Source organism: Oncorhynchus keta, chromosome 8 (assembly GCF_023373465.1).
Source record: "Oncorhynchus keta strain PuntledgeMale-10-30-2019 chromosome 8, Oket_V2, whole genome shotgun sequence".
In the NCBI taxonomy this organism is placed as follows: Eukaryota; Metazoa; Chordata; class Actinopteri; order Salmoniformes; family Salmonidae; genus Oncorhynchus; species Oncorhynchus keta.
In genome coordinates, this window is record NC_068428.1 from 35,453,215 (window position 1) to 35,592,720 (window position 139,506).

Sequence of the window (139,506 nt, forward strand, 5' to 3'; positions counted from 1 at the left end):
ACACACAGACCTCTGGCATACACATGTCAAAATGTCCTCCCCCCATCCCCTCAAGGTTCAGCTCCTAACAGTCACCACGTAGTCTTCTAGGCTTTGATTTACGTTACCATGTTCCAATAAGATTTCAAGTTTCAGATTCAGAGTGAAAACAGCCCAATGAGTTGCTCCAAGCAGCCCAGAGAGCTGCTCCAAGGAGATGGAGATGTGGCCTGCCTGAAAACCTCTCAGTTGCCTTAAATCAGTCGTATGACTATAAGACACTATTTCCTCTTATTGGACCGAATGCAAGACAGGGTCACTGATTTTGTACATTGGGTGAAGATTAAGTTAACCACAAAAAAGAACCGTTGTATGAAATCCGTGCCCATTGGCTGGAAGGTAATCTTCATTACAATGAGGCCATCTGCATGGCCAGCTGCTGTTTCCATGGTGTTGACCATCACCCTGGCCTGGTGGAAGGGTCAGAGAGGGAGAACTACAACTGGAAACAGACTGTCTGTCCACTCAACCTCTAGACGGATGTCCTCCTTCTGGAAAGAGTAGTTTAGAACAGCGAACGGGACACAGATTACTTGTGTATCACAATCTGTGAAAAAGAGACGGAGGGAGAGATGATAATTAGAGAGTGAAAGAGAGAGAGAGCGAGAGAGACATGTTATACACAAAAGAGAGAGATCTCTCTAACAAGAGAGTGAGAGATGTTATACATAACAGAGAGAGAGCGAGAGTGAGATCTCTCCAACAAGAGAGTGAGACATTAACATAACAGAGAGAGAGAGAGAGATAGAGCTCTCTCTAACAAGAGAGTGAGACATTATACATAACAGAGAGAGAGAGAGAGATAGAGCTCTCTCTAACAAGAGAGTGAGAGATGTTATACATAACAGAGAGAGAGAGAGATCTCTCTCACCAGAGAGTGAGACATGTTATACACAAAAGAGAGAGATCTCTCTAACAAGAGAGTGAGAGATGTTATACATAACAGAGAGAGAGCGAGAGTGAGATCTCTCCAACAAGAGAGTGAGACATTATACATAACAGAGAGAGAGAGAGAGATAGAGCTCTCTCACCAGAGAGTGAGACATGTTATACACAAAAGAGATAGAGATCTCTGTAACAAGAGAGTGAGACATTATACATAACAGAGAGAGAGAGAGATAGAGCTCTCTAACAAGAGAGTGAGAGATGTTATACACAAAAGAGAGAGATCTCTCTAACAAGAGAGTGAGAGATGTTATACATAACAGAGAGAGAGCGAGAGTGAGATCTCTCCAACAAGAGAGTGAGACATTAACATAACAGAGAGAGAGAGAGATAGAGATCTCTCCAACAAGAGAGTGAGACATGTTATACATAACAGAGAGAGAGAGATCTCTCTCACCAGAGAGTGAGACATGTTATACACAAAAGAGAGAGATCTCTCTAGCAAGAGAGTGAGAGATGTTATACATAACAGAGAGAGCGCGAGAGTGAGATCTCTCCAACAAGAGAGTGAGACATTATACATAACAGAGAGAGAGAGAGAGATAGAGCTCTCTCTAACAAGAGAGTGAGACATGATATACATAACAGAGAGAGATCTCTCCAACAAGAGAGTGAGACATGTTATACATAACAGAGAGAGAGAGATAGATCTCTCTCACCAGAGAGTGAGACATGTTATACACAAAAGAGAGAGAGATCTCTCTAATAAGAGAGTGAGACATTATACATAACAGAGAGAGAGAGAGAGATAGAGCTCTCTCTAACAAGAGAGTGAGAGATGTTATACATAACAGAGAGAGATCTCTCTCACCAGAGAGTGAGACATTATACATAACAGAGAGAGATAGAGATAGAGCTCTCTCTAACAAGAGAGTGAGACATGTTATACATAACAGAGAGAGAGATCTCTCTAACAAGAGAGTGAGAGATGTTATACATAACAGAGAGAGCGAGAGTGAGATCTCTCCAACAAGAGAGTGAGAGACATTATACATAACAGAGAGAGAGAGAGAGAGATAGAGCTCTCTCTAACAAGAGAGTGAGACATGATATACATAACAGAGAGAGATCTCTCCAACAAGAGAGTGAGACATGTTATACATAACAGAGAGAGAGCGAGAGTGAGATCTCTCCAACAACAGAGTGAGACATTATACATAACAGAGAGAGAGAGAGAGATAGAGCTCTCTCTAACAAGAGAGTGAGACATGATATACATAACAGAGAGAGATCTCTCTCACCAGAGAGTGAGACATGTTATACATAACAGAGAGAGAGAGAGAGATAGAGCTCTCTCTAACAAGAGAGTGAGACATGATATACATAACAGAGAGAGATCTCTCTCACCAGAGAGTGAGACATGTTACACATAACAGAGAGAGAGAGAGAGATAGAGATCTCTCTAACAAGAGAGTGAGATGTTATACACAACAGAGATAGAGAGATAGAGATCTCTCTAACAAGAGAGTAAGAGGTGTTATACATAACAGAGAGAGCGAGAGTGAGATCTCTCCAACAAGAGAGTGAGACATTATACATAACAGAGAGAGAGAGAGAGAGATAGAGCTCTCTCTAACAAGAGAGTGAGACATGATATACATAACAGAGAGAGATCTCTCCAACAAGAGAGTGAGACATGTTATACATAACAGAGAGAGATATCTCTCTAACAAGAGAGTGAGATGTTATACATAACAGAGAGAGAGAGATAGAGATCTCTCTAACAAGAGAGTGAGATGTTATACACAACAGAGAGAGAGATAGATCTCTCTAACAAGAGAGTGAGATGTTATACACAACAGAGAGAGAGAGATAGATCTCTCCAACAAGAGAGTGAGATGTTATACATAACAGAGAGAGAGAGATAGAGATCTCTCTAACAAGAGAGTGAGATGTTATACATAACAGAGAGAGAGAGATAGAGATCTCTCTAACAAGAGAGTGAGATGTTATACATAACAGAGAGAGAGATAGATCTCTCTAACAAGAGAGTGAGGTGTTATACATAACAGAGAGAGAGAGGTAGATCTCTCCAACGATAGAGTGAGACATGTTATACATAACACAAAGAGAGAGATCTCTCCAACACGATGCCTGAATCTGGAGACAGTGAATCTGGAGACAGTGTGAAAGTTAGGCACCGTCGAGCGAAATGACGTGGCACGTTACCAATGACAGAGGAGAAGAGGGAGGTGTAGGGGTTGTAAGGTTACATTAATTGCCCAGAGGCTGCTAAGAGTTAGTTGCTTCACGCCTTTTGAAGATTCCAACGTCCCAGATCTGTCCCCTTTGTCACCCAACCACAGATAAGAGCTGATAATATGACATGGGTCATGGTGGTGGTGTTGTGTTGCATTTTCCTGGTCCCAGATCTGTTGTGCCGTCTTGCCTGTTCCAGGTAATTCAATACAAACAGATGTGGTACCTGGATAGTGCTGCATGGCCTGGCTTAGTTCAAACCAGCCTGGGCCTTTTAGCGGTTACCATTGAAATTCAAAGGAGGAACTAGTAGAGGCCAAAACAAGATGGTTGAGTTTCCTGCAGCACATATTTGTGCAAACAATGCCGAAATAACAAGGAACGTCAAAACAAGGAAGTAAAATTGGCTTGGATCAGTGTTTTTGTTCATCAGGCTGGACAGACTGTTGGTGGGTTGAACGAGAGGTCATTCTAGCCATGCTGAATCCCTGTGAGTTTTGGCCTGGGAAAAATAGAGAGATTGTGAGGCAAAAGTGTGGACAGGGAATAACTTCTATCCTTTTCATTAGATTGATGTCACCCTTTGGGAAGGCATTACCTGTGAAGCACTGTGACCACATACTCATTCAACAAGCTTCAACCTGATGGTTCTTTACTTTCGCTCACAGTATGACCAGTCAGTTAAATGTTTATTTACACCTCACAGTATGACCAGTCAGTTAAATGTTTATTTACACCTCACAGTATGACCAGTCAGTTAAATGTTTATTTACACCTCACAGTATGACCAGTCAGTTAAATGTTTATTTACACCTCACAGTGTGGCTAGTCAGTTAAATGTTTATTTACACCTCACAGTATGACCAGTCAGTTAAATGTTTATTTACATCTCACAGTATGACCAGTCAGTTAAATGTTTATTTACACCTCACAGTGTGGCTAGTCAGTTAAATGTTTATTTACACCTCACAGTGTGACCAGTCAGTTAAATGTTTATTTACACCTCACAGTATGACCAGTCAGTTAAATGTTTATTTACACCTCACAGTGTGACCAGTCAGTTAAATGTTTATTTACACCTCACAGTATGACCAGTCAGTTAAATGTTTATTTACACCTCACAGTATGACCAGTCAGTTAAATGTTTATTTACACCTCACAGTGTGACCAGTCAGTTAAATGTTTATTTACACCTCACAGTGTGACCAGTCAGTTAAATGTTTATTTACACCTCACAGTATGACCAGTCAGTTAAATGTTTATTTACACCTCACAGTGTGACCAGTCAGTTAACTGTTTATTTACACCTCACAGTATGACCAGTCAGTTAAATGTTTATTTACACCTCACAGTGTGGCTAGTCAGTTAAATGTGTATTTACACCTCACAGTGTGACCAGTCAGTTAAATATTTATTTACACCTCACAGTATGACCAGTCAGTTAAATGTTTATTTACACCTCACAGGATGACCAGTCAGTTAAATGTTTATTTACACCTCACAGTGTGGCTAGTCAGTTAAATGTTTATTTACACCTCACAGTGTGACCAGTCAGTTAAATGTTTATTTACACCTCACAGTATGACCAGTCAGTTAAATGTTTATTTACACCTCACAGTGTGACCAGTCAGTTAAATGTTTATTTACCCCTCACAGTGTGACCAGTCAGTTAAATGTTTATTTACACCTCACAGTATGACCAGTCAGTTAAATGTTTATTTACACCTCACAGTGTGGCTAGTCAGTTAAATGTTTATTTACACCTCACAGTGTGACCAGTCAGAGATGGGTGGTGGTCGATGGGTAAAACAATCCGAATATTGTTTTAAATAATTAGGGCTATGTTCCTTTTTCCTCAATTTCCGCCTGACTGATGTGCCCAAAGTAAACTGCCTGTTGTTCAGGCCCTGAAGCCAGGATATGCATATATTTGGGACCATTGGAGGGAAAACACTTTGAAGTTGGTTAAATGTTAAAATAATGTAGGAGACTAGGAGAAAATTCAAAGAAACCAAAACCGGATTAGTTTTTTTGAGAGCCCATGCTCTTACAATGGAAAGTATAGGGAAATAATGAATTCCAGGATGCAATTCCTATGGCTTCCACAGGGTGTCAGCAGTCTATGTTCAAGATTTCAGGCTTGTAACTTCCAAAACGAGTAAGAAATCTGAGTTTTAGTACAGGGACATAGGGACACACAAATTCAGGGACACACAAATTCGTGTTTGGGCGCGCTAAGAAGACAAGACGCAGCTACTGATATCGGTTTCCTATTGAACATACTTCTTTCCGTATGAAATATTATAGTTTGATTACATTTCAGGGTATCTGAAGAGTCAATATAAACATATTTTGTCTTGTTTTAAAGTTTAGCAGTAGATTTTCAGATTCCTTCTCTGCCCGTTGAACTAGTGGATTACTCAAATCGATGGCGCCAACTAAACAGACTTTTTGGGATATAAAGAAGGATTTTATCTAACAAAACTACACTACATGTCATAGCTGGGACCCTTTGGATGACAAATCAGAGGAATATTTTCAAAAAGTAAGTGAATATTTAATATCTATTTGTGAATTTATGAAACCTGTGCCGGTGGAAAAATATTTGGATCTGGGGTGCCGTCCTCAAACAATCGCGTGGCATGCTTTTGCTACATTGGCTACTGTAAATCGGACAGTGCAGTTAGAATAACAAGAATTTAAGCTTTCAACTGATATAAGAAACTTGTATATACCTACATGTTTAAAACCTATTTGGGCTAGGCATGCCTCGAGCAACCCACCTCGACAACATCCAGTGAAATTGCAGAGCGCCAAATTCAAATGACAGAAATTGTAATATTAAACATTCATGAAAATACAAGTGTCATACATCATTTAAAAGCTTAACGCGGCTGGATTAACAAGAAGTTATCAGATTTCAAAAAGTCTTTTCGGCGAAAGCACACCATGAGATTAAATAAATCCCTTACCTTTGAAGATCTTCATCGTTAGTCATGAGGCATACGCCCCCGCCACTCTTCTTACCAGAAAGATGTTTGTTTCTGTCGGCGCGATGCGTGGAGAAACCCGTTGGCTGCACCGCCCCGTATAGCGTCTTCCCAGTGAGCCATGTTTCCGTGAAGCAGAGGACGTTACAGTCTCTGATGTCCCTCTGGAATGCTACCCTTGCTCAGATTTCATCAACCTTGTTGTCAAGAGATTGGACATTGGCAAGAAGAATGCTAGGGAGTGGTGCGCGATGTGCCCGTGTCCGGAGTCTGACCAGAAGACCGCTACGTTTCCCTCTTTTCCGAAGTGGATTTTTTGGGGGGTCGCTGCATGGAATCAATTCCGTTGACCTGTTTGTAAGGCAGAACACAGGATCCGCGTCGCGGAAAACATATTCTTGGTCGTACTGATGGTGAGTTGACGCTGATCTTATATTCAGTAGTTCTTCTCGACTGTATGTAATGAAACCTGAGATGACCTGGGGTACTAATGTAAGAAATAACACAGAAAAAAAACAAAAAACTGCATAGTTTCCTAGGAACGCGAAGCGAGGCGGCCATCTCTGGCGGCGCCGGAAGTAATACAGTAACAACATCTCCTCCCCGCTGATCCTCAACACGGGGGCCCCACAAGGGTGCGTTCTGAGCCCTCTCCTGTACTCCCTGTTCACCCACGACTGCGTGGCCACGCACGCCTCCAACTCAATCATCAAGTTTGCGGACGACACAACAGTGGTAGGCTTGATTACCAACAACGACGAGACGGCCTACAGGGAGGAGGTGAGGGCCCTTGGAGTGTGGTGTCAGGAAAATAACCTCACACTCAACGTCAACAAAACTAAGGAGATGATTATGGACTTCAGGAAACAGCAGAGGGAACACCCCCCTATCCACATCGATGGAACAGTAGTGGAGAGGGTAGCAAGTTTTAAGTTCCTCGGCATACACATCACAGACAAACTGAATTGGTCCACTCACACTGACAGCGTCGTGAAGAAGGCGCAGCAGCGCCTCTTCAACCTCAGGAGGCTGAAGAAATTTGGCTTGTCACCAAAAGCACTCACAAACTTCTACAGATGCACAATCGAGAGCATCCTGGCGGGCTGTATCACCGCCTGGTACGGCAACTGCTCCGCCCTCAACCGTAAGGCTCTCCAGAGGGTAGTGAGGTCTGCACAACGCATCACCGGGGGCAAACTACCTGCCCTCCAGGACACCTACACCACCCGATGTTACAGGAAGGCCATAAAGATCATCAAGGACATCAACCACCCGAGCCACTGCCTGTTCACCCCGCTATCATCCAGAAGGCGAGGTCAGTACAGGTGCATCAAAGCTGGGACCGAGAGACTGAAAAACAGCTTCTATCTCAAGGCCATCAGACTGTTAAACAGCCACCACTAACATTGAGTGGCTGCTGCCAACACACTGTCATTGACACTGACCCAACTTCAGCCACTTTAATAATGGGAATTGATGGGAAATTATGTAAATATATCACTAGCCACTTTAAACAATGCTACCTTATATAATGTTACTTACCCTACATTATTCATCTCATATGCATACGTATATAATGTACTCTATATCATCGACTGCATCCTTATGTAATACATGTATCACTAGCCACTTTAACTATGCCACTTTGTTTACTTTGTCTACATACTCATCTCATATGTATATACTGTACTCGATACCATCTACTGTATGCTGCCCTGTACCATCACTCATTCATATATCCTTATGTACATATTCTTTATCCCCTTACACTGTGTATAAGACAGTAGTTTTGGAATTGTTAGTTAGATTACTTGTTGGTTATCACTGCATTGTCGGAACTAGAAGCACAAGCATTTCGCTACACTCGCATTAACATCTGCTAACCATGTGTATGTGACAAATAACATTTGATTTGATTTGATTTGGTTGCAATCCAAAAGGTCGCAGTTTCCAATTTAAGACGTAAAATAGTATATTCAATGCCGGAGATAAATAACCAATTGCGCGCCCTCACCGGAGCACGTCGCAAACATTATCCAACCAAGCAGGTGCATCACGAAAGTCAGAAATAGCGATAAAATAAATCGCTTACCTTTGAAGATCTTAATCTTTTTGCAATCCAAAAGGTTACACAATGAATGGTCGTTTTGTTTCAATAAAGTCCTTAAATATCCCAAAAATATCTGTATATTTGGCGCGCGTGATTCAGAAATACACCTGTTTCAACTCGCCCAACATGCCTACAAAGGAATGTAAAAAGTAACCTGTAAACTTGGTCCAAACACTTCCAACAACGTTTCTAATCCAACCTCAGGTACCCTAATATGTAAATAATCAATAAAATTTAAAACGGAATTAACTGTTTTCAATACCGGAGAAAAACAACGAGGAGCGCACACTCATTCACTCGCACCAAAAGACGAGAGTCCTTCTGAGTGACACTTAAAAAGAATACGAATACTTCTTCATTTAAAAAAAGTAAAACATCGAAACATTTCTAAAGACTGTTGACATCTACTGGAAGCCATAGGAATTGCAATATGGGTCCTAATAATTAGGCTTTCCCATAGAAAAGCATTGGAAACAAAAACATTATTGGATGGATTTTCCTCCTTGGATGGGTTTCGCCTGCCAAATCAGTTCTGTTATACTCACAGACATTATTGTAACAGTTTTAGACACTTTAGAGTGTTTTCTATCCAATACTACCATGTGTATGCATATCCTGGCTTCTGGGCCTGAGTAACAGGCAGTTTACTTTGGGCACCTCAGTCATCCAAACTTCCGAATACTGCCCCTTATCCCTAAAAAAGATGTTTTAATATCCATAATTTTTAGGATTATTTATTTGAATTGCGTGCCCTCCAGTTTCACTGGAAGTTGTCCCGCTAGCGGGATGCCTTATCCTAATAAACCTCAGATTTGCAGTAGAAGAAACAACCCCAATGGCATCTAAGAATTCTGAACGTTTGCTTTCCTGAGGTGCAGTTTCCAAATTCGAGCACTTATCTTTAGTTAGGGCCAAACCAGCTGCAGATGTCTGCTGTAACTTCCATTTCTTTATTTCAGTTTAAAATAAAGCTGAGTGCAATTTCACAGATGGGGTTAGAGTACTTGTCGTCGCTAATCAGTCATTTTCGCTAAACCCATTCAAATTAGGACCAGTGTGATTTAATGTCATCTCAGTGATTTTCACAGGCATGCAGGGCTCCACGGACAACAGCAACCAGTCAACTCTGTTTTGAAAACCACAATGCCAACAGAAACATGTCATTAACTCTGACAGAGACATGTCTCCCTGCATAAAGACCTCTCATGTTTTCACCAATCAGTTAAATCTAGAAGGAAATAAATGGTGGTTGGTTGGTAGGTAGGTAGGTAGGTAGATAGACAGACAGACAGACAGACAGACAGACAGACAGACAGACAGACAGACAGACAGACAGACAGACAGGCAGGCAGGCAGGCAGACAGACAGACAGACAGACAGACAGACAGACAGACAGACAGACAGACAGACAGACAGACAGACAGACAGACAGACAGACAGACAGACAGACAGACAGACAGACAGACAGACAGACAGACAGACAGACAGGCAGGCAGGCAGGCAGGCAGGCAAAGATAGATAGGTTCAGTTGAGCACGGATGGACAGACAAGCAAACAGAAAGACAAAGCATACGGAGAGAGGGAAGCAGACAGACATACAGACAACCAGAAGGCAGAGGCACACACAGTGTCAGTGAACCAGTGAAGCCTTAACGGACCAGTAGCTGTGGACTGCTGCTTTTCCTTTCATTCTCATTTCTTTTGGGGGGATTTGGATCGTAAAAAGAAAAGTTCACAGCCTTTCGTTTGGGCCTCCGAGGCTTTTGGGAGTTGACTGTGGAATGCACCAGCAGCTCTGAGTCGTGCAGGATGAGACTGGAGGGAGATTATTGTGTGTTTATGTATGTGTGTCTGTCTGACCCAGGGGAGATCAACTGCCTGCTCTGATTGAAACCACGGACGTTCAAGGCCAACCGCGGTACTGCAGTAATTGTTTGCAGAAAACAGGATCTCCCATTATAGTTAATGGGAAAATGTCAATCTTTGTAGTCAATCTTTGGGTAAATAAATACAAATTAGAAGACAATCATGGTACCAATCATTGCTTCTAATACACCAGATGTATGTCCTTGAACTGATTATGTTTAAATCACACACAGAACAAGTTATAATGATAATGTAATTGCTAATGGCAGCCTGCAGTACCCCAGTTGGCCTTCAACTGGAGTTACTAAAGGAGAAGGGGCAGCACTGAGCTAGCGTTCCACTTCCTGGAACTTTCTGAAATATTTCAAACTGCGCATGCTATGTATCCATGAGACGCCTCTTAACTGACTTAATTTGGCTTCAATGCACTTTTGAGTCTTCAAATAGGAATGAATGGTGTCACATGATCGGTGGCTTTGTCCATTCATATACATGAATTAGTCTGTCCACACTATTTCCCCAAGAGATCATCTAAGCCTGGTCATATTTCAGTAGTATTAACTGTGTGTTCTGTGAAAGTCTGGTAACAGTTACCAGACCATGAAGCCCACAGTAACATGTCATTAACTCTGACGGAGACACAAATCTCTGCATAAAGACCTGGCATGTTTTCACTGAAATATAACAAACCGTTTCACATGGAAACACCGGATTTTCAGCGTTAAAAAGAAATGAATGTTTATTAATATGAATATCATTCCACCCATGAGGCCACTAGAGGGTGATTTGGTCATTTGACTTCAGGAACTACGGATCTTCATTGTTTACACCATAATTCATAATTATTTCCACTTTACACATGGTCTGACGTCATTGATTATAACAAGCAGCAAGTGAATGATTTCCCTCATCCCTGTCATAGTTGGTAAACGTTGTCTCGTGAAAAAGTGCTGTCTGAAGAGACACATATATAGCCTATAACCCCACCAAGAGGGTTCAAAGTCACCAAACAAGCACTGTGTGTGTGTGTGTGTGTGTGTGTGTGTGTGTGTGTGTGTGTGTGTGTGTGTGTGTGTGTGTGTGTGTGTGTGTGTGTGTGTGTGTGTGTGTGTGTGTGTGTGTGTGTGTGTGTGTGCATGCGAGACCGTGCAAGCTGTCTAACAACGATTAACCAGTCAGAACACAGCCCCAGCCACCTGACACACTGTTATCATCTTTTGCTTTTGTGTGACCATGATTCCCTCTGCTCCCATGGCACCAATAAGCCTTGGCTGAGCCTGGAAGAGCTAATTGTGTATGCGTAAGACTGAGCTTGGGAGTGCTAATTGTGTATGCTTAAAACTTCTTATGGCTGCTGGGGCAGTATTGAGTAGCTTGGATGAAAGGTGCCCATATCAAACGGCCTGCTCCTCAGTCATAGTTACTCATATTTGCATATTATTATTAGTATTGGATAGAAAACATTCTGAAGTTTCTAAAACTGTTTGAATGATGTCTGTGAGTATAACAGAACTCATATTGGCAGGCAAAACACTGAGTTGAAATCAAAACAGGAAGTCAGAAATCTGAGCTTGTATGTATTCACCAGAGTCCCCAATGAAATCCCATTGAGATATGAATGATGTTGCACTGCCTAGGGGTTCCACTAGATGTCCTCCATCAATATAAATTATAACGAGGCTTCTATGTTGTTGTGGGAGTGAATGAGAGCAGAATATATCAGATGTCCATCAAGCAGACATTTTGTGATGGCTCACAAAGACAAGAAGGAATACTCCAGTTGGAACTTTATTGAAGCTATATGTTAAAAACATCCTAATGATTGATTCTGTACATAGTTTGAAATGTTTCTTCGAACGGTAATATCACTTTTTTAAGTTTTTGTCCGATATAACGCTGACCAGAATTAGCGTTTGGATATGTATACCAAACGCTCTAACAAAAGGACATAAATAACAGACATTTTCGAACAAAACAAACATTTATTCTGGACCTGGGATTCCTGGAGTGCTTTCTGATGTTTAAAAAAAATCTGACACAGCGGTTGCATTAAGGAGAGGTATATCTATAATTCCATGTGTATAACTTGTATTATCATCTACATTTATGATGAGTATTTCTGTTGAATGATCTGGCTTTGCAAAATCACTTGATGTTTTTGGAACTAGTGAATCTAAAGCGGCAATGTAATCTCAGATTTTTTAATTATAAATATGAACTTTATCAAACAAAACATGCATGTATTGTGTAAATCCTATGAGTGTCATCTGATGAAGATAATTCAAGGTTAGTGATTCATTTTATCTTTATTCCTGTTTTTTTGTGAATGCTATATTTTGCTGGAAAATGGCTGTGCTTATTGTGATTTGGTGGAGACCTAACATAATAGTTTGTAGTGCTTTCGCTGAAAAGCCTATTTGAAATCGGACACTTTGGTGGGATTAACAACAAGAAAAGCTTTAAAATGATATAAGACACATGTATGTTTTAGGAATTGTAATTATGAGATTTCTGTGGTTTGAATTTGGCTCCCTCTATTTTCACTGGTAGTTGTCATATCGATCCCGGTATCGGGATTGCAGCCATAACAGGTTTTAAGGCTGAGCCTGGGAGAGCTAATTGTGTTTGCTTAAGGATGAGCCCTAGGGGGTAGTGGTGTATGCTTAAGGATGAGCCCTAGGGGGTAGTGGTGTATGCTTAAGGATGAGCCCTAGGGGGTAGTGGTGTATGCTTAAGGATGAGCCCTAGGGGGTAGTGGTGTATGCTTAAGGATGAGCCCTAGGGGGTAGTGGTGTATGCTTAAGGATGAGCCCTAGGGGGTAGTGGTGTATGCTTAAGGATGAGCCCTAGGGGGTAGTGGTGTATGCTTAAGGATGAGCCCTAGGGGGTAGTGGTGTATGCTTAAGGATGAGCCCTAGGGGTAGTGGTGTATGCTTAAGGATGAGCCCTAGGGGTAGTGGTGTATGAGCCCTAGGGGGTAGTGGTGATGCTTAAGGATGTGCCCTAGGGGTAGTGGTGTATGCTTAAGGATGAGCCCTAGGGGGTAGTGGGGTAAGGATGTGTAGGGGGTGTATGCTTAAGGATGAGCCCTAGGGGGTAGTGGTGTATGGGGTAGGGGTAGTGGTGTATGCTTAAGGATGAGCCCTAGGGGGTAGTGGTGTATGCTTAGGATGGCCCTAGGGGGTAGTGGTGTATGCTTAAGGATGAGCCTTAGGGGGTAGTGGTGTATGCTTAAGGATGAGCCCTAGGGGGTAGTGGTGTATGCTTAAGGATGAGCCCTAGGGGGTAGTGGTGTATGCTTAAGGATGAGCCCTAGGGGGTAGTGGTGTATGTGTGTATTGCCTGTACGCCTGTTGTAACCATGTCCTTTTTATTCCCTTCCTGAATGTTGTTTCCATGGATTAATTGGGGATTCGGCTCGCACAAGTGTCCTATCAGCAACTCTCACTTCCTCAAAACATTTCCTGTTTTGCAAGACCGAGCAAATAAAATAGGCACACCAGGATGTGATGGAAGTTTCCCCAGCCAGGAGGAGGTGGTGGATTTTAATATCGCAATGGACTACAGAGAAAGACACTGGTTAAAGGCAAAGAAGTTGAAAGATGACTGAATAAACTAAATGACATAGAACATACAGCACTATAAGACCAGCGGTTTCAGAGTCAAACCAAAGTGTAATACAACTGAAACTAAAGCATGGGGCCTAAAGCATGGGGCCTAAAGCATGGGGCCTAAAGCATGGGGCCTAAAGCATGGGGCCTTGGTGCATCTAGTTAACCATTACTGTAGGTTTCATTAACACAAGCAGTGTTTCACTGAGTTTCTGAGCTGATTCAAAAAGAAGGACAGAGAGGGAAAGATGAGGACAGAGAGGGAAAGATGAGGACAGAGAGGGAAAGATGAGGACAGAGAGGGAAAGATGAGGACAGAGAGGGAAAGATGAGGACAGAGAGGGAAAGATGAGGACAGAGAGGGAAAGATGAGGACAGAGAGGGAAAGATGAGGACAGAGAGGGAAAGATGAGAACAGCGAGGGAAAGGTGAAGGAAAGATGAGGACAGAGAGGGAAAGATGAGGACAGAGAGGGAAAGATGAGGACAGAGAGGGAAAGATGAGGACAGAGAGGGAAAGATGAGGACAGAGAGGGAAAGATGAGGACAGAGAGGGGAAGAGTGGGACAGAGAGAGAAAGATGAGGACAGAGAGGGACGGAGAGGGAAAGAGAAGGCTGGAGGGACAGAGAGGGACAGAGCGGTAGACTAAACAAACACTGTGTGCGCTGCTGTACAAACGACACCGCTGGTTCTGCTCACACTGCCCTACCCTGTGCTCTGACCTCTTTCTCCCCTCTCTCTCCAGATGAAATCTCGCGTCTCGTGACGGCCGGCCGCCCAACAACCTGCCCGCTCGACCCTATCCCCTCCTCTCTTCTCCAGACCATTTCCGGAGACCTCCTCCCTTACCTCACCTCGCTCATCAACTCATCCCTGACCGCTGGCTACGTCCCTTCCGTCCTCAAGAGAGCGAGAGTTGCACCCCTTCTGAAAAAACCTACACTCGATCCCTCCGATGTCAACAACTACAGACCAGTATCCCTTCTTTCTTTTCTCTCCAAAACTCTTGAACGTGCCGTCCTTGGCCAGCTCTACCGCTATCTCTCTCAGAATGACCTTCTTGATCCAAATCAGTCAGGTTTCAAGACTAGTCATTCAACTGAGACTGCTCTTCTCTGCATCACGGAGGCGCTCCGCACTGCTAAAGCTAACTCTCTCTCCTCTGCTCTCATCCTTCTAGACCTATCGGCTGCCTTCGATACTGTGAACCATCAGATCCTCCTCTCCACCCTCTCCGAGTTGGGCATCTCCGGCGCGGCCCACGCTTGGATTGCGTCCTACCTGACAGGTCGCTCCTACCAGGTGGCGTGGCGAGAATCTGTCTCCTCACCACGCGCTCTCACCACTGGTGTCCCCCAGGGCTCTGTTCTAGGCCCTCTCCTATTCTCGCTATACACCAAGTCACTTGGCTCTGTCATAACCTCACATGGTCTCTCCTATCATTGCTATGCAGACGACACACAATTAATCTTCTCCTTTCCCCCTTCTGATGACCAGGTGGCGAATCGCATCTCTGCATGTCTGGCAGACATATCAGTGTGGATGACGGATCACCACCTCAAGCTGAACCTCGGCAAGACGGAGCTGCTCTTCCTCCCGGGAAGGACTGCCCGTTCCATGATCTCGCCATCACGGTTGACAACTCCATTGTGTCCTCCTCCCAGAGCGCTAAGAACCTTGGCGTGATCCTGGACAACACCCTGTCGTTCTCAACTAACATCAAGGCGGTGGCCCGTTCCTGTAGGTTCATGCTCTACAACAACCGCAGAGTACGACCCTGCCTCACACAGGAAAAGGCGCAGGTCCTAATCCAGGCACTTGTCATCTCCCGTCTGGATTACTGCAACTCGCTGTTGGCTGGGCTCCCTGCCTGTGCCATTAAACCCCTACAACTCATCCAGAACGCCGCAGCCCGTCTGGTGTTCAACCTTCCCAAGTTCTCTCACGTCACCCCGCTCCTCCGCTCTCTCCACTGGCTTCCAGGTGAAGCTCGCATCCGCTACAAGACCATGGTGCTTGCCTATGGAGCTGTGAGGGGAACAGCACCTCAGTACCTCCAGGCTCTGATCAGGCCCTACACCCAAACAAGGGCACTGCGTTCATCCACCTCTGGCCTGCTCGCCTCCCTGCCACTGAGGAAGTACAGTTCCCGCTCAGCCCAGTCAAAACTGTTCGCTGCTCTGGCCCCACAATGGTGGAACAAACTCCCTCACGACGCCAGGACAGCCGAGTCAATCACCACCTTCCGGAGACACCTGAAACCCCACCTCTTTAAGGAATACCTAGGATAGGATAAGTAATCCTTCTCACCCCCCCCCTAAAAGATTTAGATGCACTATTGTAAAGTGGCTGTTCCACTGGATGTCATAAGGTAATGCACCAATTTGTAAGTCGCTCTGGATAAGAGCGTCTGCTAAATGACTTAAATGTAATGTAATGTAATGTAAATGTACAGCTCCCTGGAGAAGGAGAAGGATGGGGGACTATCAGCCTCTTTTCCATGCCTAGCTCTCCCTCGGCCTGTTAGACAGGCCTCACACAGAGCACAGAACATAACACACATACACACACACTCCTTCACACCCTACCGCTATCCCCCATCCAGGGATGTAGTGGTAAAAATATAGGTGTGTAAACTCTGATCGCTGGTCGCGGTGAAACAATTACTGCTCTGTATACTTTCAATGAATTTGACCCTCCACTACACCACTGCCCCATGCTAAACCCCCACTGATCTTACAACGCCAGCATCCCACATGTTCTCCCACAGCTGGACAGGAACAGAGAACAGATGGTTCAGGAGTCTAAAATCCACTCCAGCAGTTCAACACAGCTCTGAGTGGCACCTTAAGTCCAAGTGCATTAAAAGTGCTTCAAAATGAGAACAACAATAACCCAGGACATGTGTTTACTAGTACATAGCTTGAAGACCTTGTCCAGCACTCAAGAGTTCATGTTGTATGACGGAGAACATAGTGTGTTTCCCTCCCTATGCTAATAGAGAGAATGGATATTATATGCTGCAGAGACGTTAACCATCTCTGATAGAGAGAGAGAGCTCTCCGGAAAAGCTGCCCCGCTGGGAAGAGGAGGGCTCCAATAAACATGTCCAGCACAGATCTCTACCTGCCCCTTTTCCTTGGTCTCTCTGTCTTTCTCGCTCTCTGTCTTTCTCGTTCCCTCTTTTTGTCTTCTGTTTCCTTTCCCCTCTGTCCCTCAGTAAACCCTAATGGTCTAGTGGCTGGGCAGTCTTTGTGCTGTGTGACTGTGTGTGACCAAACCTCGAGGGTAGGATGCGGCGGTTTGATTAGGGCGACCGATTTGGACGGAGGACAACCCAATAATGCAGATAAGGCCCGAGTGAGGGCATGGAAAGTGTCTCAGTGTGTTGCTGGCTGGCTGCACACAGTGGCTCCCTTATCAGAGGCAGATCACTGGAGCCTCTGTCACACAGTTAATGAAGGAGCTCTGCTGTTGACAAAGGGAGTCTGTCTGTCTGTCTTTTTGTCCGTCTGCTGGGCCCTGCTGTTGACAAAGTGAGTGTCTGTCTGTCTGTCCGTTACAGACCTGGGCTCAAATACTATTAGAAATTATTTTAAATGCTTTGTGCTTTTGCTTAATCCTGTATGGAGTCTGGACAGGGTTTGCACCTTTGGTACTATTCTATTGATTAAATTGTACCTGGGCACACATAGCTTAACTATTAAAAATTATTTCAAATAGCATTTTGGAAACTAGTCTGTCTGTCCGCTGGGCCCTGCTTTCTCACAGTGACTGACTTATGACCCCCTCTCTCCCATCTAGCCCCAGAGGGAGCACAAGGGGTTAAACCACACCGGATGGCTCCGTTGAACCTCTATTAAAGCCTATTTTTATTTACATCCCTCCCTCCCTCACACAAACACCCCACTCAGAGACAAGAGTGCACATGCATACACACACATCACACAAGCAAGCATTCACTAGGAACACCAACCCTCATCCATAACTTTAGGCTTTACGCTTGCCATTGTGAACAGCCAGCCAAGGGTTTGTGGGATTTTCTGTGCCCTGCCTTGGGGATTGCCTGTCTCAACTGTTGGCACCAAACTACCATTGGCATTGGCACTGGGCTGGCTATTGAGTTTTCATCAAAATGAGGTCAGAGGGAGCTTCAGTTGGACAACTGCAGTTTCACTAGATTAAAGACAGAGCTGGGACAGGGCTTAAAGGGGTCCCATGTCCCTCAGAGATTTAAAACTTTCTTTCTCTAATATTGTCTATGACAACATACAAAAACAGATGCAGACATTTTCAGAAGTTACGCCACCTGAGTCACAGTACTGATCCTAAATCAGGTAGAAAGCAGACTCAATCCCTCCCTATTTTTTCAGACTAGACAGAGGGCCTTTTCAGACCTTGCTCATCATTGCTCTCACCCTTGCCGCCCCACGGCCCCATCGCACGGCCCCATCTCCTGGATGGGAGAAACCCGGGGACAACGGCGACGGAGGCTGACATTTGACTGAGAACCTGAGACGAAGGATCTCTGGTTGAAAACAGCGGAATGTAGAACACTGCATGGAGGAGACAAAAGGGGGGATTAGGAGGAGTCTGAAAAAACAATAAAGAACAACCACACCCCCCAAGGACGTGACGCTCCGTTGAACCCTCACCCCCTCATCCCTCTGTCCCAGGCTATGAACCATGCATGTCTAAGGACGGAGACAACTACCCACAACTAAGGTGGAAAAACAGGCTGCCTAAGTATGATTCCCATTCAGCCAACAAAACAATAAAGAACAACCACAAACGTGACGCTCCGTAAGGCTATACATGTCTAAACGGAGACAACTACCCACAACTAAGGTGGAAAAACAGGCTGCCTAAGTATGATTCCCATTCAGAGACAGCGATAGACAGCTGTCCCTGATTGAGAACCATACCCGGCCAAAACATAGAAACATAAAACATAGAAATAAAGAAACTAGAATGCCCACCCTAGTCACACCCTAACCTAACCAAAATAGAGAATAAAAGCCCCTCTATGGCGAGAGAGAGAGCGGCAGCCATTCTTCGAGGGGCATATTTGTATTTAATGAGAGAGAGTAGTTTGTCAGAGAGAGAAAGAGAGAGTACTGTTACAGGTCAATTCCATGTATCTATTAGATGACGTAAGAGAATCAACCCGTATCCCTTTACTCAAAGGCTAGCCACAGCATAATGTTGATCCAACATTCACTGTTCCGACTACTCCGCCAGGACACAGATACGTATTCACACACATGCTGTGGGAGTGATGGAGAGAGATACAGGATACAGGTCATAGAATAGCTGTGTTACCAAGGCGATGGTGGATAAAGGAAATAGAAAAGCTGTGTTACCAAGGCAATGGTGGATGAAGGTAATAGAAGAGATGTGTTACCAAGGAGATGGTGGATAAAGGTAATAGAAGAGCTGTGTTACCAAGGAGATGGTGGATAAAGGTAATAGAAGAGATGTGTTACCAAGGAGATGGTGGATAAAGGTAATAGAAGAGATGTGTTACCAAGGAGATGGTGGATAAAGGTAATAGAAGAGCTGTGTTACCAAGGCGATGGTGGATAAAGGTAATAGGCGATGGTATACAGTAGGCGATGGTGTACAGTAGGATCAAACAAATCTCAGTGACCTATCATTGACACTTGATATGTTTCAGAGAGTCACAGGCAAGGGGACATGCTACACACGTCACTACATCAGTATGTGGTGTAATGTCTTTGTTCAATAGTAAGTAGTAGTAGTGGTAGTAGCAGTGGTAGTAGTAGTGGTAGTAGGGATAGTAGTAGTAGTGGTAGTGGTAGTAGGGATAGTAGTAGTAGGGATAGTAGTAGTAGTGGTAGTAGCAGTGGTAGTAGTAGTGGTAGTAGGGATAGTAGTAGTAGTGGTAGTGGTAGTAGGGATAGTAGTAGTAGGGATAGTAGTAGTAGTAGTGGTAGTAGCAGTGGTAGTAGTAGTGGTAGTAGGGATAGTAGTAGTAGGGATAGTAGTAGCAGTGGTAGTAGGGATAGTAGTAGTAGGGATAGTAGTAGCAGTGGTAGTAGGGATAGTAGTAGTAGGGATAGTAGTAGTAGGGATAGTAGTAGCAGTGGTAGTAGTAGTGGTAGTAGGGATAGTAGTGGTAGTGGTAGTAGTAGTAGGGATAGTAGTAGTAGTGGTAGTAGCAGTGGTAGTAGTAGTGGTAGTAGGGATAGTAGTAGTAGGGATAGTAGTAGCAGTGGTAGTAGGGATAGTAGTAGCAGTGGTAGTAGGGATAGTAGTAGTAGGGATAGTAGTAGCAGTGGTAGTAGTAGTGGTAGTAGGGATAGTAGTAGTAGGGATAGTAGTAGTAGTAGTGGTAGTAGCAGTGGTAGTAGTAGTGGTAGTAGGGATAGTAGTAGTAGGGATAGTAGTAGTAGGGATAGTAGTAGCAGTGGTAGTAGTAGTGGTAGTAGGGATAGTAGTAGTAGTGGTAGTGGTAGTAGGGATAGTAGTAGTAGGGATAGTAGTAGTAGTGGTAGTAGCAGTGGTAGTAGTAGTGGTAGTAGGGATAGTAGTAGTAGTGGTAGTAGCAGTGGTAGTAGTAGTGGTAGTAGGGATAGTAGTAGTAGGGATAGTAGTAGTAGGGATAGTAGTAGCAGTGGTAGTAGGGATAGTAGTAGCAGTGGTAGTAGGGATAGTAGTAGTAGGGATAGTAGTAGCAGTGGTAGTAGGGATAGTAGTAGTAGGGATAGTAGTAGTAGGGATAGTAGTAGCAGTGGTAGTAGCAGTGGTAGTAGGGATAGTAGTAGTAGGGATAGTAGGGATAGTAGTAGCAGTGGTAGTAGGGATAGTAGTAGTAGGGATAGTAGTAGCAGTGGTAGTAGGGATAGTAGTAGTAGGGATAGTAGTAGTAGGGATAGTAGTAGCAGTGGTAGTAGCAGTGGTAGTAGGGATAGTAGTAGTAGGGATAGTAGTAGTAGGGATAGTAGTAGCAGTGTTAGTAGTAGTGGTAGTAGGGATAGTAGTAGTAGGGATAGTAGTAGTAGTGGTAGTAGCAGTGGTAGTAGTAGTGGTAGTAGTAGTAGGGATAGTAGTAGCAGTGGTAGTAGGGATAGTAGTAGCAGTGGTAGTAGGGATAGTAGTAGTAGGGATAGTAGTAGGGATAGTAGTAGCAGTGGTAGTAGTAGTGGTAGTAGGGATAGTAGTAGTAGTGGTAGTAGGGATAGTAGTAGTAGGGATAGTAGTAGTAGTGGTAGTAGCAGTGGTAGTAGTAGTGGTAGTAGTAGTGGTAGTAGTAGTGGTAGTAGGGATAGTAGTAGTAGTAGTGGTAGTGGTAGTAGGGATAGTAGTAGTAGGGAGAGTAGTAGTGGTAAGTAGCCTTAAACAAGTCAGGAGCCTACCTCCTGTTTCTGTAGAGTGAGACAGCTTGATGTACAAGTACACCCCTGGACAGGACGTTCTGTTCAATCGGGTGGGCTGACATTATATACAGAGCTGCAATCAGATGTGGTCAGCTAACATGGAGGCTATTTCTTTTGCGTTTGCTTACCTCCTCTGAATGACGCGGCGCCTCTCTCTCCTCGATTGCCCACATGCGTCGTGATCTGGTTGGTCAAGACCATGGAGGGAGAAAACGGAGAATCATGAAGATACAGTAATACCATGAATATAATACCATGAAGATACAGTAATATCATGAAGATAATACCATGAAGATACAGTAATATCATGAAGATAATACCATAAAGATACAGTAATACCATGAAGATACAGTAATATCATGAAGATAATACCATAAAGATACAGTAATACCATGAAGATACAGTAATATCATGAAGATAATACCATAAAGATACAGTAATACCATGAAGATACAGTAATATCATGAAGATAATACCATAAAGATACAGTAATACCATGAAGATACAGTAATATCATGAAGATAATACCATGAAGATACAGTAATATCATGAAGATAATACCATAAAGATACAGTAATACCATGAAGATAATACCATAAAGATACAGTAATACCATGAAGATACAGTAATATCATGAAGATAATACCATGAAGATACAGTAATACCATGAAGATAATACCATGAAGATACAGTAATATCATGAAGATACAGTAATACCATGAAGATACAGTAATATCATGAAGATAATACCATGAAGATACAGTAATACCATGAAGATAATACCTTCCACAGGGCGCTGGTTTGTCATGCTAAATGTTAATTTCATGTTTTTTTATCTGAAAGCAGTGAACTTTAGATCATGAACACAAAATAGTACAAATCCTTCTTTGATAAGACCTGTCATTAAAATGGGAGATTGCTTTTACTTGACCTTAAAAGACTGATACACAATTGTCAGTAGTAGGTCAGAAAACAAAAACATTGAGACAATGTGGAAGGTTAATATGTATCCAAACCAAAACAGGTCTTAGATAAATGCATTCTGAATTCCATTGGGTCTGAGACTGACACAGTAGAATTTTGAGTAAATTCAACTCAAATAATCAGTGGTGCCATCGCAAAGCAGCACTTTGTAAATCAAATCGGCCTTAATGAAATACCAACGTGAGAAATCGGTTGCCAATACAACAGTGTCATAAAAAGAGCTATAGTTGTCTTAAAGCCTCCAGCCTCTGGCTTGAGAAAGCTACATAGTGCCTTGTAGCCAGCTGCGGCTGACAGAAGTCCATTGGTCAACAAAAAGGCTCCAATAATAAGCTCATGTTTGGACAAGCAATGGGCTCTCCTGTGTTGTTCTAATCCAGAGAAACAACACAGTTGAACTTTGAACCCATAGCCTCGGCTACATCCTGTAAACTTACACCAAATCAACAAATCCACACAACCTAAGAGCGGAGTGGAGGCAATGGGCTCCAATCTACCACAGTCATCCAGTCTCACAAAATTTGGCACCGTGTCATACAAACAAGAACTGGTAAATGTAACGACCCTAGTGGTTTGGCACTGGGTGCTAATATCAAAATTCTTTACTTGTTTAATCATGATAGCCCTCATAAGTGGCCCCTAGCAAGGTAGGCTAACCTCGCTGTGGTCTCTAGTCAGGGCACATTTCTGTTGATAATATGGAGGGGGTGAAGGCAGCACGTTCTCTCAAGTCCAAACAGCTCTCACTTTAACTGTGGAGGGGGTGAAGGCAGCACGCTCTGTCAAATCCAAACAGCTCTCACTTTAACTGTGGAGTGGGTGAAGGCAGCACGTTCTCTCAAGTCCAAACAGCTCTCACTTTAACTGTGGAGGGGGTGAAGGCAGCACGCTCTGTCAAGTCCAAACAGCTCTCACTTTAACTGTGGAGGGGTGAAGGCAGCACGCTCTGTCAAGTCCAAACAGCTCTCACTTTAACTGTGGAGGGGTGAAGGCAGCACATTCTGTCAAGTCCAAACAGCTCTCACTTTAACTGTGGAGGGGGGGTGAAGGCAGCACGTTCTGTCAAATCCAAACAGCTCTCACTTTAACTGTGGAGGGGTGAAGGCAGCACGTTCTCTCAAGTCCAAACAGCTCTCACTTTAACTGTGGAGGGGTGAAGGCAGCACGCTCTGTCTCCAAACAGCTCACTTTAACTGTGGAGGGGGTAACGCTCTGTCAAGTCCAAACAGCTCTCACTTTAACTGTGGAGGGGTGAAGGCAGCACGCTCTGTCAAGTCCAAACAGCTCTCACTTTAACTGTGGAGGGGTGAAGGCAGCACGTTCTCTCAAGTCCAAACAGCTCTCACTTTAACTGTGGAGGGGGTGAAGGCAGCACGCTCTGTCAAATCCAAACAGCTCTCACTTTAACTGTGGAGGGGGGGGCAGAAGGTCAAGCAAACAGCTCTCACTTTAACTGTGGAGGGGGTGAAGGCAGCACGTTCTGTCAAGTCCAAACAGCTCTCACTTTAACTGTGGAGGGGGTGAAGGCAGCACGTTCTGTCAAGTCCAAACAGCTCTCACTTTAACTGTGGAGGGGGTGAAGGCAGCACGCTCTGTCAAGTCCAAACAGCTCTCACTTTAACTGTGGAGGGGGTGAAGGCAGCACATTCTGTCAAGTCCAAACAGCTCTCACTTTAACTGTGGAGGGGGTGAAGGCAGCACGCTCTGTCAAGTCCAAACAGCTCTCACTTTAACTGTGGAGGGGGTGAAGGCAGCACGCTCTGTCAAGTCCAAACAGCTCTCACTTTAACAGCTCTCTGTCTCCAAACAGCTCTCACTTTAACTGTGGAGGGGTGAAGGCAGCACGCTCTGTCAAGTCCAAACAGCTCTCACTTTAACTGTGGAGGGGGTGAAGGCAGCACGCTCTGTCAAGTCCAAACAGCTCTCACTTTAACTGTGGAGGGGGTGAAGGCAGCACGTTCTGTCAAGTCCAAACAGCTCTCACTTTAACTGTGGAGGGGTGAAGGCAGCACGTTCTGTCAAGTCCAAACAGCTCTCACTTTAACTGTGGAGGGGGTGAAGGCAGCAGTCACTTTAACTGTCAGCACGCTCTGTCCAAACAGCTCTCACTTTAACTGTGGAGGGGCTCTCACTTTAACTGTGGAGGGGTGAAGGCAGCACGTTCTGTCAAGTCCAAACAGCTCTCACTTTAACTGTGGAGGGGGTGAAGGCAGCACGCTCTGTCAAGTCCAAACAGCTCTCACTTTAACTGTGGAGGGGTGAAGGCAGCACATTCTGTCAAGTCCAAACAGCTCTCACTTTAACTGTGGAGTCAAGTCCAAACAGGTGAGGGGTGAAGGCAGCACGTTCTGTCAAGTCCAAACAGCTCTCACTTTAACTGTGGAGGGGGTGAAGGCAGCACGTTCTGTCAAGTCCAAACAGCTCTCACTTTAACTGTGGAGGGGTGAAGGCAGCACTGTCAAGTCCAAACAGCTCTCACTTTAACTGTGGAGGGGTGAAGGCAGCACGCTCTGTCAAGTCCAAACAGCTCTCACTTTAACTGTGGAGGGGTGAAGGCAGCACGCTCTGTCAAGTCAAACAGCTCTCACTTTAACAAACACGCTCTCACTTTAACTGTGGAGGGGTGAAGGCAGCACGCTCTGTCAAGTCCAAACAGCTCTCACTTTAACTGTGGAGGGGGTGAAGGCAGCACGCTCTGTCAAGTCCAAACAGCTCTCACTTTAACTGTGGAGGGGGTGAAGGCACGCTCTGTCAAATCCAAACAGCACTCAAGTCCAAACAGTGGAGGGGGCTCTGTCAAGTCCAAACAGCTCTCACTTTAACTGTGGAGGGGTGAAGGCAGCACGCTCTGTCAATTCCAAACAGCTCTCACTTTAACTGTGGAGGGGTGAAGGCAGCACGTGTCCAAACAGCTCTCACTTTAACTGTGGAGGGGTGAAGGCAGCACGCTCTGTCAAGTCCAAACAGCTCTCACTTTAACTGTGGAGGGGGTGAAGGCAGCACGCTCTGTCAAGTCCAAACAGCTCTCACTTTAACTGTGGAGGGGTGAAGGCAGCACGCTCTGTCAAGTCCAAACAGCTCTCACTTTAACTGTGGAGGGGGTGAAGGCAGCACGCTCTGTCAAGTCCAAACAGCTCTCACTTTAACTGTGGAGGGGGTGAAGGCAGCACGCTCTGTCAAGTCCAAACAGCTCTCACTTTAACTGTGGAGGGGGTGAAGGCAGCACGCTCTGTCAAGTCCAAACAGCTCTCACTTTAACTGTGGAGGGGTGAAGGCAGCACGCTCTGTCAAGTCCAAACAGCTCTCACTTTAACTGTGGAGGGGGTGAAGGCAGCACGCTCTGTCAAGTCCAAACAGCTCTCACTTTAACTGTGGAGGGGGTGAAGGCAGCACGCTCTGTCAAGTCCAAACAGCTCTCACTTTAACTGTGGAGGGGGTGAAGGCAGCACGCTCTGTCAAGTCCAAACAGCTCTCACTTTAACTGTGGAGGGGGTGAAGGCAGCACGCTCTGTCAAGTCCAAACAGCTCTCACTTTAACTGTGGAGGGGGTGAAGGCAGCACGCTCTGTCAAGTCCAAACAGCTCTCTTTAACTGTTAACTGTCAAGTCCAAACAGCTCTCACTTTAACTGTGGAGGGGTGAAGGCAGCACGTTCTGTCAAGTCCAAACAGCTCTCACTTTAACTGTGGAGGGGTGAAGGCAGCACGCTCTGTCAAGTCCAAACAGCTCTCACTTTAACTGTGGAGGGGTGAAGGCAGCACGCTCTGTCAAGTCCAAACAGCTCTCACTTTAACTGTGGAGGGGTGAAGGCAGCACGCTCTCACTTTAACTGTGGAGGGGGTCTGTCAAGTCCAAACAGCTCTCACTTTAACTGTGGAGGGGTGAAGGCAGCACGCTCTGTCAAGTCCAAACAGCTCTCACTTTAACTGTGGAGGGGGTCACTTTAACTGTGGAGGGGTGAAGGCAGCACGCTCTGTCAAGTCCAAACAGCTTTAACTCACGCTCTGTCTTTAACTGTGGAGGGGTGAAGGCAGCACGCTCTGTCAAGTCCAAACAGCTCTCACTTTAACTGTGGAGGGGTGAAGGCAGCACGCTCTGTCAAGTCCAAACAGCTCTCACTTTAACTGTGGAGGGGTGAAGGCAGCACGCTCTGTCAAGTCCAAACAGCTCTCACTTTAACTGTGGAGGGGTGAAGGCAGCACGCTCTGTCAAGTCCAAACAGCTCTCACTTTAACTGTGGAGGGGTCACGCTCTGTCAAGTCCAAACAGCTCTCACTTTAACTGTGGAGGGGTGAAGGCAGCACGCTCTGTCAAGTCCAAACAGCTCTCACTTTAACTGTGGAGGGGTGAAGGCAGCACGCTCTGTCAAGTCCAAACAGCTCTCACTTTAACTGTGGAGGGGTGAAGGCAGCACGCTCTCAAGTCAAACAGCTCTCACCAAACACGCTCTGTCAAGTCCAAACAGCTCTCACTTTAACTGTGGAGGGGGTGAAGGCAGCACGCTCTGTCAAGTCCAAACAGCTCTCACTTTAACTGTGGAGGGGGTGAAGGCAGCACGCTCTGTCAAGTCCAAACAGCTCTCACTTTAACTGTGGAGGGGGTGAAGGAAGCACGCTCTGTCAAATCCAAACAGCTCTCACTTTCACTACAAACATGCTTGTATGGCAAATGGCAGCAGGTAGCAGAGGTGGTTAAGAGCGTTGGGCCCCAAGCCGACTAGGTGACAAATCCTGTAACTTAACCCTAATTGCTCCTGTAAGTCACTCTGGATAGGAGCATCTGCTAAATGACTGAAATGTAAACATGGTGTACATGACTTACACACAAGCTCAGTGATCACAAAGGTACACAGATAAAATAAAGAAGACAATGTTAGCTAGCAAATACATAATCAAATGAGTTTAAAGATGGACAGGAAAGGACAAGAGCTGTCAAATCTGAACCTCAAAGACAATTCCAATGCTTTTATCAGTCTTCCCCTCCAACCAGGAACTGATTTAGACCTGATTTAGACACACCAGTTGGAGGTCATTATATTGTCAGTTATTCCAGACCTCGTAGGATAATGTTGTAATACCCCTGGCCTAGAGTATGGTGTATAGTGCAGTCGGTATGTAACCAGAAGCTTACAGGGTTCAGTAACCATCAGGAGGATCCCACTGCAATGTAACGCCAGGTATGTTCACATGTGTAAATACAGTCATGACATTCTGACTAGTTTTAAACAGCCCCGTCTACACCTTTATGACAGTAGCGGCAACTACATCCTCTATAGACAAAAAATAGCTGCCAGTAAATAAGCTGTCAATCATGATGAAAGGACAAGCTTCTGGGCCACAGCTGTGCGAAACACCACCTGTTCAGATGGAATCATTTGTTACTAGGGGGAATGGAGTCATGTCATTAGGGGGAAATTAAGTCATGTGTTATTAGGGGGGAAATTAAGTCATGTGTTATTAAGGTGAAATGGAGTTGTGTGTTATTAGGGGGGAAATGGAGTTGTGTGTTATTAGGGGGAAATGGAGTCATGTTACTAGGGGGGAATGGAGTCGTGTTACTAGGGGGGAATGGAGTCATGTGTCACTAGGGGGGAAATGGAGTCATGTGTTTTAGGGGGAAATTGAGTCATGTTACTAGGGGGAATGGGAGTCGTGTTACTGGGGGGAATGGAGTCGTGTTACTGGGGGGAATGGAGTCGTGTGTTACTAGGGGGAATGAGAGTCATGTGTTACTGGGGGGAATGGAGTCGTGTTACTAGGGGGGAATGGAGTCATGTGTCACTAGGGGGGAAATGGAGTCATGTGTTTTTAGGGGGGAAATTGAGTCATGTTACTAGGGGGGAATGGGGTCGTGTTACTGGGGGGAATGGAGTCGTGTTACTGGGGGGAATGGAGTCGTGTGTTACTAGGGGGGAATGGAGTCATGTGTTACTGGGGGGAATGGAGTCGTGTTACTAGGGGGGAATGGAGTCGTGTGTTACTAGGGGGGAATGGAGTCATGTGTTACTGGGGGGAATGGAGTCGTGTGTTACTAGGGGGGAATGGAGTCATGTGTTACTTGGGAAATGGAGTCGTGTTACTAGGGGGGAATGGAGTCGTGTGTTACTGGGGGGAATGGAGTCATGTGTTACTTGGGGGAAATGGAGTCATGTGTTACTGGGGGGAATGGAGTCGTGTGTTACTAGGGGGGAATGGAGTCATGTGTTACTAGGGGGGAATGGAGTCATGTGTTACTAGGGGGGAATGGAGTCATGTGTTACTAGGGGGGAATGGAGTCATGTGTTACTAGGGGGGAATGGAGTCATGTGTTACTAGGGGGGAATGGAGTCATGTGTTACTGGGGGAATGGAGGGGAGGGGAATGGAGTCGTGTGTCATGGAGTCATGTGTTACTGGGGGGAATGGAGTCGTGTGTTACTAAGGGGGAATGGAGTCGTGTGTTACTAGGGGGAATGGAGTCGTGTTACTAGGGGGAATGTGTTACTGGGGGGGAATGGAGTCATGTGTTACTAGGGGGGAATGGAGTCGTGTGTTACTGGGGGGGAATGGAGTCGTGTGTTACTGGGGGGGAATGGAGTCATGTGTTACTGGGGGGAATGGAGTCGTGTGTTACTAAGGGGGAATGGAGTCGTGTGTTACTAGGGGGGAATGGAGTCGTGTGTTACTGGGGGGAATGGAGTCGTGTGTTACTAAGGGGGAATGGAGTCATGTGTTACTGGGGGAATGGAGTCGTGTTACTAGGGGGAAATGGAGTCGTGTGTTACTAGGGGGGGAATGGAGTCGTGTGTTACTAGGGGGGAATGGAGTCGTGTGTTACTAAGGGGGAATGGAGTCGTGTGTTACTAGGGGGAATGGAGTCGTGTGTTACTAAGGGGGAATGGAGTCATGTGTTACTGGGGGGGAATGGAGTCGTGTTACTAGGGGGAATGGAGTCTGTGGGGTGTGTTACTGGGGGAAATGGAGTCGTGTTACTTGGGGAAATGGAGTGTGTTACTGGGGGAATGGAGTACTTGGGGGTGTGTTACTCGTGTTACTAGGGGGAATGGAGTCGTGTGGGGGTGTTACTTGGGGGAAATGGAGTCATGTGTTACTGGGGGGAATGGAGTCATGTGTTACTGGGGGGAATGGAGTCGTGTGTTATTAGGGGGGAATGGAGTCGTGTGTTACTAGGGGGGAATGGAGTCGTGTGTTACTAGGAGGGAATGGAGTCGTGTGTTACTAGGGGGGAATGGAGTCGTGTGTTACTAGGGGGGAATGGAGTCGTGTGTTACTAGGAGGGAATGGAGTCGTGTGTTACTAGGGGGGAATGGAGTCGTGTGTTACTAGGGGGGAATGGAGTCGTGTTACTAGGGGGAAATGGAGTCGTGTTACTGTGGGGAAATTGAGTCGTGTTACTTGGGGGAAATGGAGTCGTGTTACTAGGGGGAAATGGAGTCGTGTTACTGTGGGGAAATGGAGTCTTGTTACTAGGGGGAAATGGAGTCGTGTTACTTGGGGGAAATGGAGTCGTGTTACTTGGGGGAAATGGAGTCGTGTTACTTGGGGGAAATGGAGTCGTGTTACTTGGGGGAAATGGAGTCGTGTTACTTGGGGGAAATGGAGTCGTGTTACTAGGGGGAAATGGAGTCGTGTTACTTGGGGGAAATGGAATCGTGTTACTTGGGGGAAATGGAGTCGTGTTACTTGGGGGAAATTGAGTCGTGTTACTGTGGGGAAATTGAGTCGTGTTACTTGGGGGAAATGGAGTCGTGTTACTAGGGGGAATGGAGTCGTGTTACTTGGGGGAAATGGAGTCGTGTTACTAGGGGGAAATGGAGTCGTGTTACTAGAGGGGAATGGAGTCGTGTTACTGTGGGGAAATTGAGTCGTGTTACTTGGGGGAAATGGAGTCGTGTTACTGTGGGGAAATTGAGTCGTGTTACTAGAGGGGAATGGATGTTGGAACCCATACACTCTCCCAGAAGACTAAGGAGGAAAGTCTGAGTAACACAGGCCAGGCACTGAGGGGTTTACAGGGGATGAATTCAGAGTTGTTGCTGTAGTAATAACGGACTTCACTCCCTAGCGCTAGTAGGCTAGCCAGGCTAGCAGTTGGAGAATATAATCTAGTAGATGATTTTATCAGATATTGCATACTCCAGGGCTTTTCAAATGTTCTTGGCTGAAGACACCTTTTGCGAGAGCAAATGAATCAGGAACCCCCTCATAATCAGAACAGTTTTACTATGATGTCTGCAGTGCATGGCTGGACGAACCAAGTCTAAGGCCCAGAGAATTAATTTTAAAAGACCTCTTGTCATCGGAGATAGTATTGAGTTTAAAAATTAATAATTGGTGGAGGTCTGTCGATACTAATATCCCTGTGAGCCTCCCAGGCCCATGCTGCCCAGGGCTAAGAACATACATTGTAGATTCATAATATTACATTGTATTATATTGTATTAATATATAATAATAATACATGCCATTTAGCAGACTCTTTTATCCAAAGCAACTTACAGTCATGCCTGCATACATTTTAAGTACGGGTGGTCCCGGGAATCGAACCCACTATAATCCCTATAATCCAACACCTCATTCGGCCGCCTTTCGTTCCAGTACTCTGCTGCCTGTGACTGGAACAAATTGCAAAAATCGCTGAAGTTGGAGACTTTTATCTCCCTCACCAACTTCAAACATCAGCTAACCGATCGCTGCAGCTGTACATAATCTATTGGTAAATAGCCCACCCATTTTCACCTACCTCATCCCCACAGTTTTTATTTATTTACTTTTCTGCTCTTTTGCACACCAATCTCTACCTGTACATGATCACCTGATCATTTATCACTCCAGTGTTAATCTGCAATATTGTAATTATTCGCCTACCTCCTCATGCCTTTTGCACATTGTATATAGACTCCCCTTTTTTTCTACTGTGTTATTGACTTGTTAATTGTTTACTCCATGTGTAACTCTGTGTTGTCTGTTCACACTGCTATGCTTTATCTTGGCCAGGTCGCAGTTGCAAATGAGAACTTGTTCTCAACTAGCCTACCTGGTTAAATAAAGGTGAAATAAAATTTAAAAAAATTACAAATCCTGACGAAAGAAAAAATAAAAATGTATGATTTATTTGTATTTATTTAACTTTTCCTACAAAGTGCATTGCACTATTGCCTTTCCACATCCCACACTGTTGGCAGATTCTTTTCTCTTGGCATATTTTATGGGATAGTTCTGACACCTAGTGTCTGAATGGCAGTTCTACCTCTGTTACTATCTATGCAAAGTCACTTTAATAACTCTACCTACATGTACATATTACCTCAATTACCTGGACTAACCGGTGCCCTCCACATTGACTCTGTACCGGTACCCTCTGTATATAACCTCACTATTGTTGTTTTACTGCTGCTCTTTAATTATTTGTTACTTTTATTTTATTTTAATTTTTATTCTTAAAACTACAATGTTGGTTAAGGGCTTGTAAGTAAGCATTTCAATGTACGGCATTCCTAATGTATTCAGCGCATGTGACAAATGCATTTGATTTTATTTGATTATCCATTGTACTTTAGAAATACCCTGTATCTAGACTCTGCATCTATGTAGATGACACATCTGTCAAGGCCACCCATGTTCTTGGGCAGAGTGGCCGGCACATTGAGCTTCATTCACATCAAGCTCTTCCCACAACCTGAGGGGCCTATCACCTGAAGGAGGGAAAAGAGGTTCAACGTCACCAGCTGTCATCATAGGCAGCTCTATGGTGGGAAACATCTCGGTCCCCAGGGCAAAAACCCTATGCTACCCAGGAGCATGAATACAGGACATAACAAGACTGTTCTACCACAGATGCCGTGAACTGACACTGTCATAGTCCATGTGGGGTCAAACAACATCAGGAGGGCTCAGCTCTGATCATCTGATTTTAACGAACTGATTTTAGCATTAAAAGACTCCAAAAAACAGCCTATCATTTCAGGTCCAGTACCATTGTTCTTCCCTAGTAGCACTGTAATTCATTAATCGTATGCGTTCTTTCCTAACAGCCCATCATTTCAGGTCCAGTACCATTGTTGGGCCGCGGATGTGAAAGATTCAACAGACTGCTGGCATTACACATCTGGCTAAAAGACTGTAGCTCTGCTGGAGTCACTTTTATTGATCATTTTGACACCTTCTGGAAACAGAAGATACTCTACAGGAATGATGGAGTCCATCCAAATCATCTTGGCTCCTGGACTCTGCACACGCATTTCATGTCTGCGTTGAAACAATGACTTATCAATGATCCAAGACCAGCTCAGTTTATCCCTACCATTGTGACAAAAAGTCGTCATAATGCTGCATCAAATGTACATTATCCTAGGGGCGTATTTAAATCAAATTAAATATAAAAGATAAATAAATATTAACTAAACATGGCATACTACAAAGACCAAAGTCTAGCGCCATGGCGGATGAGATAGCAAAAGCTCAGGGTGCCCAGCCCGGCGGAGATACAATCTTTCGCAAGGAGATTCCTGCAAAAAATATTATTTGAAGATGACAAAAGTCTTAACAAAAATGCACACAGGAGGAACTCAAAATCCCAAAACACCTCACGGCCATCAAAAAATAAATAAAAAAACATTGAAAATTAATAGCTTTATAAAATAGAGTATTATTTATACAGAACATACAGAACTCGCACGACGATGGTTCTTATCAGATCCTATAAGGCCCCGAAGTCTTGTGATGTGCTTGCATGACACGGAGGGCTCTCTCTCTTTTCTTCTTTGTGCATGTAGATCCATTTTTTGAAAAGCTCTGTTTACATATGAATCTATATGTTAATATATTATAACATGAATGAAAATGACATATGTTTTAATTAATTTTAATTTTTGCCCAAAAAATTATTGGTAAATGTTGAATTAATATGGACATGACTAAAAGTAACTCCACGACATGTAACTATTATTCACAATGTAAGTAACTTAATTGATGTCCCTCTAATGGCCAAATTATTAGGTTGAGGCACATGGGCTACTAACATCTTACTACACCACATACACTTAGTGTTAATTTCTTAGCTACAGTATATATATCTCCCTGGCATATTGCATAATGCCAGGGAGAGGGACATCAAAACAACTGTGAACTCTGAGAAAAACAAGGTTGAATCATGGTGACGCAGTTGATCATCAGGTCATAGCTCTAGAAAGAGGCCGGATTTACCATAACGAGTTGGATGACCATTCAAAACGTTCAAAATGGAGCTTGTTTATTCCCGACTTCCCAGTTGTCTTGAACTCACTGAAGTCAAGTTTTTGCAGTTCCGATTTGACAGTTGTTTTGAGCATGGCATGGCCATTGTTGAATGTTTATCATTTTAAACTTAGAAAAGAGCCCCTTACTGTAATCCCAGATGTGAGACCACACAGCCACTCAACTGAATGGCAGGCTAGTGATTGCTTTGCAATGCTTGCAGTTAGCCACTATCACTGATTCCTTCCACGATCACTGATTCCTTCCACTATCACTGATTCCTTCCACTATCACTGATTCCTTCCAAACTGCTCATTGTTGAATTTGCAATTTCAAACTTGTTGTGTAATGTTTATGGCCGATGAGCATCGATACCTTTAATCTTACATTTTTCTTCATTATTTCTCTTCATATGACAAGGATTTGTATTTGTCATAGTATTTTTTAGGGATCCCCATTACTATTCTTGGGTAGCAGAATGACTTTAGCTTCCCTCCAGGCCTGAGGGCACACACTTTCTAGTAGGCTTAAATTGAAGATATGGCAAATAGAAGAAATAGAACACTTGAAAAAGAAAAGGAGAGCCGCAATCTCTAGGAGCTCAGAAGCCATGATTGAATAACCTAATATCCAACGTCAAAGTTACACTGTCTCTTTCACTGCCTTATTTTCTCAATCACTATCTCTCTCGTTCACTTCATCCCTCTTACTCCTTCTCCCTAAATCCTCTAGGTTATATCAGCTATGTCGGTGAACCCCTCCCGCATCTGAACTGGCCACATAAAGGTCACAGCATGATCAGAGGTGAAAGGTCACTTGGTCGGGTCAACTGGAATTATTATTAAAAATATGCTTTACATTGAAATACAGATAGAGATGTAGTAGTCCCAGAGTTAATGATCCAATGTCATTTCACCTCCTGATGATTATGATGACTGACAATGTTAGAATTTTAAAAAACAAGGCTTAATCATGCTATCGCTCTCTCTTTCTCCATCTGTCTCTCTTCTGCAGCTATGATTTGATGTGAGAAATGCCAACCCCCCAGTCCCGTCATCGCCACCTCACCCGCTCTCAAGATATGCTTTGGGCCAACTGGGGGCCCAAGGCTGGTTAGGAGACACCGCTCGAGTCATTATTATGTAACTGTGATGAACTGACAGAATATGAAGTTTAGTAGCACTGTAACTCATTAATCATATGCGTTCTTCCCTAGTAGCAGTGTAATTCATTAATGATATGCGTTCTTCCCTAGTAGCAGTGTAATTCATTAATGATATGCGTTCTTCCCTAGTTGCACTGTAATTCATTAATCATATGTGTTCTTCCCTAGAAGCAGTGTAATTCATTAATGATATACGTTCTTCCCTAGTAGCACTGTAATTCATTAATCATATGTGTTCTTCCCTAGTAGCACTGTAATTCATTAATGATATGCGTTCTTCCCTAGTAGCACTGTAAGTCATTAATGATATGCGTTCTTCCCTAGTAGCACTGTAAGTCATTAATGATATGCGTTCTTCCCTAGTAGCACTGTAATTCATTAATCATATGCGTTCTTCCCTAGTAGCACTGTAATTAATTAATCATATGCGTTCTTCCCTAGTAGCACTGTAATTCATTAATCATATGCGTTTTTCCCTAGTAGCACTGTAATTCATTAATCATATGCGTTCTTCCCTAGTAGCACTGTAATTCATTAATCATATGCGTTCTTCCCTAGTAGCATTGTAATTCATTAATCATATACGTTCTTCCCTAGTAGCACTGTAAATCATTAATCATATGCTGTCATCCCTAGTAGCACTGTAATTCATTAATCATATGCTGTCATCCCTAGTAGCACTGTAATTCATTAATCATATGCGTTCTTCCCTAGTAGCACTGAAATTCATTAATCATATGCTGTCATCCCTAGTAGCATTGTAATTTATTAATCATATGCGTTCTTCCCTAGTAGCACTGTAATTCATTAATCATATGCTGTCATCCCTAGTAGTACTGTAATTCATTAATCATATGCTGTCATCCCTAGTAGCACTGTAATTCATTAATCATATGCGTTCTTCCCTAGTAGCATTGTAATTCATTAATGATATGCGTTCTTCCCTAGTAGCACTGTAATTCATTAATGATATGCGTTCTTCCCTAGTAGCACTGTAATTCATTAATCATATGTGTTCTTCCCTAGTAGCACTGTAATTCATTAATGATATGCGTTCTTCCCTAGTAGCACTGTAAGTCATTAATGATATGCGTTCTTCCCTAGTAGCACTGTAAGTCATTAATGATATGCGTTCTTCCCTAGTAGCACTGTAATTCATTAATCATATGCGTTCTTCCCTAGTAGCACTGTAATTAATTAATCATATGTGTTCTTCCCTAGTAGCACTGTAATTCATTAATCATATGCGTTCTTCCCTAGTAGCACTGTAATTCATTAATCATATGCGTTCTTCCCTAGTAGCACTGTAATTCATTAATCATATGCGTTCTTCCCTAGTAGCACTGTAATTCATTAATCATATGCGTTTTTCCCTAGTAGCACTGTAATTCATTAATCATATGCGTTCTTCCCTAGTAGCACTGTAATTCATTAATCATATGCGTTCTTCCCTAGTAGCATTGTAATTCATTAATCATATACGTTCTTCCCTAGTAGCACTGTAAATCATTAATCATATGCTGTCATCCCTAGTAGCATTGTAATTTATTAATCATATGCGTTCTTCCCTAGTAGCACTGTAATTCATTAATCATATGCTGTCATCCCTAGTAGCACTGTAATTCATTAATCATATGCTGTCATCCCTAGTAGCACTGTAATTCATTAATCATATGCGTTCTTCCCTAGTAGCATTGTAATTCATTAATCATATGCGTTCTTCCCTAGTAGCATTGTAATTCATTAATCATATGCTGTCATCCCTAGTAGCACTGTAATTCATTAATCATATGCGTTCTTCCCTAGTAGCACTGTAATTCATTAATCATATGCGTTCTTCCCTAGTAGCACTGTAATTAATTAATCATATGTGTTCTTCCCTAGTAGCACTGTAATTCATTAATCATATGCGTTCTTCCCTAGTAGCACTGTAATTCATTAATCATATGCGTTCTTCCCTAGTAGCACTGTAATTCATTAATCATATGCGTTCTTCCCTAGTAGCACTGTAATTCATTAATCATATGCGTTTTTCCCTAGTAGCACTGTAATTCATTAATCATATGCGTTCTTCCCTAGTAGCACTGTAATTCATTAATCATATGCGTTCTTCCCTAGTAGCATTGTAATTCATTAATCATATACGTTCTTCCCTAGTAGCACTGTAAATCATTAATCATATGCTGTCATCCCTAGTAGCATTGTAATTTATTAATCATATGCGTTCTTCCCTAGTAGCACTGTAATTCATTAATCATATGCTGTCATCCCTAGTAGCACTGTAATTGATTAATCATATGCTGTCATCCCTAGTAGCACTGTAATTCATTAATCATATGCGTTCTTCCCTAGTAGCATTGTAATTCATTAATCATATGCGTTCTTCCCTAGTAGCATTGTAATTCATTAATCATATGCTGTCATCCCTAGTAGCACTGTAATTCATTAATCATATGCTGTCATCCCTAGTGGCACTGTAATTCATTAATCATATGCGTTCTTCCCTAGTAGCACTGTAATTCATTAATCATATGCGTTCTTCCCTAGTAGCACTGTAAGTCATTAATGATATGCGTTCTTCCCTAGTAGCACTGTAAGTCATTAATGATATGCGTTCTTCCCTAGTAGCACTGTAATTCATTAATCATATGCGTTCTTCCCTAGTAGCACTGTAATTAATTAATCATATGCGTTCTTCCCTAGTAGCACTGTAATTCATTAATCATATGCGTTTTTCCCTAGTAGCACTGTAATTCATTAATCATATGCGTTCTTCCCTAGTAGCACTGTAATTCATTAATCATATGCGTTCTTCCCTAGTAGCATTGTAATTCATTAATCATATACGTTCTTCCCTAGTAGCACTGTAAATCATTAATCATATGCTGTCATCCCTAGTAGCACTGTAATTCATTAATCATATGCGTTCTTCCCTAGTAGCACTGAAATTCATTAATCATATGCTGTCATCCCTAGTAGCATTGTAATTTATTAATCATATGCGTTCTTCCCTAGTAGCACTGTAATTCATTAATCATATGCTGTCATCCCTAGTAGCACTGTAATTCATTAATCATATGCTGTCATCCCTAGTAGCACTGTAATTCATTAATCATATGCGTTCTTCCCTAGTAGCATTGTAATTCATTAATCATATGCGTTCTTCCCTAGTAGCATTGTAATTCATTAATCATATGCTGTCATCCCTAGTAGCACTGTAATTCATTAATCATATGCTGTCATCCCTAGTGGCACTGTAATTCATTAATCATATGCATTCTTCCCTAGTAGCATTGTAATTCATTAATCATATGCGTTCTTCCCTAGTAGCACTGTAATTCATTAATCATATGCGTTCTTCCCTAGTAGCACTGTAATTCATTAATCATATGCGTTCTTCCCTAGTAGCACTGTAATTCATTAATCATATGCGTTCTTCCCTAGTAGCACTGTAATTCATTAATCATATGCGTTCTTCCCTAGTAGCACTGTAATTCATTAATCATATGCGTTCTTTCCTAGTAGCATTGTAATTCATTAATCATATGCTGTCATCCCTAGTAGCACTGTAATTCATTAATCATATGCTGTCATCCCTAGTAGCACTGTAATTCATTAATCATACGCGTTCTTCCCTAGTAGCACTGTAATTCATTAATCATATGTGTTCTTCCCTAGTATCACTGTAAATCATTAATCATATGTGTTCTTCCCTAGTAGCACTGTAATTCATTAATCATATGCGTTCTTCCCTAGTAGCACTGTAATTCATTAATCATATGCGTTCTTCCCTAGTATCACTGTAAATCATTAATCATATACGTTCTTCCCTAGTATCACTGTAAATCATTAATCATATGCTGTCATCCCTGCTCCTATGTTCTTATCTTTTTCCCTTTCTGTCTTTGACACTCTTTCTCACACCTCTCTACATCCTCCTCTTTCTTCCTCAGTTGTTATAGTGCACACCAGATGTGCATTGAAGTCCAGATTGAACTTGTATTCATAATATAATATTACAATTATAATATTTTTAAATAATGTATTATGTATTTATAACACTTTAATAATGAACTTCTTGTCTACTGGAATGGGTTCACATTCTCTACTGGTTGAAATTAAGTCTCTCATTTCATGAAATACTATCAAACCAAGTCAATTTTATTTATAAAACCCATCAGTTATGTTACAAAGTGCTGTACATAAACCCAGCCTAAAACCCCAAACAGCAAGCAATGCAGGTGCATAAGCACGGTGGCAAGGAAAACTCTCTAGAAAGGACAGAACCTAGGAAGAAACCTAGAGAAGAACCAGGCTATGAGGGGTGGCCAGTCCTCCTCTGGCTGTGCCGGGTGGAGATTATACAGAACATGGCCAAGATGTTCAAATGTTCATAGATGACCAGCAGGGTCAAATAATAATAATCACAGTGGTTGTCGAGGGTGCAACAGGTAGCCAATCATTCAGAGTATCTCTACTGCTCCTGCTGTCTATAGAGAGTTCAAAATAGCAGGTCTGGGACAGGTAGCACGTCCGGTGAACAGGTCAGGGTTCCATAGCCGCAGGCAGAACAGTTGAAACTGGAGCAACAGCACGGCCAGGTGGACTGGGGACAGCAAGGAGTCATCAAGCCAGGTAGTCCTGAGGCATGGTCCTAGGGCTCAGGTCTTCCGAGAGAGAGTGTTACGGATACAGGTATCCTGTGTGTGTATCTTGTGTTTTTTACTCTCCTTCTCCCCTCACAGGTGGCAATCATCATTCCCCCAATCAGTCACCAATCAGTCATCAATCAGAAGACACCTCCACCTGTTTCCTTACCCTTGGTTTAAAAACCCTGTCAGTTGTTTTCTCAGGAGCTCGATCTCTCCATCTCTCTGTCACGTTCTGACCTTTATTTTCCTTTGTTTTGTCTTTATTTAGTATGGTCAGGGCGTGAGTTGGGGTGGGCAGTCTATGTTTTGTGTTTTTATGTTTAGGTTTCTGTTTCGGCCTAGTATGGTTCTCAATCAGAGGCAGGTGTCGTTAGTTGTCTCTGATTGAGAATCATACTTAGGTAGCCTGGGTTTCACTGTTGGTTTGTGGGTGTTTGTTTCCGTGTCTGTGTTAATCACCACATTTATTGTTTTGTATTTCTTAGTGTTCAGCTTATGTTTTATAATAAACGATATGGACACTTACCACTCTGCGTTTTGGTCCGATCCCTGCTACAGCTCCTCTTCAGACGACGAGGAGGAAATATGTCGTTACACTCTCAATAACGAGACGTTATTGAGCTCTCCTTTAATTTTTGCACCTACATGTCACTTTGTCCATAAACCTGTGAGTATTGTTTTGTTATGGTGTTTGATGGTGGGAAAAGGGGGTACCAAGACAAGTCGCCCATGGGCATACACTACCCGGAGGTAAACTTTGTCTAAGAACACTAGTTAGAACTGGGCGGACCACCCACTGTATTTTTGGTTAGTTAGTTAGCTGTATTGAAGTAGGCTAGTCTAGCTTAGGAGTGTTTTTGGATATTTGTTTCTTTCCTTGGGTCCAGCTCAGCCCCTGAGCTGCCCCCCTTTACCGTGTGTTTGAAAATAAACCCTGAGTGTTTGACAGTAATTTAGTTGTCTGTGTTTTTTTCGTTCTCACTGTTACTTTGTCACTATTATAATTTGCATGAGTTATGTTACAGGTCTCGTTACCATACCCCCCTAGACTTCCGGGCCAAAGGGATTCGTAACAGAAAGAAAGAAAATAAATTAGAGAGAGCTTACTTAAATTAACACAGGAAACCCGGATAAGACAGGAGAAATACTCCAGATATAACAGACTGACCCTAGCCCCCTGACACGTAAACTATTGCAGCATAAATACTGGAAGCTGAGACAGGAGGGGTCGGGAGACACCGTGGCCCCATCCGACGATACCCCCGTACAGGGCCAAACAGGCCGGATATAACCCCACCCACTTTGCCAAAGAACAGCCCCCACACCACTTGAGGGATATCGTCAACCACCAACTTACCATCCTGAGACAAGGCCGAGTATAGCCCACAAAGATTTCCATAGCACAACCCAAGGGGGGGCGCCAACCCAGACAGGAAGATCACGTCAGTGACTCAACCCACTCAAGTGACACATCCCTCCTAGGGACGGCATGGAAGAGCACCAGTAAGCCAGTGACTCAGCCCCTGTAATAGGGTTAGAGGCAGAGAATTCCAGTGGAGAGAGGGGAACCAGCCAGGCAGAGACAGTAAGGGCAGTTCGTTGCCCCCTTTCCGTTCACCTTCACACTCCTGGGCCAGACTACACAAAATCATTTTGAAGACTCAAAATCATTGAGTCTTCAATAAAGACTTAAAGGTTGAGACCAAGTGTGCGTCTCTCACATGGTTAGGCAGAGCATTCCATAAAAATGGAGCTGTATAGGAGAAAGCCCTGCCTCCAGCTGTTTGCTTAGAAATTCTAGGGACAGTAAGGAGGCTTGTGTCCTACCGTAGTGTACGGCAGGACCAAATCGGAAAGATAGGTAAGAGCAAGCCCATGTAATGGTTGGTAGGTTAGCAGTAAAACCTTGAAATCAGCCCTTGCCTTAACGGGAAGCCAAATCAAATGTTATTTGTCACATACACATGGTTAGCAGATGTTAGTGCGAGTGTAGCGAAATGCTTGTGCTTCTAGTTCCGACAATGCAGTAATAACCAACAAGTAATCTAGCTAACAATTCCAAAACTACTACCTTATAGACACAAGTGTAAGGGGATAAAGAATATGTACATAAAGATATATGAATGAGTGATGGTACAGAGCGGCATAGGCAAGATACAGTAGATGGTATTGAGTGCAGTATATACATATGAGATGAGTATGTAAACAAAGTGGCATAGTTAAAGTGGCTAGTGATACATGTATTACATAAGGATGCAGTAGATGATATAGAGTACAGTATATACGTATACATATGAGATGAATAATGTAGGGAACATTATATTAGGTAGCATTGTTTAAAGCGGCTAGTGATATATTTTACATAATTTCCCATCAATTCCCATTATTAAAGTGGCTGGAGTTGAGTCAGTGTGTTGGCAGCAGCCACTCAATGTTAGTGGTGGCTGTTTAACAGTCTGATGGCCTTGAGATAGAAGCTGTTTTTCAGTCTCTGGGCCCCAGCTTTGATGCACCTGTACTGACCTCGCCTTCTGGATGATAGCGGGGTGAACAGGCAGTGGCTCGGGTGGTTGCTGTCGTTGATGATCTTTATGGCCTTCCTGTGACATCGGGTGGTGTAGGTGTCCTGGAGGGCAGGTAGTTTGCCCCCGGTGATGCGTTTTGCAGACCTCACTACCCTCTGGAGAGCCTTACGGTTGTGGGCGGAGCAGTTGCAGTACCAGGCGGTGATACAGGCCGACAGGATGCTCTCGATTGTACATCTGTAGAAGTTTGTGCGTGCTTTTGGTGATAACCCAAATTTCTTCAGCCTCCTGAGGTTGAAGAGGCACTGCTGCGCCTTCTTCACGATGCTGTCTGTGTGGGTGGACCAATTCAGTTTGTCTGTGATGTGTATGCCGATGTGTATGCGGGGTGGAGATGTTGTTGCCTACCCTCACCACCTGGGGCTAGCACTGGAGTAATATGATACAATTTTTGGGTTCCTGTCAAGATTCTAGCAGCCGTATTTAGCACTAACTGAAGTTTATTTAGTGCTTTATCTGGGTAGCCGGAAAGTAGAGCATTGCAGTAGTCTAACAGATCAGTGCAGATGAAGGAAATTAAATATTGAGATTAATCTGTTTTAGAGTATTTACATGATGCATAGGAAGTGTAGTGTACTGTTTTTTAAATTCTGTTTCTGTATAATAATTACAAATCAGCCTTTAATTAACTAGTTACTAGTTAATTAAATCATGTGTTCTAGTCAATTGCATAGTTACAATGTGCCCCAGGATCAGGATTGGTAAACACTGTTGAAGTGTATATTGTAAAGCATACATGCTGTCACATTCGTCGTATGAATCGGACCAATATATATTATATTAGAATGAACACTGAACAAACTGACCAAAATAACAAAACGACACGTGAAGCTATACTTATGAGTGCTGACAGGCAACTACACAAAGACAAGAAGCCACAAACACCAAAGGGAAATGGCTAACTAAATATGATCCCCAATCAGAGACAACGATAAACAGCTGCCTCTGATTGGGAACCATATCAGGCCACCATAAACATACAAATACCTAGACCTACAAAACCTTAGACATACAAAACCCCTAGACAATACAAAAACTAGCGTACCCACCCTAGTTACACCCTGACCTAACCAAAATACACTGCTCAAAAAAATAAAGGGAACACTTCAACAACACAATGTAACTCCAAGTCAATCACACTTCTGTGAAAACTGTCCACTTAGGAAGCAACACTGATTGACAATACATTTCACATGCTGTTGTGCAAATGGAATAGACAACAGGTGTAAATTATAGGCAATTAGCAAGACACCCCCAATAAAGGAGTGGTTCTGCAGGTGGTGACCACAGACCACTTCTCAGTTCCTATGCTTCCTGGCTGATGTTTTGGTCACTTTTGAATGCTGGCGGTGCTTTCACTCTAGTGGTAGCATGAGACGGAGTCTACAACCCACACAAGTGGCTCAGGTAGTGCAGCTCATCCAGGATGGCACATCAATGCGAGCTGTGGCAAGAAGGTTTGCTGTGTCTGTCAGTGTAGTGGCCAGAGCATGGAGGCGCTACCAGGAGACAGACCAGTACATCAGGAGACGTGGAGGAGGCCGTAGGAGGGCAACAACCCAGCAGCAGGTCCGCTACCTCCGCCTTTCTGCAAAGAGGAGCAGGAGGAGCACTGCCAGAGCCCTGCAAAATGACCTCCAGCAGGCCACAAATGTGCATGTGTCTGCTCAAACGGTTAGAAACAGACTCCATGAGGGTGGTATGAGGGCCCGATGTCCACAGGTGGGTGTTGTGCTTACAGCCCAACACCGTGCAGGACGTTTGGCATTTGCCAGAGAACACCAAGATTGGTAAATTCGCCACTGGCGCCCTGTGCTCTTCACAGATTAAAGCAGGTTCACACTGAGCACATGTGACAGACGTGACAGAGTCTGGAGACACTGTGGAGAACGTTCTGCGGCCTGCAACATCCTCCAGCATGACCGGTTTGGCGGTGGGTCAGTCATGGTGTGGGGTGGCATATATTTGGGGGGCCGCACAGCCCTCCATGTGCTCGCCAGAGGTAGCCTGACTGCCATTAGGTACCGAGATGAGATCCTCAGACCCCTTGTGAGACCATATGCTGGTGCGGTTGGCCCTGGGTACCTCCTCATGCAAGACAATGCTAGACCTCATGTGGCTGGAGTGTGTCAGCAGTTCCTGCAAGAGGAAGGCATTGATGCTATGGACTGGCCCGCCCGTTCCCCAGACCTGAATCCAATTGAGCACATCTGGGACATCATGTCACGCTCCATCCACTAACGCCACGATGCACCACAGACTGTCCAGGAGTTGGTGGATGCTTTAGTCCAGGTCTGGGAGGAGATCCCTCAGGAGACCATCCACCACCTCATCAGGATCATGTCCAGGCGTTGTAGGGAGGTCATATAGGCACGTGGAGGCCACACACACTACTGAGCCTCATTTTGACTTGTTTTACGGACATTACATCAAAGTTGGATCAGCCTGTAGTGTGGTTTTCCACTTTAACTTTGAGTGTGACTCCAAATCCAGACCTCCATGGGTTGATAAATTTGATTTCCATTGATAATTTTTGTGTGATTTTGTTGTCAGCACATTCAACTATGTAAAGAACAACGTTTTTAATAAGAATATTTCTTTCATTCAGATCTAGGATGTGTTATTTTAGTGTTCCCTTTATTTTTTTGAGCAGTGTATAAAGAAAACAGAGATATCTCAGGTCAGGGCGTGACACATGCAGACAGAGTATCATTCCAATACTGGAGTTTGATACTCCTGTTATAGGATATGACTGAAAAATAATGTCTCACAGACATTCACACCTGAACCACACCTTTATTTACCAAGGTAGAGTACATTATCAGAGATTATATTCAATGACAGGCTACAATGTGGGGGAACTCATGCTTGGAAGTACCTACATGTATGTAGACTTGCATCCTTGGCACAATACAGTTATATAATACTCAATTCATAGGCTTTATTGATGCCAGTAAGACTGTACTGAAGTCAATACAACTGTCTATGATAGCTAGGTTCATAGCTAGGTTCTGAACTAATATTTATACCAAACGTTTTAAGGTCCATACACAGATTGACGACATAGATAGCTACACATCCATAAGTATACAGGTATTTTTATACTCCACTACACAATAAGCAAGAAAACAGTTAGCTAGCGACATTACATCAGCTGCATTGCATAGCAAATATCAGCAAGGCAAGATTACAAAATTGTATATTCAACTTGCAGTAAATGCTTTATCTAGCTCGATTTTTTGCAACCAATGTTTCACAACAAGGCAGCCTGGTTTGCTGGTTCTCATGAGACCCTAAAACATTAAACAACACGAATTACAATTGTATACTCATGTCACAACATGCATAAAGCTAGCTAATGTTAGCTAGTCAGTTAGCTTACTAAATAGCGATTTTTCTAAATGAACATGACAAAAAAAATATGCATAATCGCTTGTCTCTAAATGAACTATTATTCCTCTCAACTGTACATTTTTGCATGATTCGTTATGACATTATAATTACTTACATTTGCTTCCATGCTAGTACTTTTGTCAGCCATCTTTACTCCAGCGTTGGGTTGCATAGCGTCAAATTTGTCATGAAAACCACTCGATATGATAGGTCATTGCCCAGTGTTTGCCACTGGTGATTGGGAAATTTGGGAAATGCTGAACTTGTTCCTTGCCTCCCATGCCACGTTCACACCGCCCAATGTTCCCCCGCCCACTCCGAATCTCTTCCATTGAAAATTAATGGGAAGCGGAGTTTCACCGCGCAGCACCGCCAGTGGTACACGGACTGTCAGTTACCTGGCAAGTTTAGATTTGTTTGGCGCTTGAGCGGTTCACATACTTCGAGTGATCACCTCCTTTTTACTTGCCATATTGGCTAACTAGCTAGCTAATACCTAGAAAATACATAAACATGTTTTTTTTTTTTTTTTTTACCTTTATTTAACCAGGCAAGTCAGTTAAGAACACATTCTTATTTTCAATGACGGCCTGGGAACAGTGGGTTAACTGCCTGTTCAGGGGCAGAACGACAGATTTGTACCTTGTCAGCTCAGGGGTTTGAACTCGCAACCTTCCGGTTACTAGTCCAACGCTCTAACCACTAGGCTATGCTGGGGAGAGGAAGAGTAAAAGGCTTGCTAGCTAACCACTAAATTAAAACAAACTCTTTAGCTAGCTACAGTTGAAGTCAGAAGTTTACATACACCTTAGCCAAATATATTTAAACTCGGTTTTTCACAATTCCTGACATTTAATCCCAGTAAAAATTACCTGTCTTAGGTCAGTTAGGATCACCACTTTATTTTAAGAATGTGAAATATCAGAATAATAGTAGAGAGATTTATTTATTTCAGCTTTTATTTATTTCATCACATTCCCAGTGGGTCAGAAGTTTACATACACTCAATTAGTTTTTGGTAGCATTGAGTTTAAATTCTTTAACTTTGGTCAAACGTTTCGGGTGGCCTTCCACAAGCTTCCCACAGTAAGTTGGGTGAATTTTAGCCCATTCCTCCTGACAGAGCTTGTGTAACTGAGTCAGGTTTGTATGCCTCCTTGCTCGCACATGCTTTTTCAGTTCTGCCCACAGATTTTATATAGAATGGAGGTCAGGGCTTTGTGATGGCCACTCCAATACATTGAATTTGTTGTCCTTAAGCCATTTTGCCACAACTTTGGAAGTATGCTTGTGGTCATTGTCCATATGGAAGACCCATTTACGACCAAGCTTTAACTTCCTGACTGATGTCTTGAGATGTTCCTTCAATATATCAACATAATTTTCCTACCTCATGATGCCATCTATTTTGTGAAGTGCACCAGTCCCTCCTGCAGTAAGCACCACCACAACATGATCCTGCCACCCCCGTGATTCACGGTTGGGATGGTGTTCTTCGGCTTGCAAGCCTCCCCCTTTTTCCATCAAACATAATGATGGCCATTATGGCCAAACAGTTCTATTTTTGTTTCATCAGACCAGAGGACATTTCTCCAAAAAGTACGATCTTTGTCCCCATGTGCAGTTGCAAACCATAGTCTGGCATTTTTATGGCGGTTTTGGAGCAGTGGCTTCGTCCTTGCTGAGTGGCCTTTCAGGTTATGTCGAAATAGGACTCATTTTACTGTGGATACAGATACGTTTGTACCTGTTTCCTCCAGTATCTTCACAAGGTCCTTTGCTGTTGTTCTGGGATTGATTTGCGCTTTTTGCACCAAAGTACGTTCATCTCTAGGAGACACAACACGTTTCCTTCCTGAGCAGTATGACGGCTGCGTGGTCCCATGGTGTTTATACTTGCATACTATTGTTTGTACAGATGAACGCGGTACCTTCAGCCATTTGGAAATTGCTCCCAAGGATGAACCAAACCTGTGGATGTCAAAAACAACACAATGGTGAGGTCTTGGCTGATTTCTTTTGATTTTCCCATGATGTCAAGCAAAGAGGAACTGAGTGTGACGGTAGGCCTTGAAATATATCCACAGGTACACCTCCAATTGACTCGAATTATGTCAATTAGCCTATTGGAAGCTTCTCAAGCCTTGACATAATTTTCTGGAATTGTTCAAGCTTTTAAAGGCACAGTCAACTGTAAACTTGTAAACCCACTGGAATTGTGATACAGTGAATTATAAGTGAAATAATCTGTCTGTAAACAATTGTTGGAAAAATTACTTGTGTCATGCAAAAAGTAGATGTCCTAACCGACTTGCCAAAACTATAGTTTGTTAACAAGAAATTTGTGGAATGAGTTTTAATGACTCCAACCTAAGTGTATGTAAACTTCCAACTTCAACTGTAACTACCTTGAACTAACTTTGGCAAACGTGCAAACGCTAGGCTAACAGTTACTATTACTATTTGCTCGTGCAAACAAATTATGTCTAAAATATAAGACATTACACATTTTTGATGTTCTCATCTACATTCACTTCTCTACTAGCTAGCAAGCTACATACGTTTTGTTGCCTAGACAGCAGTGTGTGACAGAAAAAAACTTTACCTCCACTTAAGCTTTGCATTTTTGTAAATGTAGTTATATGGGGCTGTCAAAACCACACCAGCGATATTAGCGAAGGGGGAAATTAGCAATTTCATTTGGCAATGAATGAAGGAACATATAACGCCCCACCCTGCAGACTGTCGACCAATCGCTTTCACATTGTCATGCTGCGTCACGCAGTTGCTAAGCTAATTGTCATGCAAATCGTCATGCAATCCCTCAAACTCAGGGTATGAGTCGACAAACCTGCCTATTTTCCTCAAAAGTATAATGTCACAATTCCAAAGCAATACGATATTACAGAGAACAAGTTCATTATCTCACATTTGAAAATATTTGTAATGTTGTACTTCTTGTTCACAAAATTCATGCTAATGTTGGGTTTTTGAGCTGGTACCCAATTGACTCCCATTCACTCCTTGGAGGAGATCTACTTGTCCCAGAATCGCCCAGAATGCACCGCGGGGCCCATTGTCGACACTTGGGCAACATACACAATGGCCGTTAATTCGATCCCAATATAGTTTCCCATCTCAGAAGTTTCTCTTACCACACTGTATTGGGTCCATACTTTGATGCACTATTTTTAGGCCTGGGCCGGGCTGATTTATTTCTAAAGCAAAAACGAAAACAAAACACATTCTTTCAAATGAAATACAGTGGACATATTGTGTTATTGTGATGTGGTGGGACTGTAAAGTAGACCGCAGCAGAAACCCATCACATATGAATTATACCCTGTTTATCATCTCTCTCTCCCTCTCCCTCTCCCTCTCCCTCTCCCTCTCCCTCTCCCTCTCCCCCTCCCTCTCCCTCTCCCTCTCCCTCTCCCTCTCCCTCTCCCTCTCCCCTCCCTCCCTCTCCCTCTCCCCTCCCTCTCCCTCTCCCTCTCCCTCTCCCTCTCCCTCTCCTCTCCCTCTCCCTCTCCCTCTCCCTCTCCTCCCTCTCCCTCTCCCTCTCCCTCTCCCTCTCCCTCTCCCTCTCCCTCCCTCTCCTCCCTCCCTCCCCTCCCTCTCCCTCTCCCTCTCCCTCTCCCTCTCTCTGTCTAGACCCCATCACTCCATCCATGGGCACCTGACTTTGACTGAAAGTGGGGGTGCAAAAGCTGAGGTGACCTTCCTCTGGAAATGATTGCATTTTCCTGCAATTCTTCACTGTTTCTTAACTTGAGAGTCTCCATCTCCCCCAGCCTGTGTCTGTATCAATCATGTCTATTATTTGGAGTGACTGAGGTGTGATGGATGACCATGTTGGGCAATCATGGCAGGGTTCTCCCTTATCACCAGAGAGATAAGAACCTCCTCTGCACCCAGAGTTAGGCATGTCATGTCCCGTTGCTGGTTGTGGACGGTTAAAATAGAGGATGAGAAGGACTGGTTGATAAGCCCAGGGATAAGGCTGCCAGTACTGTTTGCTCTGCCAAGTTATCACCAAGGGGAAATGGGCAACACTGGAGGAGTAGTAATTGTAACACTAACACTTGAAATACCACATAGGGACGCTGTTATTGTTAATTAAGGTATGGTGTAATATAGGGTGCATAGCAGAGGAATAGTAGAGACGGGACCATGTGTGTTACGGAGACCAACATTTCCCCAACAGACCAGTTTCACCCATTCTTGGTTGCTGAGCCAAAACTTTGGTTCTGGACAGACCATTCTGGAAGTGTTTATTTTAAGATCAGTGCATTCCCAGGCTCCAGAGGGAAAGCAAGCAAGCTTCTGTGGAAAATAGCAACACCGTTTCCATTTACGTTGATGCTGTTTAAGTGTATTTATCTTATTATAAAAATAGAGCATGCATTAGTGGGATTTTAATGGAAGGCTATTTCTCTTGGAATCGAATCAAGAGTAAGAATGTAAATCGTTGTGAATAATGAGTTGGACTAAAGTCCTCTTATGAGGCTTGTCTCATTGGTCATGTCTAATAGCCTTGGCTGAACTTTTGAATTTTTCGAAAATGTATTAATCTTTCCCCTCAACTCAATATTCTAGGGACTTGTAAGAGCATCACTTAACATTCCGTCTGAGTAGCACAGAGGTAGAAGAGCGTATCCTAACAACCACACAAAGTGGAAACAAACATGTCTGTTGAAAGATAAAGTGCGAGAGGGGAACTCATGACATACAGGTGATTGTCTCTCATTGAACTAATGCACTGTAAGCCTGAGCCTGCTGTCACATTTAAAATGTGCTCGCAAATTATATAAATAAGCACAGATACACTACTGCTACTAGGTATTATTTAGTTCATTTAGTTCATTTAGTACATTTAGGTTCAATTAAATGCCTGTCCTAGTGGACTAGGTTCAAGTCTGCAGTGCAGTGGCCAAGGGAGCAATAAACAGTATTGGGACTGGGCCAGAATCAGCAGCATATACGTCATCGTAAAGGAGGGGCTATGTCAATTTCGTAGAGTAATGCAAGGGAGGATGCTGTCTGCTATTTCCACTTTTCCATCAATAAAAGCTAGCCGATTCAAATTACTGAATTAAAAAGAAAAAAGGAAATAATATTCTCAAGGGGGCATTAGTCCAAAATACAATTAACATGGCATCGAAATGTCCTAAATGCGACAAGACAGTTTATTTTGGTAAGTGCATTTTTCATATGATCGTGCATATCCTTCCATGCTATCCTCCCATGTGTTTTATGTCCGACCCCACACCCCGAGTCAGCTATGTAATGACTATTGTAGTCACCGTTATTGTGTCTAAAATCTGAGCCAACTGTTGTAACGTTATAATTATACCGTATGCATATTAACCTATAGATTGGGGGGTAGGCCTAATAAACAGTTGTACTGCCTTTGATATATTGTATAAGAATGAACCAGTATTAGGCTATTTACTATAAGTATTGGTCAGCCTGGCGTTCCTATAGAGACTAAACCAATTATGCCTGGTTCCTGACTGTAAATGACTTCAGACGTTCTGTGTGGTATAGTCTACATGTGCTTATGCAGTCTTTGTGTTGATTGACAAACCAAAGCCATGTCCTTGCAGGTGTGATCATTTATTATTTCATGAGGTCATATGGGAAACCTACTGTATGACTTCATGTAGCTCGTGGCTATACATCGGTCATATCAGTCCAATAAAACGCCAGCGGTGCGATAGGATTTCCGCGCGCACACCACTTACCTGCAGCTGACCAGTTGGGATTTGGAGGGATATAAAGTGAAAACATCTGTCCCCAGATTAGTGACATAAGCAGAGTATCCCATTGATGGCTATTAGGTGGATCTAAAAGCAATCTCTTATCCTTACCGATAGCCTGTTTACAGTAGGCCTATTCGGGGAATGTGTTCGTAGTTATAAAAGATTTGAGATTGCCTTTAGCCTAGCTCCGTGGCACAATAAAGAGATTGAGCTAATGCAATTAATAAGGTATAGGCTATTAATGTTGCTGCGCAGATAGATTGTCACTATACCTTGCATATACATTATTAATTCGTAGCATATGTGTGATGGATCGACTTTGCCCTGATCTATCTCTGGAGAACAATAGGATTCCCATTTCAGCACTAACTGGCATGGACAGCTCCCAGCCTCCCAAAGAATGAAATGGAATGGAGCCGCGCACGAGCCGGCCGGCCAAACCGCACCCTTAAAATTACAGAGCATGCGTGTAGTGTGAGACACTCTAAAAGAAAACGGATTCAACATGTTAATTCATATGGTCGATCCAGACCTGTTGGTCTCTGTTGAAACTGAAACATACTGTACATGGTTCAAACCATTATCATTCATTTTTTATCCCACTTTCCTGTCATAGGAAGCCCCTATACACCACAGTAAAAAACTAAACAAAGAAATAGTTTTGATAGTTCTTCTTAGACTATATTATAATCATTTTTTGTTTATTCATAAATTAAAAACAGTAAGCAGATGGTACTTGCTTCTGGGGTTCTTTATTTTTTGTGTTTGATAGTCAGTGGCAGTGTGTCAGAATGAAACCTCTGGAAACCTTGCAACACTTTTCACTCATCTTGAAGCATCTGTTTCTTTTGCCTAATTAGTCCCCAAATGGGCAATGGTTTGGGGTTTCCATCTGGTAATGAATGACTGAATAAATACCTGGTAGCCTTTCACTTGAAATCTGCTCGATGTCTGAGACATTGAAAACTAAGAATCTTAGTACTTTCACTTATGGAAAGGCCCCTCTGAGCCATACTTTTGTAGCTTGTCAGTCTCTTTTTGTTTGTTCCCATTATTTACACACTGCCCCCCCCCTTAGGTTCCTAGTTCATTTAGTCCCTGTCTGCTTAATGGTATCCTTGAGTGCTGCTATATCTACAGTTTTTACTTCTCTCAGTCTACTCCCACTCTCATTACGGAATACCTCATATTCTGTCCATGTCCCTCTGCCTCAGGAGTTTAGATGATGTATGTTATGTAATTCCTAGTCTTTGATTCATGCCCCATGACTTCTCCTCATTTTAACATTGTAATCTGGGTCATTACATAATAGTCATCACCCATATCTCTGAAAGTGTACTGACTTTGTGGGTAATTTAGTGTTGCCCGTTGCTGTCCTTGAAAGCTACTGATAATAATAATCCTCACTCCTCTCTGACTGTCAGTTCTCGGCTGTCCCAATTAACACCCTATTCCCTATGTAGTGCACAACTTTTGACCAGAGGCCTCCCTGTGCCATGGTCAAAAGTAGTGCACTACATAGGGAATAGTGTGCCATTTGTGATTCAGCCATACATTCCTGCTCCTACACTGCCACTGGATGGATCTCATCAACAGATACAGGAAGAGACATAATCACATATTGTACCAAAGGGCAAACAAAATACCCCTTAATCAACATTGATTATTTAGAATGAACAACCCCCCACAGCCTCCTTTCTCACTTCCTCTCCCTGTGTGCGTGCGTGTGTGTGTGCGTGCGTGCGTGCATGCGTGTGTGTGTGTGTGTGTGTGTGCGTGCGTGTGTGTGTGATATGCTTGTGCAGCTAGACAAAGTAGAGGGAGAGAACAAGAGAGAGACTGGAAGGGCAGGAAGAGACACAGACGGAGAGAGTGAGAGAGACGGACAGACAGACTGACAGAGAGAGTGAGAGAGAGGGAGTGAGAGAACGACAGACAGACGGACAGAGAGAGTGAGAGAAAGACAGACCGACGGACAGAGAGAGTGAGAGAGAGGGAGTGAGAGAAAGACAGACAGACGGACAGAGAGAGTGAGAGAGAGGGAGTGAGAGAAAGGCAGACAGACGGACAGAGAGTGAGAGAAAGACAGACAGACGGACAGAGAGAGTGAGAGAAAGACAGACAGACAGACAGAGTGAGAGAAAGACAGACAGACGGACAGAGAGAGTGAGAGAGAGGGAGTGAGAGAAAGCCAGACAGATGGACAGAGAGAGTAAAAGAAAGACAGACAGACGGACAGAGAGAGTGAGAGAGAGGGAGTGAGAGAAAGACAGACAGACGGACGGACAGAGAGAGTGCGAGAAAGACAGACAGACGTACAGAGAGAGTGAGAGAAAGACAGACAGACAGGCAGACAGACAGACAGACAGACAGACAGACAGACAGACAGACAGAGAGTGAGAGAAAGACAGACAGACGGACAGAGAGAGTGAGAGAGAGGGAGTGAGAGAAAGCCAGACAGATGGACAGAGAGAGTGAGAGAAAGACAGACAGACGGACAGAGAGAGAGAGAGAGGGAGTGAGAGAAAGCCAGACAGACGGACAGAGAGAGTGAGAGAAAGCCAGACAGACGGACAGAGAGAGTGAGAGAGAGAGAGTGAGAGAAAGACAGACAGACGGACAGAGAGAGTGAGAGAGAGGGAGTGAGAGAAAGACAGACAGATGGACAGAGAGAGTGAGAGAAAGACAGACAGACGGACAGAGAGAGTGAGAGAAAGACAGACAGACGGACAGACAGAGTGAGAGAAAGACAGACAGACGGACAGAGAGAGTGAGAGAAAGACAGATGGACAGAGAGAGTGAGAGAGAGGGAGTGAGAGAAAACACCCTGCAGGGACATCACAAAGTGCTCACTGCCTCCCACTTAACCGTGTCTTGCATTAGTGACAGGTCGCCAATCTAAAGAGGATGGGATATCTGAGATTAGAGACAACAGCCTTATCTTCACTACATTTCTATATACTGTATTGACCAACACTCTTAGAATGAAAGGTGTTATCTAGAACCTTATAGGATTCTTCGGCTATCCCCATAGGAGAACCTTTTCAACCCTTTTAGGTTCCATGAAGAACACTTCCGACTGAAGCAGCTCAGTCTGTAGCATCTTATACTGAATTGACATGTCCCTCTAAATGGGTAAATTCAACTACAAATGTCAGTTTCCTGTACAGTAATGTAACCGCTGTCCCCCCCCCATCCCCCACACAGCGGAGAAGGTGACATCTCTGGGGAAAGACTGGCATAAGTTCTGTCTGAAATGTGAGCGTTGTAACAAGACCCTGAACCCAGGGGGCCATGCTGAGGTAAGAGGATTCAGTACCTTACAATCATCTCAGTGCTAGAGGCATCACTACAGACCCTGGTTCGATTCCAGGCTGTATCACAACCGCCCGTGATTGGGAGTCCCATAGGGCGGCTTACAATTGGCCCAACCTCGTCCGGATTAGTGTTTGGCCGGGGAAGGCCGTCATTGTAAATAAGAATTTGTTCTTAACTGACTTCCTTAGCTAAATAAAGGTTGAATAAAAAATACAAAATAGAATTGAAAAGGGTTCTTTGGCTGACCCCATCGGAGAACCCTTTGAATAACCCTTTTTGGTTCCAAGAAGGTTTCTACATTTTTTCACACAGAAACAGTCAGAAACTGCAGGAAGTGTTGTGTACAATAAAATAGAGTAACTAAGAGGACATTTTGGCTCTGTTCCCATAGATCTCTGGGAAGGTAATGGAGGGTTAAGGTCTCACAGGGAGAGTATCAGCATTTTGAGAGAGTATTCTGACGTAGCCTGTTCATCAATATAGGTACTGTACAGTACTATACAGGGACCGAGGCCTGTTACGAACAGAGAGGATTGGCTTCTATAGTTCATTTAGGGTACAGTAGGCTACTAAAGTGTGGGGTGCTATCATGTGTAGTGTGCAGTGCATCTAAAATCCATTGGTTTCCTCTCATTTCTGTTGCATGTTTCACAGATCCAAAGATCCCTCTAAAGCTACACCGGCTGTTTTAAACTCAAGTCAGTCATGTAGCATTCAATGCTGGAGTGGGCGTCAATATGTTGTAGTGGCATTTTTACTTCAAGTTATACCAAGATCCACCCCAACAAAGTCCAATGTGTTTGTTCCCAGATACTTATTCTGCTCATTGTGTTTCCCTATGTTCACAGCATGATGGAACTCCGTACTGCCACAAGCCATGCTATGCTGCCCTCTTTGGACCAAAAGGTGCAATACATTAACTTTATAGCCATCCATTATTTAGTTATGTGTGCTTTATGTGGTGATAAAAACATTTTAATTATTCACAGCAAGCCTATAAGATAGGCCTAATGTATGCGTTTGCAGAGAGACTTATAAAAGGAAACTATGATCAATGTGTTTGTATGTTGACTGAATGAAGCATTTCTCTCTGTAGGTGTGAATATCGGAGGTGCTGGCTCTTATGTCTACGAGGCGCCTGTCAATGATACCCCTGCCAGTGTTTCCACGGAAACGGAGGCCAAACCTGAGGAGAAGAAAGCTCATGCCAGAGGCCCAGTGAAGGGTAAGCAACATGAAAGATCTGCTGTTGTGTTATTATATCCCGTATGAAGATAACCACTGGCTGTAACAAGCCTCATCTTCTCAATCTCTTTTTGACACAGCCGCAAGCTTCTCAACTTTCTCTGGAGAACCCAGTAAATGCCCGAGGTGCAGCAAGACAGTGTATTTCGGTACGTGTGTTATGTTACTGCCCATGCCATATTGGAGCTCTTACTGTATATGCTAATGTGTGTGTGGACACAAACTCACATCCTCCCACTCACATCCTCTGTGAGTGGGTGTCCAGGGGAATATGGTGAGGTGGAGGAATGTTGTTTCCATGGTGATATGTCTGACATTGGTGTGTGTGTGTGTGTGTGTGTGTGTGTGTGTGTGTGTGTGTGTGTGTGTGTGTGTGTGTGTGTGTGTGTGTGTGTGTGTGTGTGTGTGTGTGTGTGTGTGTGTGTGTGTGTGTGTGTGTGTGTGTGTGCAGCTGAGAAGGTGACGTCCCTGGGGAAGGACTGGCATCGACCCTGTCTGCGCTGTGAGAGGTGCAGCAAGACCCTGGCCCCAGGCAGTCACGCAGAGGTGACAGACAGAAGACTGGGAGGAGGGGGGTGTGGGGGAGGGAGAGGGGGGTGTGGGGGAGGGGAGTTATTAGAAAGATTCCAGGAATGCAGAACCATAGAAATACAGTTAGACAATGGCTGCTGGGCCACCCTTCACATACAGTAACACTGACTTGAATGGGAATCAGAGTCAGATTCACCTTTTTTTCACCAAGTACATTTTCACATACACAGAATTTGACATGAAGTGGTGCTGCTAGCAATATACAAAATATACAAAGAGAATGTATAAAAAGGGATTTACACATAATCTACACATAATCTATATATAATATAAAAACAATAAACATAGAACAATTACACATGATAGAAGAGTAGATTCTAAATGATAGTTGAAAATGTGCTGAGACTATACCATTTACAGTGGAATATACTGAGACTGTACCATTTACAGTGGAATATACTGAGACTGTTCCATTTACAGTGGAATATACTGAGACTATACCATTTACATTAGAATATACTGAGACTATACCATTTACAGTGGAATATACTGAGACTATACCATTTACAGTGGAATATACTGAGACTATACCATTTACATTGGAATATACTGAGACTATACCATTTACAGTGGAATATACTGAGACTATACCATTTACTTTAGAATATACAGAGACTGTTCCATTTACAGTGGAATATACTGAGACTATACCACTTACAGTGGAATATACTGAGACTATACAAATTGTACCTTTTACAGTGGAATATACAGAGACTGTACCATTTACAGTAGAATATACTGAGAATATACAGACTGTACCTTTTACAGTGGAATATACAGAGACTATACCATTTACATTAGAATATACTGAGACTATACCATTTACATTAGAATATACTGAGACTATACCATTTACAGTGGAATATACTGACACTGTACCATTTACAGTTGAATATACTGAGACTATACCATTTACAGTGGAATATACTGAGACTATACCATTTACATTGGAATATACTGAGACTATACCATTTACAGTGGAATATACTGAGACTGTACCATTTACAGTGGAATATACTGACACTGTACCATTTACATTAGAATATACAGAGACTGTTCCATTTACAGTGGAATATACTGAGACTGTTCCATTTACAGTGGAATATACTGAGACTGTACCATTTACAGTGGAATATACTGAGACTATACCATTTACAGTGGAATATACTGAGACTATACCATTTACAGTGGAATATACTGAGACTATACCATTTACAGTGGAATATACTGAGACTATACAGACTGTACCTTTTACAATGGAATATACAGAGACTGTACCATTTACAGTGGAATATACTGAGACTGTACCATTTACAGTGGAATATACTGAGACTGTACAATTTACAGTGGAATATACTGAGACTGTACCATTTACATTAGAATATACAGAGACTGTACCATTTACAGTGGAATATACTGAGACTATACCATTTACAGTGGAATATACTGAGACTATACAGACTGTACCTTTTACAATGGAATATACAGAGACTGTACCATTTACAGTGGAATATACTGAGACTGTACCATTTACAGTGGAATATACTGAGACTGTACCATTTACAGTGGAATATACTGAGACTGTACCATTTACATTAGAATATACAGAGACTGTACCATTTACATTAGAATATACAGAGACTGTACCATTTACAGTGGAATATACTGAGACTATACAGACTGTACCTTTTACAGTGGAATATACAGACTGTACCATTTACAGTAGAATATACTGAGAATATACAGACTGTACCTTTTACAGTGGAATATACTGAGACTGTACCATTTACATTAGAATATACAGAGACTGTTCCATTTACAGTGGAATATACAGAGACTGTACCATTTACAGTGGAATATACTGAGACTATACCATTTACAGTGGAATATACTGAGACTGTTCCATTTACATTAGAATATACAGAGACTGTACTATTTACAGTGGAATATACTGAGACTATACCATTTACAGTGGAATATACTGAGACTATACCATTTACAGTGGAATATACTGAGACTATAAGATGTACATTAGAATATACAGAGACTGTACCATTTACAGTGGAATATACTGAGACTATACCATTTACAGTGGAATATACTGAGACTGTACCATTTACATTAGAATATACAGAGACTGTACCATTTACATTAGAATATACAGAGACTGTACCATTTACAGTGGAATATACTGAGACTATACAGATTGTACATTTACAGTGGAATATACAGAGACTGTACCATTTACAGTAGAATATACTGAGAATATACAGACTGTACCTTTTACATTGGAATATACAGAGACTATACCATTTACATTAGAATATACTGAGACTATACCATTTACATTAGAATATACTGAGACTATACCATTTACAGTGGAATATACTGAGACTGTACCATTTACAGTGGAATATACTGAGACTATACCATTTACAGTGGAATATACTGAGACTATACCATTTACATTGGAATATACTGAGACTATACCGTTTACAGTGGAATATACTGAGACTGTACCATTTACAGTGGAATATACTGAGACTGTACCATTTACATTAGAATATACAGAGACTGTTCCATTTACAGTGGAATATACTGAGACTGTACCATTTACATTAGAATATACAGAGACTGTTCCATTTACAGTGGAATATACTGAGACTATACCATTTACAGTGGAATATACTGAGACTATACAGACTGTACCTTTTACAATGGAATATACAGAGACTGTACCATTTACAGTGGAATATACTGAGACTGTACCATTTACAGTGGAATATACTGAGACTGTACCATTTACAGTGGAATATACTGAGACTGTACCATTTACATTAGAATATACAGAGACTGTACCATTTACATTAGAATATACAGAGACTGTACCATTTACAGTGGAATATACTGAGACTATACAGACTGTACCTTTTACAGTGGAATATACAGACTGTACCATTTACAGTAGAATATACTGAGAATATACAGACTGTACCTTTTACAGTGGAATATACTGAGACTGTACCATTTACATTAGAATATACAGAGACTGTTCCATTTACAGTGGAATATACAGAGACTGTACCATTTACAGTGGAATATACTGAGACTATACCATTTACAGTGGAATATACTGAGACTGTTCCATTTACATTAGAATATACAGAGACTGTACTATTTACAGTGGAATATACTGAGACTATACCATTTACAGTGGAATATACTGAGACTATACCATTTACAGTGGAATATACTGAGACTATAAGATGTACATTAGAATATACAGAGACTGTACCATTTACAGTGGAATATACTGAGACTATACCATTTACAGTGGAATATACTGAGACTGTACCATTTACATTAGAATATACAGAGACTGTACCATTTACATTAGAATATACAGAGACTGTACCATTTACAGTGGAATATACTGAGACTATACAGATTGTACCTTTTACAGTGGAATATACAGAGACTGTACCATTTACAGTAGAATATACTGAGAATATACAGACTGTACCTTTTACATTGGAATATACAGAGACTATACCATTTACATTAGAATATACTGAGACTATACCATTTACATTAGAATATACTGAGACTATACCATTTACAGTGGAATATACTGAGACTGTACCATTTACAGTGGAATATACTGAGACTATACCATTTACAGTGGAATATACTGAGACTATACCATTTACATTGGAATATACTGAGACTATACCGTTTACAGTGGAATATACTGAGACTGTACCATTTACAGTGGAATATACTGAGACTGTACCATTTACATTAGAATATACAGAGACTGTTCCATTTACAGTGGAATATACTGAGACTGTACCATTTACATTAGAATATACAGAGACTGTTCCATTTACAGTGGAATATACTGAGACTGTTCCATTTACAGTGGAATATACTGAGACTGTACCATTTACAGTGGAATATACTGAGACTATACCATTTACAGTGGAATATACTGAGACTATACCATTTACAGTGGAATATACTGAGACTATAAGATGTACATTAGAATATACAGAGACTGTACCATTTACAGTGGAATATACTGAGACTATACAGACTGTACCTTTTACAGTGGAATATACAGAGACTGTACCATTTACAGTGGAATATACTGAGACTGTACCATTTACAGTGGAATATACTGAGACTGTACCATTTACAGTGGAATATACTGAGACTGTACCATTTACAGTAGAATATACTGAGAATATACAGACTGTACCTTTTACAGTGGAATATACAGAGACTATACCATTTACATTAGAATATACTGAGACTATACCATTTACATTAGAATATACTGAGACTATACCATTTACATTAGAATATACTCAGAATATACTGAGACTAACATTTACAGTGGAATATACTGAGAATATACTGAGACTGTAACATTTACATTAGAATATACTGAGACTATACCATTTACATTAGAATATACTGAGACTATACCATTTACATTAGAATATACTGAGACTATAACATTTACAGTGGAATATACTGAGAATATACTGAGACTGTAACATTTACATTAGAATATACTGAGACTATACCATTTACATTAGAATATACTGAGACTATACCATTTACATTAGAATATACTGAGACTATAACATTTACAGTGGAAAATGCTGAGACTGTACCATTTACAGTGGAATATACTGAGACTATAACATTTAGAGTGGAATATACTGAGACTATACCATTTACAGTGGAATATGCTAAGACTATACCATTTACAGTGGAATATACTGAGACTATACCATTTACAGTGGAATATACTGAGACTGTACCATTTACAGTGGAATATACTGAGACTATAACATTTACAGTGGAATATGCTGAGACTGTACCATTTACAGTGGAATATACTGAGACTATAAGATGTGCATTAGAATATACTGAGACTGTACCATTTACAGTGGAATATACTGAGACTATACCATTTACAGTGGAATATACTGAGACTATAAGATGTACATTAGAATATACTGAGACTATAACATTTACAGTGGAATATACTGAGACTGTACCATTTACAGTGGAATATACTGAGACTATAAGATGTACATTAGAATATACTGAGACTATACCATTTATAGTTGAATATACTGAGACTATAACATTTACAGTGGAATATACTGAGACTATACCATTGAATACACTGAGACTATACCATTTACAGTGGAATATACTGAGACTATACCATTTACAGTGGAATATACTGAGACTATACCATTTACAGTGGAATATACTGAGACTATACCATTTACAGTGGAATATACTGAGACTATACCATTTACATTAGAATATACAGAGACTGTTCCATTTACATTAGAATATACAGAGACTGTTCCATTTACATTAGAATATACTGAGACTATAGTATATAGTATATATGCCATTTAGCAGACGCTTTTATCCAAAGCGACTTACAGAGTCATGTGCATACATTCTACTATAACAATTACAGTGGAATATACTGAGACTATACCATTTACAGTGGAATATACTGAGACTATACCATTTACATTAGAATATACAGAGACTGTTCCATTTACATTAGAATATATAGAGACTATACCATTTACAGTGGAATATACTGAGACTATAACATTTACAGTGGAATATACTGAGACTATAGCATTTACATTAGAATATACAGAGACTGTTCCATTTACATTAGAATATACTGAGACTATAACATTTACAGTGGAATATACTGAGACTATACCATTTACAGTGGAATATACTGAGACTATACCATTTACATTAGAATATACTGAGACTATAGTATATAGTATATATGCCATTTAGCAGATGCTTTTATCCAAAGCGACTTACAGTCATGTGTGCATACATTCTACTATAACAATTACAGTGGAATATACTGAGACTATACCATTTACAGTGGAATATACTGAGACTATACCATTTACATTAGAATATGCAGAGACTGTTCCATTTACATTAGAATATATAGAGACTATACCATTTACAGTGGAATATACTGAGACTATAACATTTACAGTGGAATATACTGAGACTATACCATTTACATTAGAATATACAGAGACTGTTCCATTTACATTAGAATATACTGAGACTATAACATTTACAGTGGAATATACTGAGACTATACCATTTACAGTGGAATATACGGAGACTATACCATTTACATTAGAATATACAGAGACTGTTCCATTTACATTAGAATATACTGAGACTATAACATTTAAATTAGAATATACTGAGACTATACCATTTACAGTGGAATATACTGAGACTATACCATTTACTTTAGAATATACAGAGACTGTTCCATTTACAGTGGAATATACTGAGACTATAAGATGTACATTAGAATATACAGAGACTGTACCATTTACAGTGGAATATACTGAGACTATACCATTTACAGTGGAATATACTGAGACTGTACCATTTACATTAGAATATACAGAGACTGTACCATTTACATTAGAATATACAGAGACTGTACCATTTACAGTGGAATATACTGAGCCTATACAGATTGTACCTTTTACAGTGGAATATACAGAGACTGTACCATTTACAGTAGAATATACTGAGAATATACAGACTGTACCTTTTACAGTGGAATATACAGAGACTATACCATTTACATTAGAATATACTGAGACTATACCATTTACATTAGAATATACTGAGACTATACCATTTACAGTGGAATATACTGAGACTGTACCATTTACAGTGGAATATACTGAGACTATACCATTTACAGTGGAATATACTGAGACTATACCATTTACATTGGAATATACTGAGACTATACCGTTTACAGTGGAATATACTGAGACTGTACCATTTACAGTGGAATATACTGAGACTGTACCATTTACATTAGAATATACAGAGACTGTTCCATTTACAGTGGAATATACTGAGACTGTACCATTTACATTAGAATATACAGAGACTGTTCCATTTACAGTGGAATATACTGAGACTGTTCCATTTACAGTGGAATATACTGAGACTGTACCATTTACAGTGGAATATACTGAGACTATACCATTTACAGTGGAATATACTGAGACTGTACCATTTACAGTGGAATATACTGAGACTATACCATTTACAGTGGAATATACTGAGACTATACCATTTACATTGGAATATACTGAGACTATACCGTTTACAGTGGAATATACTGAGACTGTACCATTTACAGTGGAATATACTGAGACTATACCATTTACAGTGGAATATACTGAGACTGTACCATTTACAGTGGAATATACTGAGACTATACAGACTGTACAGTGGAATATACAGAGACTGTACCATTTACAGTGGAATATACTGAGACTGTACCATTTACAGTGGAATATACTGAGAGTACCATTTACAGTGGAATATACTGAGACTGTACCATTTACAGTGGAATATACTGAGAATATACAGACTGTACCATTTACAGTGGAATATACAGAGACTATACCATTTACATTAGAATATACTGAGACTATACCATTTACATTAGAATATACTGAGACTATACCATTTACATTAGAATATACTCAGAATATACTGAGACTAACATTTACAGTGGAATATACTGAGAATATACTGAGACTGTAACATTTACATTAGAATATACTGAGACTATACCATTTACATTAGAATATACTGAGACTATACCATTTACATTAGAATATACTGAGACTATAACATTTACAGTGGAATATACTGAGAATATACTGAGACTGTAACATTTACATTAGAATATACTGAGACTATACCATTTACATTAGAATATACTGAGACTATACCATTTACATTAGAATATACTGAGACTATAACATTTACAGTGGAAAATGCTGAGACTGTACCATTTACAGTGGAATATACTGAGACTATAACATTTACAGTGGAATATACTGAGACTATACCATTTACAGTGGAATATGCTGAGACTATACCATTTACAGTGGAATATACTGAGACTATACCATTTACAGTGGAATATACTGAGACTGTACCATTTACAGTGGAATATACTGAGACTATAACATTTACAGTGGAATATGCTGAGACTGTACCATTTACAGTGGAATATACTGAGACTATAAGATGTACATTAGAATATACTGAGACTGTACCATTTACAGTGGAATATACTGAGACTATACCATTTACAGTGGAATATACTGAGACTATAAGATGTACATTAGAATATACTGAGACTATAACATTTACAGTGGAATATACTGAGACTGTACCATTTACAGTGGAATATACTGAGACTATAAGATGTACATTAGAATATACTGAGACTATACCATTTATAGTTGAATATACTGAGACTATACCATTTACAGTGGAATATACTGAGACTATACCATTGAATACACTGAGACTATACCATTTACAGTGGAATATACTGAGACTATACCATTTACAGTGGAATATACTGAGACTATACCATTTACAGTGGAATATACTGAGACTATACCATTTACAGTGGAATATACTGAGACTATACCATTTACATTAGAATATACAGAGACTGTTCCATTTACATTAGAATATACAGAGACTGTTCCATTTACATTAGAATATACTGAGACTATAGTATATAGTATATATGCCATTTAGCAGACGCTTTTATCCAAAGCGACTTACAGAGTCATGTGCATACATTCTACTATAACAATTACAGTGGAATATACTGAGACTATACCATTTACAGTGGAATATACTGAGACTATACCATTTACATTAGAATATACAGAGACTGTTCCATTTACATTAGAATATATAGAGACTATACCATTTACAGTGGAATATACTGAGACTATAACATTTACAGTGGAATATACTGAGACTATAGCATTTACATTAGAATATACAGAGACTGTTCCATTTACATTAGAATATACTGAGACTATAACATTTACAGTGGAATATACTGAGACTATACCATTTACAGTGGAATATACTGAGACTATACCATTTACATTAGAATATACTGAGACTATAGTATATAGTATATATGCCATTTAGCAGACGCTTTTATCCAAAGCGACTTACAGTCATGTGTGCATACATTCTACTATAACAATTACAGTGGAATATACTGAGACTATACCATTTACAGTGGAATATACTGAGACTATACCATTTACATTAGAATATGCAGAGACTGTTCCATTTACATTAGAATATATAGAGACTATACCATTTACAGTGGAATATACTGAGACTATAACATTTACAGTGGAATATACTGAGACTATACCATTTACATTAGAATATACAGAGACTGTTCCATTTACATTAGAATATACTGAGACTATAACATTTACAGTGGAATATACTGAGACTATACCATTTACAGTGGAATATACGGAGACTATACCATTTACATTAGAATATACAGAGACTGTTCCATTTACATTAGAATATACTGAGACTATAACATTTAAATTAGAATATACTGAGACTATACCATTTACATTAGAATATACAGAGACTGTTCCATTTACATTAGAATATACTGAGACTATAACATTTAATTTAGAATATACTGAGACTTTACCATTTACATTAGAATATACAGAGACTGTTCCATTTACATTAGAATATACAGAGACTGTTCCATTTACATTAGAATATACTGAGACTGTTCCATTTACATTAGAATATACTGAGACTATACCATTTACATTAGAATATACTGAGACTATACCATTTACATTAGAATATACAGAGACTGTTCCATTTACATTAGAATATACAGAGACTGTTCCATTTACATTAGAATATACTGAGACTGTTCCATTTACATTAGAATATACTGAGACTATACCATTTACAGTGGAATATACTGAGACTATAACATTTACAGTGGAATATACTGAGACTATACCATTTACATTAGAATATACAGAGACTGTTCCATTTACAGTGGAATATACTGAGACTATAACATTTACAGTGGAATATACTGAGACTATAAGATGTACATTAGAATATACTGAGACTATAACATTTACATTAGAATATACTGAGACTATACCATTTACAGTTAAATATACTGAGACTATAACATTTACAGTGGAATATGCTGAGACTATAACATTTACAGTGGAATATACTGAGACTATAAGATGTACATTAGAATATACAGAGACAACACCATTTACAGTGAAATATACTGAGACCATTTACAATGGAATATACTACAGTGCATATACCCTATGTGTATATATTGCAGTGCAAATGCAGTGTAGTGCGGTAGTTCTATTTCTATGGCCATAGATAGATACAGTATTTTTATAGCCATAGACATATATATAGTATTTATATGGCTATATATATATATATATATATATATATATATATATATATATATATACATATATATATGTAGTATTTATATGGCCATAGTTTTATTTGGTATTTTAGTATTTCTATGGCCATAGTTAGATACAGTATTTCTATGGCAATATATATATATATATTATTTTTTGCTGAGTTTTTATATAGTATTTATGTGGCCATAGATAGATACAGGTGTCTTTAAAGTTGTGTCTGGAACTGTCTCAGTAGAGTACATTATATTCATTCCATTCTGTTACAGCATGATGGGCAGGCCTACTGCCACAAACCGTGCTACGCCACCCTGTTTGGGCCCAAAGGTAGGCTCACTCACTCAAAACTTTCTTCCTCTTAACCACATGAAAGATAAAATGCCTTATTGCTATGATTTACAAGTATTATGATATTTCATACACTGTATATCACCGTACTCTGACATCTTTCTATTGGCCCATTCCAGGGGTGAACACTGGAGGTGTAGGAAGCTACATCTACCATGAACCCAGCACCGAGGCAGAGACTGAGGCCCAGCCTTGAGATTACCCATACCCACCTCCACCCCCACCCAGACCTCTTCAACATTGCCTCCCTTACTCTGGCCTTGTTACTAACCCCAGTCGTAGATAGACTCACCCTGTCTGTATTTCCAACCTCCACCCCCACCCAGACCTCTTCAACATTGCCTCCCTTACTCTGGCCTTGTTACTAACCCCAGTCGTAGATAGACTCACCCTGTCTGTATTTCCAACCTCCACCCCCACCCAGACCTCTTCAACATTGCCTCCCTTACCCTGGCCTTGTTACTAACCCCAGTCGTAGATAGACTCACCCTGTCTGTATTTTCAACCTCCACCCCCACCCAGACCTCTTCAACATTGCCTCCCTTACTCTGGCCTTGTTACTAACCCCAGTCGTAGATAGACTCACCCTGTCTGTATTTCCAACCTCCACCCCCACCCAGACCTCTTCAACATTGCCTCCCTTACTCTGGCCTTGTTACTAACCCCAGTCGTAGATAGATTCACCCTGTCTGTATTTCCAACCTCCACCCCCACCCAGACCTCTTCAACATTGCCTCCCTTACTCTGGCCTTGTTACTAACCCCAGTCGTAGATAGACTCACCCTGTCTGTATTTTCAACCTCCACCCCCACCCAGACCTCTTCAACATTGCCTCCCTTACTCTGGCCTTGTTACTAACCCCAGTCGTAGATAGACTCACCCTGTCTGTATTTCCAACCTCCACCCCCACCCAGACCTCTTCAACATTGCCTCCCTTACTCTGGCCTTGTTACTAACCCCAGTCGTAGATAGACTCACCCTGTCTGTATTTCCAACCTCCACCCCCACCCAGACCTCTTCAACATTGCCTCCCTTACTCTGGCCTTGTTACTAACCCCAGTCGTAGATAGACTCACCCTGTCTGTATTTCCAACCTCCACCCCCACCCAGACCTCTTCAACATTGCCTCCCTTACTCTGGCCTTGTTACTAACCCCAGTCGTAGATAGACTCACCCTGTCTGTATTTCCAACCTCCACCCCCACCCAGACCTCTTCAACATTGCCTCCCTTACTCTGGCCTTGTTACTAACCCCAGTCGTAGATAGACTCACCCTGTCTGTATTTCCAACCTCCACCCCCACCCAGACCTCTTCAACATTGCCTCCCTTACTCTGGCCTTGTTACTAACCCCAGTCGTAGATAGACTCACCCTGTCTGTATTTCCAACCTCCACCCCCACCCAGACCTCTTCAACATTGCCTCCCTTACTCTGGCCTTGTTACTAACCCCAGTCGTAGATAGACTCACCCTGTCTGTATTTCCAACCTCCACCCCCACCCAGACCTCTTCAACATTGCCTCCCTTACTCTGGCCTTGTTACTAACCCCAGTCGTAGATAGACTCACCCTGTCTGTATTTCCAACCTCCACCCCCACCCAGACCTCTTCAACATTGCCTCCCTTACTCTGGCCTTGTTACTAACCCCAGTCGTAGATAGACTCACCCTGTCTGTATTTCCAACCTCCACCCCCACCCAGACCTCTTCAACATTGCCTCCCTTACTCTGGCCTTGTTACTAACCCCAGTCGTAGATAGACTCACCCTGTCTGTATTTCCAACCTCTGCCTACACCTTTGACTATGTTCACACATGCCCTGATTAAATAGTATTGTCTCCTTTAGGCTATTCAGCATCTACAGAAAAAAAACACATGTTAAATCATGCATAGTTTAGGCCTATTTAGAATCTTCTGTTGTATTTCTACATCAATTTTGTGTACGAAATTTCATCTTTATAGCTTCTCCCATCTAGCTTCTCCCTGTGAAATACACAGTAGGTTCATGGGTGTCCCCTACCTCGTTGTTCGTGTCAAATGAACAGTTGTGTGTAAGATGGTTTGACTCTACACAATACAGCACACACCTATAGGGGAAGACTTGGGTGTGGTAGGCCTACTGTTTGTCATTCCCTGAAAACAATGTCCTTTGTTGTGCACCTGTAATGACATGGCTGACACAACTGCTTGATTACCAAGCTATCCACTATGGGCCTATTTTCACCCTGCAGTATAGAGACAGAGTAGATAAATAGAACATACGCCTACCCGGAATGTGCATTAGTATTAGCTTATTGTTGTTGGTGATGGAATATGTTTTGTACTTTGGGTCTTTGAGCACCAAATGTGTGTTACTGAGAAGAACAGTGGTCATCAGAGGTTTTCTACAATAAAATTGTGAGAACATGAAAGGTTGTTTTGTGTCTTATTTGGGGAAATATGTACTGGTGTTACTTTACAGGAAGCTGTAAATGTATTATATATTGGTAGATACAGTCTAATTACCATGTACAACACAGCCCCCTACGTGACATCACCAATGTCTACCAGCAGGGTGCGACCTACTCGTTATGTAGCGAGGTGTCACGAGCACATGAGCACGTGAAGGTTTTGCAAAGCCTTGTGGATGTTGTTGTTCATTCCTTTCTCACTGTGTTACATAAATATTGTAAGTGAAACATAAAACTCTTCGCTTTAATGTCAGCTGCGATTATTGTGGCCGCTGTCGTCGGCGGTGGAATACTGCTAATTGTTCGCAGAATGTTCCCCCGGAAGAAAGCGGTCGAGTTGCTCCGGTACCCGGCCGATATGATGCGGGGAAAGACGGTCATTGTGACCGGGGCGAACAGCGGCATAGGGAAGGCCACGGCCGGGGAGCTGCTCAAACTCCAGGCCCGGGTGATTATGGCCTGTCGGGATCAGCAGATGGCTGAGGAAGCAGCGCAGGACATCAAGAAGCAAGCGGGGCCAGAACACGGAGAGGTGGTGATCAAACACCTGGACCTCGCCTCGCTTCAGTCTGTGCGGAGCTTTTGCGAGGAGATCCTGAAGGTAAATGTGCATTTTGCTGAACTTTATTGAGGCCAGTCTAGGCTAAATAACTATTGTACATAAGGCAAAAATGTCAAAATGTTATCTGATCCGCGAAGATAAAAGACTGATGCAGTGGAATATTCTGTTGTTTGAGCTGTTGGAGGGTCTCGTCTCGTTCATTCCATACCATCATACTGGGGCTATTGTTTTTTTAAATGAAGGTTACCTTTCAATGCGCTGTCCAACGTTGTGAAACAATCACATGTACACATTCATTTAACGTTTTTTTTTTTTTTTACAAAAGCTATCAACATCAATTCAATTGTAAAGGGATTACATTTAGATATAAGGTCTTCCTTATTACAATTCCTTCACTTGAAGTCACTTGCGTTGATTGTAGTTTCTTACTCAGGAATGATTGAGATAAAGAGACCAACATGACACAGTTATCCAGCCACCACTAAGCAAAAGCTCTCTACTAATGGTACAGCATGTCTGCCTCATACATGCCTGTCTTCTTCTGACTGCCCCTGTTAGGAAGAACAACAAGTCGATGTGCTCATCAACAACGCAGGCATTTACCAGTGTCCCTACACGAAGACAGAGGAGGGGTTTGAGATGCAGCTGGGGGTCAACCACCTGGGTCACTTCCTCCTCACCCACCTCCTCCTGGACCTCCTCAAGCGCTCCTCCCCCAGCCGCGTGGTGGTGGTCTCCTCCAAGCTCTACAAGTATGGCAGCATCAACTTCGACGACCTCAACAGGTGAGGTTGGTTCATGTTGTGTTTTGTGTATTGTGTTTTTCCATTCATTAGTGCAGACTGTAGCAAAACGGTTTGCACAAAAAACCCTATTGTTTATTATTGGACAATAGTTCAAGTTAGTCTCGCTGATTCGGTCAGTTTTCTTTATTTTGGTGCCTAATGAACACAACCCTTGTGTAATGTCTGTTGTGTTTCTATGGATGATTCTCCCCTTGAGGGATAATGTTTTCTACTTCTATCACCACTACAGTGAGAGAAGCTACAACAAAGCCTTCTGCTACAGCCAGAGCAAGCTGGCTAATCTGCTCTTCACCCACCAGCTGGCCCGGCGCCTGGAGGAGGAGGGCGTCACGGGGGTAACGGTCAATGCCCTCACCCCAGGCATCGTGAGGACCAGGCTGGGCAGGCACATCCACATCCCCTTCCTGGCCAAACCTCTCTTTTACCTGGCCTCGTTGTTCTTCTTCAAGAGCCCACTGGAGGGAGCTCAGACGCCACTCTACCTGGCGTGTTCACCCGACGTGGAGGGCGTGGCGGGGAAGTGCTTTGCTAACTGCGAGGAGGAGGAGCTGATTCCCAAGGCGACAGACGATCAGGCGGCCAAGAGACTGTGGGACCTGAGTGAGACCATGGTGGGGATAAAAACTCAATAAGGGACCTGGGAGACCTGGGTTCCAGACTCTCTTATAGAGACCATATGAGAGACTTGCCCTGGGAATCAAGTGAATTGGGAGATGATTGATTGAGACTTCTTGGGGTTTCATTGGAACTGGGGTCAGTGGGTAAAGTTTCCACAGTTTTTAATTAACCTCGGTGTGTGTGTGGGTGAGTGCATGCGTGGGTCCGTGTGTGCACATATAATTTTGTGATGTGCAAATGAAGTGTGGATTGAGTGTGATTGGAGGTGTGCAATGTTCCTGTGAAACTGAGAACTGCAGTCTTCCATGAATGTGTAACTAAGTATATCCGTTCCCATAGGAACCAGCTATTCTATCTTCTGTACTGTCTTCACCAGTATTCACTGAATCACAAGTTCACACAGTCAAAGTGGAGGGGAGCTAATTCCCAGTAGCGATTATCAAAGGGGAGCTGAACTGTGATATTTGCTTTTACCGAGTGCGAACATGATTGGTTATAGTGCTATAGAAATATCTCCGGGGTGGTTTGAAAAGCCAACAGGTATGTAGTTCAGCAGCTGTAAATAAATGCGAAGGCAGCTAAGCTCATGCATCCTGCAGCATGCACTTGGCAGTAGAAAAAGGAATAGGAGACTGGTTGTGTTGCGTTACCTAATCCAGTTTTCCTCATGAGGTGTTTGAAGTGTAAATTTGTCACCTTCTGCTGTGACAGGATGGACGGGAACAATAAAGTTGACAATGAGATTCAGACAGATGATGTTGATGCTGTGGTGACTCCTTCCTCTGGTTAGATGTTATCTCTCAAGTCATTCCCTTTTCGCTCCAGAGTGAGTGAGAAGGGGGAATGTGTTTTGAATGTCAATGCGGAGGTATGGCTAATGCTATGAATTATATAGTCGAACAAAATAGTCGACAATCCAAAGATAATTTCTAGATGTATGTGCACACACACAGTTTGATTTGAATGCTTTTAAAACCATTACAGTGACATTGTATCTGTGATCTTTTTTTACACTAAATGACATTATATTTATTTCCCACACACACTAAAACAGTTGAGGCAGCCTTGGCGCATCAAAATGCGTAGTTTGTGCTTTATTAGGTTAAAGGAAACACAACATAAATATAGAAACATGCATAATGATGTGATCGTAACAAGCATGCAGTTGCTTGATGGGGGGTGTGAGAATGAGAATCTGAGGTAGAGTGGGACAGGAAAACGTATCCAAAGGTTATAGAGAAAAAAATAGTATCAACGGGTAGGACAAATGTTTACATCTCAAAAGAAGTCCATTGTTAACAAAATAATACCTACATTGAATGGTCTCTTTAAGTGCTCTGGATATTTTAAAATCATGTCAAAGAAAAAACTGAATTAGTGGACAGAGCTGCACTGAAATGGATTCAGCCTAGGGGCATCAATATATTTTTGTAAAAACACCTATTACTGCAACTTTAACCCATTCCCCAGGCCCTTTACTGTATAGTGCTGCAACTTAACCCATTCCCCAGGACCTTTACTGTATAGTGCTGCAACTTAACCCATTCCCCAGGCCCTTTACTGTACAGTGCTGCAACTTAACCCATTCCCCAGGCCCTTTACTGTATAGTGCTGCAACTTAACCCATTCCCCAGGACCTTTACTGTACAGTGCTGCAACTTAACCCATTCCCCAGGACCTTTACTGTATAGTGCTGCAACTTTAACCCATTCCCCAGGCCCTTTACTGTATAGTGCTGCAACTTTAACCCATTCCCCAGGACCTTTACTGTATAGTGCTGCACCTTTAACCCATTCCCTAGGACCTTTACTGTATAGTGCTGCAACTTTAACCCATTCCCCAGGCCCTTTATGGTATAGTGCTGCAACTTTAACCCATTCCCCAGGACCTTTACTGTATAGTGCTGCAACTTTAACCCATTCCCCAGGCCCTTTATGGTATAGTGCTGCAACTTTAACCCATTCCCCAGGACCTTTACTGTATAGTGCTGCAACTTAACCCATTCCCCAGGACCTTTACTGTATAGTGCTGCAACTTAACCCATTCCCCAGGACCTTTACTGTATAGTGCTGCAACTTTAACCCATTCCCCAGGACCTTTACTGTATAGTGCTGCAACTTAACCCATTCCCCAGGAGCCTTACAGTATGGTGCTGCAACTTTAACCCATTCCCCAGGACCTTTACTGTATAGTGCTGCAACTTTAACCCATTCCCCAGGCCCTTTACTGTATAGTGCTGCAACCTTAACCCATTCTCCAGGACCTTTACTGTATAGTTCTAGAACTTTAACCCATTCCCCAGGACCTTTACTGTATAGTGCTGCAACTTTAACCCATTCCCCAGGACCTTTACTGTATAGTGCTGCAACTTAACCCATTCCCCAGGAGCCTTACAGTATGGTGCTGCAACTTTAACCCATTCCCCAGGACCTTTACTGTATAGTGCTGCAACTTTAACCCATTCCCCAGGCCCTTTACTGTATAGTGCTGCAACCTTAACCCATTCCCCAGGACCTTTACTGTATAGTGCTGCAACTTTAACCCATTCCCCAGGACCTTTACTGTATAGTGCTGCAACTTTAACCCATTCCCCAGGACCTTTACTGTATAGTGCTGCAACTTAACCCATTCCCCAGGAGCCTTACAGTATGGTGCTGCAACTTTAACCCATTCCCCAGGACCTTTACTGTATAGTGCTGCAACTTTAACCCATTCCCCAGGCCCTTTACTGTATAGTGCTGCAACCTTAACCCATTCTCCAGGACCTTTACTGTATAGTTCTAGAACTTTAACCCATTCCCCAGGCCCTTTACTGTATAGTACTGCAAACATTTACCAGGATACCCCATTGGTCATACATATTTTACTCTGCATAAATGCAGCACAGCTTTCAGCCTGTGATTGACAATAAACAAATCTATAATTGTAGTTTAGACAGTCCTCTGAATCTTCAACATTCTAAGGACTCTATTCAATCCACATTGCGGAAGTTCAGCTTTAAAGCGTGATTGAAATTTAAAGGCAATGTTCTCTCTTTAAGGGAGGCTGCATTCACGCTAAACGCTGCATATGTCGGGTCAATCGGAATTCACCTTTACATTTCTATGGCAGAATCTTTAAATATTAAATAGAGCCCCAAGTATCTCTCTTTGATTGGCAGATGCTCTTAACCAGACATATTTACAATGTGTTGCTGCCCACACCTGATTGAATTGTAGTAATTTCTATTACATTTTTGATGTTGTAATTAAATATATTAATATATTTCAACAGTTACTTTAAATGTTTCCTTTGTCTACAAGCTCACTGTGCTTTGTGTACAGCACACGGAACAACTGGTCTCTGGTACCTCCAAAGACTATTTTATGTACCAAAGGTAGCAAAGTATTTTCCTATAGTCCCCACTCATTTGGCACAGTAATGAATTGTCAATTCACCTGACCCAGACAATCTTACACCTTCATTGTAGTGATGCGAACCACTAGTTTGTCAGTTTTTCACAGCTGTGGCAACAATCTGATAAATTCATGCTTAATTACTGTATCTTCCAACTGTCCTTTCAGAATGGATGTCCTTAAACTGAACAACTGGCTAGCCTCACACTAATCAATATGTTTTGCTAGATTCACCAAGACTTCTTACCTCACATCCCACCAGGGAAAGAGATGGATAAAAAGAGAGAGACCAGTAAGTCAGAATACCTTCTTCTCTCAGTTCAGAAGTGTTCCATACAGCTGGGCTTTGGTGAGACTGTCCTTTCTCGAAAGTCCCAATGTGCCAATATTGTGATACTGCGGTGGAGGGGGACAAGGTGGTGGCGGGGGCGGTGGTGGACTGCCCTGGGGGGGCGAAGGGGGCTGCATCTCGGACTGGTAGTGCTGCAGTTCGGCAGCCATCTCCAGGGACCTCTGGTTTAGGGACTCATTGGAGCTGTTGGGGCTGATGTCCACGTACTCCTTGGTCTGTCCCGCTCCTCCAACTCCTCCTCCGGCCCCCGCCACATCAAAGCTGCCCTCCCTGTTTTCGGGGCTCCCTGAGTGGTAAAGGATGTGCTCCGACTCCTGGCTGTCCTCCTTGGCCCGGTAGAGATGGGTCTGGTGGGCCTGCTGGTTGTGGGACTGATGGGACTGACGGAGGCCCCCCACAGGGCTGCACTCGGGGCTGGGCGTGGAGAAGCACACCGGGGGGTCCATGATGGGTCCTACCCCTCCCTGGTAGTAGTCGGGCCCCTCCTGGAAGCTGCTGTAGAGGGGTCCAAGGCGGATCTTGGCGGGCCGAACTGAGAAGTGCTGCTCAGAGAAGCTGTAGGGCGAGGCCCGACCGGGCGAGCAGTACGAGTGGGAGTTTAGATCCTCCGCGCTCAGCTGTCTCCAGCGGCCAATCGGCTCCTCCTCCTCTGGTGCCAGCGTGCTGCCGCGGCGGCTGTCTCCGTAGGCAACGCTTGGTGAGGAGGAGGGAGGGAGGGGTTCGTAGGGCTCGCTGAAGCATGAGGACATGGTGCGGCTGTAGACGGGTGAGCTGCCGTTCTGGTGGTGTGCTCCACCATGATCGCCGGCCTGCTGGAAGACAGCGTGGACCTTGGCGAAGCCTCCACCGCTGGGACTGTCCTTCTCCCAGGAGGAGTCGCTCTTCCTCTCATAGTCTCCCCCATCCCTCCAGTCCATGTAGAGGGAGTGGTGGTGGGGAGAGGAGGCTGTGCTGCTGGGAGGGCCATTGCCTTTGTTGTCATCTGAGCCCCCTCCGCTGAAGCTGGAGTAGGAGCTGCCTGAGGCGGGGCCCAGAGAGGTGGGGAACTTGGCGAAGCACTCCTGGGAGAAGCCAGACCTCAGCCCCAACAAGGTACCCTCCTCTGGGTTACTGTCCGTGGAGATCTGGGGGCCGTAGAGCAGCTTCCTCTGGCTGTGGACGTCCATGCTTGGCCTGCGTTCACGGTTCTGATCGACCGGGCAATAGAGGGCTGTGTCACTGCTGTACAGGTCTGACTTGTATGCTGCCCGGAGGCCCAGGCGCTCGTCTCTATCCAGGGTGTCCAGGAGGAAGCCTTGGTCCTGGGGTTGGGGGCTAGGCGAACTGGAAGCTTGGCTGCCGCTGCAGGCCTCGTCGGGCTTCTCCAGTACTTTGGCGATGACGGAGGCGGGGACGGAGTCAGCGTACACGGTGTGGCAAAGAGGTGAGCCATCCATGTGCATGGTCACTCGTTCCTGGAATTCAGCAGGCAACTGAGAAAGAGATAGAGAGATATAGAATATTGTGATAAAGTGACCAGTGGTGAGAGAGTGCAAAGTTCATGAAAGATGTAAAAAAGACAGAAACTACAAATATTATTTTAACACATAATGGCACCATATGGAGAACAGACAGGAATTCAACTTTAAACCATAACCTGAAGTTAAAAGGTGGAACTGTTGTCGAAGAAACATACAGTGAATTTGGAAAGTATTCATACCCCTTGACTTTATTTTTTTTTTGTTACATTACAGCCTTATTCCAAAATTGAACTACACACAATGGCCCAAAATGAAAAAGAAAAAACAGGTTTTTATAAATTTTTGCAAATGTATAAAAAAACCCCCACCAGATATCACATTTACATAAGTATTCAGACCCTTTACTCAGTACTTTGTTGAAGCACCTTTGGCAGTTATTACAGCCTTGAGTCTTCTTGGGTATGACGCTACAAGCTTGGCACACCTGCTGCACAGCTATTTTCAGATCTCTCCAGAGATGTTCGATCAGGTTCAAGTCCGGGCTTTGGCTGGGCCACTCAAGGTCATTCAGAGACTTGTCCCGAAGCCACTCCTACGTTGTCTTGGATGTGTGCTTAGGGTTGTTGTCCTGTTGGAAGGTGACCCTTCACCCCAGTCTGAGGTCCTGAGCGCTCTGGAGCAGGTTTACATCAAGGATCTCTCTGTACTTTGCTCTATTCATCCTTGACTCCATCCTTGCCTCAATCCTCAATCTGTCCCTTCCACTGAAAAGTCTCCACACAGCATGATGCTGCCACCACAATGCATCACTGTAGTGATGCTTACAGGGACCTTCCAGACATGACGCTTGGCATTCAGGCCAAATAGTTCAATCTTGCTTTCATCTGACCAGAGAATCTTGTTTCTCATGGTCTGAGAGTCTTTAGGTTCCCTTTGGCAAACTCCAAGCGGGCTGTCATGTGCCTTTTACTGAGGTGTGGCTTCTGTCTGGCCACTCTACCATAAAGGTCTGATTGGTGTAGTGCTGCAGAGGTGATTGTCCTTCTGAAAGGTTCTCCCATTTCCACAGAGGAACTCTAGTGCTCTGTCAGAGTGACCATCGGGTCTTTATTCATATTTTTGTACACCTTTTTCTCCTCAATTTCGTGATATCCAATTGGTAGTTACAGTCTTGTCCCATCGCTGCAACTCTGGTACGCACTCGGGAGAGGTGAATGTCGAGAGCCGTGAGTCCTCCAAAACACGACCCCACCAAGCCGCACTGCTTCTTGAGACAATGCTCGCTTAACCCAGAACCCAGCCGCACCAATGTGTTGTAGAAAACGCTGTACACCTGGCGACCGTGTCAGCGTGCATTACATCCGGCCCGCCACAGGAGTCACTAGAGTGCAATGAGACAAGGACAACCCGGCCGGCCAAACCCTCCCCGAACTCGGACGACGCTGGCAAAATAGTACCCCGCCTCATGGGTATCCCGGTTGCTGCCGTCTGCAACACAGCCTGGGATCAAACCAGGATCTGTAGTGAAGCCTCAAGCACGCCAGTGCTTAGACCGCTGCGCCACTGGGAAGGCCTCTATTTATAATTTTTTATAAATTCCCCCAAAAATCCTAAAAACCTGTTTTCGCATTGTCATTATGGTGTATTCAATTTTAGAATAAGGCTGTAACCTAAGGAAATATGGAAGAAGTCAAGGGGTCTGAATACTTTTCAAAGTCACTGTACATCATGAGATCATTAGTTTGATATTTTTACCGAGGTTCTATTCTTCTGGGCAGCTCTCGATGCAAACTGAAATGCACTAGAAACCTGTTGCTGCCACCTCTCCATTGCAACAAGAATTAAGCCAATTGCAGAACGTTATCAACATGAATCTAGTCAACTAACGCTAGTAAGAAGGTAGTTAATTATGGCTGCATTGGCTAATAGGAAGTTGCATCACACTTTCACTTTTTATGTAAATACCCAATTACCATGAGACATTTCGTTGTCAACACGTACAGTGAGGTCTGTCATTTTTGGATCCCTGATAAAGATGGCAAAAAAATGTGTATATAATACAAATACTGAGTTATATTTTATGCAATTTTTTTTTGAATATCAATTATTTTATACCAACATCAGAGAAAAACAAGTATTAAAAAAAAAAATCAAAAAGATAGGAGTCAGAGTTATTGGATCCTCTGTTTTCAATACTGCAACACCGTGTTGCACCACACGCCATCAGTGATTGTTTGATTACTTTCCAGCCCACAAATAAACAGGATAAAAGACATAAGTAGGGCTATAACCTTTGTATATATCCGAGGTGTCATCTGTTTATTGTTTTCACTCCACATAGGAACAACACACACACTCATATAGGCCAGTGGAGGCTGCTGAGGGGAGGACGGCTCATAATAATGGCTGGAATGGAGCAAATGGAATGGCATCAAACATGGAAACCATGGAAACCACATGTTTGATGTATTGGTTCCCATTGTACTTATTCCGCTCCAGCCATTACCATGAGCCCATCCTTCCCAATGAATGTACCACCAACCTCCTGTGATAGAGTACACACACACACACACACACACACATATGAACACACACACCCCGCAGGGGACCCATCACTAGTTTATTATGTAACTGATAAATCGTGGTTGCATTGATATTTCCATTCCGTCCTCATTGTGCCAAATGTGATAAGGCATTTTTTAATGGTATAGGCAACGTGCCAGCTTTGGAATCTGCTCTTGCCATGCTGGCCGGGCACGAGGCCCAGGGCTAATACAGTGGAAAGCCTTGCCAATCCGCCCTGGCACTAACGCACTGATTAATTCTCACTTGTTCCTTTGCTGCTGGGCAACAAAAGTAGCATGGGCACTGTTGGGCACACTCAAATAGAGCCGGTCCTGTATGTATGTATATCTATCTTCATCAGTTACTCACCCACCTGTCACATAGTGCAGCTACAGTTTTCCATTGTTAATCCCTGTCAAACATTTGCTTCATTAGCAATCCATCAGTGGAGTAATCATGATTCAGACTGTTGATGTATTGGAAGTTTAGAACTGCATGAGCTTGTGTGAAGAGCCCAGGTTTTAGCCCTTAACCTTAACTCATGCATTGATCGACGTGAACGGATAAAGACATATACTTGCAGCCCTGCACATCGTGCCCATACCTCAAATACTCAAGGGATTTGATACAAAGCTAAGTCTAAATTTGAACCCAGTTGGTCTGATTGGTAGTGCTGTTGGTGGAGGACTCACCTCAGAAAGCTGGGTTCTATAATGGGACTTGTTACACTGGAGCAGCTGGGCTGCCAGGTTACAGTCCTTCCTGTACAGGTCCTATAGGACAGAATGTGTTACACTGTGTTAGAAGAAAACATGCTTTAAAGAGTTCATCTAAAGAACACACAGCACTGACTTAGGAGAGGAGCCAGAACCGGGACTTGTACTCAGGACTTCGCTATTTCACAAAGTAGTCATAACCTCTTGGCAAAGACGCTATAGGTGATGTATACTAAGGTCGTTACAATACACTTTGAGGGTTGGGACTACACTTTTGATGACCTCTACATCTGACCTCATAGTGTGTTGATAGAGAGAGTCCATAATAGCAAGGCCCTTACATTGTCCTCCTGTAGTTTTTCAATGGTCAGCTTGGCCTCCATCAGGTGGTTGTTGAGCACGATGATCTCTCTGCTCAGGGCTCTCTTCTCGTTGTCATGGTGCTGAGACTGAGGAAAACAAAGACTCATGTCAGACTCAAATCAGAATCACATTGCAAATACATTATTGTTTTTTCTTTGATTTCATGTAATGTAGCTAATTCCCACTTGGTTTGGAGGGCTGTGGGGTCAGATGAGATTTGCTGTGCCTCAGAGAGTAAATTAGATTGAGGACGGGGGAGAACCCAAGCCAGATACCATATCATGAGTAAATTGCTTAATTGCTTACACATAACTTAAAATGTTCTAAAAGTATTCAAGTGTAATTCTCTATGCCCCAGATCACACAGGACACAGAAATCTCAGAGGCCCTCAACTCGTCATGACAATCCAACCTTTAACTGGCTAAAACAGCTGAATTCCCCTCTCTGTTCCGGACAACATCACAGCATAGTAGGTGTTCTCATTATTTAATTGAAAATTGCATCAGTTTCATATCTACCAACATCTGTAATGATGCATGTATACACAACTCAGAATGACTATATAATCTTGAGACTCAGAAGAAAAATTTGCCTTTTAGCCTTCAGGCCTTTCTAGCCATCATGTCTTTAGCCTCCAGGCCTTTCTAGCCATCATGCCTTCAGCCTCCAGGCCTTTCTAGCCATCATGCCTTCAGCCTTCAAGCCTTTCTAGCCATCATGTCTTCAGGCCTTTCTAGCCATCATGCCTTCAGCCTCCAGGCCTTTCTAGCCATCATGCCTTCAGCCTTCAAGCCTTTCTAGCCATCATGTCTTCAGGCCTTTCTAGCCATCATGCCTTTAGCCTCCAGGCCTTTCTAGCCATCATGCCTTCAGGCCTTTCAAGCCATAATGTTTTCAGCCTTCAGGCCTTTCTTGCCATCATGCCTTCAGGCCTTTCTAGCCATCATGCCTTTAGCCTCCAGGCCTTTCTAGCCATCGTGCCTTTAGCCTCCAGGCCTTTCTAGCCATCATGCCTTTAGCCTCCAGGCCTTTCTAGCCATAATGCTTTTAGCCTACAGGCCATTCTAGCCATCATGCCTTCAGCCTTTAGGCCTTTCTAGCCATCATGCCTTTAGCCTTCATACCTTTAGCCTCCAGGCCTTTCTAGCTATCATGCCTTTAGCCTCCAGGCCTTTCTAGCCATCATGCCTTTAGCCTCCAGGCCTTTCTAGCCATCATGCCTTTAGCCTCCAGGCCTTTCTAGCCATAATGCTTTTAGCCTCCAGGCCTTTCTAGCCATAATGCCTTTAGCCTCCAGGCCTTTCTAGCCATCATGCCTTCAGCCTTCAGGCCTTTCTAGCCATAATGCTTTCAGCCTTCAGGCCTTTCTAGCCATCATGCGTTTAGCCTTCAGGCCTTTCTAGCCATCATGCGTTTAGCCTCCAGGCCTTTCTAGCCATAATGCTTTCAGCCTTCAGGCCTTTCTAGCCATAATGCTTTCAGCCTTCAGGCCTTTCTAGCCATAATGCTTTCAGCCTTCAGGCCTTTCTAGCCATCATGCGTTTAGCCGATGTTTGCCACCAGGGCTATTATACCATCCTGTTTAGTCTCAGGTAATATTAGCCTTTGGTGCTATTAGTCTCTGGTGTTATTAGCAATTGTATTCTCACATGACTACCAAACATGACTACCTCATATGACTGACTACCTGTACCACAAAGCTCTGTGGCTTTGAGTCTCCTTTCTCTCCAGCCAAGTCAACATATCAGAAATTACAGCAACAGGCTTCACCAAGTCAAACGTATCAGAAATTACAGCAACAAGTTTCACCAAGTTAACTTATCAGAAATTACAGCTACAGGCTTCACCAAGACGGATTGTACCTCATAAAATGTTTTAGGAAACAAGACTACTAAGTCCACCAAGACAGCCCTTGCCTTAACTTGGCATTGTGTGCAGCTGTTCCCCCAAAAATGAATGATCCACATACCAGTTGAAGATTGTCCAGTAGTTAGACATTAAATTGCATCATCTACAGAAGTTGCTTTTATTTTGAGCCAAATGAACTGTCTGGTGCTTCTGACTGAAGCAGAATTTTCTTGCACTTGCTAGGAATCTCTGGCACTGCCTGGTATCAAGATGGTTGCATTTGGCGAGATCCTGATTAACGTTGGAGACGTTGGATTGTTCCAGAAGCGTTTACTGCTTGGACTATGTCTGCAAAACCTCATATTCCCAGTCCTATTCACTAGTTTTCTTTTTGTCCAGACAGACTCTGGCCGCCACTGTAACACTGACTGGACCCTCAGAGCTGGTGCTAATCTGAGCAGTGAGAAATAGCTGAATCTGACCGTGCCCCGGGAGCAGCATGGAGCTTTCAGTAGGTGTCTGATATTTAACCCAGTGGACTGGGACATTAACACTATCAGGGAGAATGGATTCAGATGCTTGAGTGCCAGAAGGGATGGTTCTACGACAAGACACTATGAAACCACCATAGTCTCCAGTTTTGATCTGGTGTGTGAGAAAGATAATTTAGTTGGAGTCGCACAAACTATGTTTATGGCTGGTATTGTTTTTGGTTCCCTCTTTTTTAGACCCACTGCTGAATCGAACGGTCATAGACAAACAACTCAACTACCTGTGGTGCAGGCCTGTCTGCAAACCTGTACGTATACCTGGTATCCCAGTTTATACTAGCGGCTGCCCTAAGAGGATATTGAATCAACAGCACTGTATTAGCCACTAAATGGGTTGGAATGACCAGGCAATCCTTTGCCTCCTGTCTAAACTAGATGTTTGCTGGTGTTGGACAATGTGTCCTGGCTGGTTTGGTGTGCCTCATCTGGGACTGAAGAATTTCTAAATTTGTGATGGTGGCACCAAAGCCACTGTTTCTCATTTACATATGGTTTATTCTGGAGTCAGCAAGGTGGTAACTTGGTCGGGAGAAAACCAAAGAAGCTAATGAGTTGATTCTTAGAGTTGTAGCAAACAACAAACGCAGAGTTTCAGATACTCTACTGGGGGTGACTGAGGTAAGGAAAATACAGATACTCTACTGGAGGTAACTGAGGTGAGGAAAATACAGATACTCTACTGGAGGTGACTGCAGTGAGGAAAATACAGATACTCTACTGGAGGTGACTGCAGTGAGGAAAATACAGATACTCTACTGGAGGTGACTGCGGTGAGGAAAATACAGATACTCTACTGGAGGTGACTGAGGTGAAGAAAATACAGAAACTCTACTGGAGGTGACTGAGGTGAGGAAAATACAGAAACTACTGGAGGTGACTGAGATGAGGTACAGACTGAGGTGACTGAGAAAATACAGAAAATGACAGAAATACACTCTACTGGAGGTGACTGAGGTGAGGAAAATACAGATACTCTACTGGAGGTGACTGAGGTGAGGAAAATACAGATACCAGATACTCTACTGGAGGTGACTGAGGTAAGGAAAATACAGATACTCTACTGGAGGTGACTGAGGTAAGGAAAATACAGATACTCTACTGGAGGTGACTGAGGTGAGAAAATACAGAACTCTACTGGAGGTGACTGAGGTGAGGAAAATACAGATACTCTACTGGAGGTGACTGAGGTGAGGAAAATACAGATACCAAACTCTACTGGAGGTGACAGGAAAATACAGATACTACTACTGGAGGTGACTGGAGGTGAGGTGAAGAAAATACAGATACTCTACTGGAGGTGACTAAGGTGAGGAAAATACAGGAGGTGACTGAAAATACAGATACTCTACTGGAGGTGACTGAGGTGAGGAAAATACAGATACTCTACTGGAGGTGACTGAGGTGAGGAAAATACAGATACTCTACTGGAGGTGACTAAGGTGAGGAAAATACAGATACTCTACTGGAGGTGACTAAGGTGAGGAAAATACAGATACTCTACTGGAGGTGACTGGAGGAAAATACAGATACTCTACTGGAGGTGACTGAGGTGAGGAAAATACAGATACTCTACTGGAGGTGACTGAGGTGAGGAAAATACAGATACCAGATACTCTACTGGAGGTGACTGAGGTGAGGAAAATACAGATACTCTACTGGAGGTGACTGAGGTGAGGAAAATACAGATACTCTACTGGAGGTGACTGAGGTGAGGAAAATACAGAAACTACTGGAGGTGACTAAGGTGAGGAAAATACAGATACTCTACTGGAGGTGACTGAGGTGAGGAAAATACAGATACTCTACTGGAGGTGACTGAGGTAAGGAAAATACAGATACTCTACTGGAGGTGACTGAGGTGAGGAAAATACAGATACTCTACTGGAGGTGACTGAGGTGAGGAAAATACAGATACTCTACTGGAGGTGACTAAGGTGAGGAAAATACATAAATGAGGCATAAAGGTTCTATTTGCTTCACCTGTGCTAAGAAATTATTTCCTTATTTTATCATTTGCATGGTTTGCATTAATCTTTGGCTACTTCTGCCTCTCTGTAAATGCTGGTAAATTTGGCTTGGACATCTTTCTGGTACAGCTGATGTTCAGTGCTCTATCTATTGGCCATGTACCACTGGTGCATCCCTACAGCAGTGTTCAGCAGCCTGTCATTGACTGATGGGGCTCTGGTCTTCCTGCTTCCTGAGATCTGAGAACAGAACCACCTGACTACTGATGAGGCTGAAGGGAAAAGGAATGTGAACATCATGAAGGCAGGAATCTGAATATGAAAGTGGATCATAGTAATGGTGGAAGATTAACCAAACTGTACTGTAGATTGTTTTTGTTTTTTAATCAGGTTTTTCCCTGGAACATTCCAGTCTAATCATGTATAACAAACAATAACTTTTTTTAGTGGAACCGTCTCACATTGTAGACTAAATATTGTTCTGTTGAGCTATATACCTAAAAGGTTCCAGGAAGAACCATTTTGGATCCAGGTAGAACCCCTTTGGGTTCAATGTAGAACCATTCCACAGAGGGTTCTACCTGTCACCAAAAAGGGTGGTATGGGTGCAGCCGAAGAACGTTTTCGGAACCCTTTTTTTAACCCTCCTGCTTGTGTTCCGGTCTCTCTGAAAAATGTAGTTCATTTAATCTGATTGTCATATAAGGTTCCATGACTTTGTCCACACAGGGCATCTGAACACACAAAATAAATTTTGATGATTTTCATTACATTTTGGGTGTTTTATTTAACTTTTGTACACCTGTGGTGTTCCCGGTCAAAAATGACCAGTCAAAAATGACCGGTCATTAGAAATGAATGGGTGAGTCTACAATTAGTGTATAAAATTGAGTTCAGGCACATGCCCATTCGTCAGATGGATACACTTCCTCTCCCAGACCCCACATGCATGTGTGTTTGAACACACACACACACACACACACACACACACACACACACACACACACACACACACACACACACACACACACATACACACACACACACACACCTCACTCCCCTTCTTGGAGGAACCTTTCCCCAATAGTTCACAATTGGCATTCTCACAAACAATCGCAACATTTTTTTCAATAATATATTGAACTTTTCTCGCAGCACTGGTATATAATGCTATTTTGAGGCCTTGTTCACAATTCATTCTGTGGCAGCACAATGACCAAACGATATACTGTATGTGAGACTCTTGTTCATATATTTGATCATGAGAGTCCTTGAGTAGTGAGTACCTTTGTTGGGTCATTCTGCAAAATGAGTACCTTTGCTTCCCTTTGATATATTAAGTAGGAATTGTCCACAAATATTGGATTTTACAAGCTGAAGAACGCTGTTATGTGAACCCGAACTCTTGTTTTAATATGGTGAAATAATAATTTTTAAATGTGTTTTTCAAAAGAAACATTGAACATCTAGTCAAGTCATAGTGGAAAGGGAGGTGAGCGGGTTTTACTCTTTTTGGCCACTTTCTGGTGTTTTGTGGTGGAAAACTAAGCAGGTCGAGCATAACATGTCAACTCTGTTACCCATAGATAGACAGGCTCAAAATGTAGCAATAAAAAATAAAAATGTGAAGCTTGCATTCAATTGTCCTTCCCTGTTGCACACAACACACTTCCATTCCCCCTATCACAAGGGGATTTATGGCTGATTTAGGATGAAATTGTCAACCCTGTTACGGTAAACCCTGTTACGGTCCGGTCAACCCTGTTACTTTATTTGGCACTTACAATAGTAAAAAAAAAAATTCACCTCGAGATTGGAAAAGATTGTGGTGTGATTTTATTTTGGACATCAGAGCAATGACGAGGAAATCCTATTTGAGTTGGAAAAGGATACTAATATGATAGGAAAGATATACAAATCCTCGCAGAGAGCCTATCCAACTGAAAATATAAACTATTGGAACCAAGACTTAAATAGCAGAAAAAAACTGACATTGGCACAAGATGGAGGGAGATTATATAGTCATGAATTGTCCAAGAGACTAAATTCACAAATCCTACAGCAGAATGGCAGTCATGTCTTAAGTGTAAAATGAACAATGACTGAACAATTCATTCCTTCTGGGAGTGCTATGAAGTCCAACAGTTATGGGCAGAGTTAGAAAGTTGGCTTTCCAAAGTTTTACAATTTAAGATTACTTTTAAATCGGTCTATCTGCATATTTCAGAACATGGCTTATGAGGGGGCAGTGAGATACCCAATGGGTAGGACTATACTTTTCTCGTCAATCATTTTGAAAACACTTTTAAACTTCATCGTTAAGACAGTAGATAAATCAAATGCATTATTATTAAAATATTGAAAAAGTGTTGGTTACAGAGAGAGATAGAATAGTGCAATTTGAGGGCATAATGGCATAGTGTTACATACACTGGAAATGCCCAAGGTATGAAGAATGAGAGTCAAAGTTGGAGGAGACAAATGGGATGGGTATGGATGCTGTAGAAACATGTGGTTTTGAGCAGCTGTGATGTCATTGATGTTTGTTGGAATTTGTGTGCTTCTCTTTATTGTAGGTTATATTTTGTTTGACATTTTTATTAAAGCTTTTTAAAAAAGAGAAAGAGAGAGACTGTTGAAGTTTTTTTTTCCTGTCGAACTGCAATAAATTCAGATCAGGGGTTTGTGAAGTGTAAAAAAAAGTTAGTCAATTATCTACTGAGCACAGGATAACTACATGATCACCCTGGTAACCCCTAAAGAGGGAGCATCTGAGCTGAATAGACATACAACTGATAAGGATTCACAGCTTAACATCCAATAAAAAAATACATATGCATTTTGATAAATGATTCAGTCCCTCTACGTTCCATGAAACAAAGACCCTCTCCACTCCCCCTCGCTATCAGCCTGTAACATCTTAAAGTTCCAGCTCTTTGTGATCATGATTATCTTTTCCTTAACAGATTCAGAGAGGGAGATATTCAGCTGTCTATTCATAGCGAGGAAGAAGACACATGATGATCGTACAATGCTGGAATGGCAGGATGGTTAATTCTATCCTTCCTTTTGCCATCTGACAAAAGATGTAAGTCGCAAGGCTAGCTCAGAACAATGGGGTTGCTATCCAACTGCCATAGGAAGGAGGACAGGCTATTGAAATAGGCTGCAATTAACGTCAGTGGTACCAACAGCTAGTGTATTCAAATTCAAATCCATTGCTCAGTGCTTTTCATTGCCTTTTCTAAAGAGTAAAGACCACTGCTTGCTTAGAGGCGTGTGCATGCACACGCAACTACAGGTGTACACAAACATGCACGTATGGGTACATATGCGCGTGCACACACACACACACACACACAACACGCACACACAAATATGCACACATTTATGCCTGGACACACACCTACAGGTGTACACAAACATGCATGAACGTTTTCGCACACTCAAACACAAGCACATACATGCGCATGTGCGCGCACACACACACATGCACACTTCACTTACATTTCTATGGATCTTATCCTCCAGGTCCTGGTTGATCCTCTGCAGTGCTGAGTAGCTGCTTTGTATTCTACCAGGAGACACACAATGACACTGGCTTACCAACTCACACTATTAATAATTGAACACATTCTGCACCCTTTGGATTAATGATGTCTATGCTATGTGTCCATCATGATAATGCATTCCTGTGTTAGTTTTAGGGCTTTACCTTGATAGGTATCCTGTGTTAGTTTTAGGGCTTTACCTTGATAGGTATCCAGTGTTAGTTTTAGGGCTTTACCTTGATAGGTATCCTGTGTTAGTTTTAGGGCTTTACCTTGATAGGTATCCAGTGTTAGTTTTAGGGCTTTACCTTGATAGGTATCCTGTGTTAGTTTTAGGGCTTTACCTTGATAGGTATCCAGTGTTAGTTTTAGGGCTTTACCTTGATAGGTATCCAGTGTTAGTTTTAGGGCTTTACCTTGATAGGTATCCTGTGTTAGTTTTAGGGCTTTACCTTGATAGGTATCCTGTGTTAGTTTTAGGGCTTTACCTTGATAGGTATCCAGTGTTAGTTTTAGGGCTTTACCTTGATAGGTATCCAGTCTAGTATATTTATCCAGTCTGACATATTTCCAGACAGAAAAGCACAAAATCAATAGAATGTGATTAAAAAAGGTGTGGTTATGTGGTTAGGAATACCTGCGTAGTTTGTCGGTGAACTTGTCGAGTTCCTCCTGGGCACGGCGTAGCTCTGTCTCCAGGTACTGTCGGGTGGAGTCAAACTCGCTCTCTAGCAGCTCCAGCTTGTGGGTGGTGTAGGACAGACGCTTTCGGAGGTCCTCTTTCTGTTCCTGCAAAGAGCTGTGAGGGACACAAACACACACCAGGCATCAGATATAGTGAAAGACATATTACTGGGGTAACTTCATGTTATATTATATGCATATATTGTATATGTTACATTGAGTATAAATAAGATGGAATGGGAGTCTTGTGTGATGACCCATGAACAATATACATCATACAGTGGTGATGAAAACGTTTTGAATTCTCAAATCATATATTCTATATGCACTTAAAGAATATAAAGTTCAGGCTGCCTTTAGCTTCCAGTAACATTCAGCTCTAGTACCTAATACTTTACAACCTTGACACATAGCACAGAACACCACCACCATAATCAGCCAGAGTGGTTACAGTGACTTACAGGATCACTTTAAACTAAGACTTTGTCACAAATGGCACCCTATTCCCTATATAGTGTACTACTTTTAGCCAGAAGTCTCCGGTCAAAAGCAGTGCCCTATAGAGAATAGTGTGCCTTTTGGGACGTAACCTACTATGAAATATGGCTCTATGATCTGTGATCAATCACAGGAAAAGATTTAGATGGCTTGGATTCACTGAATAGTGATCCCCCATGTGTAATTCACTGAATAGTGATCTCCCATGTGTAGTTGAACTGAATAGTGATATCTCGTGTGTAATTCACTGAATAGTGATCTCCCATGTGTAGTTGAACTGAATAGTGATATCTCGTGTGTAATTCACTGAATAGTGATATCTCATGTGTAATTCACTGAATAGTGATCCCCCATGTGTAATTCACTGAATAGTGATATCTCATGTGTAGTTGAACTGAATAGTGATATCTCGTGTGTAATTCACTGAATAGTGATATCTCGTGTGTAATTTACTAAATAGTGACCTCCCGTGTGTAATTCACTGAATAGTGATTTCTGTGTGTAATTTACTGAATAATCATATCCCATGTGCAATTCACTGAGTAGTGATCTCCCATGTGTAATTCAACGAGACAGCACAATGTGGACTATTTATAAAGCCCCGGCACAACCTGAGACCCAATCTAATAACAAGTAGGTGTGAGAAGTAAAATACATGTATCCCTCTCCCCTTTGATGGGTCTGAGTTTCCATGGCAGGCTAATGGGCCCGTATTGATGGACAGATGGAGGAAGTATGGTAATGACTCTATCTGCTGGGAGATCACCAATAACAGAGAGCGAGGGAGAGAGCGAGAGAGAGAGAGGGGGAGAGCGAGAGAGAGGGAGAGAGCGAGAGAGAGGGAGAGAGCGAGAGAGAGAGAGGGGGAGAGCGAGAGAGAGGGAGAGAGCGAGAGAGAGAGGGAGAGAGCGAGAGAGAGAGAAATGGAAGAGAAGGAGATAGAGGTGAGAGATGTGGCCACTGTGCTCTCATCCCTCTATCTCCTTAACAAGATCATAGAAGGAGGAAGAGGTTGTGAGTAGAGGCCAAATCTAATCAAATGTATTGTCACATACACGTATTTAGCTGATGTTATTGCGGGTGTAGTAAAATGCAAGAGAAACGTAAGAGGATGAAAATGAAGATGTTTCCTTTTCAAGGTGACGTCCCTTAATTAAAAGGGCAATCCAATTATCATTTCAACGTTTTGGGGGGTTTTAATCCTGGAGATAATATCTTGAATTAAACTGAATACAATGACTGTGCAAATTACATGAATTCACCAGAACAACGCAAACACATACACACAAATGCTCCAATCCACATTCCAAACACACACACACACACTCCTACAGAACACAGACAAAACAACCACCAAAACCCATGATACACATGCAACAAGGTTTCAGATTCCCATTAAGGTAAGCAGAACGTGCTTACAGGTTTACAGAACAGGTGAACATATGACTGAAAACGAAGATATTGCTGCTGAGATCAAAAATAAATGAAAGAAGGTACAGTAAGTGGAGTGATAATACTGTTATTCCCTCCTGTGTTTAGTATTACTCATCTCCAGTTGACCTTCCTACTTGCTCTAAGTTTCACACCTAACACGTTTATGACTAAATGGAATAACAATATCCTAATATTTGAATATCATCCCATTCTGTAACCAATGGTTAGTAAAATGTTTTTGGGGGGGCACTGTTTGAATTCTTTTCATGCTACTGTATAACAACCCCCTTGCTAGGTACTAACAACACGATGCATGGCTCACCACAGGTGTTTGTTACATGACAATAGAATGAGTTTATCAATCTCCCAATGGGAATCACACATTAGTGACCTCTGGAAACAGCAGCTGAGTCACACGGTAATGAGTGTTTTTCATTTAGATGGCGGTCGGCGGTGAGAAAACAATGAGGCAGGATAATGATTCTGTTAGGAGGACGGACGTTCGAGTTGTTCACGACCACTTGACAAAGATAGGGAGGATGAAATGAACTCAGTGGGCAGATGGAGAGATGGAGGGATGAATAGCTTCTGAAATGTTCTCTCTTACCTCTTTTTCTGATGTTTACTGCCATTTCGGGAGACTTTTAGGGCCGTTTTGCCGATATATATCTTTTTCATGTCTGCTGTGTTCGCTCCCTCTCATGTGTTTTTGTGTTTCAAATGGTTAGTGGGAGTGCATCTATTTTTCTGGGCAGAGGTCATAGGTCAGGTTGGTTAAGTTTGACCTGTTGAGTGAGTTGTCTGAAGGGAGTTGTCTACCTGTGTTGGTCCTGTCAACAGAGCAAAGAGACAGTTCGGCAGCCATTAAAAAACATGCAAACCAGGGGCATAGGCACGTGTGGTTTGGGTGGGCTCAGGCCCTCCCACTGGGGAGCCAGGCCCACCCACTGGGGAGCCAGGCCCAGGTAATCAGATTGAGCAACAAAAGAATACACAGGATATATATATACATATATATATATTTTATTCTCTCCTTGTCAGTGTTTCAAACAGGAGATTATTTGTATTTTTACCTTAACACACTACAGTACTTGACTTGGCCAGGAGCTCACCGGAACTGAGTAATGGCACCTACAATTTTCTTCTGCCTGAGTTCCTGAACCTCCTATAGAATATTAGCTCAAAAGTATTGCGGAATTCCTGCACCTAAAATTAAACAGTCTCGGCACCGAAATGAGTATCGGCACCTACAGTTGAAGTCGGATGTTTACATACACCTTAGCCAAATACATTTAAACTCAGTTTTTCACAATTCCTGACATTTAATCAGAGTAGAAATTCCCTGTCTTAGGTCAGTTAGGATCACCCCTTTATTTTAAGAATGTGAAATGTCAGAATAATAGTAAAGATAATTATTTATTTCAGCTTTTATTTCTTTCATCACATTCATCACATCAGAAGTTTGCATACACTCAATTAGTATTTGGTAGCATTTCCTTTAAATAGTTTAACTTGGGTAAAACATTTTGGGTGAGCTTCCACAAGCTTCCTACAATAAGTTAGGTGAATTTTGGCCCATTCCTTTTGACAGAGCTGGTGTAACTGAGTCAGGTTTGTAGGCCTCCTTGCTAGCACACGCTTTTTCAGTTCCGCACACACATTTTCTATAGGATTGAGGTCAGGGCTTTGTGATGGCCACTCCAATACCTTGACTTTGTTGTCATTAAGCCATTTTGCCACAACTTTGGAAGTATGCTTGGGGTCATTGTCCATTTGGAAGACCCATTTGCGACCAAGCTTTAAGTTCCTGACTGATGTCTTGAGATGTTGCTTCAATATATCCACATAATTTTCCTCCCTCATGATGCCATCAATTTTGTGCACCAGTCCCTCCTGCAGCAAAGCAGCCCCAAACATGATGCTGCCACTCCCGTGCTTCACGGTTGGGATGGTGTTCTTTGGCTTGCAAGCCTCCCACTTTTTCCTCGAAACATAACAATGATCATAATGGCCAAACAGTTCTATTTTTGTTTCATCGGACCAGAGGACATTTCTCCAAAAGGTACGATCTTTATCCCCATGTGCAGTTGCAAACCGTAGTCTGGCTATTTTATGGCGGTTTTGAGCAGTTGCGTCTTCTTTGCTGAGCGGCCTTTCAGGTTATGTCAATATAGGACTTGTTTTACTGTGGATAAAGATACTTTTGTACCTGTTTCTTCCAGCATCTTCACAAGGTCATTTGCTGTTGTTCTGTACTTTTTCCACCAAAGTACGTTCATCTCTAGGAGACAGAATGCGTCTCCTTCCTGAGCGGTATGACAGCTGCAGAGTCCCATGGTGTTTATACTGCATACTATTGTTTGTACTGATGAATGTGGTACCTTCAGGGGTTTGGAAATTGCTCCCAAGGATGAACCAGACTTTTCTCTTTGGTCTTGGCGGATTTCTTTTCATTTTTCCATGATGTCAAGCAAAGAGGCACAAAGTGTGAAGGTAGGCCTTGAAATACATCCACAAGTACACCTCCAATTCACTCAACTGATGTCAATTAGCCTATCAGAAGCTTCTAAAGCCATGACATCATTTTCTGGAATTTTCCAAGCTGTTTAAAGGCACAGTCAACTTAGTGTATGTAACTTCTGACCCATTGGAATTGTGATACAGTGAATTATAAGTGAAATAATCTGTCCGTAAACAATTGTTTGGAAAATGACTTGTGTCATGCACAAAGTAGATGTCCTAACCGACTTGCAAAAACTATAGTTTGTTAAAAAGAAATCTGTGGAGTGGTTGAAAAAATAGTTTTAATGATTCCAGCCTAAGTGTATGTAAACATCCGACTTCAACTGGATCTCAATCCAAGTCAAGTCAAGCACTGGCCTATACATGCATACACCGTCACATGGAATTCAAAGCAACCAGTAGGGAGGGGTGGGTAAACAAAAAGGATATACACTCAGTGGCCAGTTTATTAGGTCAACCTATCTCGTACCAGGTCGGACCCCCCTTTGCCCCCAGAACAGACAGAATTTTTCAGGGCATGGAAACGTTTCTCAATGAGTATCAAGGGACCTAACATGTGCCAGGAAAACATTCCCCACACCATTACACCACCAACCTGTACCATTGACAGCAGGCAGGATGGGGCCATGCTGCTTATGCCAAATCCTGACGCAGCAGGAACCGGGATTTGTCCGACTCCTCAATTGTCCAGTGTTGGTGATCTTATGCCAACTGGAGCTGCTTCTTCTTGTTTTTAGCTGATAAGAGTGGAACCTGGTGTGGTTGACTGCTGCAATAGCCCATCCGTGACAAGAACCAATGTTGTACTGCAGCGTTGTTTGCCTGTTTGTGGCCTGCCTGTTAGCTTGCTCAATTCTTGCCATTCTCCTTAGACCTCTTATCAATGAGCTGTTTTCTCCCACAGGACTACCGCTGACTGACTGGATGTTTTTTGTTCATCGCACCATTCTCGGTAAACACTAGACACTGTCGTACGTGAAAAGCCCAGGAAGCCGGCCGTTTCTGAAATACTGGAACTGGAGTGACTGGCGCTGATGATCATACCACGCTCAAAGTTGCTTCAGTCAATCGTTTTTCCAATTATAGTTCAGTAGCTGAATGCCTCCATGCCTGTCTGTTAGCTTTATATAGCAAGCCATGGCCACGTGATGTGACTTACTGTCTTTCGGAGCAAACCACTTTCGTAAACAATGCGGTGTACCTAATAAACTGACCACCGAGTGTATTTTGACAATAATAATTATGCATTTTATTTGGCAGATGCCTTTGAAGACACTCAAGGACATCTTACATCAAATCTAGTGCTGTACATAAAATATATTTAATTTAGGCTGATGTAATGAATTTGAATTATGCTTGATCATATATTTTTTTAAATGGCTTCTCAATTTTAATGTAATGGGTGGGTTAATGCAAGTCACTTCGCACTTATACCATGTGCAGTAAACAGTAGCTATTGCTGTGTAGACTAGGCTACACAGTGTAGGCTATTCACCGTTAGCTAGCTAGCTAAGACTCACTAGCCAACTTGGTTTGAAAAAACAAGTCAAATGTCTGAACAAAGAGACTGTGTATTGAAGAGGATGTTGGAGCATTTGCCAAGTTATTTGATATCAGTGATTTCGCCTTGAAGGGCCTCCAGTGACCCTTTATATCAATCACTGATTGCATTAATCTAATGGAGGGCCTTAAAAACTGTTTCAGGACATTCAGAGACTACAACACTGTTCTTATTCAACACTTTTACAAATCATGAAACATGCTTCTCCACTTCGACCCCCTCCACTTCGACCTCCTCCCTCCTCCACTTCGACCGCCTCCTCTTCGATCCCCTCCACTTCAACCCCCTCCCTCCTCCACTTCGACCCCCTCCACTTCGACCCCCTCCCCCCTCCACTTTGACCCCCTCCACTTCGACCCCCTCCCTCCTCCACTTCGACCCCCTCCACTTAGACCCCCTCCCTCCTCCACTTCGACCCCCTCCACTTCGACCCCCTCCCTCCTCCACGAACCCCTCCACTTCGACCCCCTCCCCCTCCACTTCGACCCCCTCCCCCCGACCCCCCTCCTCCACTTCGACCCCCTCCACTTCGACCCCCTCCCTCCTCCACTTCGACCCCCTCCACTTCGACCCCCTCCCTCCTCCACTTCGACCCCCTCCACTTAGACCCCCTCCCTCCCTCCTCCACTTCGACCCCCTCCCTCCTCCACTTTGACCCCCTCCACTTCGACTCCACTGCACTGTCCCTATAAGCTACTCAATTAATTTATATCACAGAATACATTGTAGGTGCACTTGATCTCATGCATTGTGACTCATTAATTTGTATTTATTATGTATCCCTATTAGCTGCTGCCCCTTCCTGGGGTCCAGAAAAATTAAGGCAGTTTATACTGTACTATTTTAAAAACATTAAAATACATTCACACTCAGGCCCCTACTCCACCACTACCACATACAGTATATAGTGTACAAAATCTATGTGTACATGTGTGTATAGTGCATATGCTATCGTGTTTGTGTGTATGCATGTGTCTGTGCCTGTGTTTGTGTTGCTTCACAGTCCCCATCTGTTCATATTATTAATATTAGTTCGCTGTGTCCATCCAAGGGCCAGCCATGCTGCCCTGTTCTGAACCAACTGCAATTAAATTTTTTGTGGCACCTGACCACATGACTGAATAGTAGTCCAGGTGCAACAAAACTAGGGCCTGTAGGACCTGCCTTGTTGATAGTGTTGTTAATAAGAAGGTAGAGCAGCGCCTTATCATGGACATACTGCTCTCCATCTTAGCTACTGTTGTATCAATATGTTTGACCATGACAGATTACAATCCAGGGTTACTCCAAGCAGTTTAGTCACCTCAACTTGCTCAATTTTTAGTTGAGGTTTAGGGTTTAGTGAATGATTTGTCCCAAATACAATGCTTTTAGTTTTAGAAATATTTAGGACTAACTTCCATACAACCCACTCTGAAACGAACTGCAACTCTTTGTTAATTCTTAGAACTACCCCTCCCGGATCCGGGAGAATTGTCATCAACAACACTAATTAGCATAACGCAACGGACAAAAAATCTTACTAGAACATATTCATATTCATGAAATCACAAGTGAAATATAGTGAAACATAGCTTATTCTTTTGTTAATCACCCTGTCATCTCAGATTTTGAAATGATGTTTTACAGCCAAAGCAAGACAAGCATTTGTGTAAGTTTATCGATAGCCTAGCATAGCACTATGTCCAGCTAGCAGCAGGAAGCTTGGTCACGAAAATCAGAAAAGCAATCAAATTAAATGGTTTACCTTTGATGAGCTTCGGATGTTTTCACTCACGAGACTCCCAGTTAGACAGCAAATGTTCGTTTTGTTCCATAAAGATAATTTTTATAGCCGAAATACCTCCTTTTCTTGTTCACGTTTTGTTGAGAAATCCACCGGAAATTGCGGTCACGACAACGCAGAAAAAAAATACAAATTAGATCCATAATATCGACAGAAACATGGAAAACGTATTTTATAATCATTCCTCAAGGTGTTTTTCAATCTATTATCTATTATTTGGGGCAGCAGGGTAGCCTCGTGGTTAGAGCGGTGGACTAGCAACCGGAAGGTTGCAAGTTCAAATCCCTGAGCTGACAAGGTACAAATCTGTTGTTCTACCCCTGAACAGGCAGTTAACCCACTGTTCCTAGGCTGTCATTGAAAATAAGAATTTGTTCTTAACTGACTTGCCTAGTTAAATAAAGGTAAAAAATATATATATCAACTGGGACAATTGGCTTTTCACTCGGAGCGAGAGGAACAATGGCCAGCTTTGTCTATTAGGCACAAATCACTCTGAGAGCCACCACTGTTGTCGTTCAGGCTCATTTTTCAAAATAAAAACCTGAAGCTATGTCTAGTGACACATTAGAAAAAGGAATCTGGTTGATATCCCATTCAATGGTCAATAGGGATGCATAGGAATGCAGAGGTATCAAAATAAGAGTCACTTCCTGATTGGATTTTTCTCAGGCTTTTGCCTGCAATATCAGTTCTGTTATACTCACAGACAAGATTGTTACAGTTTTGGAAACTTTAGAGTGTTTTCTATCCTAAGCTGTCAATTATATGCATATTCTAGCTGGTCCTGAGAAATAGCCTGTTTACTTTGGGAACGTTATTTTTCCAAAAATGAAAATAGTGCCCCCTAGCCTTAAGAGGTTGTGCTGCAGTCATTTCAGTCGCTGTACTGTAGTAGCTGAAATGTATAGTGTTGAGTCATCCATATACATAGACACTCTGGCTTTCCTCAAAGCCAGTGGCAATGCATTAGTAGAGATAGAAATAAAGTAAAGGGCCTGGACAGCTGCCTTGGGGAATTCCTAATTCTACCTGGATTATGTTGGAGAGTCTTCCATTAAAAAACACCCTCTGTGTTCTGTTAGACAGGTAACTCTTTGTCCACAATATAGAAGGGGGTGTAAAGCCATAACACATACATTTTTCCAGCAGCAGACTATGATCAATAATGTCAAAGGCCGCATTGAAGTCTAACAAAACAGTCCCCACAATATTTTTATCATCAATTTCTCTCAGCCAATCAGTCATTTGTGTAAGTGCTGTGCTTGTTGACTCTCCTTCCCTATAAGCATGGTGAAAGCTTGTTGTCAATTTGTTTATTGTAAAATAGCATTGTCTCTGGTCAAACACCAAAGTTTACTAAGGTTTGGTAACAGGCTGATTGGTTGGCTATTTAAGCCAGTAAAGGGGGCTTTAATATTCTTAGGTAGCGGAATGAATTTTAAGCCTGAGGGCACACACTTTCTAGTAGGTTTACATTGAAGATGTGGCAAGTAGGAGTGGCAATATCGTTCGCTATTATCCTCAGTCATTTTCAAGTTGTCAGACCCGGTGGCTTGTCATTGTTGATGGACAACATTTTTTTTCACCTCTTCCACACTAACTTTACGGAATTTAAAATTGCAATGCTTGATCAGTTATACTTGGATGTGTAGTGTCAGCATCTGTTGCTGGCATGTCATGCCTAAGTTTGCTAATCTTGCCAATGAAAAAAATAATTAAAGTAGTTGGCAATATCAGTTGGTTTTATGATGAATGAGCCATCTGTTTCAATGAATGATGGAGCTGAGTTTGCCTTTTTTCACAGAATTTAATTTAAGGTGCTCTGAAGCTTTTTACTATCATTCTTTATTGAATTTATCTTGGTTTCATAGTGTAGTTCTTCTTCTTTTTGTTCAGTTTAGTCACATGAGTTCTCAATTTGCAATAAGTTTCCCAATCGGTTGTGCAGCCAGACTTATTTTCCATTCCTTTTGCCTCATCCCTCTTAACCATACAATTGTTTTATTCCTCATCAATCAACAGGGATTTAACTGTTTTTACAGTCCTTTTCTTAATGGGTGCATGCTTATTAGCAAGTGGAATAAGCAATTTCATAAATGTGTCAAGTACAGTGTCTGCTTGCTCCTCATTACACACCACAGACCAACCAATATTCTTTACATCAGCAACATAGGAATCACTACAAAACTTATTGTATGACCTTTTATACACTATATTAGGCCCAGCCTTTGGAACTTTGGTTTTCCTATATATGGCTACTATATTGTGATCACTACATCCAATGGATTTTGATACTGCTTTCAAACACATTTCTGCAGCATTAGTAAAGATGTGATTGATACATGTTGATGATTTCATTCCTTTGCTGTTTGTAAAAACCCGGACAGGTTCACTGATGACCGGAAGCAGGTTTCAGGCACTGGTTACAGTTTGAAGATATTTCTTGAGTGGGCAGCTTGATGAAAGCCAGTCAATATTTAAATCACTCAGAAAATATACCTCTGTTGGTATTCCATACATTATCAAGCATTTCACACATGTTATCCAGATACTGACTTGGTGGTCTGTAGCAGCTTCCTACCATAATGGGCTTTAGGTGAAGCAGATGAACCTGTAGCCATATTACTTCAACAGTATTTGACATGAGATCCTCTCTAATCTTTACAGGAATGTGGTTCTGAATATATTCTATAAATGTTGTAACCTTGTATTGCTACCGCTGTTTCATCAAAGGTAGTATCTAAGTGAGTTTCAGAGATAGTCAGAATGTGAATGTCATCTGTTACTAGCAAATTATTGATTTCATGAACCTTGTTTTTTAAGCTACATATATTAATGTGGGCTGTTTTGAGCACTTTTCTTCTGGAATGCTTACTTGCTTTCATTGCTTTACTGGGAAGCTTAGCAGCAGTAGATGTGCTCATGTTCTTTATGTTAGTGCAGAGTTAGCTGCTCACAGTGGACTTCCTCCTAGGGAACACCGGTTTAGTGCTAACAGTATAACTCTGGTTCATAGACACATGATTACTGCATACAATAGCTGTAGGATCAGTAGAGGCATTCAGGCCAGTTAAAGGGACATACATTAGGTTACTAACATTGTGTCTACTGATGCCCCTGGTGTAATGTACAATTGGTAAAGCATAATGATGACTCAGCGGCACAATGGTAGGGATTAACTGAGCTGGACTTGGGTCATTGATAAGTCATTGTCTCAACACAGCCTTATAATGCTGTGAAAGGATCCAGGGACCCAAATCATTTGGGTGGATCCCATCCTCCTTATAAAACATGTTCTGTTTCCAAAAGGTATCGACATTGTCAACTAAAGTTACACCCAATGAGCTGCAATAATCACGTGGCCAGAATCCTGCTAAAGAGTTCAATGCCACGATTCAGAGATGGCAGAAGGCCAGATAAGATGGATCTTTTGTTAGTGTTTAGGAGAGAGTCAATCAACTCTTTGAAATCCAGTTTCAACTTTTCAGAACTGCCCTTAATAATGTCATTAAAACCCACATGGACTATGATAGAATGGATTTCCATTACTAAGAAAAGGCTGTTCTAGTCTATATAGGCTATGTCTGCCTATTGAGATTATTACCGGGCAGGTGTTATGGGCTGCCCTACCGTACCTCCTTGCTCGTCCAAATAAAATATTGAAATAATGACAATTTATTTGACCGAGAGACGCACTGACTGAAAGATGCATAATCCAAGAGAGATAAACAGCGCCTCTCTGTCTCCGTATGGGTTGAACATGTGTCTGATGCTGTCTGGACAAAAGGTGTATGGCATGTCATACTGTTTCTGGACAGACAGCATCAGATACATGAGCTATAGTAAGAGAGAGCGGCGCTGTTTTGCTCGCTAGTTTCGGCAAAGAGGAAGAGGCGAAGCGAGAGGGTTCACTCTCGCCTAAATCTGTCCTGAATAAGGCCAATGTGTTTGTATGGGCATAATATGCAGACCTAGGCTTGTCGCCTGCATTCGCGCCTTTGGGAAAACAACTCGCGTTGTTTGAGCGGAGACATGAGCATCTCGTTATTATATACAGATCTCTCGTTTCAGTCACTTGCGAATTGGAAAGGAAAGTTGGCGCGGATGTTGGCTTCCCCTAAAGTCAATTGATATTTTGCCAAAATTATATAATTACTCCTGTCTAAATAAAATAATTCAAAATATATTATAAGAGAGCTTGACTGAGCCATAGAGGATCATTAGCTTCTTAAAATAAATAGCTGTGGATTGTTTCAAAGTGCATAGATGTAGGCCTATACCTAGTATTTGGGCAAGCAATTTGGGCAGCGCGTATGGCAATAGGCCTAGCTGATTATTGAGTTGGACGGGTCAGTGAAAAGCATCTAACATATGTGAAGATAATGTGTCCTGAGTATAATTCAAAATGTTGAGACAAGAAGAAGGGGAGGGATGTGTGGGGACGATATGGGCATCTCTCTCCAAAATACATGCACTCAGCTCTCCAGAATGTGCTCCACTGTCTCCCACCAATTTTTGCACATTTGCGTTTCATTATGTGAAATGTTTGTCCTTTGTTTTTGTTTTTTAATCAATTCCTCATGACATATGTAACCAGTAGGCCTAGTAAATGTATCACTAATCCCGGTAATTTGGTTAGATTCATTTCTGTTAACGCATGTATTACAGTCATTTCCCTTTATCTTTCTGGAAACATTGTTTGCAGAGTTCACAACCTGCTACACTTCTGAGAAACACGTTTTGGTTTATTTCATAACCATAATTTAGGAGTTTAACAAACTGTTTCATTGTCTTTTGTTTGGTGTGCTTCATGTGAGCAATGAGCATGTGTGGTATACAGTGGCAACACTTTCAGAAAAAATAAATACAATTTTAAATTAAAAAGGGGCTTGCCTATTTTTCATGTTATTTTGTCATTAAAATGTGTCACATATCAGTTTGCAAACAATGTAAAAAATATATATATATTAATGAGTTAATAAAGCCGCATACAAACATGGTCTCTTTTTGTTTTCTTGAGTAAGGCAGATCTAAAATGCAGGTGTTTCATCCAAGCTCAGTGCTTTCTGTGGTGGTGGGGCAAGCCAGCAGAAAATACGAAGCGTTGTGCCGTGATTGGCTCAGTGTTCTGTCACTCATGGGGACACTACATCATAGCCAAGTCTAAGTGTAGACTTCAAAGATTCCAGCCCCTTGGGTGCTGCCATAGAGTTACATTAGAAGTGCCCATCCAAGAAGGCTCAAATTCATTGGTCACAGATAAAATTACTTCAAATCATGTTGTATCTACAGTAGCTTTGATTGGACTGATCATGTCAACATCATACTTTCAATATCTTAGCTAGCAGTCATCATCATGAATCAAGTTGACAATCCACTGGCAAATCCTTATTAATCCTTGTCATATGAAGAGAAATAATTAAGATAAATTATAGATAAAATGTATCAGTGCTCATCGGCCATTGGACATAAACATTACACAACAAGTTGGAAATCGCAAATTCAACAATGAGAGGTTTGGAAGGAATCAGTGGCTTATCGCAAGCATTGCAAAGCAACCGTTAGCCTGTTATTCAGTGGAGTGGCTGTGCGCTACCAAGTCTAAGATTAAGGTCTCTTTTCCTAGTTTAAAATGATAAACATTCAACATTGGCCATGCTGTCAATGAATCATGATTAGTTTGCCATTTTCTAGATTTATGGTGCTTTCAAGACAACTGGGAACTTGGGAAAAATGAGCTACGACTGCAAAATACTTTCATCCAACTTGGAATTGTAAATCTGGAACTTGGGCCTCTTTCTAGAGCTATGACCTGAATATCACTGACTTCATAATGATTCTACTTTTTTTCCAGAGTTCCCAGTTGTCTTGAAAGCGCCATAAATCTAGAGAATGGCAAACTTTGATGACAAAGTTTAATGACAAAATTTGTCCACGAAGGACTGCCGCGCCACCTTCCTGTTCAAGTGAGCACAACAAGGTGAGTCCAAAAATGTCTTGTATTCTGCTGCATAAATTATGTAATATTCCAGGGAGATATGTATACTGTAGCTAAGTAAAAGTAATACTAAGTGTATGTTGTGTAGTAAGCTGTTAGTAGCCCATGTGCCTCACCCTAATAATTTGGTCTATTTTCACCTCTTAATTTATTATTAAGTTATATTGACTACGTCCGTCGTAGTAGTGGTGATAAGGTGTTGGAACTGCTTTGTGGACTCTGCTGTTGGGACAGCTTTATGTAGGCCCTAACCGTTTGTGGGCACCGTTTGTCACCATTATAGTCCAATCCCATGTATTGTTTAGCATGATGTTGTGGAGTGGCTTTGCTGGCATACAACCCACTTTTTTTGTTTTTTTGCCCCACCAGGAATTACATGCTAAAATTGCCACCGGTGGTTTCTGTCCTGATAAGGTTGAGGGAGCATGGCAACCAGCTGAGTTTACAGGTGGAGTGAAGAGATTAATCCGATAGAAAGAACCTGGATTTTCATCAGGATATTTTCTACTGTTTTAATTTGTCTGCTTTTGGCCTTTATGTATTTCACTTAGTTGAAGATGGAAGTTATAGGCCTACTGCTGCATTGGCCTGTAGGCTATCTCTGAGTGCAATGCCTCATTTATTTAGCCGCTGTCACGACTTCCACCGAAGGTAGCTCCTCTCCCTGTTCGGGCAGCGCTCGGTGGTCGTTGTTGTCTGTCTACTAGCTGCCACCGATCCCTTTTCTTTTTCGTTTGGTTTTGTCTGTCTTGTTGTTCACCTGTGTCTAGTTTAGGTTATTAGTGGGGTATTTAATCTCACCCTACCCTCTTGGTTTTGTGCGAGATTGTTCGTTTAGCTATCATTTGTTTGGGTTGCGTTTTGGTTTGTTCTGTTGAACAGGTGTTTTCCTTTTGGGACTATGTTCGTGTTGTTTTGTGGCTACTGTTGTGGTCCTGTTCCTGTTCTTTGGACTTGTAAATAAAATGCTCTTTCTTGCAATTCGCTCTCTCCTGCGCCTGACTCCACACCCACCTCTCGTAGGGAGAAACTGACAGCTGCCAATGAATCACGGTGTATGCTATCAATGTGTCCATTAAGCAAAGGCTGGTGCTATTGCATTAGTTGAATTTTAACATTTAGATTTTTACTATTTAAATATTTTTTTTTTAACGATTAACCGTTATTATTGAAATTAGATTGTTCCAAGGAAATGCGCATATAAAAATACTGGTGTGCAGATAGGTAGGAATTGTCTTTATTTTGACACCCATTATAAAACCCTTGCACAGGCACACAGGGGGGGAAACGGAGCCGAGGTATAGAAATGTCCGTTCAACTGATTCATTCTGGCACCGGCAGAGGATTATTACTGCTCTGTCAGGGCACTAGCTCTGGACTATTACTGCTCTGTCAGGGCACTAGCCCTGGATTATTACTGCTCTGTCAGGGCACTAGCCCTGGATTATTACTGCTCTGTCAGGGCACCAGCCCTGGATTATTACTGCTCTGTCAGGGCACCAGCCCTAATTATTACTGCTCTGTCAGGGCAAGATGCTCTGTCAGGGCACCAGCCCTAAAATGCTCTGTCAGGGCACCAGCCCTGGATTATTACTGCTCTGTCAGGGCACCAGCCCTGGATTATTACTGCTCTGTCAGGGCACAAACCCTGGATTATTACTGCTCTGTCAGGGCACCCGCCCTGGATTATTACTGCTCTGTCAGGGCACCAGAAACTGCTCTGTCAGGGCACAAGCCCTGAATCATGCTCTGTCAGGGCATAGCCCTGGATTATTACTGCTCTGTCAGGGCACAAACCCTGGATTATTACTGCTCTGTCAGGGCACAAACCCTGGATTATTACTGCTCTGTCAGGGCACAAACCCTGGATTATTACTGCTCTGTCAGGGCATAGCCCTTTAACATTTAGGGCACCGGCCCTGGATTTTTACTGCTCTTTAACCAGCCCTATTATTACTTTTCAGGGCACCAGCCCGATTATTACTGCTCTGTCAGGGCACAAACCGTTATTACTGCTCTGTCAGGGCACCAGCCCTAGATTGTTCTCTGTCAGGACCAGCCCTGGATTATTACTGCTCTGTCAGGGCACCAAAAATACTGCTCTGTGGCAGATTATTACTGCTCTGTAGGAAGATTATTACTGCTCTGTTTATTTTGACAAGCCCTGGATTATTACTGCTCTGTCAGGGCACCATTATTAAAACCTGCCCTGGATTATTTGCTCTGTCAGGGCACAAACCCTGGATTATTACTGCTCTGTCAGGGCACCTGCCCTGGATTATTACTGCTCTGTCAGGGCCAAACCCTGGATTATTACTGCTCTGTCAGGGCACAAACCCTGGATTATTACTGCTCTGTCAGGGCACAAACCCTGGACTATTACTGCTCTGTCAGGGCCAAACCCTGGATTATTACTGCTCTGTCAGGGCCAAACCCTGGATTATTACTGCTCTGTCAGGGCACCGGCCCTGGATTATTACTGCTCTGTCAGGACACCAGCCCTGGATTATTACTGCTCTGTCAGGGCCAAACCCTGGATTATTACTGCTCTGTCAGGGCACCAGCCCTGGATTATTACTGCTCTGTCAGGGCACCAGCCCTGGATTATTACTGCTCTGTCAGGGCACAAGCCCTGGATTATTACTGCTCTGTCAGGGCACAAACCCTGGATTATTACTGCTCTGTCAGGGCACTAGCCCTGGATTATTACTGCTCTGTCAGGGCACAAACCCTGGATTATTACTGCTCTGTCAGGGCACAAACCCTGGATTATTACTGCTCTGTCAGGGCACAAACCCTGGATTATTACTGCTCTGTCAGGGCACTAGCCCTGGATTATTACTGCTCTGTCAGGGCACCGGCCCTGGATTATTACTGCTCTGTCAGGACACCAGCCCTGGATTATTACTGCTCTGTCAGGGCACCAGCCCTGGATTATTACTGCTCTGTCAGGGCACAAACCCTGGATTATTACTGCTCTGTCAGGGCACTAGCCCTGGATTATTACTGCTCTGTCAGGACACCAGCCCTGGATTATTACTGCTCTGTCAGGGCACCAGCCCTGGATTATTACTGCTCTGTCAGGGCACCGGCCCTGGATTATTACTGCTCTGTCAGGGAACTAGCCCTAGATTATTACTGCTCTGTCAGGGCACCAGCCCTGGATTATTACTGCTCTGTCAGGGCACCAGCCCTGGATTATTACTGCTCTGTCAGGGCACCAGCCCTGGATTATTACTGCTCTGTCAGGGCACCTGCCCTGGATTATTACTGCTCTGTCAGGGCACAAACCCTGGATTATTACTGCTCTGTCAGGGCACCAGCCCTGGATTATTACTGCTCTGTCAGGGCACCAGCCCTGGATTATTACTGCTCTGTCAGGGCCAAACCCTGGATTATTACTGCTCTGTCAGGGCCAAACCCTGTATTATTACTGCTCTGTCAGGACACCAGCCCTGGATTATTACTGCTCTGTCAGGGCACCGGCCCTGGATTATTACTGCTCTGTCAGGGCCAAACCCTGGATTATTACTGCTCTGTCAGGGCACAAACCCTGGATTATTACTGCTCTGTCAGGGCACCTGCCCTGGATTATTACTGCTCTGTCAGGGCCAAACCCTGGATTATTACTGCTCTGTCAGGGCACAAACCCTGGATTATTACTGCTCTGTCAGGGCACAAACCCTGGACTATTACTGCTCTGTCAGGGCCAAACCCTGGATTATTACTGCTCTGTCAGGGCCAAACCCTGGATTATTACTGCTCTGTCAGGGCACCGGCCCTGGATTATTACTGCTCTGTCAGGACACCAGCCCTGGATTATTACTGCTCTGTCAGGGCACCTGCCCTGGATTATTACTGCTCTGTCAGGGCCAAATCCTGGATTATTACTGCTCTGTCAGGGCACCGGCCCTGGATTATTACTGCTCTGTCAGGACACAAACCCTGGATTATTACTGCTCTGTCAGGGCACCTGCCCTGGATTATTACTGCTCTGTCAGGGCCAAACCCTGGATTATTACTGCTCTGTCAGGGCACAAACCCTGGATTATTACTGCTCTGTCAGGGCACAAACCCTGGACTATTACTGCTCTGTCAGGGCCAAACCCTGGATTATTACTGCTCTGTCAGGGCCAAACCCTGGATTATTACTGCTCTGTCAGGGCACAAACCCTGGATTATTACTGCTCTGTCAGGGAACTATGTTCTTGTCTTGTAGTCCATTCATTATAGGCCTCTGGTTTAATATGTGTAGGTCTATGTGAGTCTCATGTTAAATGTTTCTTAGGCCTACAAGACTATTTGGTCTGTAATGCAAATCACATTAGAATACAGTAAAATATAGTGTAGGCTATGCTTTTATCATCATCTAATGATGATTTGAGATCCCAAATTTTGTCCCATCTAATTTTTTTGCTGGACCTGCCATCAATGGATTTCTGCCTACGTCACTGATTGAAACCCAACCACAGTGATCAGATATTTGACTCCCGAATCATCAAACCAAATTAATTTCTCAAGTGGACGTGCAGTGTGCACACATCTTCACTCTCTAGCATTAAATCACTATGACAGAGGCCACTTCTGTAAATATTTCAGCTCCTGTCTCGATTGGGTCCACAGCACAGGTGCAGCTGTCATCAGGCCAAAAAACTGTAGGTAATGAGAGGAGACAGACTGCGACTTGATCAAAGCACCTCAGGGCTTAGAATAAGATGGACTGTCAAGCAGTGAGCACAGCGAGACTCAGAGCCACAGCGGTGGTGGGCAAGACTGTGCCTTACAAATTAAATGTTATGGCTGACACAAACACACACACGCACACACCCACACACACTAACGAACACACCCAGATGCAAACACACACATGCACACAAACACATACACAAAAGAACACACCCAGATGCAAACAGACACACACAAAAGAACGCACGCACGCAGATACACACACAAACACACTGTCATAGAGAGATCATTTGTGCTGACAGCTCATCCTCACGACTGGGACCTTATCAACTCCAGCTGCACCCCTCTGAGTCATCACACACAGTGTGTCTGTGTGTGTGCGTGTGTATGTGTCCGTGTGTGTGTGCTTTTCCTTGTTTGCTTGTGTGTGCACATGCGTTTGTGTGTGTGCGTGTTTCTCAGTGTGTGTATCTCAGCAAGACTACCCACTCAATCTAATCCTCCCTGGGAGATAAATTAACAATGTCTTCTAGCTGCGACATAACCGACAACCTTCCCCAACACACAAACACACACACACATTTCTCCTGGTGTCAAACACCCTCACACTGGGAGAATCTCAATTGCATACTCCTTACGTCCTCTCTCCTATCCTCCTCAAAACTCATTGGAGGAGAAGGTCAGAGGGGAGGGACATCTGGCTTTCTCATCCAATGGGTTTTGAAAAGGAGACGAGGACAGAGGACGCGAGGAGTATGCAATTGAGATCTTCCCTCTCTCCTCTAAATCCCCTCCCCGACCCAATCCTCTCATATCGGAGACAACATAGACTGTTCTCGATTCAGATGGAACTGCTGCTGCCTCCCACTCATGTGCCATCCTGACATTTGAGAGGGGGGCTGAAAATGAAGATATTGAGAGCAGCGAGAGGAGGGGTGATGAGGGAATGAGGTAGGAGGGAAGAGAGAGAGAGAGAGAGACAGCAGGGGCTGCAGTGAAAGAGAGGAAAGGGCCTGCTTCTCAGATCTGCCCTCCTGCAGTAAAGAGGGAAGGAGAGAACGAGAGACAGAGAGAGAGAGAGAGAGAAAGAGAGAGAGACAGGGAGAGAGAGACAGGGAGAGAGAGAGAGAGACAGGGAGAGAGAGAGAGAGAGACAGAGAGAGAGAGAAAGAAAGGGAGTGACAGAGCGAGACAGAGAGAGAGAGAGACAGAGAGAGAGAGACAGGGAGAGAGAGACAGGGAGACAGAGAGAGAGAGACAGGGAGAGAGAGAAAGAAAGAGAGTGACAGAGAGAGACAGGGAGAGAGAGAGACGGAGAGAGAGAGACAGGGAGAGAGAGACAGGAGACAGAGAGAGAGACAGGGACAGAGAGACATGGAGAGAGAGAGACAGGGAGAGAGAGAGACAGGGGAGAGAGAGAGACAGGAGAGAGAGAGAGGAGGGAGAGAGAGAGACAGGGAGAGAGAGACAGGGAGACAGAGAGAGAGACAGGGAGAGAGAGAGACAGGGAGAGAGAGAGACAGGGGAGAGAGAGAGAGACAGGGAGAGAGAGAGAGAGAGGAGAGAGAGAGACAGGGAGAGAGAGAGACAGGGAGAGAGAGAGACAGGGGAGAGAGAGAGACAGGGGAGAGAGAGACAGGGAGAGAGAGAAACAGGGAGAGAGAGAGACAGGAGAGAGACAGGGAGAGAGAGAGACAGGGAGAGAGAGAGACAGGGGAGAGAGAGAGAGAGAGAGAGAGAGAGAGAGAGAGAGAGAGAGAGAGAGAGAGAGAGAGAGAGAGAGAGAGAGAGAGAGAGAGAGGGAGTCAGGGAGAGAGAGAGAGGGAGAGAGGTGATAAAAGAACGAATGAACAAGAAAGACAGAGAAAGAAAGAATTAAAGGGAGCGTTGAAAAAATAACCAATAATGGCTTCCCCATCACTCCACCTCTCCATCACTCCACCTCTCCATTACTCCACCTCTCCATCACTCCATCTCTCCACCTCTCCATCACTCCATCTCTCCATCACTCCATCTCTCCATCATTCCACCTCTCCACCACTCCACCTCTCTATCACTCCATCACTCCACCTCTCCATCACTCCATTTCTCCATCACTCCACCTCTCCATCACTCCATCACTCCACCTCTCCATCACTCCATTTCTCCATCACTCCATCTCTCCATCACTCCATCTCTCCATCACTCCACCTCTCCATCACTCCATCTCTCCATCACTCCACCTCTCCATCACTCCACCTCTCCATCACTCCATCTCTCCATCACTCCAACTCTCCACCCCTCCATCACTCCACCTCTCCATCTCTCCACCTCTCCATCACTCCAACTCTCCACCCCTCCATCACTCCATCTCTCCATCACTCCACCTCTCCATCACTCCACCTCTCCATCACTCCATCTCTCCATCACTCCACCCCTCCATCTCTCCATCACTCCACCTCTCCATCACTCCACCTCTCCATCACTCCACCTCTCCATCACTCCATCACTCCATCCCTTCATCTCTCCATCACTCCATCTCTCCATCACTCCACCTCTCCACCCCTCCACCTCTCCATCATTCCACCCCTCCATCTGTCAATCACTCCACCTCTCCATCACTCCACCTCTCCATCACTCCACCTCTCCATCACTCCATCTCTCCATCACTCCACCCCTCCATCTCTCCATCACTCCACCTCTCCATCACTCCACCTCTCCATCACTCCACCTCTCCATCACTCCATCACTCCATCCCTTCATCTCTCCATCACTCCATCTCTCCATCACTCCACCTCTCCACCCCTCCACCTCTCCATCATTCCACCCCTCCATCTGTCAATCACTCCACCTCTCCACCCCTCCACCTCTCCACCCCTCCACCTCTCCATCATTCCACCCCTCCATCTGTCAATCACTCCACCTTTCCATCACTCCACCTCTCCATCACTCCACCGCTCCACCTCTCCACCCCTCCATCTCTCCATCTCTCCATCTCTCCATCACTCCACCTCTCCACCCCTCCACCTCTCCACCCCTCCATCTCTCCATCACTCCATCTCTCCATCACTCCACCTCTCCATCACTCCACCTCTCCACCCCTCCATCTCTCCATCACTCCACCGCTCCACCTCTCCACCCCTCCACCTCTCCATCTCTCCACCTCTCCACCCCTCCATCTCTCCACCCCTCCATCTCTCCATCACTCCACCTCTCCATCACTCCACCTCTCCACCCCTCCACCTCTCCATCACTCCACCTCTCCATCACTCCACCTCTCCATCACTCCATCACTCCATCCCTTCATCTCTCCATCACTCCATCTCTCCATCACTCCACCTCTCCACCCCTCCACCTCTCCACCCCTCCACCTCTCCATCATTCCACCCCTCCATCTGTCAATCACTCCACCTCTCCACCCCTCCACCTCTCCACCCCTCCACCTCTCCATCATTCCACCCCTCCATCTGTCAGTCACTCCACCTTTCCATCACTCCACCTTTCCATCACTCCACCGCTCCACCTCTCCATCTCTCCATCACTCCACCGCTCCACCTCTCCACCCCTCCACCTCTCCATCTCTCCACCTCTCCACCCCTCCATCTCTCCCCCCTCCATCTCTCCATCCTCCACCTCTCCATCCTCCACCTCTCCACCCCTCCATCTCTCATCCTCCACCTCTCCATCACTCCACCTCTCCATCACTCCACCTCTCCATCTCCATCACTCCATCCCTTCATCTCTCCATCACTCCATCTCTCCATCCTCCACCTCCCCTCCACCTCTCCACCCCCTCCACCTCTCCATCATTCCACCCCTCCATCTGTCAATCCTCCACCTCTCCACCCCTCCACCTCTCCACCCCTCCACCTCTCCATCATTCCACCCCTCCATCTGTCATCACTCCACCTTTCCATCACTCCCACCTTTCCATCACTCCACCGCTCCACCTCTCCCACCCTCCATCTCTCCATCACTCCACCGCTCCACCTCTCCACCCCTCCACCTCTCCATCTCTCCACCTCTCCACCCCTCCATCTCTCCACCCCTCCATCTCTCCATCCTCCACCCACTCCACCTCTCCACCCCTCCATCTCTCATCACTCCACCTCTCCATCCTCCACCTCTCCATCACTCCACCTCTCCATCCTCCATCACTCCACCTCTCCATCTCTCCACCTCTCCACCCCTCCATCTCTCCACCCCTCCATCTCTCCATCACTCCACCTCTCCATCACTCCACCTCTCCACCCCTCCATCTCTCATCACTCCACCTCTCCACCCCTCCATCTCTCCATCACTCCACCTCTCCATCACTCCACCTCTCCACCCCTCCATCTCTCATCACTCCACCTCTCCACCCCTCCACCTCTCCACCCCTCCACCTCTCCATCATTCCACCCCTCCATCTGTCAGTCACTCCACCTTTCCATCACTCCACCTTTCCATCACTCCACCGCTCCACCTCTCCACCCCTCCATCTCTCCATCACTCCACCGCTCCACCTCTCCACCCCTCCACCTCTCCATCTCTCCACCTCTCCACCCCTCCATCTCTCCACCCCTCCATCTCTCCATCACTCCACCTCTCCATCACTCCACCTCTCCACCCCTCCATCTCTCATCACTCCACCTCTCCATCACTCCACCTCTCCATCACTCCACCTCTCCATCACTCCATCACTCCATCCCTTCATCTCTCCACCCCTCCACCTCTCCATCATTCCACCCCTCCATCTGTCAATCACTCCACCTCTCCACCCCTCCACCTCTCCACCCCTCCACCTCTCCATCATTCCACCCCTCCATCTGTCAGTCACTCCACCTTTCCATCACTCCACCTTTCCATCACTCCACCGCTCCACCTCTCCACCCCTCCATCTCTCCATCACTCCACCGCTCCACCTCTCCACCCCTCCACCTCTCCATCTCTCCACCTCTCCACCCCTCCATCTCTCCACCCCTCCATCTCTCCATCACTCCACCTCTCCATCACTGGTCCTTCTGTAGCTCAGTTGGTAGAGCATGGCGCTTGTAACGCCAGGGTAGTGGGTTCGATTCCCGGGACCACCCATACGTAGAATGTATGCACACATGACTGTAAGTCGCTTTGGATAAAAGCGTCTGCTAAATGGCATATATTATTATTATTATATTACTCCACCTCTCCATCACTCCACCTCTCCATCACGCCATCACTCCATCCCTCCATCACTCCACCTCTCCATCACTCCATCACTCCATCTCTCCATCACTCCATCTCTCCACCCCTCCATCACTCCACCTCTCCATCACTCCACCTCTCCATCACTCCACCTCTCCATCACGCCATCCCTCCATCTCTCCATCACTCCATCTCTCCATCACTCCATCACTCCACCTCTCCACCCCCCCACCCCTCCAACCCTCCACCTCTCCATCAATCCACCCCTCCATCTGTCAATCACTCCACCTTTCCATCACTCCACCTTTCCATCACTCCACCTCTCCACCACTCCACCCCTCCACCTCTCCATCACTCCACCTCTCCACCCCTCCATCTCTCCACCCTTCCACCCCTCCACCTCTCCACCCTCCACCTCTCCACCCCTCCACCCCTCCACCTATCCATCACTCCACCTCTCCACCCCTCCACCTTGCCACCCCTCCACCTCTCCACCCTTCCACCTCTCCACCTCTCCACCCCCCCAACCCTCCATTTCTCCACCTCTCCACCCCTCCATCACTCCACTCCTCCATGTACTCGTCTACCTCGGTAGACGGATTAGCTGTCAGGAAAGCCCAGGCCCAGACTCAGCATTAAAGGAGAAAGCCCTAATGGCAGGCTTAGACTCAGCATTAAAGGGGGTGAGCCCTGAGTGGCTGCCTGGCTGACTCATGCACAGTGGCATATCATGGATTCCAAGGGAAGCCAGGCTTCCCCCCAAATTCACAAGAGGCTGAATGTATCTCACCGGTAAAGCATCTGAGCGAAACAGCACCTCTCTGCCTCTGTATGTGTAGCCCATCTATCTGATGCTGTCTGGTCAAAAAGAGTGTGACATTGTTGCTGCCCGTAGCATTGAATGCAATGGCCTCCCTTGATAATTTTTAAAATAAAATAATAGCCAATCAGTGTTGAGGTAAACTGAGTGAGCTCAGCTGTGAATGGTCCCAGCGCCGGTTTGATTTTGGCTTCACACCAATCACAACACATCAGAAGCCAAACGCCATTGACAGAAAAAACTTGAATTGTTGCATGATCTCCTTGTTTCATTGACCTTCATTGGCCAACGAGCTAGCTAAAACCACCCCTTTCCTAAATTAGCCTTGGAGGGAGATAGGGATTTCAACTTGTGTATTTACTTCATTCTCCTACTGGCCAATGATTGTAACAGTGATTCTGATCCAACCACAAATGAATACACTGTTCCCCCGGCCTGAGAGGATAGGTGTTCAATATGTAACTAGGCATAGTAGGCTAATGTTAACTAACTGGCCTGGCACGTCGTTGCCCATGAAAAGAAGTTAGACTAGCAAGCAAGAATTTTAGCCAGGTAGCCTAGAACAACAAAAACTAAAAGCGTGTACTGTTTGACAAAACCATAGACCTTATAGGCAACATGAAAGAGGAGGATGGCATAGCAGCAGTAGGAGGAGCAGTAGCATGAGGAGAATAAGTAGAAGCAGGAGGAGTAGCAGGAGGAGGAGGAGGAGCAGTAGTAGTAGTAGGAGGAGGAGCAGTAGTAGTAGGAGGAAGAGGAGCAGTAGTAGGAGAAGGAGGAGGAGGAGGAGGAGGAGGAGGAGCAGTAGTAGGAGGAGGAGGAGGAGCAGTAGTAGGAGGAGGAGCAGTCGCAGGAGGAGGAGGAGGAGGAGGAGGAGCAGCAGTAGTTGGAGGAGGAGGAGCAGTAGTAGTAGGAGGAGGAGGAGCAGTAGTAGGAGGAGGAGGAGCAGTAGTAGTAGGAGGAGGAGCAGTAGTAGGAGGAGGAGGAGCAGTAGCAGTAGCAGGAGGAGGAGGAAGAGGAGGAGGAGGAGGAGGAACAGCAGTAGTAGGAGGTGGATGAGCAGTAGTAGGAGGAGGAGCAGTAGAAGGATGAGAAGGAGCAGTAGCAGGAGGAGGAGGAGGAGGAGCAGTAGTAGCAGGAGGAGTAGTAGTTGGAGGAGGAGTAGTAGTAGTAGTAGTAGTAGTAGGAGGAGGAGGAGGAGGAGCAGTAGTAGGAGGAGGAGGAGGAGCAGTAGGAGGAGGAGGAGGAGGAGCAGGCGTAGGAGGAGGAGGAGAAGGAGGAGGAGGAGGAGCAGTAGTAGTAGGAGGAGGAGCAGTAGTAGTAGTAGGAGGAGGAGGAGCAGGAGAAGTAGCAGTTGCAGCAGGAGGAGCAATAGCAGGAGGAGGATCAGTAGCAGTAGCAGGAGGAGAAGTAGAAGCAGCAGGAGGAGAAGTAGCAGTAGCAGCAGGAGGATCAGTAACAGTAGCAGTAGCAGGAGAAGTAGCAGTAGCAGGAGCCGTAGCAGCAGGAGAAGCAGAAGCAGCAGGAGGAGCAGTAGCAGGAGGAGGAGCAGGAGCAGGAGGAGGAGCAGTAGCAGCAGGAGGAGAAGTAGCAGGAGGAGGAGCAGTAGCAGGAGGAGGAGCAGTAGCAGGAGGAGGATAAGTAGAAGCAGGAGCCGTAGCAGGAGGAGGAGCAGTAGCAGGAGGAGGAGCAGTAGCAGGAGTAGGATCAGTAGCAGGAGGAGGATCAGTAGCAGGAGGAGGAGCAGCAGGAGCAGGATGAGCAGTAACAGGAGAAGTATGAGCAGGAGGAGGAGAAGTAGCAGGGGGAGGAGGGGTAGCAGCAGGAGGAGCAGGAGGAGGAGGGGTAGCAGCAGGAGGAGCAGTAGCAGGAGGAGCAGTAGCAGAAGGAGGGGTAGCAGCAGGAGGAGGGGTAGCAGCAGGAGGAACAGTAGCAGGAGGAGCAGTAGCAGGAGGAGCAGTAGCGGGAGGAGGAGGGGTAGCAGCAGGAGGAGAAGCAGTAGCAGGAGGAGAAGGGGTAGCAGCAGGAGGAGCAGTAGCAGGAGGAGAAGTAGCAGGAGGAGCAGTAGCAGGAGGAGAAGTATCAGTAACAGGAGGAGTATGAGCAGGAGGAGCAGGAACAGTAGCAGAGGGGGTATGAGCAGGAGGAGTAAGAGCAGAAGGAGAAGTAGCAGAGCAGGAGGATGTGTAGAAGCAGGAGAAGCAGGGGGAGTACGAGCAGTAGCAGTAGCAGGAGCAGCAGTAGCAGCAGGAGGAGGAGCAGCAGGAGGAGCAGGAGTAGGATGATGAGCAGCAGGAAGAGCAGTAGCAGTAGCAGGAGGAGAAGTAGCAGTAGCAGGAGCCGTAGCAGGAGGAGAAGCAGAAGCAGCAGGAGGAGCAGTAGCAAAAGGAGGATCAGTAGCAGGAGCAGGAGGAGGAGCAGTAGCAGGAGGAGGATAAGTTGAAGCAGGAGCAGTAGCAGGAGCAGGAGCAGGAGGAGGATAAGTAGAAGCAGGAGCCGTAGCAGGAGGAGGAGCAGTAGCAGGAGCAGTAGCAGGAGGAGGAGCAGTAGCAGGAGTAGGATCAGTAGCAGGAGGAGGATCAGTAGCAGGAGGAGGAGCAGTAGCACCAGGAGGATAAGTAGAAGCAGGAGCAGTAGCAGGAGGAGGAGCAGTAGCAGGAGCAGGATGAGCAGTAACAGGAGAAGTATGAGCAGGAGCAGAAGAAGTAGCAGGAGCAAGATGAGCAGTAACAGGAGAAGTATGAGCAGGAGGAGGAGAAGTAGCAGCGGGAGGAGGGGTAGCAGCAGGAGGAGCAGGAGGAGGAGGGGTAGCAGCAGGAGGAGCAGTCATAGGAGAAGTATGAGCAGGAGGAGGAGAAGTAGCAGCGGGAGGAGGGGTAGCAGCAGGAGGAGCAGGAGGAGGAGGGGTAGCAGCAGGAGGAGCAGGAGGAGGAGGGGTAGCAGCAGGAGGAGGGGTAGCAGGAGGAGCAGTAGCAGGAGGAGAAGTAGCAGTAACAGGAGGAGTATGAGCAGGAGGAGCAGGAACAGTAGCAGAGGGGGTATGAGCAGGAGGAGTAAGAGCAGAAGGAGAAGTAGCAGAGCAGGAGGATGAGTAGAAGCAGGAGAAGCAGGAGGAGTACGAGCAGTAGCAGTAGCAGGAGGAGCAGTAGCAGCAGGAGGAGGAGCAGCAGGAGGAGCAGGAGTAGGATGATGAGCAGCAGGAAGAGCAGTAGTAGCATGAGCAGGCTGCCTGTGTGTGCCTTGCCTTCTGACAGACAGAGACACGAACATAGACGATCGGCAGGATCGGCCAGGAGTGGTTTCCTTACCACATAACTTGACCAGTTATAGCAGGGCTATTAATCTGTCAGTAGTACTGTTGCTTGTCCTTCCTACCTGGCTTACTAAAAGTAACTACACTTATTAACTGATGGACCAGATCTGAGTCAGGCTCTGATCAGAGGGCCTGTGTCACCTATGGTTGCCATGGTGCTGTGAGGAGACCTTGGCTGAGAACTCTGCAAGTATTGTACATATTTTTGTTATTTTGTGTATTTTTTATTTTTTTGATAACCTGTTGAGTGATGATCCATGGAGTTGCAGGACTGATGATATAGCTAGCTAGCTAATCTAATCTGAATGATCCATCAACACCTGAAAAACATATTTTCATATTTTTATTCCAGCTTGGTTTCTGGAAAGATGTGGACTGCGGTGTGAGGGGATGACAGAGGCTCACCTCATAGGACACTGTTGCTGATTACTGCTGAGGTGTGATGGTCTCTTGGGCGTTTACAGCTACCAAATTACCACCTAGGCGGGTGCTACACGTTCAATGGTGGATGTTCCAGCCTACGTACAGAGGAGCGTGACTGACAGAGGGGCCTGTCTGACTGATGTTTCTCACACCCTGGCTTTACCATCAACGCCTCCTCCACTCAAGCTACTCCTTTACTGAAATGCATCATCGTCTGGCTGTGGAAGATCAACTGCCAGCTCCCCGAATGTGATTTTTTAAAAGGGATTTTACGATTCCGTATGAAAAGCACTATATATAATTTTTTAAATTCTTCTTATTATTATTATTTTGACCTAAGCAGGAAAAATTCCTGTCCCCACTTCCCAGTAGGCCCTGTCTGTAAGACCAGTGGTAGCGTGGAATTAGAATGTCCAATTAGCTCTATTCCTACGGGCGGTACAGTCCCCACAGTGGACCCACACCTGAGAGCATTGATCCACTCAGAACAAACCTACAAGTTTCAAGTAAAACCTGATGGCGCCAATGTCGAAAAACAACATGAGCAAAAAAACGACATGAGCGAGTACACACACACACAACGGAAAACAACACACACACACACACACACAACCGACAGAAAACAACACACACAAACACATCCACACACATACACATGCTGTTCTGAAATTAACACAGCCTCCACTCGCAGGCATATAAAACCTGTTATGGTGCTGAGCAAACCCCACAGGGAATTCTCCATTCTTTACCGGAATGTGATTTGTTTTCCCAAAGTTACACTTGTGTTGAGATGCAGAACTTATTCTGGCAGAGGATGACGGAGTCACAGATTGTGAAAACAAGTAATTTTACCAAAGGGAGGACATGATACGTTTTGCTTTTCACACATTATGAAAACAGTGGTTTGTTAATCCAAATGGCAGGATATGTTGGAAAATATAAGATACTTGGACGCAGTGAGATACAAAAATACACTAAATAACTGGTTCAAGTCATTAAAAATAGAACACACTCACAATGAGCAACCAGTCCTTCACAACACATTGTTAGTGACTAACTCAAATGGACAACAACAATACAAAAGATTTGCTAGGAGGCCTGCGTGTGAGAGAGGAAGATGGAGAGAGAGTTGTAGAGAGTGAGAGAGAGAGAGAGAGAGAGAGAGAGAGAGAGAGAGAGAGAGAGAGAGAGAGAGAGAGAGAGAGAGAGTGAAAGACAGAGAGAGAGAGAGAGAGAGAGAGCGAAAGAAAGAAAGAAAGAAAGAAAGAAAGAAAGAAAGAAAGAAAGAAAGAAAGAAAAAAAGAGAGAGAGAGAAAGAAAGAAAGAAAGAAAGAAAGAAAGAGAGAAAGAGAGAAAGAGAGATAAAAAGAGAGAGAGCGAGAGAGAGAGAGAGAGAGAGAGAGAGAGAGAGAGAGAGAAAGAAAGAAAGAAAGAAAGAAAGAAAGAAAGAAAGAAAGAAAGAAAGAAAGAAAGAAAGAAAGAAAGAAAGAAAGAAAGAAAGAAAGAAAGAGAGAAGGGAGAGAGGAGAGAGAGAGAGAGAGAGAGAGAGAGAGAGAGAGAGAGAGAGAGAGAGAGAGAGAGAGAGCGAAAGAAAGAAAGAAAGAAAGAAAGAAAGAAAGAAAGAAAGATAAAAAGAGAGAGAGAGCGAAAGAAAAGAAAGAGAGAAAGAGAGATAAAAGAGAGAGCGAGAGAGAGAGAGAGAGAGAGAGAGAGAGAGAGAGAGAGAGAGAGAGAGAGAGAGAGAGAGAGAGAGAGAGAGAGAGAGAGAGAGAGAGAGAGAGAGAGAGAAAGAAAGAAAAGAAAGAAAGAAAGAAAGAGAGAAAGAGAGATAAAAAGAGAGAGAGAGAGAGAGAGAGAGAGAGAGAGAGAGGGAGAGAGAGAGAGAGAGAGAGAGAGAGAGAGAGAGAGAGAGAGAGAGAGAGAGAGAGAGAAAGAAAGAAAGAAAGAAAGAGAAAGAAAGAGAAAGAAAGAAAGAAAGAAAGAGAGAGAGAGAGAGAGAGAGAGAGAGAGAGAGAGAGAAAGAAAGAAAGAAAGAAAGAAAGAAAGAAAGAAAGAAAGAGAGAAAGAGAGATAAAAAGAGAGAGAGAGAGAGAGAGAGAGAGCGAAAGAAAGAAAGAAAGAAAGAAAGATAAAAAGAGAGAGAGAGAGAGAGAGAGAGAGAGAGAGAGAGCGAAAGAAAGAAATAAAGGAAGAAAGAAAGAAAGAAAGAAAGAAAGAAAGAAAGAAAGATAAAAAGAGAGAGAGAGAGGGCGAAAGAAAGAAAGAAAGAAAGAAAGAAAGAAAGAAAGAAAGAAAGAAGAGAGATAAAAAGAGAGAGAGAGAGAGAGAGAGAGGGAGAGAGAGAGAGAGAGGAGAGAGAGAGAGAGAGAGAGAGAGAGAGAGAGAGAGAGAGAGAGAGAGAGAGAGAGAGAAAGAGAAAAGATCAACCCCTGGCAGGTCTGTCTTCTTCTGCAATGAGCCATTCACCGTGTTTGAGTAGATCATTAGCGAATAGCCATCCAGCCCAGTCCATTCGAGCCTGGGAGATAGTCTCTAACCCAACTCACTTCTTTTGCATTTAACACTGCATGACTCCTCACTCCTACACACCATGACAGGGCCATGGAGCCATACGGAGCTCTCTCTCTCTCTCCCTTTACCTATCCCTCAAATTTGTCTCACAATAAAATATACATTTACTACATAAGACGGAGGTCAAAATACATACAGGAAATTTGAGCCAGAATAAGGGGCTTGTGAATGTATTGTAGTGTTTCAAAAATTGTACAACTGCCTTCATTTTGCAGGACCCAAGGAAGAGTGCCTTGCCTTGGCAGCAGCTAATGGGGATCCATAATAAATACAAATACAAATGAGGACACACATTGAAGAGATTTCAACACATTTCATCATTTTCTTTGTCTGGTATACTTGGGAGTACTGGGGTCACTGGGACAGGAGCGCTGAGTGATTCACTCTAGGGGTTGGTGTCAAATCTGTAGGTCCATGTCTCTTTTTCCCTTTACCCTACTACTCTATCTCTCTGGGGTTGGACAGCCACAGGTGACTGTAAATAAGAAGGGATTGAACCACAGTTCCTGCTCCTGATGATTAAATGTGTCTTTAAGTCAATCATGTATTGTGAAGACAAAGAAAAATTTCCAAACTTTATGGACCATATTTAAACAAATCTAGAATATAATAATATAATATATATATTGTAGTCCATCGTAATGTAGATTTGGCACTTGTGTCGTTGTACTGTATAATTAAAGAGCCAAACGGTTAGCGGCTAACGTCGGTCACAGAGGTGATGATAATCAATACAGGGTGTTGGTAAAAACAGCCCATCAAATGAATTGACCCTCCCTGGCATTTAAAAAAGACATTTAGCCTCACTGATCTGAAAATCATTACACCATATAGCCAAGGTATATAGTACTATGTGTTCCAGGTTATATCCAGGCTATTTCCAGGCTATCTATAGGCTATTTCCAGGCTATTTTTTTAAATTAAGGACCGGTTGAACAAAAACTATTCTGACAGTAAGATTGTAGCTTATCTGATAGAAAGTTAATATGATGGAGGGAAGAGCAATACCATTTTAAAGAGGTATAAGAGGGTGGTTTTATTTCTCCCAGAAAATACAATCGTAATAGCATTAAACATGGTACCAATTTAATAACATCAGAGGGGTATGGGAGGTTTATAAGAAATGTTCATAGGATAAAAAGCGTTGGATAGCTAAATATCCATGTCAATCAATCAATCAATCAATCAATCAATCAAATGTATTATATAACCTCAGCAGCTGTCACAAAATCCTTTACATATACCCAATGCAGAGGCAGAATCACAGGGGTTAGAAAAACTCACTATAAGGCAGGAGCCTAGGAAGAAACCTAAAGAGGAACCAGGGTAAATAGCTATTTTTCTCCCTCTAAATGACCGTACACTGAAAAGGGATTTGTGGCTTCCCTGAAACTACAGGTGACTTCCCAGAATTATATCAGACATATCAGAGTGATAAAACACTACAGCAACATCCTAGTTCACTGAACACACATTTAAACACCTTTTAGCCAAGCCTTCTCTCTCGCTTTCAAAGGAGGAAATGTTTAAATACAATATACGCCAGTTTTTATTTTACATGTTCCCTGTATTGAACAAAAGCCTGAAAACTATTCAGTGGTATAACTACTGTACCAGTGCAGTGGAACTACAATGTTCTATTCAGGGATTTTACTACTATCCTTTGCAAAGAATGACATGTATGATAATTCCAAATACCACTCAAGCTCTAGGCTACACCGATGTAAAGCAAACGAAAACTGTGCAAACATACAGTACCGATAAATCTCACACACAGTGACACACACACACAATGCCAACCCCAGATCCCAATGAAAGACGTTCCCTCTGTTGAAGGAGCAGTACCTTCCCTTGGTGCTCACACAGAGTCTCATTGTGAATCGCTGGTGCTGGTGATGATGACACAGAAATCCTGGCTGCTGCCTCCACTCTTTGCTGTATGTGTGAGGGGAGTGGTGCTGAGTCTGTATGTGTATGTGTGTGTGTATGCTGGGGCTGCTGGTGAAAGCCCTTCCGTGTGATCGAGGGCTGGCTTACCTAGGTTTGATAAGCTTGGAGAAACCCCCAGTAGCAGAGGAGAGGTGGAGAGAAGGAGAAGAGAGAGAGAGAGAGAGAGAGAAAGAGCGGGAGAGCTAGACAAAGACAGAGCGAGAGAGCGAGAGAGAGAGAGAGAGCGAGAGAGAGAGAGAAGGAGAGAGAGAGAGAGAGAGAGAGAGAGATGGAGGACTGGGCAGGCAGGGAAAGCGGCACAACAAGCTCTCCCAGTCTCACTTCAGAAGCTATGTTTCTCAAACGTCACATTTTGACATTTTTAAGGTTACATTTAGACATTAACTGATCATTTTTAAGGTTAGGGTTAAGTTTAGGCATTAACTCCGAATGTTTAAGGTTAGGGATTAACTCTGAATGTTTACGGTTAGGGATTAACTCTGAATGTTTAAGGTTAGGGATTAATGCTGAATGTTTAAGGTTAGGGATTAACTCTGAATGTTTAAGGTTAGGGATTAACTCTGAATGTTTAAGGTTAGGGATTAACTCTGAATGTTTAAGGTTAGGGATTACCTCTGAATGTTTACGGTTAGGGATTAACTCTGAATGTTTAAGGTTAGGGATTAACTCTGAATGTTTAAGGTTAGGGATTAACTCTGAATGTTTAAGGTTAGGGATTAACTCTGAATGTTTAAGGTTAGCGATTAACTCTGAATGTTTAAGGTTAGGGATTAACTCTGAATGTTTAAGGTTAGGGATTAACTCTGAATGTTTAAGGTTAGGGATTAACTCTGAATGTTTACGGTTAGGGATTAACTCTGAATGTTTACGGTTAGGGATTAACTCTGAATGTTTAAGGTTAGGGATTAACTCTGAATGTTTAAGGTTAGGGATTAACTCTGAATGTTTAAGGTTAGGGATTAACTCTGAATGTTTAAGGTTAGGGATTAACGCTGAATGTTTAAGGTTAGGGATTAACTCTGAATGTTTAAGGTTAGGGATTAACTCTGAATGTTTAAGGTTAGGGATTAACTCTGAATGTTTAAGGTTAGGGATTAACTCTGAATGTTTACGGTTAGGGATTAACTCTGAATGTTTAAGGTTAGGGATTAACTCTGAATGTTTAAGGTTAGGGATTAACTCTGAATGTTTAAGGTTAGGGATTAACTCTGAATGTTTAAGGTTAGCGATTAACTCTGAATGTTTAAGGTTAGGGATTAACTCTGAATGTTTAAGGTTAGGGATTAACTCTGAATGTTTAAGGTTAGGGATTAACTCTGAATGTTTAAGGTTAGGGATTAACTCTGAATGTTTAAGGTTAGGGATTAACTCTGAATGTTTAAGGTTAGGGATTAACTCTGAATGTTTAAGGTTAGGGATTAACTCTGAATGTTTAAGGTTAGGCATTAACTCTGAATGTTTAAGGTTAGGCATTAACTCTGAATGTTTCAGGTTAGGGATTAACTCTGAATGTTTAAGGTAAGGGTTAAGGTTTACGATAACCTTAATTTAAAAACAATCAAAAACAACTTTCTATCGCTAGATTCAAACATGCGTCAGATCTTTACACCCATCCGCCATCCCCGTCCACAACTCCCTAGCAGAACCGAAACCTACTTGAAGGTAACAGCGCTCACTGTTGCCCCCGAGTGGCCGGTTTCCACGTCATCTCCCGACGTCCTCAGACATGGATGGACGTGTAATAATGACTTGTATCATGGGTGACCTGGCTGAGGAGGCAGGTAGGGAATAATGGAGAGAGAATGTCATCTTACCTTATGGTATTCATCTCCTCATCAGGAACCTAAAATAAAATCACAGGAGATTAGAGGAACAGAGGAGACACAAACACTCACTCACACATTTCACTTAACACTTGCACTGTCTGTTTCCATCTCTGCTCTCTCTCTCTCACTCTCTCTTCTATCTCCCTCTCCCTGCCTCTTTCCCTCCATTTCTCTCTCTCTCCTTCTTGCTCTCTCTCATGCAGAGAGCCCGTCAGGCTACAGAGTCTGTGTACATCTGTAAAGAGAACAATCCTGTCATATTAAGAGAGGGAGAGAGAAAGAGAGAGAGTGGGAGAGCAGAAACCTCAATATCAGCCAGACTGCAGATACATGGCAACTGCACCCCATGAGAGTTGCTGGCAGTGACTCTGTATATGTATTGAGCTGAAGAGAAAAAAGAGCGAGAACAAAGAGAGAGGGGGGAGAGGGGAACAGGTGGCACCATCTGTTGAATTTCATATTATGTCACTAGGTGGTGGGGAGGAATGACACTCTCACCAGGCGGTGGGGAGGAATGAGACTCTCACCAGGCGGTGGGGAGGAGTGACACTCTCACCAGGCGGTGGGGAGGAATGAGACTCTCACCAGGCGGTGGGGAGGAATGAGACTCTCACCAGGCGGTGGGGAGGAATGACACTCTCACCAGGCGGTGGGGAGGAGTGACACTCTCACCAGGCGGTGGGGAGGACTCTCAATGAGACTCTCACCAGGCGGTGAATGGGAGGAATGAGACTCTCACCAGGCGGTGGGGAGGAATGAGACTCTCACCAGGCGGTGGGGAGGAATGAGACTCTCACCAGGCGGTGGGGAGGAATGAGACTCTCACCAGGCGGTGGGGAGGATGAGACTCTCACCAGGCGGTGGGGAGGAATGAGACTCTCACCAGGCGGTGGGGAGGAATGAGACTCTCACCAGGCGGTGGGGAGGAATGAGACTCTCACCAGGCGGTGGGGAGGAATGACACTCTCACCAGGCGGTGGGGAGGATGACACTCTCACCAGGCGGTGGGAGGATGAGACTCTCACCAGGCGGTAGGGAGGAATGAGACTCTCACCAGGCGGTGGGAGGAATGAGACTCTCACCAGGCGGTGGGGAGGAATGACACTCTCACCAGGCGGTGGGGAGGATGAGACTCTCACCAGGCGGTAGGAGGAATGAGACTCTCACCAGGCGGTGGGGAGGAATGAGACTCTCACCAGGCGATGGGGAGGAATGAGACTCTCACCAGGCGGTGGGGAGGAATGACACTCTCACCAGGCGGTGGGGAGGAATGACACTCTCACCAGGCGGTGGGGAGGGATGAGACTCTCACCAGGCGGTAGGGAGGAATGAGACTCTCACCAGGCGGTGGGGAGGAATGAGACTCTCACCAGGCGGTGGGGAGGAATGAGACTCTCACCAGGCGGTAGGGAGGAATGAGACTCTCACCAGGCGGTGGGGAGGGATGAGACTCTCACCAGGCGGTGGGGAGGAATGACACTCTCACCAGGCGGTAGGGAGGAATGAGACTCTCACCAGGCGGTAGGGAGGAATGAGACTCTCACCAGGCGGTGGGGAGGAATGACACTCTCACCAGGCGGTGGGGAGGAATGACACTCTCACCAGGCGGTGGGGAGGAATGAGACTCTCACCAGGCGGTGGGGAGGAATGACACTCTCACCAGGCGGTGGGGAGGAATGAGACTCTCACCAGGCGGTGGGGAGGAATGACACTCTCACCAGGCGGTGGGGAGGAATGAGACTCTCACCAGGCGGTGGGGAGGAATGACACTCTCACCAGGCGGTGGGGAGGAGTGACACTCTCACCAGGCGGTGGGGAGGGATGACACTCTCACCAGGCGGTGGGGGAGGAATGACACTCTCACCAGGCGGTGTGGAGGGATGAGACTCTCACCAGGCGGTAGGGAGGAATGAGACTCTCACCAGGCGGTGGGGAGGAATGAGACTCTCACCAGGCGGTGGGGAGGAATGAGACTCTCACCAGGCGGTGGGGAGGGATGAGACTCTCACCAGGCGGTAGGGAGGAATGAGACTCTCACCAGGCGGTGGGGAGGAATGAGACTCTCACCAGGCGGTGGGGAGGAATGAGACTCTCACCAGGCAGTGGGGAGGAATGACACTCTCACCAGGCGGTGGGGAGGAGTGACACTCTCACCAGGCGGTGGGGAGGGATGAGACTCTCACCAGGCGGTAGGGAGGAATAAGACTCTCACCAGGCGGTGGGGAGGAATGAGAATCTCACCAGGCGGTGGGGAGGAATGAGACTCTCACCAGGCGGTGGGGGAGGAATGACACTCTCACCAGGCGGTGGGGAGGAGTGACACTCTCACCAGGCGGTGGGGAGGAATGACACTCTCACCAGGCGGTGGGGAGGAGTGACACTCTCACCAGGCGGTGGGGAGGAATGACACTCTCACCAGGCGGTGGGGAGGAGTGACACTCTCACCAGGCGGTGTGGAGGGATGAGACTCTCACCAGGCGGTAGGGAGGAATGAGACTCTCACCAGGCGGTGGGGAGGAATGAGACTCTCACCAGGCGGTGGGGAGGAATGAGACTCTCACCAGGCGGTGGGGAGGAATGAGACTCTCACCAGGCGGTGGGGAGGAATGACACTCTCACCAGGCGGTGGGGAGGAATGACACTCTCACCAGGCAGTGGGGAGGGATGAGACTCTCACCAGGCGGTGGGGAGGAGTGACACTCTCACCAGGCGTTGGGGAGGAATGAGACTCTCACCAGGCGGTGGGGAGGAATGACACTCTCACCAGGCGGTGGGGAGGAGTGACACTCTCACCAGGCGGTGGGGAGGAATGACACTCTCACCAGGCGGTGGGGAGGAGTGACACTCTCACCAGGCGGTGTGGAGGGATGAGACTCTCACCAGGCAGTAGGGAGGAATGAGACTCTCACCAGGCGGTGGGGAGGAATGAGACTCTCACCAGGCGGTGGGGAGGAATGACACTCTCACCAGGTGGTGGGGAGGGATGAGACTCTCACCAGGCGGTAGGAAGGAATGAGACTCTCACCAGGCGGTGGGGAGGAATGAGACTCTCACCAGGCGGTGGGGAGGAATGAGACTCTCACCAGGCAGTGGGGAGGAATGACACTCTCACCAGGCGGTGGGGAGGAGTGACACTCTCACCAGGCAGTGGGGAGGAATGACACTCTCACCAGGCGGTGGGGAGGAGTGACACTCTCACCAGGCGGTGGGGAGGGATGAGACTCTCACCAGGCGGTAGGGAGGAATAAGACTCTCACCAGGCGGTGGGGAGGAATGAGAATCTCACCAGGCGGTGGGGAGGAATGAGACTCTCACCTGGCGGTGGGGAGGAATGACACTCTCACCAGGCGGTGGGGAGGAGTGACACTCTCACCAGGCGGTGGGGAGGAATGACACTCTCACCAGGCGGTGGGGAGGAGTGACACTCTCACCAGGCGGTGGGGAGGAATGACACTCTCACCAGGCGGTGGGGAGGAGTGACACTCTCACCAGGCGGTGTGGAGGGATGAGACTCTCACCAGGCGGTAGGGAGGAATGAGACTCTCACCAGGCGGTGGGGAGGAATGAGACTCTCACCAGGCGGTGGGGAGGAATGAGACTCTCACCAGGCGGTGGGGAGGAATGAGACTCTCACCAGGCGGTGGGGAGGAATGAGACTCTCACCAGGCGGTGGGGAGGAATGACACTCTCACCAGGCAGTGGGGAGGAATGAGACTCTCACCAGGCGGTGGGGAGGAATGAGACTCTCACCAGGCGGTGGGGAGGAATGAGACTCTCACCAGGCGGTGGGGAGGAATGAGACTCTCACCAGGCGGTGGGGAGGAATGACACTCTCACCAGGCGGTGGGGAGGATGAGACTCTCACCAGGCGGTAGGAAGGATGAGACTCTCACCAGGCGGTGGGGAGGAATGAGACTCTCACCAGGCGGTGGGGAGGAATGAGACTCTCACCAGGCAGTGGGGAGGAATGACACTCTCACCAGGCGGTGGGGAGGAGTGACACTCTCACCAGGCAGTGGGGAGGAATGACACTCTCACCAGGCGGTGGGGAGGAGTGACACTCTCCACCAGGCGGTGGGGAGGGATGAGACTCTCACCAGGCGGTAGGGAGGAATGAGACTCTCACCAGGCGGTGGGGAGGAATGAGACTCTCACCAGGCGGTGGGGAGGAATGACACTCTCACCAGGCGGTGGGGAGGAATGAGACTCTCACCAGGCGGTGGGGAGGAGTGACACTCTCACCAGGCGGTGGGGAGGAATGAGACTCTCACCAGGCGGTGGGGAGGAATGACACTCTCACCAGGCGGTGGGGAGGAGTGACACTCTCACCAGGCGGTGGGGAGGAATGACACTCTCACCAGGCGGTGGGGAGGAGTGACACTCTCACCAGGCGGTGTGGAGGGATGAGACTCTCACCAGGCGGTAGGGAGGAATGAGACTCTCACCAGGCGGTGGGGAGGAATGAGACTCTCACCAGGCGGTGGGGAGGAATGAGACTCTCACCAGGCGGTGGGGAGGAATGAGACTCTCACCAGGCGGTCACCAGGGGGAGGAATGACACTCTCACCAGGCGGTGGGGAGGAATGACACTCTCACCAGGCAGTGGGGAGGATGAGACTCTCACCAGGCGGTGGGGAGGAATGAGACTCTCACCAGGCGGTGGGGAGGGGAGGAATGAGACTCTCACCAGGCGGTGGGGAGGAATGAGACTCTCACCAGGCGGTGGGGAGGAATGAGACTCTCACCAGGCGGTGGGGAGGAATGACACTCTCACCAGGCGGTGGGGAGGAATGAGACTCTCACCAGGCGGTGGGGAGGAATGAGACTCTCACCAGGCGGTGGGGAGGAATGACACTCTCACCAGGCGGTGGGGAGGAATGAGACTCTCACCAGGCGGTGGGGAGGAATGAGACTCTCACCAGGCGGTGGGGAGGAATGACACTCTCACCAGGCGGTGGGGAGGAATGAGACTCTCACCAGGCGGTGGGGAGGAATGACACTCTCACCAGGCGGTGGGGAGGAATGAGACTCTCACCAGGCGGTGGGGAGGAATGAGACTCTCACCAGGCGGTGGGGAGGAATGACACTCTCACCAGGCGGTGGGGAGGAATGACACTCTCACCAGGCGGTGGGGAGGGATGAGACTCTCACCAGGCGGTGGGGAGGAATGAGACTCTCACCAGGCGGTGGGGAGGAATGAGACTCTCACCAGGCGGTGGGGAGGAATGAGACTCTCACCAGGCGGTGGGGAGGAATGACACTCTCACCAGGCGGTGGGGAGGAGTGACACTCTCACCAGGCGGTGGGGAGGAATGAGACTCTCACCAGGCGGTGGGGAGGATGGAGACTCTCACCAGGCGGTGGGGAGGAATGACACTCTCACCAGGCGGTGGGGAGGAATGAGACTCTCACCAGGCGGTGTGGAGGAATGGGACTCTCACCAGGCGGTGGGGAGGAATGACACTCTCACCAGGCGGTGGGGAGGAGTGACACTCTCACCAGGCAGTGGGGAGGAATGACACTCTCACCAGGCGGTGGGGAGGAATGACACTCTCACCAGGCGGTGGGGAGGAATGAGACTCTCACCAGGCGGTAGGGAGGAATGAGACTCTCACCAGGCGGTGGGGAGGAATGAGACTCTCACCAGGCGGTGGGGAGGAATGAGACTCTCACCAGGCGGTGGGGAGGAATGAGACTCTCACCAGGCGGTGGGGAGGAATGACACTCTCACCAGGCGGTGGGGAGGAATGACACTCTCACCAGGCGGTGGGGAGGAATGAGACTCTCACCAGGCGGTGGGGAGGAATGACACTCTCACCAGGCGGTGGGGAGGAATGACACTCTCACCAGGCAGTGGGGAGGGATGAGACTCTCACCAGGCGGTGGGGAGGAATGAGACTCTCACCAGGCGGTGGGGAGGAATGAGACTCTCACCAGGCGGTGGGGAGGAATGACACTCTCACCAGGCGGTGGGGAGGAATGACACTCTCACCAGGCGGTGGGGAGGAGTGACACTCTCACCAGGCAGTGGGGAGGAATGAGACTCTCACCAGGCGGTGGGGAGGAATGAGACTCTCACCAGGCGGTGGGGAGGAATGAGACTCTCACCAGGCGGTGGGGAGGATGACACTCTCACCAGGCGGTGGGGAGGATGACACTCTCACCAGGCGGTGGGGAGGAATGAGACTCTCACCAGGCGGTAGGGAGGAATGAGACTCTCACCAGGCGGTGGGGAGGATGAGACTCTCACCAGGCGGTAGGGGAGGAATGAGACTCTCACCAGGCGGTGGGGGGGAATGAGACTCTCACCAGGCGGTAGGGAGGAATGACACTCTCACCAGGCAGTGGGGAGGAATGACACTCTCACCAGGCGGTGGGGAGGAGTGACACTCTCACCAGGCGGTGGGGAGGGATGAGACTCTCACCAGGCGGTAGGGAGGAATAAGACTCTCACCAGGCGGTGGGGAGGAATGAGAATCTCACCAGGCGGTGGGGAGGAATGAGACTCTCACCAGGCGGTGGGGAGGAATGACACTCTCACCAGGCGGTGGGGAGGAGTGACACTCTCACCAGGCGGTGGGGAGGAATGACACTCTCACCAGGCGGTGGGGAGGAGTGACACTCTCACCAGGCGGTGGGGAGGAATGACACTCTCACCAGGCGGTGGGGAGGAGTGACACTCTCACCAGGCGGTGTGGAGGGATGAGACTCTCACCAGGCGGTGGGGAGGAATGAGACTCTCACCAGGCGGTGGGGAGGAATGAGACTCTCACCAGGCGGTGGGGAGGAATGAGACTCTCACCAGGCGGTGGGGAGGAATGAGACTCTCACCAGGCGGTGGGGAGGAATGACACTCTCACCAGGCGGTGGGGAGGAATGACACTCTCACCAGGCAGTGGGGAGGGATGAGACTCTCACCAGGCGGTGGGGAGGAATGAGACTCTCACCAGGCGGTGGGGAGGAATGAGACTCTCACCAGGCGGTGGGGAGGAATGAGACTCTCACCAGGCGGTGGGGAGGAATGACACTCTCACCAGGCGGTGGGGAGGGATGAGACTCTCACCAGGCGGTAGGAAGGGATGAGACTCTCACCAGGCGGTGGGGAGGAATGAGACTCTCACCAGGCGGTGGGGAGGAATGAGACTCTCACCAGGCGGTGGGGAATGAGACTCTCACCAGGCGGTGGGGAGGAATGACACTCTCACCAGGCGGTGGGGAGGAATGAGACTCTCACCAGGCGGTGGGGAGGAATGAGACTCTCACCAGGCGGTGGGGAGGAATGAGACTCTCACCAGGCGGTGGGGAGGAATGAGACTCTCACCAGGCGGTGGGGAGGAATGAGACTCTCACCAGGCGGTGGGGAGGAATGAGACTCTCACCAGGCGGTGGGGAGGAATGAGACTCTCACCAGGCGGTGGGGAGGAATGAGACTCTCACCAGGCGGTGGGGAGGAATGAGACTCTCACCAGGCGGTGGGGAGGAATGAGACTCTCACCAGGCGGTGGGGAGGAATGAGACTCTCACCAGGCGGTGGGGAGGAATGATGACACTCTCACCAGGCGGTGGGGAGGAATGACACTCTCACCAGGCGGTGGGGAGGAATGAGACTCTCACCAGGCGGTGGGGAGGACTCTCACCAGGCGGTGGGGAGGAATGACACTCTCACCAGGCGGTGGGGAGGAGTGACACTCTCACCAGGCGGTGGGGAGGGATGAGACTCTCACCAGGCGGTGGGGAGGAATGAGACTCTCACCAGGCGGTGGGGAGGAATGAGACTCTCACCAGGCGGTGGGGAGGAATGACACTCTCACCAGGCGGTGGGGAGGAATGACACTCTCACCAGGCGGTGGGGAGGGATGAGACTCTCACCAGGCGGTGGGGAGGAATGAGACTCTCACCAGGCGGTGGGGAGGAATGAGACTCTCACCAGGCGGTGGGGAGGAATGAGACTCTCACCAGGCGGTGGGGAGGAATGACACTCTCACCAGGCGGTGGGGAGGAATGAGACTCTCACCAGGCGGTGGGGAGGAATGAGACTCTCACCAGGCGGTGGGGAGGAATGACACTCTCACCAGGCGGTGGGGAGGAGTGACACTCTCACCAGGCAGTGGGGAGGGATGAGACTCTTACCAGGCGGTAGGGAGGAATGAGACTCTCACCAGGCGGTGGGGGGGAATGAGACTCTCACCAGGCGGTGGGGAGGAATGAGACTCTCACCAGGCGGTGGGGAGGAATGACACTCTCACCAGGCGGTGGGGGGAGGAGGCGGTGAGAATCTCACCAGGCGGTGGGGAGGATGAGACTCTCACCAGGCGGTGGGGAGGATGGAGACTCTCACCAGGCGGTGGGGAGGAATGACACTCTCACCAGGCGGTGGGGAGGAATGAGACTCTCACCAGGCGGTGTGGAGGAATGGGACTCTCACCAGGCGGTGGGGAGGAATGACACTCTCACCAGGCGGTGGGGAGGAGTGACACTCTCACCAAGCAGTGGGGAGGAATGACACTCTCACCAGGCGGTGGGGAGGAATGACACTCTCACCAGGCGGTGGGGAGGGATGAGACTCTCACCAGGCGGTAGGAAGGAATGAGACTCTCACCAGGCGGTGGGGAGGAATGAGACTCTCACCAGGCGGTGGGGAGGAATGAGACTCTCACCAGGCGGTAGGGAGGAATGAGACTCTCACCAGGCGGTGGGGAGGAATGACACTCTCACCAGGCGGTGGGGAGGAATGAGACTCTCACCAGGCGGTGGGGAGGAATGAGACTCTCACCAGGCGGTGGGGAGGAATGACACTCTCACCAGGCGGTGGGGAGGAATGACACTCTCACCAGGCAGTGGGGAGGGATGAGACTCTCACCAGGCGGTGGGGAGGAATGAGACTCTCACCAGGCGGTGGGGAGGAATGACACTCTCACCAGGCGGTGGGGAGGAATGACACTCTCACCAGGCGGTGGGGAGGAATGAGACTCTCACCAGGCGGTGGGGAGGAATGAGACTCTCACCAGGCGGTGGGGAGGAATGACACTCTCACCAGGCGGTGGGGAGGAGTGACACTCTCACCAGGCAGTGGGGAGGAATGACACTCTCACCAGGCGGTGGGGAGGAGTGACACTCTCACCAGGCGGTGGGGAGGGATGAGACTCTCACCAGGCGGTAGGGAGGAATGAGACTCTCACCAGGCGGTGGGGGGGAATGAGACTCTCACCAGGAGGTGGGGAGGAATGAGACTCTCACCAGGCGGTGGGGAGGAATGACACTCTCACCAGGCGGTGGGGAGGAATGACACTCTCACCAGGCGGTGGGGAGGAGTGACACTCTCACCAGGCGGTGTGGAGGGATGAGACTCTCACCAGGCGGTAGGGAGGAATGAGACTCTCACCAGGAGGTGGGGAGGAATGAGACTCTCACCAGGCGGTGGGGGGGAATGAGACTCTCACCAGGCGGTGGGGAGGAATGAGACTCTCACCAGGCGGTGGGGAGGGATGAGACTCTCACCAGGCGGTAGGGAGGAATGAGACTCTCACCAGGCGGTGGGGGGGAATGAGACTCTCACCAGGCGGTGGGGAGGAATGAGACTCTCACCAGGCGGTGGGGAGGAATGACACTCTCACCAGGTGGTGGGGAGGAATGACACTCTCACCAGGCGGTGGGGAGGAGTGACACTCTCACCAGGCGGTGTGGAGGGATGAGACTCTCACCAGGCGGTAGGGAGGAATGAGACTCTCACCAGGAGGTGGGGAGGAATGAGACTCTCACCAGGCGGTGGGGAGGAATGACACTCTCACCAGGCGGTGGGGAGAAATGAGACTCTCACCAGGCGGTGGGGAGGAGTGACACTCTCACCAGGCGGTGTGGAGGGATGAGACTCTCACCAGGCGGTAGGGAGGAATGAGACTCTCACCAGGAGGTGGGGAGGAATGAGACTCTCACCAGGCGGTGGGGAGGAATGACACTCTCACCAGGCGGTGGGGAGAAATGAGACTCTCACCAGGCGGTGGGAATCACACATGCGGATATCCTCCGTTCACCTAATCTCCGTTCATCAAGACATGGTGAAAACCAAAAATACAGCATTTGGACTCATCAGACCAAACGACAGATTTCCACCTGTCTAAAATACCATTGCTTGTGTTTCTTGGCCCAATCAAGTCTCCTTTTTATTGGTTTCCTTTAGTAGTGGTGTCTTTGCAGCAATTTGACCATGAAGGCCTGATTCATGCATTCTCCTTTGAACAGTTGATGTTGAGGTGAACTCTGTGAAGCATTTATTTGGGCTGCAATCTGAGCTAAAGATAACTCTAATGAACGTATCCTCTGCAGCAGAGGTAACTCTGGGTCTTCCTTTCCTGTGGCGGTCCTCATGAGAGCAAGTTTCCTCATAGAGTTTGATGATTCTTGCAACTGCACTTGAAGAAAGTTCTTGAAATTCTCCAGATTGACTGACCTTCATGGCTTAAAGTAATGATGGACTGTTGTTTCACTTTGCTTATTTGAGCTGTTCTTGCCATAATATGGACTTGGTATGTTACCAAATAGGGCCATCTTCTGTATACCCCCCTACCTTGTCACAACACAACTGATTGGCTCAAACACATTAAGAAGGAATGAAATTACACAAAGTAACTTGAAATTAATTTAAATGCATTCCAGGTGACTACCTCATGAAGCTGGTTGAGAAAATGCCAAGAGTGTGAAAAGCTGTCATCATTGCGGGGGTGGCTACTTTGAAGAATCTCAAATATAAAATATATTTGGATTTGGTTACTTCATGATTCCGTATGTGTTATTTCATAGTTTTTATTTCTTTACTATTATTCTAAAATGTAGAACAATTGTTAAAAGTAAGAAAAACCCTGGAATAAGTAGGTGTGTCCGAACTTTGACTGGTACTGTAAAAAAATATTTATTTTGCTGCGCAGTCAAACGAACAAATAATGCCGTAGTTACTGGGTATCAATTGTTATTTGACAGGAAGTGGTATGAGAGCAGAAGGCCATGTGCCTGTCATGATGGCACTGCTCTCAGCTAACACCATGCTCTAGAAGGAATCCTGTGAAATACTACTGAGAGAGAAATCAACTTTACAGATACACACACACACACGAACGTGTGCACACATCCATACACATACCCACACACTCACACGTGCACATTCACACGTACACACGTACACACGTACACACACACACACACACACACACACACTGGCACTGGCACTGACACAAACACATAAACAAGCTCACATACACGCTTGTCTCTCAGCCCCCTCACCGCCCACCTTTTTTAAAGCAGTTGCTAAGGTGACGGCAAAGACTGAATTTTAATCAGACAATAAATGAAGGCAATGTTATTTTCTCTGTCATTACTGAATGTCTGTGATACCTATGGTGAGATGATGTCTCAGCCTTAAAGGGGCAACCTGCAGTTGCTACATCCATGTTTGGACTTATTCAATTAACGATCTGGACCCATTTATTCTTGAAGAAAATAACTTATGAATGCCTCATTAGCTGTGTTCAACTGTCATACCCTCTCATAACCCAGAATATAAGTTTGTTTTAGTCCAATATTTGTAAACAAAGTAAATGTATACATGCACTATATAGCCTCAAAACATGGTTGAAACTATAATTTTTATGTAATGGAAGGTCAGTCCCTGCACACATAGATCTGTCTATGAATTTTAGAGTGGTTACATTTCTCCAGCCCATGTTTGTTACCGTAACAATTTACCGAAACATGCATTGTTATTGTTTCAACAGCTGATTGCCGCTTTAAAGGCAAATGTCGTATGATCCTTACTGCATAAATGCAGAATAAGATATTTCATATTTCCCTTGTTGCCAATTAAACCCATGATAACACTGAAATTCTGATTATAAAGCACCTAGCAACAGCAGCAATATCTGTTGTACTCTCATGGACAGATGTGTAACATAAATAGTAGCACCATAGTCGTATGATGACTTTTCGTCACTGATTGATCATTCAGACAAATCACGATTTTTCAGGTGTTCTGTAAAGGACAAACCCTGCGTACTACACTTGAGACCTTCGAAATTTTGGAAGGGCAAGGGTCGTTTGGCCCATGGACTGGCCCGAAACTGGCTGAGACTTTATGTTTACGGAGTGGATACTTGGCTAATCTTGTTAGTATATTTTCTAACATGTCTCCCCCAGAACCTAATCAAGCATCCGACGCAATTACTTCAAGATTCTAGTTCTGGGGGTTCGAGATTATACCTGTTGGATAACAGATATGCACATTCTTAAGTCTAATGTTATAATACTGTCTAATTATGAATGTGTAACAATTGAGAGTGTCATTAACAGGACACAGACTAAACAATGGGCCACTCTGAGTGGCTACACAACTCATAGCCAAAAGGCTAACAATCACAAGAGAGAAAATGCATAATCGTTCATTTGCTAATATTAAACTCTCTGGAAAGGGGTTAGCAGCATGGGGTGGAAGCTGCAAACGCATGACATTCCATGTTGTTTTAGTGATTGGCTAAACTTTTTGGTTTATTTTGTATAATATTAGATAATATATATATATAGATATGCATGTTCTGGTGTTTTAATTCGTAATTAGATATAGTATCAAAGTTGCTTTGAGGGGACCACAGTGTTGTGTTGTTGGAGTAAATATCAGCCAGTATAAATTAGTTATGTGAGTATTTACAAAGCCATTCCTTCCTACATTAGCCTACATGCTGAGAGTAATAATAACAACAATAAAAATAATTGTAAAAATAACAACAATAATAGTCATAATAAAAACAACAGTAATAATAAAAGTAATAACAATCGTAATAATAATAGTTATAACAAAAGTAATAACAGTAGTAACAACAATAATAATAATAATAGTAATATTATTAATAATAATAACAATTGTAATAATAATAATAACAATAATAAAAGTAATAGTAAAAATAGTAGTACAAATAATAGTAATAATAACATTAGTAATATTGAAAATAATAGTAATAATAATAATTGTAATAATAACAATAATAGTAAATATGATAGTAATAATAGTAATCATAATACAAAAAATAAAAAAAATAATAGTAATAGTAATACTAGTAATAATACTACTACTAATAATAGTAACAGCACTAGTAATAATAATAACAATAATAATGAAATAATAGTAATAATAGTAATAATAACCGTAATAATGAAATAATAGTAATATTAAGAATAGTAATAAGAATAATAGTAATAATAATATCATTAATATTAAGAATACAAATAATAGTAAAGATAATACAAAGAATAATAGTAATAGTAATAATAGTAATAATAATAATAGTAATAATAATAGCGATAATGAAAATACTAGTAAACGTAATAGTAATAATAATATTAACAATAAAAATAACAATACAAATTAATAGCAAGTATGGTAGTAATAATAATAATAGTAATAATAAAAATAATAGTAGAATAATAATAATAGTAATAACAATATTAATAGCAATACTAATTGTAACAACAATAATAAAAATAGTGATAATAATAGTAATAATAAATATTTAACGTACAACATAATAGCAATAATAAAAAATAACAATACAAATAATAGTAATAATAATAGTAATAATAATAATAGTAATAATTATAATTATAATACTAGTAATAATACTAATCGTAATAATAGTAATATGAATATTATTATAATAGTAGTAATAATAATAGTAATAATTATAACACTAGTAATAATACCAACCGTAATAATACTAATAATAATATTATTATAATAGTAATAATAATTGTAAAAATTATAATACTAATAATAATATTCACAATAATAGTACAAATAATATTATTAAAATAGTAATAATAATAATAGTAATAATTAAAATAAGAGTAATCATAATAATCGTAATAATAATAATAATATTATTAATAATAATAGTAATAATAATAATAGTGCTAATAATAATTATAATAGTGGTAATAATAATAACAATATATACCATTTAGCAGAAGCTTTCATCTAAAGCGACCCAGCGGGAATCAAACCCACAATTCTGACCCTGCAAGTGCCAAGGTAAGCGGGAATCCAGGGGGAATCAAACCCACAATTCTGACCCTGCAAGTGCCAAGGTAAGCGGGAATTCAGGGGGAATCAAACCCACAATTCTGACCTTGCAAGCGCCATGCTCTATCCAGTCACGAATGATAGTCGCCATACATAGGGATGTTTTTAGCAAATTTGTAAGTGACTAGATGGTTCTATGGTTCAATAGTTTATGTAATTAGTAAGTGACTCGATGGTTCTATGGTTCAATAGTTTGTGTAATTAGTAAGTGACTCGATGGTTCTATGGTTCAATAGTTTATGTAATTAGTAAGTGACTAGATGGTTCTATGGTTCAATAGTTTATGTAATTAGTAAGTGACTAGATGGTTCTATGGTTCAATAGTTTATGTAATTAGTAAGTGACTCGATGGTTCTATGGTTCAATAGTTTATGTAATTAGTAAGTGACTCGATGGTTCTATGGTTCAATAGTTTATGTAATTAGTAAGTGACTAGATGGTTCTATGGTTCAATAGTTTATGTAATTAGTAAGTGACTAGATGGTTCTATGGTTCAATAGTTTATGTAATTAGTAAGTGACTAGATGGTTCTATGGTTCAATAGTTTATGTAATTAGTAAGTGACTAGATTGTTCTATGGTTCAATAGTTTATGTAATTAGTAAGTGACTAGATGGTTCTATGGTTCAATAGTTTATGTAATTAGTAAGTGACTAGATGGTTCTATGGTTCAATAGGTTATGTAATTGGTAAGTGACTCGATGGTTCTATGGTTCAATAGTTTGTGTAATTAGTAAGTGACTAGATGGTTCTATGGTTCAATAGTTTATGTAATTAGTAAGTGACTAGATGGTTCTATGGTTCAGCAGTTTGTGTAATTAGTAAGTGACTAGATGGTTCTATGGTTCAATAGTTTGTGTAATTAGTAAGTGACTAGATGGTTCTATGGTTCAATAGTTTATGTAATTAGTAAGTGACTCGATGGTTCTATGGTTCAATAGTTTATGTAATTAGTAAGTGACTCGATGGTTCTATGGTTCAATAGTTTATGTAATTAGTAAGTGACTAGATGGTTCTATGGTTCAATAGTTTATGTAATTAGTAAGTGACTAGATGGTTCTATGGTTCAATAGTTTATGTAATTAGTAAGTGACTAGATGGTTCTATGGTTCAATAGTTTATGTAATTAGTAAGTGACTCTATGGTTCTATGGTTCAATAGTTTATGTAATTAGTAAGTGACTAGATGCTTCTACGGTTCAATAGTTTATGTAATTAGTAAGTGACTAGATGGTTCTATGGTTCAATAGTTTATGTAATTAGTAAGTGACTAGATGGTTCTATGGTTCAATAGTTTATGTAATTAGTAAGTGACTCTATGGTTCTATGGTTCAATAGTTTATGTAATTAGTAAGTGACTAGATGGTTCTACGGTTCAATAGTTTATGGAATTAGTAAGTGACTAGATGGTTCTATGGTTCAGTAGTTTGTGTGATGAATCTGGCTAGTGGTATCCATAATTAAAGGCAAAAATATAATTGTAATATGACAGGCATAATGCCCATAGGGGACAGAGGGGCAAGTGTCCAGTCAGATTTGTGCAGTTAAAAAATACAAATGGAATATATATATATATATATTTTTTCCTCTCTGTAAAACTACTAACCACCAAGCAATTTAATGAGGTTGTCTTTCGCTGGCCCAGATAGCTTCCCAATCTCCCAACCTCATAATATAGGGCTCCCGAGTGGCGCAGTGGTCTAAGGCACTGCATCACAGTGCTAGAGTGTAACCGTTTTCTAATGGTGAAGGAGAGTCGGACCAAACTGCAGCATGTAGATTGCGATCCATGTTTAATAAACAACGTAAACACGAATAAAACACAAACACTACAAAACAATAAATGTAACAAAAAATGAAAAAGCCTATACTTTGTGTAAACTAACACAGACCAAGGACATCAGGACACTAAGGACAATCACCCACAACACAACCAAAGAATATGGCTGCCTAAATATGGTTCCCAATCAGAGACAACGATAAACACCTGCCTCTGATTGAGAACCACTTCAGACAGCCATAGACTTACCTAGAACACCCCACTAAGCTACAATCCCACTATATACCAAAACCCCAAGACAAAACACACCACAATACAAAAACCCCATGCCACACCCTGGCCTGACCC

The 139,506-nt window shown here is 44.1% G+C and overlaps 3 protein-coding genes and 1 long non-coding RNA gene across 75 annotated transcripts; 3 read left to right on the forward strand and 1 right to left on the reverse strand.

The window, feature by feature from the left end:
- The first annotated feature begins 50,180 nt into the window (after nt 1-50,180).
- Nucleotides 50,181-68,544, forward strand: LOC118376651 (cysteine-rich protein 2-like). Its single transcript, XM_052524061.1, has 8 exons — nt 50,181-50,369; nt 54,145-54,239; nt 55,104-55,161; nt 55,352-55,480; nt 55,581-55,649; nt 55,952-56,046; nt 66,764-66,821; nt 66,962-68,544. Exons 1-8 carry the CDS (start codon nt 50,327-50,329, stop codon nt 67,036-67,038), a joined length of 624 nt encoding a protein of 207 aa, XP_052380021.1. The 5' UTR covers nt 50,181-50,326; the 3' UTR covers nt 67,039-68,544.
- An 888-nt stretch (nt 68,545-69,432) lies between these two features.
- Nucleotides 69,433-72,030, forward strand: LOC118377084 (retinol dehydrogenase 14-like). Its single transcript, XM_035763931.2, has 3 exons — nt 69,433-69,889; nt 70,409-70,635; nt 70,886-72,030. The coding sequence occupies exons 1-3, from the start codon at nt 69,536-69,538 to the stop codon at nt 71,286-71,288; spliced, it is 984 nt and encodes a 327-aa protein (XP_035619824.1). The 5' UTR covers nt 69,433-69,535; the 3' UTR covers nt 71,289-72,030.
- Nucleotides 72,031-72,339: 309 nt separating this feature from the next.
- LOC118377085 (brain-enriched guanylate kinase-associated protein-like) lies at nt 72,340-121,529 on the reverse strand. Of its 50 annotated transcripts, none has more exons than XM_052524110.1 (10): nt 121,331-121,529; nt 91,267-91,489; nt 88,681-88,842; nt 88,000-88,066; nt 80,104-80,211; nt 79,739-79,819; nt 73,789-76,493; nt 73,580-73,621; nt 73,247-73,287; nt 72,340-72,911 (listed from the first exon to the last, which is right to left on the reverse strand). In XM_052524110.1, exons 2-7 carry the CDS (start codon nt 91,335-91,337, stop codon nt 74,985-74,987), a joined length of 1,998 nt encoding a protein of 665 aa, XP_052380070.1. In that variant the 5' UTR covers nt 91,338-91,489; nt 121,331-121,529; the 3' UTR covers nt 72,340-72,911; nt 73,247-73,287; nt 73,580-73,621; nt 73,789-74,984. The 50 variants fall into 50 exon arrangements, with proteins under 50 accessions (XP_052380070.1, XP_052380054.1, XP_052380040.1 ...); XM_052524094.1 differs by having other exon boundaries at nt 72,340-73,204; nt 73,580-73,642; nt 73,769-76,493; XM_052524080.1 differs by having other exon boundaries at nt 72,340-73,204; nt 73,247-73,495; nt 73,580-73,642; nt 73,769-76,493.
- On the forward strand, nt 82,104-85,264 carry LOC127931428 (uncharacterized). Of its 23 annotated transcripts, none has more exons than XR_008141043.1 (5): nt 82,104-83,324; nt 83,471-83,629; nt 83,666-83,703; nt 83,880-84,031; nt 84,066-85,264. It is a non-coding gene; the product is annotated as an uncharacterized LOC127931428 (long non-coding RNA). The 23 variants fall into 23 exon arrangements; XR_008141034.1 differs by lacking the exon at nt 83,666-83,703 and having other exon boundaries at nt 84,066-84,233; nt 84,270-85,264; XR_008141041.1 differs by lacking the exon at nt 83,666-83,703 and having other exon boundaries at nt 84,066-84,224; nt 84,261-85,264.
- Nucleotides 121,530-139,506: the final 17,977 nt, after the last annotated feature.

Coding starts and splice junctions, on each gene's coding strand:
- LOC118376651 (XM_052524061.1), top strand. CDS start 50,327: ATGGCATCGAAATGTCCTAAATGCGACAAGACAGTTTATTTTG. Junction 55,162..55,351: donor TGCCCTCTTTGGACCAAAAG/GTGCAATACATT, acceptor TTCTCTCTGTAG/GTGTGAATATCGGAGGTGCT. Junction 56,047..66,763: donor CCCCAGGCAGTCACGCAGAG/GTGACAGACAGA, acceptor ATTCTGTTACAG/CATGATGGGCAGGCCTACTG.
- LOC118377084 (XM_035763931.2), top strand. CDS start 69,536: ATGTCAGCTGCGATTATTGTGGCCGCTGTCGTCGGCGGTGGAATACTG. Junction 69,890..70,408: donor TTTGCGAGGAGATCCTGAAG/GTAAATGTGCAT, acceptor TGCCCCTGTTAG/GAAGAACAACAAGTCGATGT. Junction 70,636..70,885: donor AACTTCGACGACCTCAACAG/GTGAGGTTGGTT, acceptor TCACCACTACAG/TGAGAGAAGCTACAACAAAG.
- LOC118377085 (XM_035763932.2), bottom strand. CDS start 91,337: ATGAAAAAGATATATATCGGCAAAACGGCCCTAAAAGTCTCCCGAAAT. Junction 80,212..87,999: donor AGGATAAGATCCATAGAAAT/GTAAGTGAAGTG, acceptor TGTTTTCCTCAG/TCTCAGCACCATGACAACGA. Junction 79,820..80,103: donor AAAAACTACAGGAGGACAAT/GTAAGGGCCTTG, acceptor TCTGTCCTATAG/GACCTGTACAGGAAGGACTG.